The sequence below is a fragment of the Nicotiana tomentosiformis genome, chromosome 11 (genome assembly GCF_000390325.3).
Source record: "Nicotiana tomentosiformis chromosome 11, ASM39032v3, whole genome shotgun sequence".
In the NCBI taxonomy this organism is placed as follows: Eukaryota; Viridiplantae; Streptophyta; class Magnoliopsida; order Solanales; family Solanaceae; genus Nicotiana; species Nicotiana tomentosiformis.
Window position 1 is genome coordinate 97,363,197 of NC_090822.1, and position 111,542 is coordinate 97,474,738.

A 111,542-nucleotide genomic window follows, 5' to 3' on the forward strand; every position below is an offset into this window, starting at 1 on the left:
GCCCGAACATACCAACAGGTTTGGAATCATAAAACGGACTCGCTCGAACTCTCGAAACACGTAAAACAACATCAAATCTAAGAATCATACCCTTAACCAAATTGATTCAAACTTAAGAATTTCAAGTTCTTCAATTTACTTCCAATGTGCCGAAATATACTTAAACTATTCGGAATGACATGAAAATTTGCGTGCAAGTCTTAAATCACTATACGGAACTATTCCCAAACTCAAAATTCCAAACGGACTTCAATTACTCAAAATCCTACTCCAAACCAAATTTAAAGAAGTTTAAACCTTCAAATAGTTGATTTTTACTATTAAGCGTCAAAACGCTCCCGGGTTATTGTCACGATCCAAACTCTCACCTGTCGTGATGGAGCCTATCTCAATACTAGGCAAGCCAAAAATCCCAATAAACCACCATTTCTTTTAAATTTGAAAACAAAATAATTAATTATGTAGAAGAAATCTCAAAATTTCAAATATATCACTCCCAAAACTAGGTGTCACTGAGTACATGAGCATCTAATATGAATACAATGTCTGACTAATAAAATGCCATTGTCTGAAATTATAGAACAATACAATAACTGAAGGAAAGAGAGACAAGGTCAGCGGACGCCAAACAACTACCTTGATAGTCTCCAACTGATAGTACTCTGAAATCTAACAATCTCCGTGTCCGAAAGCACCTGGATCTGCACACGAGGTGCAGAGTGTAGTATGAGTACAACTAACTCAATAAGTAACAAGACTAACCTCTGGGCTGTAAGAAATGATGAGCTCCACAGGTACAATCCAGTAAAAATAATGGTACAGAAATATAGGCATACTTTCAAATTCAACAGTAAACTCAGTACAAGTTAAATAGATTAATACTGCATGATATGAGGCATATGACATCTCAGTAGAAAGACCTCAAGTACATACTAATCACAAATTATCCGGTCACTTAGTACTGTTTAAGGCCAATCCAGCCCAGGGGTGTTCCAACCCGTATATATATGCACATCGACTGATAATCAGTCACCCAGTACCGTATAAGGCCAATCCAGCCCTGGGATAATTTATCCCTAAATATAAATGATACTGACAAGATCCATGTCCACATAACTCATTACAATACAAATAAGTAAGGCAAGTCCATGCCCTGGGAAAATCCATCCCAAATATATATATATATATATAAGTCCATCTCGAATATATATATATATATATAAGCAGTAAGTAAGGCAAGTCCATGCCGTGGGAAGTCCATCCCGAATATCGATGATCATCTACGCTCACTGGGGGTGTGTACAGACTCTGGAGGGGCTCCTTCAGCCCAAGCGTAATACAAAGCCAATATGGCCTACTGCAGGCGGGCAACCCCGATCCATAAAATAGTAAAGCCAATAAGGCCTACTGCAGGCGGGCAACCCCGATCCATAAAATAGTAAAGCCAATAAGGCCTGCTGCATGCGGGCAACCCCGATCCATAAAATAGTAAAGACAATAAGGCCTGCTGCAGGGGGGCTGCCCCGATCCAGAACAATAATAACGTATAAAGCCATTCTGGCCTACTGCAGGTGGGCAACCCCGATCCATTTAATAATAACATATATAAAGCCAGCATGCTGCGTTGCGCACCTCAATCCCATAAATATCCTCACAATGGACAATTATTACTGAGTATGAAATGTATATTTTTGAAGAATTAATTCAACAGCATCACGACCCCATGGGTCCTAAAATATCGGCACATAGCCTAAACATGATCTTTATTACTAGTCTCAGCTTAATTCCTCTAACACGTGCCACATGTTCAGATAATTATATGATTCTTTAATTTTACAACTTCACAGGATTTATTCAAGACACAATTTATGTTGTGCATATCTACATGTTCATCACGTAGCATGTGCGTCACCTTCAACAACTCATATCATACCAAATTCGGGGATTCATACCCTCAGAACCAAGTTTAGAAGTATTACTTACTTCAAGACGTGGAATTCTTATTCTGCAATGTCTTTTCCTCGTGAATTGGTCTCCAAACGCCTCGAATCTGGCTATAAATAATTCGTTTCAGTCAATAAAATTCATTGAAATTAATTTCATAAGAAAATAATAATTTTTCATAAAAATCCAAATATTAGCTAAAAATATTGCCCGTGGAGCCCACATCTCGGAACTCGACAAAAGTTACAAAATCCGGAAGCTCATTCAACCACGAGTCTAACAATACCAATTTTACAATAATCCGACTCTAACTCGACCCTCAAATCTTCAATGTAAACCAAGAGGGGTTTCAAACTTTCCCAACTCAATTCACCAATTAAATGATAAAAAATAACTATGGATTCGGGTAATCTAACCAATATTGAGTTAAGAATACTTACCCCGTTGTTTTCTTTGAAAAACTCCCGCAAATCGCCTCTTCCCGAGCTCTAATCCGCCAAAAACTCCCGTTGTTTTCAGAACTTAAACTCAGTGCCTAGGCTTTTCTTCTTTGCGAACGCGGTCAGTGCCTCGCGTTCGCGAAGCACAAAATAGTTCCCGTCCAAATTTCTCCTTTGTGAACGCGACATCACCCTCGCGTTCGAGAAGCACAAAATGCCTTCTACGCGAACGCGTTCAACCCATCGCAAACGCGATGCTTCGTTTCCCCCTCACTACGCGAACGCGACACACACTACGCGAACGCGTAGACCAAATGCATGGGGTCCTCAGCTTGCTTCCTCTCTTCTTCGCGAACGCGTAACACCTCTCACGTTCGCGATGCACACCCAGTCCACCCTTCGCGAACGCGAAGAGCAAATATTGCCAGCCTCTCAGTTCCTCTTCGCGAACGCGATGAAGGAAACCATATGGTGCATCAGAAAAATTCCAACCGAGTTTCAAGTCCATAATTCAACCCGTTAACCATCTGAAACACACCCGAGCCCCTTAGGACCTCAACCAATTATACCAACAAGTCCTAAAACATCATACGAACTTAGTCGAACCCTCAAATCACCTAAAACAACGCTAAAACCATGAATTACACCCTCAATTCAAGCCTAATGAACTTTGAAAATTTTAATTTCTACAAACAACTCCGGGACCTATCAAATCACGTCCGATTGACCTCAAATTTTTCACACAAGTCATAAATGACATAACAGAGGTATTCAAATTTTCAGAATCGTATTCCGACCTTGATATCAAAAAGTCAACCTCCCCGGTCAAACTTCACAAAAATTCAACTTTCGGCATTTCAAGTCTAATTCCACTACGGACCTCCAAATAATTTTTCAGACACGCTCCTAAGTCCAAAATCACCATACTGAGCTATTGGAATCATAAAAATTCAAATCCGAGGTCGTTTACACATAAGTCAATATCCGGTCAACTATTTCAACTTAAGCTTCCAACATGATAGTTCATTCTTCCAAGCTAACTCCGAAATACCTTAAAACCAAAACCGATAATTTACACAAGTCATAATACCTCGTAGGAAGTTATTCAATACTTCAAATAGTTGAAAGGAGCGTAAATGCTCAAAACGACTGGTCGGGTCGATACAGTTATCCAAAACCCGATTCGGACATACGCCCAAGTCCAAAATCATCATACGAACCTATTGGAACCGTCAAATCCTGATTCCGAGGTCGTTTTCTCAAAATATTGACCGAAGTCAAACTTGTCCATTTAAAGTTAACTTAAAAAACCAAGTGTTCCGATTTCAACCCACACACTTCCAAATCCCGAACCAACCATCCCCGCGAGTCATAAATTAATAAAAGCATGTTCGGGGAGTTTTATTTTTTTGGGAACGGGTTTCTAAAAGTCTAAATGACTGGTTGGGTCGTTATAGTAGATCTGATATCTTTAGACTTCATATACAATATCATACATACATACATACATACATACGTTATTTGTTTGACTACCTTCCTTGTAGAGTTTCTCTAACTTCTGATATTGGCCAGACTGTTAATGAAAATGATTATTTGACATTTACATGTCATTGGATAGATGATAATTATTGTATGCAAAAACGTATAATCGCTTTTAAATATGATGAATATCAGAGTCATACTGCTATTTTATAAGTACTACTATTTGTGAAGTTGTTGCATTTTATAATCTTAATAAAAATATATAATGTATGTCTTTTGATAATGCTTCTAACAATAATACCTCTATTTTAATATTAAAATTGCATTTGCATCCACCACTTGATAAAATATTTCATGTTAGGTGTGCATGTCATGTTTATAATTTAATTGTTAAAAGTGGCCTTGATTTATTTTTGACTGAGATTACTCGTATTAGAAGAGCAATTGGTGTTATTCAAGAAACTAATAGACAATCTAGAGTTAGGGAATTTAAGACTAAGTGTACCGAACATAACTTTAACCTCAGATTCATGCCAGATGAAATTGTTACTAGATGGAATTATAAATACTTATTTTTAAGATGTTGCTACAAATATAGATTGCCTATAACTGAAGTTGCTAATGCGCATTGTACTAATCCTGTAATGACCCAACCGGTCGTTTTGACTGTTAGAACCTCGTTCTCCTAAATAAAACTCCCTGAATATGTTCTTAATGATTTATGACTCACAGGGATGGTTGGTTCGGAATTTAGAAGTGTGTGGGTTGAAATCGGAACACTTGGTTCCTTAAGTTAGCTTTAAATGGACAAGTTTGACTTCGGTCAATATTTTTAGAAAATGACCCCGGAAACACGATTTGACGGTTCCAATAGGTTCGTATGATGATTTTGGACTTGGGCATATGTTCGAATCGGGTTTTGTATAATCCGGAAGCATTTTGACGCTTAATAGTAAAATATCAATTATTTGAAGGTTTAAATTTCTTTAAATTTGGTTTGGAGTAGGATTTTGAGGAAGTCCGTTTGGAATTCCGAGTTTGGGAATAGTTCCGTATAGTGATTTAAGACTTGCACGCAAATTTTTGTGTCATTCCGAGTAGTTTAAGTATATTTCGGCGCATTGGAAGTAAATTAAAGAACTTGAGATTCTTAAGTTTAAATCAATTTGGTTTAGGGTATGATTCTTAGATTTGATGTTATTTTACGCGTTCCGAAAGCTCGAGCGAGTCCGTTTTATGATTTCAAACATGTTTGTATGTTCAGGCGGGGCCCCGGGGTCCCGAGTGTTAACCGGACGAGGCTTGGACTAATTTTGGGAAATTGAGCAAGGACTGAAGCTTCCAGCTACTATCATAATCGCACCTGCGCTTGGACAACCGCAGGTGCGAGCCACCAATCACAGGTTTTGGCACACCTGCGAACGTGCAGGTGCGATGACCTTGTGCGCAGAAGCGGAAAAATGCGCAGGTGCGAAGGGATGGGCGCACATGCGCTTGCGTAGAAGCGAGCATTTCTTCCACAGGTGCGGAACCAGGAAAAGAAGGAAAATGCGCACCTGCGAGGAATTTTCGCAGGTGCAAAAGCCGCATGTGCAATACTCCTTCCGCAGGTGCAAAAAACCTGTCTGGGTAGAACCTTAAAACGGACGAAAACTCAGTCCATTTCTTTCTATTTTGTATCCGTTGTTGGGTGATTTCAGAGCTCTTTGTGAGGAGTTTTCAACTATCAACTTGGAGGTAAGTTAATTCCATACCCCTTGAGCTAAATACATAGATTATAGGTAGATTATAACTAGTAAATCTTAGAAATCAAAGATTTAGATGAAAAACCTAGATTTTTATAAAAATAAGATTTTAACCATGAAAATAGTTATGGAATTGGGTAGAAGTTATATATTTAAGTTCTTGAGATTATGGGTAACGTTTTCATCCGAAAATTTCCAGAATCCGAGCATGTGGGCCCGAGTTGAATTTTAAGAATTTTACCATTTTGGATAAGGTAATTTATTTAATAGATAAATTTCGAATTATATATCATATATTAATTATTTTGAATAATATTTGGATAGTTTTTTTATTTTCGGCGTCGAATCAAGAATTCAACGCGACCTGGTAATCGGAAAGTAGACTTTGAGACGAGGTAAGTCTCTTGTCTAATCTTGTGAGGGGGAAATTACCCCATAGGGATTAAATTGAATAATTGTTGGTAACTGCGGGGCTACATACGCACGAGGTGACGAGAGTTTGTGCGTAGCTACTATTAATGCTAAAGTCCAGGTAGTTTAGGACTCAAAGCATGAATTATTTATGTAAATTGTATTCCTTGTTTAATTTATATTAATTGATATATTTATATATATATATATATATATATATTGTGAATTTTTAGATAAAGATATTAAAGGATGAAAATCTCATATGCTTGATTTTCTGTTTAAATTAATAAATTGTTAAAAGAAATTGTTTATCCTATCGAAACTATCTTATAATAAATATACTCTCATTCCCGGAGGTACATAAGAAAAATGTTCTCCTTTCTTGTGGAGCGGGCCGAACGCCTCGGCACGATAGATGCATCTATGGATCGTACCGCACGTCCCTCGGCAGTGTACACGATGCTCTAGATCAAGTCGTACGTACTCGACAGAAATCGTGCTTAATAATAATAATCACACGATACCTTAATAGTTTATTGCAGCTTGTGAAGCTAATTGATAAATTAGAAATCTTTGGAATTTAATGAATCATTATTCCTGCTTGTTAAGGAATTAATTGTTATTCCTGTAAATGAGATTAATTGATAAATTGAAAATCTTTGAAATTTAATGAACCATTACTCCTACTTGTTAAGGAATTAATTGTTATTCCTGTAAATGAGATTAATTGATAAATTAAAAATTATTTGAATTGAAGGAATTTGATTATTTTTGCTGGTTAAATAAATTATTGTAAATTATGTGAATCATGTTGATTTAGATATTCTAGTTTTATTTCAATTATTATTATTGACCCATAGTGAGTGTCAAAGTCGGCTATCTCATCTCTACCATTTCGAGATTAGGCTTGATACTTATTGGGTACACGTTATTTTCGTACTCATACTGCACTTGCTGCACATTTTATTGTATAGGTACATATATGTATAACGGCCTTGTGGACGCGGAAGTGTGGTTAATAATTGTGGGGACATAGGTGAGTTGCATTTTATATTACGATCTGCAGCTAACAGAGTCTCCTTCAGGTTATTATATTTTTTTCCCTGTCTAATTTGTATTCTAGACAGATGCTGTATTTTATTTTAAATTCCCTAGTAAATGCTCATGCACTTGTGACACCGGGTTTTGGGAATGGTTGTGAATTGTTTAGAAATTTAGTTGCTAAAATTATTGATCATTTACTCTATGAGTTTTATCTTTACTATTTCATTGAAGAAAATTTTATTTCAAAAATACTAAAATGGGTAATTAAGTTATTCGAATTATAGTTGGCTTGCCTGACAGTGTTGTCCGGAGCCATCGCGGCACTAATGGATTTTGGGTCGTGACCGATCCAAATTATATGTTAACAGCTAATACTTGGGAGGCCATTAATGATGTTGTTAAATTTTTATATAAATTTTATACAGCTACTGTTGAGTTTTCTGGAGCTTATTACCCTACTGTTACTATGACTTTAGTACATATAGCTGAAATTTATTTTTTACTCTCTGATTTCAAGAAGAAAGAAAAAGAAAAGGATTCTGTTGAAAAAATGCAAGCAAAAATCACAAAATATTTCTTTCCAATTTCTCCTATTTACTTAATTAGTGTTGTTTTAAATCCTTCTATTAAGATGTCTAATTGTCACCAATTAATCAATGCTTTATATACTGTAGACAATAAATTTGCGTAGAAAAAATAAAATCAAGACCGAAAATATTGCAACAATCGTAGTATTTTATTTCAGTTATTTGAGTGTTACAATCTCTATGAATCCTCTGATTCTTCTTTCCAATAGTAAATAAATTCAAGGGCCTTGAGCTTGATCTTGAATATGTAGTTGTTGCCACGAACAATGATCTTGAATTCAACTAGCACGAAATTTGTGTAATGACCCGGCCAGTCGTTTTAAAAGTGGTAGTCCCATTTCAATAATTAATGCTCATTCTATACTTTATAACTCATATATGATTTACCGGAGTAACTGGTTTAGGTCCAGGGAGATTTTAGAATGAATTGGAACACTTAGTTCCAAAGTTTAAAACTTAAGTGGAAAAGGTTGGCTAGATGTCGACCTATATGCAAACGACCCCGGAATAGAATTTTGATAATTTCAATAGCTCCGTATTATGATTTTGGACTTAGGAGCGTGTCCGAAATTTTATTTGAAAATCCGTAGTTAAATTAGGCTTGAAATAGCTAAAGTAGGAATTTAAGTTTGGAAGTTTGACCGGGGAGTTGACTTTTTGATATCGGGGTCGGAATTCAGTTCCAAAATATTTCATAGCTCCGTTATGTCATTTATGACTTGTGTGCAAAATTTGAGGCCAATCGAACTTCATTTGATAGGTTTTGGTATCGAATGAAAAAGTTAGAAATTCTTAAGTTTCATTAAGCTTGAATTGGGACTTAAACAGTTGCTGCAAAAAGCTGCTGCAAATCTTCTTCTGTTGGAAATCAAGCCCATAAATCGAGCCGAGGATCGAAGGCAAGGCTCAAGGGCCATGATCGAAGGCAGGATCGAGGGCCATGATTGAAGGCAAGCACGAGGGCCATGATCGAAGGCCCAGGATCGAGGGCTATGACCGAGGCCAGTGATCGAAGGCCCAGGATCGAGGTCTATGACCGAGGGCCATAAAGATCGAAGCCATGATCGATGCCTAGGATCGATGGCTGCCTCGGCAGTTTTATAAAACTGAGAATTTCGTCTCATTTTCCTTTTTTGACGAATATGAGCTTGAGCATAAGCGATTTTTAACAGATTTTCAAGGAAAAATATTTGGGTAAGTGATTCTAACTCGGATTTGGTCAATATACACGAATATATCATTATTTTCACCATTTAATTAGTGTATTGAGATGGAAATTTGGGAAAACTTTAGAAATCTCATAGAAACGAATTTTTGAGATTTCGGTGTCGATTCGGAGTCATATTTGAGTGAAACTGGTATGGTTGGATTCGTAATTGAATGAGTTGTCGGATTTCGCTTTCGTCAGATTCTGAGACGTGGGCCCCACATACGATTTTTGAGTAAATTTTGGATTTTTATTGAAAAATGTAGTATTTTCTTAAGAAATTGATTCCTATAATTTTTGTTGACTGTATTAAGTTATTAAGACTAGATTCGAGTCGATCGGAGTCGGAAAATCGAGGAAAAGGCATACTACTTGATTAAATTGGAGCAAGTCAAGGTAAGTGACTTGTCTAACCTTGTGTGGGGAATATTTTCCCTAGGATTGGTATTGATATGATAATTGTAATGTGATGAAAGTCGTATACACGAGGTGACGAGTGTGTACACGGGCTAAATGTGAAAGATTATGTTTTAAATTGTGTAGATCATTATTGCATATTAATTAAATTATTAAATCTTATTATATTCTCCATCATTGATATGATTTATATACTTTAAATTTGCTCGACTTTCTCCTGCTAATTATTTTTACCTGGTTTGCTAAAACATGGTTTTTTTAATTCTGTGCATTATTTGAATGTGGAATTTTTTTAATTTAAATATTATTAATATGAAGTATTTGATATTTTAAATTTGAAATTGAGGCAACGTATTAAAAAAAAATCAATATTATTTTTGCTGAGTTATTTAATTCCAGAATATTTTGTGAGATTTTTATACTCATTATGATTGAGTCGTGAGCTCCATGTTGTGGAAAATATTGTTGATGTTGTTTATTTTGGCAAATTGAAATATTTGGGCACTTGAGGTATAAATTGTGATATTGATATGCATACGGTGGTATAAGGTTTGGGTGTTGAAACGCATGCAGTGAGATAAGGGTGGTTTGATATGCGTGGCTAGTAGGAGAACTACTAGAAGTCATGCATTGTGATAAGGGTGGCTAAAACGCGGGATGCTATTTCGGGAAAAATATTTTTCTTTAAAATTAAATGTGAAGTCTCCCGCGGTGATATTAGAAAAATAAAATATTATGAATTTATTTATGATTTGGGACTACGAGGCGATACCTCGGGAGTGCCCTTGTTGATATTGATTTATAGTCGCAGTTGTCTTTGGTTATTTTGCGTAGTTAATTGGTGACATACTACTTACTTGATTCATTTCTGTTGTCATTTTATTTTTATTATATTGTTAAATATTTCACCTTGTCTTTTATTATTCCAGTAGGGCCTGACCTGACCTCGTCACTACTCTACCGAGGTTAGGCTTAGCACTTATTGGGTACCGTTGTGGTGTACTTATACTACGTTTCTGCATATTATTTTGTGCAGATCCAGGTACATCCTACCAGTTCATACATCAGTGAGCTGCCTGTGTACGGAGACTTCGAGTTATATCTACCAGCGTCCGCAGACTCTAGAGTCCCCTTCTATCATTATTATGTTGCTTCCTTATTTTTCTTAGACCCTGATATATATAGATACATTGAGGATAAAGTTTTAGAAGATTGTGACTTATTTCTACCAGATTTTGGGAGTTGAAGTTATGTGAATTTGAAGATTATTAATTTCAGATTTCTATTGTTATTCCGCATTGATAGACTTACCTAGTCTTAGAGACTAGGTGCCATCATGACATCCTACTGAGGGAATTTGGGGTCGTGACACTTTGATTTGAACTCGTACTCCTTCAACCTTGACTTATTCTTCGTTCATGAGCTTGAACTTGATTTGTTCTTCATTCTTGAGCTTGAACTTGATTTGTCTTCGCTCTTGAGCTTGAACTTGAACATAATTGCTTGAAGCTTGAAACTTGTGGAGGAATTTGCAGCGTTTGATCCACGAGCTCTTTCTTGCTTCTTGTTATAACTTCTGGTCTCTTTTCTAGGTTATGAAGACCCCATATTTATAGTTGTGGGAGGGAAGAATTATGATAAGAACAAACTCTTTCCGACCAATCAAATTGAAATATGACAAGGCCGCATTTGATTGGCCAGAACATGTCACTTGCACACGTGGCACGATTTCATTGGCCTTTTAACGTGACTTGGCTTGCCTTGTCATTTTGACACATTGCTTGATCCTATTAGTTCTTTCGCTTGACTTGGTGTGCCATGTTATTTGACACGTGACACCAAACTGAGCCTCTAGGAAGATGATATATTGGGCCTAATGAAGTGCGTTCATCAATTATAGCCCAACTAAATGTAACGCCCCGACAGGTCATTTCGAGTATTACAACCAGTCTCCCCATTTACTGCTCAAATTGTGATTTACGGCTGTTATTTGACTTACCGGGATAATTGGTTCGGGTCCGGTAAGATTTTAGAATGATTTGAAATACTTAGTTCCAAGGTTTAGAACTTAAGTTGAAAAGGTTGACCGGATGTTGACTTATGTGTAACGACCCCGGAGAATTTTTGCTAAGGAAATTAAGGTTTCATGGTGCCGAGATAGATCAATTAGTACAAAGGTTATAGAAATTACTCGCGGCTCAGACTTTTTGGGTTGAACAATGCACTGGGAGTAAAGGAAAAATTTTGCCGGAAAAAGTCATTTTTGCAGCCCACTATGCGATCGCATAATCATTCTGCGGACCGCATAATGGCCGCAGAGTGAATCAGAAGTATGGCAAGTTTGGAGGAAGGTCTACGGCGCATTATGCGATCGCAGAACAGGTATGCGGACTATATAATAGTTGCAGACTGAAACAGTGTTGCCCAGTTCCGGATGGCCATTTTGCGGGCCGCAGAAGCATTATGCGGTCGCATATGCGACCGCAGAGTGTGTTTCAGAGCTTCATTTTTCTGGTTTGATAAACCCAACTCCATTCTTATAAAACACTATTGGGCATCATTTTGAAGGGTTTCATCTGATATTTTAGAGAGAGGTGAGAGTATCTTAGAGAGAGAAAGTGAAGACTTTGTCATTTGTACATCAATTCTTTTTCAAGGTTTGAAGATTTCACAAGGATCTTGCTAGGGCTTCAAAGAGGTAATAATTTCTAACCCTAGTCTTCAATTTCGAGTTTGGGTAAAGATAGGTGATTGTGAGTATGATTCTTGGGTGTGAGAGTATTATTTATACATACACATACCAATAAGGTTTGTCGAAAGATTGTTGAGTTCAAATGGGTAAAGATTGGGTTGAAAATGGTAAAAATCTTCATAGACTTTAATTGAAGATTTGAGGGTCGAGTTGATGTCGGAATTTGGTAAAATTTATGTGGTTGGATTCGTTTTTGGATGGGCGTTCATATTTTTTAAATTTTATCAGGTTCCGAGACGTGGTCCCTACGGTGAATTTTGAGTTAAATTTCGGATTTTGTTGGAAAATTAGTATTTTCTTATGGAATTAATTCCAATAAATTTTAATGATTGAATCGGATTATTTGTGGCTAGATTCGAGGCATTTGGAGGCCAATTCGCGAGGTAAGGGCATAGCAGAATAAAGAATTATATGGTTTGAGGTAAGTAAGAGTTCTAAATTTGGTCCTAAGGGTACGAAACCCCGAATTTATGTGATATGTGATTGGTTTGAGGTGACGCACATGCTAGGTGACGGGCGTGTGGGCGTGCACCGTAAGAATTGTGACTTGGTCAATTTTATGGAACTGTGTAGTTAAATAATCTGTTGATATCCGGATATTTTTCCACATATTTAGAGATATTTATCGATAAATCATGTTTAAACTATGTGTTGGCATTGTTGGGACCCATAGAGGTCGTGTACATGTTGAATGATCTGCTAAATTGATGTTTCATACTTAATCACGATGTTTACTCGCATATTACATATCAGTCTCTCTTATTCATTATTGATGCATCATATCATTGTTGTTGGGCTGCTTATCATGTTTTCTGAGAGCGGAGACACTGGAGAGGTTGATGACTGAGTGAGGCCGAGGGCCTAATTGTGAGGATATTTATGGGATCGGGTTGCACGCCGCAACATGTTATGTTGATTTATGTTATGATTGGCTTGTTATAGCACTTGGGTTGAAGGAGCCCCTCTGGAGTCTGTACACACCCCTAGTAAGCGCAGGTACCTACTGATTGTGAGTGCGAGTGCCGAGTACCGAGTGATTGTGAGGAATGAGTGGCTGTGAGGAATGAGTGACTGGGAGGAAAGAGTGATTGTGAGGTTGGAGTGAATGGGAGGACTGAGTGGCTGTTAATCTGAGAGGATGCATTGATTTCATTATTGTTGCATTTCAGCTGTCATATATCACTGTTTTGGAAGAATTTCTAAAAGACATTTTCTTCTGTCTCAGTCGAAGTTGATATGAAATTACTGTGAAATTCTAAATGTTGAACTTGAGAGCATGCCTACCCTTTTATGTTGAAAATTACTGTATTTTTACTTAGCTGTGAAGCTCGTCACTACCTTCAGTTCTTATTTATTATTGTTACTTACTGAGTTGGTTGTACCCATACTACCATGCACTTCGTGTGCAGATCCAGGTGATCACGAACATAGTAGGTGTTAATTCTTTCGCACAGTTGATTTTTCGGAGATTTAGAGGTAACTGCCGTGTTTCGCAAACCTTGTCTCTCCTTCTCTATCTTCTTGTTTACTGTATTTGGCCTCAAACTATTATAGACCGTATTTTCCAGACTTGTAACGTATAGATGCTCATGTACTCAGTGACACCGGATTTTGGGAATATATATTTTACCTAGTATTTGTGGGCTTTTCTCTTAAACTTAATTATTATATTTTCCGTATTTAAAAGAAATTGTGGGTTATTGGTGATGTCGGCTTGCCTAGTATTGAGATAGGCGCCATCATGACGGGTGAGACTTCAAGTCGTGATACTAAATGGGCTAGCCCAATGGATTAAGACTTATTTATTTAATCCATATATTAGACTTATATAATTAATTCACTTATATTAGCCCACAATATTTATTTGGACTAATACAGTCCAAATTATTTTATTGAATTTTAATTCAACAAATTTTGCATGCTTACATATACTTATATGGAGATTGGACCAACTGAAATCCCAAATAAATATTATTGTATGAACAAGATTAATGATTATTTACATCAATTATATAATTATTATGCAAATATAATTGATGATGATGCTAATAATGTAGGCAATGTTAATCCCACTTTTTATTGTACTACTTCTACTACATCCGCTACTATGGATGAAGATGAAGGCCTTGATGGTTTTAATATTTGGTCTATATTTTCTTCCAAAATCAGTAGCAGGAACATTGATGAACTTCAATTCTACTTGCAAAAGAAAATAGAGCTTCGCACAAAGGAATTTTCACCGTTGGCATGGTGGCATGAAAATGAAAAGCAAATTCCTGTTCTTTCCTCAGTGGCTCGGGACGTAATAAATGTGCCAATTTCAACCGTTGCATCAGAGAACGCATTTAGTCAAACAAGACAACAACTAGGAGACACCCATCACTCATTAGGAAATAATGCTTTGGAAGTTTTAGTATGTTTCAAAGATTGGATTAGATCAAAACGAACAAATCAAGGACGTGAAGATATTGATAATCCAGAAGACGGGAAACTTGAAAATATATTAATAAATGGTAACCCATCTGAATTCAACACTCCAGAAGATGGCCAAGAAATTCGTTTTGATTATAAAGAACTTACTAGGGTAATGCATAACCTTTGAAGTTTGAAGATTATATTTTATAATTCAAATTTGAATTTACTCTTTTTTCTTTAATTTAGTTGTTGTAAAATGTAAACTTTAATTTGCAAGTTTGAATTAAAAAAAAACTTACAAATTATAAGTTAAAGGTTTTTTCATCTTCATTGTATTATCTTAAAATTTTAATAAAATATTCAAATATAAGGCTTTTAAAGCCTTTGAAGTTTTTATTCAAAATTTCAAATATAAGGTTTTTAAAGCCTTTGAAATTTATTCAAACATTCTATTTATAAGATTATTTTTATGTTTTACATTTTTACTTTATCTTAATATAAATTACGATTGTTATACAAAATACAAAAAAAAAAAAAAAAAAAAGCCCGGCTGGCCCCTTAACACCCTTAAGTATATACCGTTTGTTTTATGATATATGAATTGCCTTAGAGGAGAATGACAAGTCTATACCTACTATAGCAAATTAGTAGAACAAAGAAAACAAGAGATGACGAGTTAAAAGCGAAGGGACAAATAGGAGATACATTTCCTTAGACCGGTGAAGCATCGAGTATTACCTAGTTGACTTGACTAGGTTGGGATTGAGTAAAACCTACTCCCTCAGTTTCAATTTAGATGATATATTTCTGTATAGGGTAAAATTGATTTACATTAAATGATCGAATGGCAACGTCACACATGGAACCAGAGACATGTAGAAAGTAAATCGCATAATAACCAGTACCGGAAACAACAACTACAACTGACACCGGATAGACCCCGAAGGGAACATGATGCTTGCCATCGGATAGCATTCAATAAAAAATATTCTTTGACATCAAATGGACATCCGTTGTAAAGAATATTTGTATTCATGGCTTGTCGTTATATATTCATCAATGGCCCTCTTTGTTGTCATTTAAGAGGGGATTGATACTAGGATCTTTTTTTCCTAGGTATAGCTATAAATAGTAGACTCAACAGTCATTGTAAGGGAGAAAATTCTTGGCAAAACTTATGCTGTATTTTATTCTCAAGCTAAATAAAATTACTTTACTTATTGTTTTACATTGTTCTTATTTCTATCCTCGAAGGCACTGCTCCCGGAGGCAGCCTTGTCATTTCTTTCGATTCTAATCGCTAAGTCTTATTTTTAATCTTGTTTATTTATCATTTTTGGATCAAATCAGTTCGTTTGTCTATAAATCACGTAACAAATTTAATTTTACCATTTTACAGGTAAACAATTGCACTTATCGAGAGTCAAATAGAGTGAAGTTTGACTAACATTTTAAAAAAATTCTATCATATTAACATGAGAAATATTATAATTTATAGTACTTTTCGTATAGTTTTTGAATATCTAAATTTTAATTTTAAAATATTGAGTTGAATTAATCAAAAATAGCTTTAAAGTTGAGTCAAATTGACTCTCAATAAGCGAATTGTGTCATCTAAATTGAAATAGAATGAGTAGTTAATTTTCTGTCACAAGTATTATATCTATAATATTGTTTCATTTTGTTATGAGCAACCAAAAAATCCATTGCTCACTTTTTATTATCTCTTGAAAATAAGATTTTGTGATCTGTCATTATTTTGTACCTTGCTAGATATTTAATTATTAAATTTTATTTAAACATTGCTTCTCCATGCATATTACATGATAGTTGATAAGTTTAAACAACTTAAATTGACATATGAAGAGGTAAAAATATATACCAAAATATACGATTGTTAGTCAAATTTCAAAGCATACACAATACATTAATGATTAATCTATGCGTAGTTGATGCTTTTGGAAACCTCTAGCTCATCTCCTTTCCTGCTCTTGTGGCCGTAGAAATAAAGTCTCATAATATGCCGTAGCATATTCAATTCATCTTGCCAAAACATATATATAAACAAGGGGATGGCATAAGAGTATCATTACAAGACTTGTAATAATTTAGAAAGGAAGAAGTAAAGGGCATAAAAGGAGACAATAAGAGAGGGTTGGAATCAAACAAATTGCTAATGAACTTAACCTTAATAATTTTTTAAGTTTTCATTGAGATGGACTTTGGAATACGTAATTAAATAAATAAAAGTGAATTTCTTATAATGGCTTATGTTTTTATATAGTAGAATGGATAGATATTAACTTAGAGGCTTATTTAAAATTCAAACTTTATGAATTCAACCTTTAAGATTTTTAGTATTGAATTCATTATACTTTTTAAAGTTATAGGTTTATATCTATTATTTATTAATATTTTAGTCGATTTTTACATATAAATTCATGTTGCAATTCGCGTTGAAAATTATGGGTTCAATTGGATCCGATACCATTGCATTGGATCCGGCACTGTATCAATGAATTCATAATCATTCCTCCCTTTTTCTTGGAGATCATAAATTAAAAGCCACTTCAACTTGCCAATAAGCAACAGCAAAATTAAGTTTAATTCATTAGTTACAAAGCTGTAGGGCCTATATATTTTAGTTAACTAGTAGCAGGCTTGCAGTTAGTGACGGACCCAAAATTTTATACAATCGAGTTCAGTGAGAGATCGCGATAGTCAAGTGTATAAGTGCACTAATAAACACCATTTGCGCAATGCTCTTTTTTTTTTTTCATCACATGACTTCAAAATGAAGTCATATATTGTTTTTTAAAGTTGGGGAAATTTTTATTTTTAAAAACAAAAATCTATTTACTTTAAATGTTGAAAATTTATCTATATAAATTAACAAATTTTATTTCAGAAAATTTAGCAATTTTAACCAAAAAGTATTTAACCAATTTAAAAATTATATTTTAACTCTAAGATATATAATGTACAAAATTACAAACAAAACACGGCAAACAAGAGTTTTAAACTACACTAATTAATCCAAAATGATTAAAAAAAGGATATTGTACGCCAAACTAAAATTTTGAGTATAACACAAATTAACAATTTCAATATAAACAAAACTAAATTAAATTAAAAGATTGCAAGTAATTTCAATAAAGCTCTCTCATTCTTTTAGCAATACTTATGAAAAAGAGAACCAAAATTCACTTTGTAGAAAGATTTAAATATTTTTGAACTAAAATGAAGTTTAATAAGAATAGCATGGAATCATAAAAAGAAGTACGATTATAACAAAAGTGATGAAGTGGAAAATTAAATCAAATGTGTGTTCAAAATACACGTTTAGCAAAAGGGGGCAAAGCTAAAAAGAAATGATGCTTCAATTCAGAGCTTTAGTGAAGGTTCAAACTCGCAACCCTTGACATATTTTGAACCTATTTGACCATTGCTCTGCAATTTCAGTTTGTGTTTAGTGGGTACAAGTCTTTAGTATTTATTCCTTTTATATACGGTCGAAATCGAGCTCGTGGTGCATCCCAACCTCCGATATGGTAAGCCAGGCTCGAGACATGACAATAAAGGACTGAAGATTGACTCCAAGTCCCATCGGGTTAGAACCCAGAGACAGGACGCCTGTCTTCGAGAACATCGAGGTCATGATCCCGGTACCGGTCCCAGCCTCAAACGACTTTGATAAAACAATGTCAGCATAGCCAACGGAAGACCGAAATATTCGTGGCTGACCAGATATTACGGCGGGAATCTCGGCACGTACCGATAAAGAATCGACAATCATTAAATCAAAAAAAATATTATCTTTTATAAAATTGTACCTAAAATAGGACTCTACTACTATATAAAACGGGTGTGATAATTCATAAAGCACATTATAACATGCATTCCAAGGCAATATATCAGTACTTTTTCTGTTATTAGTTCTTCTGCTTTCGTTCGTCAGTTCTTGTTGTTACGGTCCAGATCGAGGGTAAATACTTCATTAAGGCTTAAATCATCATCCTCGTGTGGTTTGAGCTTACTTTATCCTTATTTATTTAATTTATCTTTATTTGCTGCTTCGTGTCAAACAAATCTGTGTATCCTCAAAATCACTTACAAATTTAATTGTTATCCGATTTTGAGGGTAAGCAGTTTGGCGCCTACCGTGGGGCCGAAGATAATAGTGGTTGTTTGATACAAATTTCTATAACACACATTACTTTACACTTGTTCTTTGGAGTGTCTCTAATTTCAGGCTAAAGCTCAAAATGTCAAACTCTCAGTCAGCACCTCTACATGTTGGCGATGAGTCCGGTCATCATGGCAAAAATAACATAGTGCCCAGTGGTAGGACACCACCCATTTATCTCGTCGGAATTTCGGTCGCTGACTCGATTGACGCCAACTCGCATATGGCCATTAATGCAAATCTGCCTACCGACCCCAAGAATAACATTTGTGGTGAAGCCCGATCAGCAGCCCAAAATACACAAGACAATGGAGGGGACGAGATCAATTTACGGGTGATCTTCGAAATGTTGCAGGCTCAACAGGTAACGATAGCCCAGCTACAGAACCAAAGCCGCGCATCGAGAAGAATTGAACCTGACCCATCCCGGGAAGTCACCCGCAGAAATAAACCGGTCGCAGAGAGGTCGAATGAAAATAAATCGGGGACTAACCCCGAGATCATAAAGATACTTGAGGAACTAACGAAACGGGTAGAATCATGGGAGAAGAAAATCGAAGCTAATGACAAAATGGTGGAAACCCACAACTCCAGGGTCGACCAAATCCCAGGAGCACCGCCGATATTAAAAGGCCTGGATTCCAAGAAGTTCATTCAAAAACCTTTCCCTTCGAGCGCGACTCCTAAGCTGATCCCTAAGAAGTTCTACATGCCCGAGATTCCTAAGTACAACGGAACGATTGATCCAAATGAGCATGTGACCTCCTATAGGTGTGCCATCAAAGGGAACGACTTGGAGGATGATGAAATCGAGTCTGTCATGTTGAAAAAGTTCAGGGAGACCCTGTCAAAAGGAGCTATGATATGGTATCATAACTTACCTCATAATTCTATTGACTCGTTTGCTATGCTTGCAGATTTCTTCTTAAAGGCACATGTTGGGGCTATCAAGGTCGAGACCAGAAAGTCAGACCTTTTCAAAGTAAAATAGAAGGATAATGAGATGCTCAGAGAGTTCGTGTCCCGATTTCAAATGGAATGGATGGACCTGTCGCTGGTTGCTGATGATTGGGCCGTTTAGCTTTCACCCAAGGACTCAACATTCGAAGCTAGTTGGTTTTGGAGCAGTTGAAGCAAAACTTGGTAGAATATATAGTTGTCACTTGGACCGATGTCCACAACCGGTATCAATCAAAAATCAGGGTCGAAGATGATCGGCTTGGGGGCCCTTCCGGGTCCGTGTATCCCGTCAGAACTATCGATAGAGTCAAGAGAGACATCGATCATGAACCAAGATCAAACAGGGATCGGTATCAGCCGAACAATGGAGGCCGAAGGAGTAGTGGTTCAGGGCGGAATCCTATGAGAATGAAAGGAGGAATGACCGAGATCAAAATAACCGGGGACTCATGAGCAAAAATAGCTTCGATAGGCCCGTCGGGCCTAAAGAAGCGCCAAGATTATCAGAGTACAACTTCAACGTCGATGCTGCCGCTATCGTAGCTGCCATCGGACGCATCAAAGACACCAATGGCCTCGACCTCTACAGTGTGATCCAGCCCAAAGGGATCCAAACCTAATGTGCAAATATCATGGTACTCATGGCCACAGAATGGAAGACTGCCGATAATTAAGCGATGAGGTGGCCCGGCTGTTCAACAACAGACATCTCCGAGATTTCTTGAGTGATCGGGCCAAGAACCACTTCAAGAACAAGGATTCTAGTAAATAAACCAAGCAGGAGGAACCCCAGCACGTCATTAACATGATCATCGGTGGGGTCGATATTTCCTAAGGGTTGATACTGAAGCGCACAAAAGTATCCATCACAAGGGAAAAACGGACTCGGGATTACGTACCGGAAGGAACTTTATCTTTCAACGAAGACGTTGAGGGGATCGTGCAGCCCCATAACAATGCACTAGTTATATCGGTCCTCATAAATAAATCTTGAGTTAAGCGTGTGTTAATTGATCCAGGTAGCTCAGCCAACATCATCAGATCGAGGGTCGTGGAACAACCCGGCCTGCAAGATCAGATCATACATGCGGTTCGAGTCTTGAACGGGTTTAATATGGCATGTGAGACCACTAAAGGGGAGATGACATTACCAATGAATGTCATCAGAACTATTCAGGAAGCCAAGTTATATGTAATCGAAGGAGATATGAGATACAATGCTTTGTTCGGGAGGCCATGGATTCACAACATGAGAGCAATACCCTCAACACTGCACCAGGTGCTAAAATTCCCGACTCCCGGAGGAATCAAGACAGTTTACGGAGAACAACCGGCCGCCAAGGAAATATTTGTGATCGATGAGGTGATCCCGGCATCCATACTCTGTCATCGAAGTGTCCAAATACGATGGCCAAAGAAGAGGCCAAATAGCAATTACCGGTACCAGCCTCGATAAAATCGGAGAAATAAGATGTAGACGAGGACGACGACTACAAAGTTCCCAGATCTTTCATAGACCCCGATGATTCCGACGCTACCAAATCAACAATCGAGGAACTATATCAAGTCGTACTAACCGAACACTTGCCCGATCGAAAGGTATACCTAGGCACGGGTTAAGCGCCGAGCTTAGAAAAAAAATCATTCAATTTCTTATAGCTAATGAAGATTGTTTCGCTTGGTCCTACCTTGATATGACAGGGATCCCGATGGAAATAACCACTCACAAGCTAAGCCTAGACTCGAAGTTCCACTTGGTCAAGCATAAGATGAGTCCCCAGATCAAGGTCAAACATGCTTTCATCAAGGATAAGGTATCTAAACTCCTTAAAATAGGGTCCATTCGGGAGGTTAAATACCCGGATTGGTTAGCAAACGTAGTGGTAGTCCCTAAAAAAGGGAATAAATTAAGAATGTGTTTAGACTATAATGACTTGAATAAGGCATGTTCCAAGGACTCCTTCCTTTTGCCCAATATCGATCGAATGATCGATGCAACGACCGGCCACGAGATCTTCAGTTTTCTTGATGCCTATTCCGGGTACAACCAAATATGGATGAACCCAGGCAATCAGGAAAAAACCTCCTTCATCACTAAGTACGACACTTACTTCTATAACGTGATGCCATTCGGACTAAAAAATGTCGGTGCCACCTACCAACGCCTAGTAAACCGGATGTTCGAGGAACAAATAGGAAACTCAATTGAAGTTTACATTGATGATATATTGGTTAAGTCCCTGCAAGCATAGGACCATTTGAAACATTTCCAGCAAACCTTCGGCATATTAAATAAATACAATATGAAGTTGAATCCGGAGAAGTGTGCATTTGGAGTTAGATCCGGTAAATTCCTCGGATTCATGGAATCCAACCAGGGAATCTAGATCAACCCCGATAAGATCAAAGACATCGAATATATCACTGTTGTGGACAACGTGAAGGTCGTACAAAGATTAACCGAACGTATATCCGCCCTGGGGTGATTCATCTCGAGGTCTTCTAATAAGAGCCACCAGTTCTTCTCACTATTGAAAAAGAAGAATAACTTCTCGTGGACCTCGGAGTATCAACAGTCCTTGGAGGAGCTCAAGTGATATCTATTGAACATGCCGCTACTCCACACGCCGAAGACAGTCGAGCAGTTATACCTGTACCTGGTAGTATCGGAGATAGCAGTAAGCGGATTCCTAGTCCGGGAAGAAAAAGGTACGCAATTTCTAATTTACTATATTAGCAGGACTTTGGAGGAGGCCGAAACTAGATACCCTCACCTAGAAAAATTGGTGCTCGCTTTGCTAAGCGCCTCCAGGAAGCTATACTGTATTTTCATTGTTACCCCATATGTGTTATTACTATTTACCCATTGAGGAATGTAATGCATAAACCCGAGCTCTCGGGACTGTTGGCCAAATAGGTCGTGGAGATCAGCGGGCATGATATTGAATATCGGCCCCGTACCGCCATTAAGTCTCAAATTTTGGCAGACTTTGTGGCCGACTTTACGCCGGCCCTGATACCTGAGGTCAAAAGAGAGTTATTGTTGAACTCGGGGACTTCTTTGGGGATATGGATCCTCTTTACGGACGTCGCCTTAAATGCAAAAAGGTCCGAACTTGGCATCATATTTAAGCCACCAACAGGCAATGTAGTTAGACAATCTATTAGGACTGTAAAATTGACTAACAACGAGGCCAAATATGAGGTCGTGATTGTAGGTCTCGAACTAGCTAAAATCTTGGGGGCAGAGGTAATCGAAGCTAAGTGCGACTCCCTCCTTATGGTAAACCAATTTAATGGGACGTTCGAGGTCAGAGAGGAATGAATGCAAAGGTACCTAGATAAGTTGAGGTTCAAGGATTGGACTCTACAACACGTACCTCGGGATCAAAACAATGAGGTCGACGCCCTTGCTAACTTGGTGTCGTCGGTCGAAGACGATGAGTTCAACTTGGGGCAGTCGTACAACTCATGAGATCGGTGGCATGCCGAGATAAACTCAATGAGCCTAACTTGAGACTGAGAAACAAATATATAGAATATATGAGGACCGTAAAACTTCCCTTGGATCCAAAAGAATCGAGGGCCCTACGTACGAAGGCAGCCCAGTTTAGTTTGTCCGAAGATGGAACACTATTCAGAAGAATATTCGATGGCCCGATCGCGATATGTCTAGGACTGGGAGATATCGAGTACGTTCTGAAGGAAATTCACGAAGGCACCTGCGGAAATCATTCAGGCACCGAATCATCGGTTCAAAAAATAATTAGAGTCGGCTACTACTGGATCGACATGGGAAAGGATGCGAAGGAGTTTGTACACAAATGTGATGAATGTCAAAGGCATGCTTCGACGATTCATCAAGTCGGGGAGCTGCTGCATCCGGTCATGTCACCCTGGCCGTTCATGAAATGGGGGATGAACATAGTTGGGCCCCTTCTATGGGCACCCGGTAAGGCTCAATTTATATTATTTATGACTCACTATTTTTCTAAGTGGGTGGAAGCCCAGGCGTATGAGAAGATCAGGGAGAAAGAAGTCATCGATTTCATTTGGGATTTGGGACCACATCATATGTCGGTATGGAATGTCAACCGAGATCATGTGCGACAATGGAAAACAGTTCATCGGCAACAAAGTAAGCAAGTTTCTCGAAGACCATAAGATCAAAAGGATCCTATCAACACCCTACCACCCTAGTGGGAACGGACAAGTAGAGTCCACCAACAAAACCATACTCCAAAATTTCAAAAAGAGTTTGACCGACGCCAAAGAAAAATGGAAGGACATCCTACCCGAAGTCCTATGGGCGTACTGTACGACCTCGAAGTCCAATAACGGGGCCACCGCGTTCTCGTTGGTTTACGGAGCCAAAGCTCTAATACCGGTCAAAGTTGGAGAATCAAGTCTCAGATTCTGATATGTTACAAAAGAATCAAACAACGAAGCCATGAATACAAAAACAACGGATTGAGAGGTATTACAATCGAAGAGTCAACCTTCGATATTTCAATATCGAGGACTTAGTGTTAAGGAAGGTCACGCTAAGCACCCGGAACCCGAATAAAGGGAAGTTAGGGCCGAACTGGGAAGGTCCTTATCAGATTATCGAGATCACCAGAAAGGGATTATATAAACTCTGAACAATGAACGGTGAGCAACTACCGAACAACTGGAATATAACTCACTTGAAGTGATATAACTGCTAAGGTACGACCTCATTCATTCATTTTACTTATTTACATTTTTAACTAACACTTGCATGCGACCGCCAAAGAACATAATTTTTAGGCCTGAAATCACGGGTTACACTCTTTTTACCTTGAACCGGTTTTGTCCCAAATGGATTTTTCGGCAAAGTTTTTAACGATGCAACAGTAAATCGTGCTAACTTGGAATTGAAAACCGGTTACGAACCGGTATCAAAGATCACGACAACAACATTCGAGGCTTATCTATGATCGGCCTCGAACACTAGGGGGCATCACCCTCAAATAATGACTTAGCAAGGAAGAAACATTGTATTTGAATGGTCTCGGCTCGATCGATAGGATTTGCTACAAGGTCCAAACGGTCAAATGAACCATGCTCACATAGACTGCTCGAGCCCTGCCATAAAGCTTATACACATGTGTAACCATATATAATACGCACAGATATACAAAGGAGTGTCCACCTTGCGGATAAATATCTCATCCCTTAAAAAAAATCTTTTCTTTCTTTTCTCTTAAAGAATTTCCTATATTCGATCCCCTAAAGATATTGAGCCCAATGGCTGCCTTTATTCGGGTCCAAAGGATCGCTCTCACTCGGGGACTACCGTCCAAAGACAAACCCGGATGGTTCGGGCTATCAGAGCCTGGGGGCACAAGCCCTATTGGGCAGTGCCCGAACTTTAAAGGCTACGGCCATCCCCCATTCAGGGACTGTTATCTTGGGCAAGCCTAGATAACTTGGGGTAACAAACCTACTGGGCAACACCCGAACTAAAAAATCTACGGCCATATTAAAACGGCTCGGAGACGTCCGAGACCCATAACAAAAAACAAGGCCTTCAAAATTTCTAAACCGGTTCGAAAGACTACCCTCGACAAAATTATCATCTAAAAAGTTCTAAGTATTTTAGGTAAAGCTTACATACCGAGCCCCCACGAATCATAAACGAAATATTATCGAAAGAAAGGCATGTTAGAACCTCAGAACAAGACCTAATTATTACATGCTAAGGCATTTTGATCTTTGCAAACATAAGAAATTAAGCGAAGGAAAACAAACTTAGAAAATATCGAAGGGGAAATATATATATATATATATATATATATATATATATATATATATATATATATATATATATATATATATAAAGTTTTTACAAAGGCCAAACGGCCTTAACAAAAAGTACAAAAGTACAAAAATACAAAAACAAAGGAAAATGTACAAGGCACTTAAACGGCCTGGTCTTCTTCATCCTCGGCCTGGTACAAGGCACTTAATCTCAGCCGATAAGTCGAAACCCCGAGCATGAATTTCCTCGAGGGCCTCTCTTCGGGATTGCCACTTCGTGTGCTCGACGACATCTTCCAGTCGATCTTGGGCGGCCTCAGCATCAACCTTATATTGATCCACCATCTTGTCGGTATCAGCTTTGACCACTACAACTACCGACTTGGCCGTTTCGAGCTCCTTGTCAAGAGTTTCTCGATTGGAGACGGCTGAGCTTAGCTAAGCCTGGAGCTCTTCAACTTTTTGGGCACATCCCTCGGCCTTTTCCTTTGCCGCCCGAAGTTGGACTTCTGCCGAAGTGAGCTGCACCCGAGTAGTCTTTTTTTCGAGGCTAGGCGATCCATCCTACCTTTCCATTCTTCGGCCTCGGCCTTAATTGCATCCATCTCAGCTCGGAGTTGGTCGATCTGATCGATCTTCTGTTGGACCTGTGGATTCTGACCATTTGTCACCATGTCTTGCTCGTCGTCACTAACTTCAAATATTTTTACTTGTTCGACCAAGTCAGCATGCTCCTTCTGAGCCACCTCCAGCTCAACTCGGAGGCTCTTAGCCTCCCTTTCACGCTACTCACTGAGGAGTTTGTAAGTATCTCTCTACTCAGTGAGCTCTCGGACCTCGGCTTCAAGCTGGTTCAGCTCGTCCCGATATCGAAGGAAAGTTTCATGGTGAAGCACTGAGGCCTACAAACACAAAAGAAGAATGTTAGGGTTATCTATGATTTAGTCTAAGTACGAATTAAAGTCATGAAGAGATATCAAAAGTTGCCCGGTTTAGCGCCTGTTGTGCTTTGTTGAACAGGCATGGTGCATCTACCTCGTTCATCTTGGCTTGGTCTTCCTTGGTCACCAGACACCGGAGGTAACTGGCCACCCCTACGGGGGCGAAAAGGACCCAGGTATCCTCCGGAATGGAGATGATGATGGACCGCTTCCGGTTAGGATCCACACTCGGAGCTAGGAACCGGTTGATCCGTTTCGAGCTTGAGTAAGGTCTGCTTGCTCCCGAAGATGGACTCTTCTTCGGTACCTCTAAGTCACCCAATCCGGTGATGTCCTTTGTGGCGGTAGATTCCACGCCATCAAAAAAGCCATGGAAAGGGTCGTTAGCTCCACGGGCCCCCCTCGTTGGGATGCTCTTTCACCGTTTGGGCCTCGTTATACATGGACTTGGTAAACGAGGGTGATTCGGTGATGTCTATCACACTGAGTTCTTCCTTCGGGGAACGAACCGCATCCCGTTAAGCCTCGACCCCAGCCTCCTCATCGACCTCATTAGTTTGAGGCAGGTGAGTCTCGAGATTCTTTGGTTCGGAGGCCCCTTGCCTTCGAGCTGTGATAGCACGCGAGCCATCAGGACAAAGGCTTCTTCTTCTTCGGACTCGTCTCTCAGCCGGTAGAGCGAATCCAAAGGTGGTGCTCGGGCACTAGTGTTGTCTTTTGGCTTGCGCTCCAGCCTTCTTTTTGTTTTCTTTTTCCCCGAACCCGGGGAACTCGGAGCCCTTTTTCTTATCTTCTCTTCGGCTTGTCTCGGAGCAGGGGAGTCGGTGGGTAAGTCCTCACTACCGACTGGATGCCTCGGTTCGGCATCCTTGGACAAACCTGCAAAAAGGAGTAAAGGGAATAAAGACTTAATGATAAAAAAAAGGAATCCAAATATTACCTACTCAAGAAAGGAATCTCACCATGGGAACGGGCCTCCCAACGGCCCTTCGAGAGCTTGCGCCATGAGCACTCGAAGTAGGGAATATATGATACGATACCCTCAACCCACTCCTTGAGTCGAGGGACAGCATTCGGGACCCGAGCGATGGCTGCACCGCCACAAAACACCGATAAGGAAGAAGGAAATAAGTATAAAATCGACTTTCAAAAATAAAATTGTACTTACGTGATATATTTCACTTCTCGGGGAATGGCATGCGCTCAACTGGAATCGGGTCTGAAGTTCTCACTTGGACAAAACGGCTTTGCCAGCCCCGATCCTGGTCTTCATCAATACTCGAGAACGGGGCTTTGCTGGCCCGGCGTACAAGCTTTATCACCCCCCTCCCCCCCAGAATATTTGGGGACTGTATAAGCGTAGAAGATGGTCGACGGTGAACGAGCATCCTTCGATTCTGCTCACGAAGAACCGGAGGAGTATCACGATCCTCCACAGCGAAGGATGAATCTAATCAAGGCACACCTCGTACCTCTTACAGAAATCAATGATGACCGGGTTCATCGGGTCTAATGTAAAGGAATAAGTGTAAATACTTTGGTATCCCTCGACATGGGTGGTGATGGCTTCATCGCGGTCAGCGATCACTATGCCTTTACCGGCCCAATTGAAGTCTTTTCGGACCGTAGGGAGAACTTCTTCCGTGATCGAGCATATGTATCTCGAGACCTCCTCACATCGGCCTTGTATGGAGGAAGGTTTTTCAACCTTGAAGCCGGCGTTGACCGAGAATCCACCGAGGATGAACATTTTTAAAGGGGGCTCCGGTACTTGTTCATCAACGGCAGTACGCGAAACAGTATCCTCGGCCTCAGTAACCGATAGCGAAGTAGAAGGGGTTTCTTTCTGGGGACGGTTTTGGAAGTCTTTGCCATTTATTTAAAAGACGGATGAAAGTGGAGAAAGAAAGGAAATTGAAGGATTGTACTTGTTGGCTTGAGATAAAGACAAATAAGAGTTCTTGCAAAGGATCTCAGATGATTGGATTAAAAATGCTAAAAAGTATTGAAATCTTGAGGGTACGAGGATAGAAGGTTTGAATGTAAAGTTAAACTGAGCAAAGAAAGAGGTATTTATAGTGTTTTTAGCGACGATTCGTATCCAGGAATGGCCGACCGGCGGTTGACATGCATTAAATGCCATCAGGACTTGACTAACGAGACATTTCAGTTGTTTTGTCGTTTCTGTCACGGTGTATCGAAGTGAGAATTAGAAGCTCATGTCGTTTCTCGTCGTCTACTCTCCGAAAAACGAGGGGACTATCCGTATACAGTCGAAATCGAGCTCGTGGTGCATCCCAACCTCCGACATGGTAAGCTAGGCTCGAGACATGATAATAAAGGACTGGAGATCGACTCCAAGTCCCACCGGGTTAGAACCCGGAGACAGGACGTCTGTCTTCAAGAATATCGAGGCCATGATCCTGGTACCGGTCCCAGCCTGAAACGACTTTGAGGAAACATTGTCAGCATAGTCAACGGAAGATCGAAATATCCGTGACCGATCAGTTATTACGGCAGGAATCTCGGCATGTACCGATAAAGAATTTGCAATCAGTAAATCATAAGATTTTTTATCTTTTATAGAATTGTACCTAAAATAGGACTCCTCTACTATATAATGGGGGTCTGATAATTCATAAAGCACATTGTAACATGCATTCCAAGATAATATATTACTACTTTTTGTGTTATTAGTTCTTCTTCTTTCTTTCGCCAGTGCTTGTTGTTACGAGCCCAAATCAAGGGCAAATACTTCACTAAGGCTTAAATCGTCATTCTCGTGTGGTTTGAGCTTACTTTATCCTTATTTATTTAATTTGTCTTTATTTGCTGCTTTGTGTCAAACAAATATGCGTATTTTCAAAACCACTTACAAATTTTATTGTTATCCGATTTTGAGGGTAAACAACTTTCATGTTATTTTTTTGATGAAATTCGCAATTAAAAATAATTAATTGTTTTGATGAATCGGGTTCAATTGAACCCCTTCTTACTAGGTGAGTCCACCCCTGGTTGCAGCCAATCATATGTAACTCTACCCCACAATAATCTACGCAACTAGGCAGCAGTTTGACTAAGAAAAGCTACAGACCGAATGATTAAGGATTATTTAATTTTTCTCTTTCCTTTCTCCTAACTTGCTTTATTGTCGTTCTATGAGATTCATATCTCTTGATTAATTAGTTTAGTTAAAGGAACTTTAACATGAATTTATAGCTTTAATGAAATTTCTCCGTAGCAAAAAATCCAAAAAATAGAGTTGGTGTTATAAAATAAAAGCAACTTAGTAAAACATGAATAAGACATGTTGTTATGAAATAAAAGCAATTTAGTAAAAGATGAACAAGAAATGGAGATAGAGAGAAGGAAGAGATTTTCTTCTTCAATTGTGTGTATTTTCCTATCTATTACAATGCCTTTATATATGCATGAAAAGTGAAAAAAATATGTCATTGAATATGTCATTAAGCATAGAAATATGTCATTGAATATGTCATTAAGCATTTGATAAGATCATAGAGGAAGAGTAAACATCCACCATAATTTGATTTTTCTTATAACACTCCCCCTTGGATGTCCATAGATAATGTGCCTCGTTAAAACCTTATTAGGAAAAACCCATTTGGCAAAAAAATTCTAGTGAAAGAAAAAGAGTACACATATTTAGAAATACGCCTTTTGGTTGCCTCGTTAAAAACCTTGCAAGGAAAACCCAGTGGGACAAAACCTTGTAAGGGAAAAAGAGTACAACGCGTATTAACTCCCCCTGATGAGAGCATCAATTCACATCCTTGAGCATTCGCATCCCAATCTTGTACACTAGTTTCTTGAAGGTTGACGTCAGTAGAGATTTGGTGAACAGATAAGCCATATTATCACTTGAACGGATATGTTGCACATTGATATCACTATTCTTTTGAAGATCATGTGTGAAAAATAACTTTGGTAAAATTTGCTTTGTCATATCCCCTTTATGAATCTCCCCTTCAATTGGGCTATGCATGTTGCATTGTCTTCATACAAAATTGTGGGTAGTTTGTCACACTTCAAACCATATTTGTCTCGAATAAGATGTATTATAGACCTCAACCATATACATTCTCGACTTGCTTCATGAATAGCAATTATCTCAATATGATTAGATGAAGTAGCCACGATTGATTGATTAGTCGATCGCCAAGATATGGCAGTGCCTCCATATGTAAACACATAGCTTGTTTGAGATCGAGTCTTGTCTGGGTCATATAAATACCCAGCATCGGCATAACCAACAAGATCGGGACTGCAATCATTGCCATAAAATAATCCCATATCGGTAGTCCATTTTAGATACCGCAATATGTGTTTGATTCCATTCCAATGTCTCCTTATAGGAGCAGAGCTATATCTTGTTAAGACATTAACTGAAAAGTTATGTCAGACCTTGTAATGTTAGAAAGATACATAAGTGCACCAATTGCACTAAGATATGGTACGTCGGGACCAAGAAGCTCTTCATTATTTTCATGAGGTCGGAATGGATGTGCTTTATCCATATAAAATCGCTTTAAAATCATTTTAGTGTATGTTGATTGATGGACAAAAATTCCTATCTTTCATATACTCAATTTGTAGACCAAGACAAAATTTTGTCTTTCCAAGATTTCATTACAAATTCTTTCTTTAGATAGTCTACTACTTTAGGAAGCTCTACTGCTTTAGGAAGCTCCCTAGGAGTTCCAATGATATTTAAATCATCAACATACATGGTGATTATAACAAATTTAGATCCAGATCTTTTTATAAAGACACAAGGACAAATTGAATCATTCTTGTACCCTTCTTTCAACAGGTACTCACTCAGGCGATTATACCACATGTGCCCTAATTGTTTCAATCCGTATAACGATTTTTGAAGCTTTATTTAATAAATTACTTGGAAACCTTAATATGCTTCAGAACAATTTAAATCTTTCAATGATTTTCATTATACGCATATCACGTTTTTCTTGTATTGCGAGATTAAAACCTGAAATGGCGACATCCACCACAGGAGAACATGTCTCTATATAATCAATGCCATGATATTTGCAAATCTTCTTGTGACACAAGTCGTCTTTATGTCTATCGACTTGACCTTCTTCTTTTTTTTCCGCACAAGAACACATTTATACCTCAACTGGATTTATACTTTCAGGTGTTGGGACTATCCGTCCAACTTCATATTTTTCATGTGAAATCAATTTTCATTGCGTATTTTTTATTTGGCCAATTATTTATCTGTCCAAATTTCATGACAGATTTGAGCTCAAGATCCTCGTCAATATTAATAATATTGAGTGCTACATTATATTAACAATATCGTCGACGATCATTTTATATCGGTTCTACTATTATTCAATAAAGACATAACTTATTGAGATCTCTTTATCTTATTATTTTCAGGTACCTGAGCCTCTCCCATGAGGTCTTATGAAGTGTTATGTCGTGGTGCTCTTCTAGAGCACTTGCCTCCTTATTATGACCATCTTGAACATTTGCTCATCTCCTTCTTCAAGGAGTTTTTATCTTTGGAACCGATTAATTTATTATGCTTTATGCATGCCATGAACTCTATTCATTATGAACTTTATTTTATTTGGAGCATTAGCAGATGAATATGACATTTAGCTTTGGGTCAGCAAATACGCCTGGCAATATTTTGCAAATGAATTATCACTTGAATTTCAAGTTCACATTTTCTCGTACGAGGATCTCGATGTACTCATAATAATTCATTACATGCATTACTTTTTCAGCTGCCCATTTTCTCCCCTATTGTTGAGATCACCAACACATATCCCTAGCCTTATGTGGGGATCCATCTTTGTGCACTATGGTGGAATAATTAAATCATATAGCACATTCATATTTCTTGATGGAAATTATTTGGTTCCTGACCCTGAACCGATTGTGATAGGGAGAACTTATCATAACTTGGCTAGATGCTTACAAGTGTTGTCGTATATTAAATAATACATCAAATACCAAATTTTATTTTGGCAATTTTGTTCTCATAACCAATGGTTTAGATATAATTGGAGGCATACAATTTCTACTAAACCAATTTGGATTTAAACCAGTATTATCAAGATAAATCATCATAATTTATATTCTGGAACTGTGCTCTAATAATTTGAGCAATCAATCTTGCAAAAGCCAAACTACAAGTTGATAACAAATGCACATGTGACCATAAAATAGATGCATCTATGAAAATCATATAATAGTAAACGGTCCACATGGAAGGTGACTGGGCCCATATATTTATCACCTTTTATTCGTTCCAGAAATCAAGGGATTCAATCCCTAACCTTAACTGGTATATCATGAGAATAAGCAGCACAAGAGAATTCTTGAAAAATCTTATATTTCTTCAATATATGCCAATGTAATTCTCAATTAATTTTTTCGCATCATAATTGAACCGAGATGGTCAACCGGTCATGCCAACTAATATTTATTTCAGTAAACCTCTAGTTTACTTGTGGCGTGTGATTGCATCATCATGCTTATACTTGTGTAGTACAAATACAAGAAAAGTGAGGTAACCTTTCATATTTACCCGGTATGATTATAGTAATATAAAGATATTCAATCTTCTTTTCATTTATAGTCTCAATATGCCAACCACTTTGGCTAATATATTTGTAAATCAAAATATTTCTTTTGAGACTTACTACAATATTAATGTTATGAACAATTTTATTCATCCGGGTAGTAACAAATTAGTTCTTTCAGAGCTCTTAACTTTTTTTGTACTAGAAGATCTTTTGTCACACCATCCATATAATGAATGTCTCCTTCACAAAGAGAATCATATCATAATAATTGTAATGTTCAAAATCATCACAAGCAAAATAATTTTTTTTGCTTTAATTTTGCTTTTAATAACTTTCATAAGGCATGACAAAATATATTTTGGCGTATCATATGCATGCGACCAATGATATATTTATGTAACTACACAATAATATTCATTATCTTTCTTTGTCTCAAACCTCCCTTAGAGGTGAGTTGTAGTATTTATCCAACTATGCACAAGTACATTATTATGCATAATCTTTATCATATATATATTTTCACATTCACTTTCAGGAATGAGTATGCAATCTCAATGTTTATCACAAGTCACATTCTCTTCAAAGAATTTCTCCCTTTTTATAATTACCATAGTGATAACTATTATTATTTTGGCCTTTCGCACGCCCACATTCATTGGTCAACCACTTGTCTTTATTTAGACTTATCATGCACTGCTATCACATTCACTTCAAGAATGGAGCAAATCAAGTGGGACAAGCTTCATGCTTTTTCATGAAAATTACATTATTTTTTCTTTAGTTATTATTATTATCAATATGGTGCATTAGGACTCAAACTCAATGCCTTACCCATATAAAGGTATGCTAGACCATAATGCGTTGGAACTAGAATCCAACGTCTTTTCATCAACATAGTGCGTTGGGACTTGAACACATCGTCTTACCCTAAATCTTTGACATAATAGGCCAAAATTCACTAGGACTTGCACTCGGGCCTTTAAAATATTATTACTTCATAATTATAGGCATAAGTAAATTAACTTTCAAGAATACTTATATAACTATTTCAATTTTGAAGCAGTTCCTCTGCAACAAAAATGTTAGTTAGGATATATGCCAATTTATTTATTTTTTAAAATGATACAATCATTTTTACATTTTAATAAATTAATTAGGAGAAAGATGCAGATAACCTATAACCACTTATATTCCAATGACTATAAGAACTTCACCAAAAAAATCCAATACAGAGGAATGAGCCTTATGTTTCCGGCAAAAATATTTAAGGCTTAATGCATAACCGTGACTATTATAAATTATAACTATAATGAGTTTATATTAATTGTATATTCGAATGCCAAATTTGCAAGATACTGTAAAATCACATACATATTTGATAATTTTGCTTTCAATGAAATACATCATGTGATGGTAAAAATATTATTATTAAATTACCTTAATAATGATCTATCATAATATGTAAACGGTGAGAACATATATATATGCTGGAATATTATCTTTGTCCTATAAGAGATGTATCAAATAAAGACATACCTTTCCAGTTCTTTATTTCACTTGATACAATTGAAAAAAATATTTTAAATAAACATTGCACATAAAGTTAATGCAAAGATATGAAAGTATGAATGAGTTTAGATGGATCTAAAACTTATCTTTGTATTATCATCAAAGATATTTTTCATTGTACTTGATCTCATTGTTTGCTTATAATTTACATAGTCTTGACGTAGAAGATCATGAAATGAAATGAGCAATTCGTGCTGATAACGTGTTATAAAATAAAAGCAATTTAGTAAAACATGAACAAGACATGTTGTTATGAAATAAAAGCAATTTAGTAAAAGATGAACAAGAAATGGAGATAGAGAGAAGGAAGAGATTTTCTTCTTCAATTGTGTGTATTTTTCTATCTATTACAAGGCCTTTATATATGCATGAAAAGCGGAAAAAATATGTCATTGAATATGTCATTAAGCATATAAATATGTCATTGAATATGTCATTAAGCATTTGATAAGATCATGGAGGAAGAGTAGACATCCACCATAATTTGATTTTTCTTATACCAGTTTGAATATTTTAGGGATTGAAACATTTCTTTATCACCTTCTCTTTCTTTGATCACTATTTCAAATATGTTTACTGGCTATTGATTAGTAAGCGACAATGACCTCCTTAAATATAGGTTAGGCTACACCTCTTATTAGAGTTTTACAACTTCTTAAGTGCGATTGGTAGTTAAATTGGGAAAAATCAGGAATAGTCAAATTTATAACTGGTAATTAAAAAATTGTTATGGTTCAAAAGTAATCGAAATTAAAGATATAATCTGAACAAAAAGTACCCTTAAAATCTCGAAAAATCTCAGTATAATATGCTGGAGTTAGAATTTTTTACATATGAGATTCCAGTGTTTAAATGGATGAGTTCCATAATCCAGCATATTATGCTGGAATTTTTCATGCTGGTGTTCCAACATAATATGTTGGAAGTTTATCCGTATAAGCTCCATAATACAGCATATTATGCTGAAATTTTTTGTGTATCAGCAAAATCATGACTATTTTTCAATGACTTTGCAAACATTGGCTATTTTTCGATTACCGGTCCGAAAACTGGTTAGGCCATGCTATTTACACAGTTAAATTCAGTCTTTTTGTTTATCATTTTTTAGAAAATTTCGAAACCAAAATGTCTCATTTGACCTTCAAAGTCATGTATGTATATGTATCTCTACCGGCCAACTAGCATATTTCAGCAGCATATATCCATCAGGATTCCCACTTGACACCTAATGATAAACAAAACTCGTCTCGCAGTAATCTTATTTTGAATTCTCAAAAAAAAAAAAAAAAAAAAAACTCTTTGTGCCACAACTTTGCGTTTCATATGAAGATTCTTTTTGTTTTCTCTTCTGCTAAAAGGATTTTATATGAATAATATGTGATGTGCGTGTATATATATATATATATATATATATATATATATATATATATATATTTATGAAATTACGTTGGATAAGGATGTTTTCCTCAGGAAATTGGTCCCTAGTAAGGAAAACAAAAACAAAGGATTTTGAAGTACAAATAGACGAGCACTCAAATTAGTACAAACCTCCTGATAATTGTTTCTATATTTAGCATGTTTGAGATGTCAGATACTGAAGTAATTAAGAGAATAAAGTTAGAGATATATTATATTCAATATCCATCTATTAACTTTGTTATTCTCTCTTGCAATGGAAGTTTGTGGTTTTTTTTAAATAAATATAATTGATGCTTGAACGAGTTTTTTTTCTTTCTTTTTTTCTTTTTGTGAACAGTAAAAATAAACAAATGCTAGAGTTTAAAAAGGGAAAAAGAAGTCATGATACATCTATTTATTAAATTCATGACAGGAATGGTAGTTTAGATTTGAGATTAAATGCTAGCAAGGTGGTGTCAAATTTGATGAGTTAATCTTATGGTTTAACTTTGTGTTCGTTACTCAAATCAATTTTTTTTCGTAAAAGTCGTTCAATGTTATATTCATTACTAAAAAGTCACTTTTCTTTATTTTATTACACAAAAATTATTTTATTATACTCTAGTTATCACAATAGTCACTTTGACCAAATTTTATAAAATTTTCGCCTGAAAAGTCTATTATGCCCTTGATATTATAAATTCTCCCATTTATATAATACTTTCTATATTATATACTATATAATATACTTTTACCCCAAGTATTTTACTTATAATTAAAATAACTTAATATTATTTTATTTATTATTTTTATAATATATTCATACATTTTATTTTTACTTAACGTTAATTTTCAAGATATATAGGTAGCATTTATTAAATTGGTCAGTAACATTACCGTGAACAAATCTCAAGTCAGTGTTCTTAACCATGTGAACTATTTTTAATGAAAAATATAAATTCAAAGCTCACTGATTTATTATTCAAGTCATATTCGTTAATCCAATAAATAAAATACTCATATTTAGCACACCAACACTGATTAACACTTTTAAATAAATAATATTAATTGATAAAGCTTTAAAAAATTTAATATTAAACACAAATATCTTTGATTTTCTTTTTAAAGTTTTACTAACTATAAAAAGTTATCATTTGTTAAACCAATCTGTTTCTATTATTTCAAATAATTATTAAAGAATAAATATTTTTATCATTTTTATATTTTAACATATGTTCATGTTTGAATATGACTAAACAAATTGAGTGCCATGGAAAAATTAAATGTACAAATGTATTATTAAAATAATAAGTAAAATAATATAAAATTATTTTAAATATAAGTAAAATACCTTGATAAAAATATATTATATAATATATAATATACAAGGTATTACATAAATAGGAGGATTTATAATGTTAAGGGCATAATAGACTTTTCAAGTAAACATATTATAAAATCTTACCAATGTAACTTTTGTGATAACTAGAGCAAAGTAAAATAATTTTTGTATAACAAAAGGAATAAAAGTAATTTTTGGATAAAGTTGAATGACTTTTGCATAACAAAAAAAAGTGACTTTTGGATAATGATGAATTAAAAAACTAACCCATAAAATTTACTCAAAAAATTTGAGTAAATACTAATGAGATAAGAAATTTCCTAATAAAAAGAACTATGAGTTTACCTAAGTTAAAAGTTACTTTATGAATCTTGTAAAGATACCTGTTATGAGTTTTCAAGAGTAAAATATTCTAAATCGTGACTTGCATTGAATGACTAAGAAACTTTTGCATATTCTTGGCACATTCAAATTAATGTTACAAGAGAAAACAATAAAATGTGAACATGTTATAGAAAATATTTCGAAACCCTTTATTAAAATATATATCCACGTAATAAACTAAAGTAACTGCTTTATCTGTTATTTCAAACTAGTAGTCGTACCCACGCGATTCGCGATGAATATTAAAAAATATTAATTAAATTAAATTGTGATCGGGCTTGTTTGAACAAATTAGATCGTATTGCTTTAATAAATTTCAACTATCATCTATTTGTCAATGTGATATACCCAACAATAAAATCTCTATTAAATTAAAAGTATTTATATAGTCATTGAATAAATTTTTTGTTCTATATTTTTCTTTATTCTATTATCCAATGTTTAGTATTTTTACATTGTTAATGAAAATATTTATTAGCATATTACTTTGTTTAATATTTTTGTTTGTTCGCTTTCTTTTTGTAATATAAGAGAAGATATATATATATATATATTATTATTTTTTATTAATATTGAAATATTTTTTTATTTTTAATTTTATTATGTTGTTGTCAATAATATTATCTGAAATTTAATGAATAAAATCTCTATTAAATTAAAGGAACTTATATAGTCATCCAATAACTTTTTTGTTATGTATTTTTTTATTATATTATCAAATATTTAATATAATTGTATTGTTAATAGAAATTTTTATTAGCATGTTACTTTGTTTAATATTTTTATCTGCCACTTTCTTTTTGTAATATCATAGAAGATATATATTTTATTGTTTTTGAATTTTTTTATTATAACTTTTATCCTATTATTCTCAATAATATTATCCGAATTTTAATGAATAAAATATCTATTAAATTAAAGAGAGTTGTATAGTCATTGAATAACTTTTTTGTTTTGTGTTTTTCGTTATTATATTATCAAATATTTAGTATTAATGCATTGCTAATAGAAACTTTTATTAGTATATTACTTTGTTTAATATTTTTGTCTACTACTATCTTTTTATAATATAATAGAAGATATATATTTTATTACTCTTGAAATAATTTTTTTATTTTAAATTTTATCATATTGTTCTCAATAATATTATCTGAAACTTAATGAATAAGAATCTCTATTAAATTAATGAGACTTATATAGGCATCGAATAACTTTTTGTTATGTATTTTTCTTTATTATATTATCCAATATTTAGTATTATTGCATTGTTAGTAGAAATTTTTATTAGAATATTACTTTATTTAAATTTTGTATGTTATTTTCTTTTTATAACATAATAGAAGATACATATTTTTTTATTCTATTATTCTCAATAATATTTTCTGAATAAATAAAAAAGAAAAACAAAAATTATTTTAAAAACAAAGAAATTATTTAGTTTTTATTTTAAAATAATTTTAAAACTCTTACTTGAAACTACTTTTCAATTTGAATGGATATTTTTTAAAATTTTTGTTTTATTAAAAAATATTTTATTTTATTATTTTATAAATATTTAAATTCAAAAATAATAACTAATACAGTAATTAATTATTAACTACTTATGTTATGTGGCTTTTTTCTAGGCTGTCACTTAATTTAAGGAGAGGTTTTTTCCTCTTCTTTTAATAATATATAGATTAGCAAAGGAAAATTAATTTAGGAAAGGAGAAACATGTTCTAAGTTGTAAATGTGAGAATAATGGGATGAATAAGTCAATTTTGGTTGTCCAACCTTTCTTTGTTTCATATTTGCGTTTAATATTATATTGTGTGTAGTAATTTGTAGGAAAATAAAAATAAAATGTTAAAACGTTGAAAGTAGAGGTGCATTAAAATGCATTAGATTGGGAGTAAAGGACAAAATTAGGCTACGTGGTGAAAAGCATGTAAATAAGTTGTCAGGAGAGAAAAGGGTAAAGTTTATTTTCACTTGAAAATGACACTCTTTGACCAGCCAATCCTCTTCTTCTAGACGCCCTACACTGCCAACTAACATATTAAATACTCCTTGTTAATTTGACCGTCCCCTAGGCTCTCACTAGATATTTGAAACGGACTAAATCGATCAAATTGTACCGCATTAAACTGATTTTTAGATTTTTTAAAGAAATTATATATTTTTATATAAATTTATAATCGCATCGATAATTAATATAAATTTTTTATTTTATAAAAATAAATCAAAAAAATATTAAATCGTATCGAATAAATTTTATATGTGAAAAATATATTTAATATATAATAAGTTTAAAAATAATACTGAAATAAATTTTTCTTTGGGCTTTGGAATTATGAAAACTGTTACAAGCCAACAAGTAATTAAACTAAAAATATCAATTTCTAAAACATATTATGTTACTTCTACTTAAACTAAGTTATTTCAAGTATATTCGTTAGCAAGACACAAAGTATTTTATCGATTATGAGTATCAAACTACAATGTATTGAATATGTTTCCTTTCATATAATTTAGATTTATCTTTTTGAATATTTAATCTTCTATAGATTTTATTCTTGAGTCTCAACTTGGTTAGTATCTTTTTACTCGTGTGATTTATATTATTTTTGTCTTTGCTTGGTTTCTTTTACGTTGTTGTAGAATAGTTGATGCACTTATACTCTATCCATCTTTTATTTTTTTAATTCATCACCATTTAAACAGTAAAAATATCTAGAGAGTTTTTCCAAGTCCTATAAAAGAACATATGTTATTGCATTCTACTTCTAATGGTAAATTTTACATGATATTTAAAAAAATACCGAAAACTAATTGAACTGTACCGTTACCGAACAGAAACCGGCATGATTGGGACGGTTTCAAAAAGTCTAATTTTTGTTATAGATAATAGAATAATCGAAAAATTGGTATGGTACAAATTTTAAAAAATAACCGGTCGAACCGAACCATTGACACCCCTACTTATAACTATTGAATACTAATTACTATAAACATTTAAAAATATATATAATGAACAAAACATTTTTTTTTTGGTGCAAGGTAAGCTATCAACTTTAATGTATGTTAAAAAAATTAAAATTATATTCCTTCATAGTTAAGATAATAACAATCCAAATAGTTTCCACGCAATTTTTTTCTTTGTTGCTTTCACCTCTTATTTATCATAGTTATTAACCATTCATCTCGACAAATTCATATATTTGTTAAACGTTATACAATCAAGATGCAGCTAGTTTTTGAAAAAGGTGACGGGTGATTTGAGACAAATCAGCACTCAAATTAATAGCCCGTTTGACCAAGTTTTTTTTGGGGCAAAAGTGTTTTTTTGGTCAAAGTTACTTTTTTTAAAAAATTAAGGTATTTGACCAAGCTTTTAGAAGTAAAAAATGCTTTTGAGAAAAATACAGAAGCAGCTTTCGAAAAGTAGAAAAAATAGCTTCTCTTCAAAAGTATTTTTGAGAAAAAAAATACATATAAGCAATTTTTAAAAGTTTGGCCAAACATTAATTACTGCTCAAAAGTATTTTTTAAATTAATTTGTCGTACAAATTATTTATCACCAAAAGCAATTTTTTGAAAAATATTTTTAAGAAAATTACTTTTTTAAAATAAGTCGATTTTAGAAGCTTGGCCAGGATATAGACCTTAAACTTGAAGAACTGAGGTTTCTATAACAAGTGAAACAAACATCCTTGAATCATGATGGTGACAAAGAAAGGTTAAACTCCTTCCAATAATTAAAAAAACATTTTGCTTTTTCTGAATCCTTTTAATGGTGGAAAGATACTTGAAGCTTATCCAATGTATGCTTTTATAAACCATATATATATAACTTCTTTACAGTATGAAATAAAGATTTGAAAAGAATGAAAAAAAAGGAAAACACAAAACAAAAGGAGAAGTGGGTGTGGTGGTAAAAGTATTGGGCTTGTCAAAACTTCAGCAGCCAATCGGAATCCTCAAAAACATATGGGCTTAATTTAGGAAGAATTAACTCAAATAGCCGTTCACCCAATCACTTAAACTAAAAATAGCCAATAGAGGTATAATATATGCATAATTTATGTATTATATATATATAATTATATATAAATTATGTATATAGCTAAAAAAAAAATTAATATAACCGACTATTTGTATAAAGATCCCTTAATTTAGTGAGAAAACCTTGGCCCATATAACAATGTAGGCCCCTGAGTGAGACCACCGTAACTATCGTTAAGCCTTTTGGGATTTGTACTCAAATAGCCAGCCGAATTCGGGATAAATTACAAGGAATCTTACAGAAATGTCCCAAATAAGTTTCAACTTATCGACTTCTAGTCATTAATCATAAACTTACCAAAACTAACCAAGCACATATAAAAATTGAAAACCCAAATAAATAAGGTTCTTTCTCTCCAAGAATCACGCTTAAAGATCTCCTTTCATATTTTGAAGCGTGATTAGCAACATTAAATGCAAGAAGGGAAGGAAATTTCATGGATAAGATAGCAAATAAGGTGATGAAATACAAATATATACATATGGTTCAATGGGTATGGTTGAAATTCATTGAAAACATATAGATGAGTCAATATACAAAATTTGAGAAAGATTGGAGGTGATTTGGACTTATTTGATATCAAAATTCGTAGTTAAAATCGAGTTCAAAAATATTCTTCTTAATACATGTATCTCACACATAGGTATACATGGATATACATGTGATACACAACTGATATAAATATGATATACAAATAATACACGGTGTGATACATGTATCATTTTTTTCATGTTCATCTTTTACTTCTAATTTTCAATTCAAACCACCTCAAAATTCACCAAATCATCCCAAACTGAGATTCAAACCCCTTAAGATGTACCCAATCTATTCTAATAACACCTACTCAATAGAAAGCAAAAATTTGACCTTTTTTTGCTATAAATAGTTAATTGGCTAATATTGATAATATTTTATGAATTGGCAAAATTTGTAATAAGCTACTTATAAATTGATATATCTGGTAGTTTCCCTAAATTTTAATGAGTCATTCAAGTTAAGCTTTGTAACACAAAAGTTCTTTTTCTTTTCTTTGTAATATAAAAATCATCTTTCTAAAGCCAAGTTAACACGAATATAAAAATGGCCAAAAGATGTCATTTTTTGCCGGAAAAGTGACATGACTATCTTAATTCGCTTAATTAAAAGGGTTAATTTCACGTACCTCCCTTTGTGTATCGCCTCGTAACACTAACTTCTCTTCTGGTTTACGATATTATGCTTACCTCACCTATTTTTATTTTTATTTTTTGTAAATATTGTCTTAATCTATTCGTTAAAACTCCTAACTTGAACCCCTTACTAATATATACTTTGTTTAATTAATTTTATTAACATGTTTTTATTAAACGAATTTCTTCATAATCACATTCCACAATAACTCTTTCTCGATCAATGTAGCAGGCATATCTGAAGTGTCTATATCTAGTTCATGAACATTATTAGAGTTATCTTCTAAACTTACAACTTCATTCATGAAATCCTCTCCATGGAATTTTTAGTTTGGAATTTAAGTGGTAATGTGATTAAGTATTATTAGAAGAAGGATATTGATCATGATCATCATTATAGTCAACATTTAAATCATGATTGTTCGGTGAATCTTGAATTCTCCTAAAGGGCTTGTTTGACATTCCTTAATTCTTCACGTCTAAAAATTTAGGCACGATTAATGTTAACTCATATAGTTCAGATATTGGATTTTTTTTTTCTTTTTTACTTGTTTTATGCTGTTATGATTCGTATTTTTCTTCTAGACTTTTATCTTGTTTTCTGTCCGCTTATTCTCCATGTTTAATTCTTGATTTCATTGCTTTTCAATTTATGGTTATACTTATTTTAAAGGAATTTAAAAATGATAATAAAATCAATTTAAACAATAATAACATACCTAGTATTATCCCATACTAGTGGGGTCTGGGGAGGGTAGTGTGTATGCAGACCTTACCCCTACCTTGTGAGGATAGAGAGGTTGTTTTCAATAGACCCTCGGCTCAGGAAAGTATAAGCACCACATTAATGAAAATATAGACAAGAAGGGACAACACCAAAAAGCCATATAAAAATATAATAAAAGTAACAAGATATTAAGGTGATCAACAATGAAAGAAAATAACGATTAGTCATAAAAAACCACTACCAACAGAAGACGAGACTGCGTGCCAATACTACTGTTATGAACACTCTAGACTACCTATTCTACTACCCTAATCCTCGACCTCCATATCTTCCTATCAAGGGTCATGTCATCGGTCAACTGAAGTTGCGCCATGTCTTGCCTAATCACCTTTCCCCACCTCTTCTTTGGCCTACCTCTACCTCTCCGTAGGCCCTCCAATATCAACCTCTCACACCTCCTCACTGGGGCGTCTGTGCTCATCCTCCTCACATGACAAAATCACCTAAGCCGCGCTTCCCGTATCTTGTCCTCAATAGGGGTCACACCCACCTTGTCGCGAATAACCTCATTACTAATCCTATCTAACCTAGTGTGCCCACACATCCATCTCAACATCCTCATCTCTGCTACCTTCATCTTCTGGACATGAGCGATCTTGACTGGCCAACACTTAGCCCCATACAACATCGTCGGTCTGACCACCATTCTATAGAACTTACCTTTAAGTTTCAGTGGCACCTTCTTGTCATACAAAACAGCAGAAGCGAGTCTCCATTTCATCCACCCCGCCAAAATACGATGTGTGACATCTTCATCAATCTCCCCATCCCCTGAATAATAGACTCAAAGTACTTAAAACTTCCTCTCATAGGGATGACCTGTGAGTGCAGCCTCACCTCCCCCCCTCCCGAGTCTCACCACTGAACTTACACTTCAAGTATTCTGTCTTGGTCCTCCTCAACTTGAAACTTTTAGACTCCAGAGTCTGCCTCCATACCTCTAACAATGCGTTCACACTGCCTCGCATCTCGTCAGTCAATACAATATCATCTGCAAATAGCATGCACCACGGCACCTCCCATTGGATGTGGCGCGTCAGTACGTCCATCGCCAGGGCAAACAAAAAAGGGATGAGTGTCGACCCCTGATGCAACCCCATCATAACCGAAAAATGATCTGAGTCCCCACCTACCGTCCTCACTCTGGACTTTTCTCCATCATACATGTCCTTAATCACTCTAACGTAGGTAACAAGTACACCTCTAGCCTCCAAACATCTCCACAAAACTTTTCTCGGAACTTTATTGTACGCCTTTTCTAAGTCGATGAACACCATATGCAAGTCCTTCTTCCTTTCCCTACACTGCTCCATCAATCTCCTAACAAGGTGGATGGTTTCTGTAGTCGAACACCCCGGCATGAACCCTAAATGGTTCTCAAAAATAGACATACTCCTCCTCACCCTTAGCTCTACCACTCTCTCCCAGACTTTCATAGTATGGCTAAGCAGCTTGATACCCCGATAACTATTGCAATCTTGGATATCACCCTTGTTCTTGTATACAAGAACCACAATGCTCCACCTCTATTCATCGAGCATCTTTTTCGTTCTAAAAATGATATTAAATAACCTAGTGAGCCACTCCAAGCCTGCCTTGCATGCACTCTTCCAAAACTCCACCGGAATTTCATCCGGCCCGTTCGCTTTACCCCTGCTCATCTTATGCATAGCCCCCTCCACTTCATCAACTCTAATTCGGGTACAATACCCAAAGTCAGAACAACTCCCAGGGAGTTCCAAATCACCTAGTACAATGCTCACGTCCCCCTTCTCGTTCAAGAGACTATGAAAGTAGGTATGCCATATACGACGGATAAGCCCCTCATCCAACAAAACTCTACCTTCTCCGTCCTTGGTGCACTTCACTTGGTCCAAGTCACGTGCCTTCCATTCTCGCACCTTGGCTAACCTGAACAACCTCTTATCCCCACCTCGACCCTCGAGTTCCTCGTACAAACGATTAAAAACTGCAGTCTCGGCCGCCGTAACTGCTAGTTTTGCGTCTTTCTTAGCCAACTTATATTGCTCCCTATTCGCCCTCTTCTCCTCCTCGTCTACATTTCCCACTAGCTTTAGATATGCCGCTTTCTTGATTTCCACTTTTCTTTGCACCTCTCCATTCCGCCACAGTCTCCCTTGTGACTACCAGAGTAACACTTTGAGACCCCTAATACCTCTCATGCGCAGCCGTGGTCCACATAGAGCTTGCATCCCAACTACTCATCCAAGCCCCCATAGTCAGTAGCTTGACCCCCAACTCCTGCGCTTTAGCTTCCGTCAAGGCTCCCCACTTGATCCTATGTTGGTTATACATCGCCCTCTTCCTCCTCTTCATTGTGATCTCAAGGTCCATGACCATGAGCCTATGAAGGGTCGAGAAGTTCTCACTCAATATGACCTTGCAATCCGTGCAAAGACCTCTATCGGACTTCCTGGAGAGTAAATAATCAATCTGAGTCTCGGCCACCGAACCCTGGAAGGTGACCAAGTGTTTCCTCTTCTTCGAGAAACTCGAGTTTGCTATCACCAAATCAAATGCTTTAGAAAAGTCCAAATCAATTTAACAAAAGAGTATATTAATAAGAGTAAACTAATTAAATTATATTTTTGTTAACAAGTTAGGATAAATATTACAAAAAATTTAAATAGCCGAGATAAGCGTAATATCATTAACTACAAAGGAAGTTAGCGTTATGAGACGAAACATGGAGGAAGATTTATAAAATTAACCTTTTTATTAAGCAAATTAAGATAGTCACGTCGCTTTCAGGCTCAAAGTAGCATCTTCCAGCCACTTTTACATTTCTATTATCTTTAGAAAGATCATTTCTATGTTACAAAAAACGAAAAATAACTTTTGGGTAAAAAAATTTAATTTGAATGGACATAGATGAAATTTACCCGTCGAATTTATTGTTTATTTTTAGCCTGTATATACATATTATATACGAATTATATATTATTATACACAAACATATACATGAATTATATATATATATATATATATATATATATATTATGCATCCGCCGATAATTTTTAATTTAAGCAGGTTGTGCGACAACTATTTTGATTAATTTTTTCTTTTTTATATACAAGTTGTGAGAAAGTGATTATGAAATTCCTTTATTTGCGGACGGGTAGAAAATCACATCTCAATGAAATTAATCTCCATAAAAATAAGATTTATTTTTTCCTAATCTTAATATTTAAAGATAATTCCAAAGAACTCCATCCAGATTTAGTTTCGTAATATTAATCTTTCTTGTTGTTTACATATTAAGCTACTTTTTCTTATTTTAATTATTCTAGCAATTATTTTAACATATTTATATTAATAAAAAAAGATTACTGTTTGCCTAATTTGCCTTTTTAAAATAAAAAATAAAATTGAGATCTTCTGCTTAATTACTTTTAGAACAAATTGTTGTGATTGTTTTTTTTTGTTGCGAAAATCACTTCAAAGAATTATCCAATGATTAAAAAGAGAAAAGAATCAAAATTTATGGCACGTGTAGAAAGTGAATGGCATGGAAGACCGAGCTAGTGTTAATGTGGGCTTAGTCATCTCATCACCGCCAAAAAGGTGTAAAAGAATAAAAAGAAAAAAACTTAGAAAAACAAAGAAGAAACCAACAAAAGGCAAGTCCAAATTCTTCGTTGCCCTCTTTAAACTTCTATCCTCTCCTTTCATTGTATTCTCACCGAAATTTCACTCTTTTTCATCACCTCTCAAATCCCACAAAGTTGTTCTAATCAAATCTTCCTTCTTTGCAGCTTTGATCTGCCCAATTAGTTGACGTTTTGAGGTAAAGTATGTGACTTTGATTGGTTTGGGAAATTGAGTGTTTGAAATTGAGCTTATATTGCTATTTGGGGAACTGGGTATTTGCTCTCTTGACTTTCTTCTCTTTAATTTTTAAGCTTCATGAGTGTTATAGTGTTGATATCTGATGTGGGGTTGTACTTGTTTAGGTGTAAACTGGTTCTTGATAAAATGGGTAAGATTTTTGTGAAAAAGATTTGATTTTTATATCTCTTATTTTTCAGATTTTGTAGACATTGATTTAGATTGTTGTGGAATATGGAGGGTTTGGAATCCTTATGCTGTAGTTTGTGTACTTCTACACTGGTTTTTGGTAAAATGGATAACATTTTGTGAAAAAGATTTGATTTTTACATTTGGTTTCTTTCAGATGTTGTTAATATTGATATGGATTGTTGTGTAGTGTGGAGGGTTTGGAATGTTTATGCGGTAGTTTGTGTATCTCAATAGAAGTATTGGCGTTTTATGCTGTAGTTTGTGTATCTCAATACAAATATTGGCGTTTAGCTGTAGTTTGTGTATCTCAATATAAGTATTGGCGTTTAAGTATGGATCCCCTTATTGTCTGAGCTGCTGTAGGAAGTGTACTGATCAATTCAATTGTATCTCACTTACAATGAATTCATCATATATTTGAGCTTTTTCTTCTATTGTTTTCCCCCTTTCTATGCTAACGACAATGGTTTCCAGTTGCCACGCCAAAATAATGTGATATACTCTGCTGTTTGGACTTTTTATGTGTTTTTAGCTTTGAATATGAATTTAGAGGTTAGAAGTGTTCTTTTACTATTTATCGAAAAAAGGGGTTTGGGAGGGGGGTGGGGTGGGGTCATGTGACTGTTTACTTTCTATTACTTTGTATAATGATGAAGTGGAGTTTCAGTGAGGTTTTATGTTTTGGCAGATGGAGGAGGGCAAGATGTCTGAGAATCATTTGACTTCAGCGGCAGCATTTGTGGAGGGCGGTATTCAGGATGCTTGTGAAGATACTTGCAGCATATGCCTTGAAGAATTTTGTGAAAGTGATCCCTCAACGGTACGTTTTGTTTCGTACTGTCCCTTGTCACTGTGGAATGCACTGAGATGGACTTCATTCCAAATAATCGAATCTTTTTATGTGTAGGTGACTGGTTGCAAGCATGAGTTTCATCTTCAATGTATTCTTGAATGGTATGATATATTTTGTACTATTTGATTAATACTTATGTTTGAACTACTTGGTCTTTAGTCGAATGCGGTATCTCATTCTGTAGAAGATAATCAGATCTGGAGATGAGTAGCTGCCTTAGGGTCTGTTTTTTTCTAATCTAATTGCTGGAAAGCCGACGTTGCAGCTCTTTGTTAGGACTTTACTGCAACGTGTTTCTCTTTCCATCCTAATTCAGTTAAATAGCGCAGTGATGAAGAGAACAAAGTTTGAATGGGTTGCCATGTCTGAGTATATCGGATGCACTAATGACAGTTTGGTGATAATGAAAAGCGGGTAAAGGTATCATATTAATATATTTTCAAAATAGCTATATAATAATCTGAAACTGTAGAGTTTGAATTTTTTTGTGTGCAAGTAACAGGGCCCACTCCTCAGAGTTGGTTGATACTTGAATGTACATCGAACAAAATAGGATAGCGTATCAGTAGGTTGCTGAAGTCCCATAATCAGGAACTATACCAAAAACATGTGGAACTTTTAGGACATATTAAAAGACCCTTTTATCTATTTACTTGTATTGTTGGTATTAAGAGAGGATTTGTTTAGATAAATAGGCAAAATCTAGGCTGGCTAGTGGCTATACAGTATACACCACCACTTTTTATAAATTTGACATTGTCTCAATATATTATGCATGAAATAAAATTCTTCAAGTTATTTATGAGAAAGAGGATGTAAAGTATTTTAGGTGCAAGTGAAAATGTTATAAAGCTTTCAATGTGCTGCATTCTTTAATTTTTATTTCTATTTAATTTTTTTGATGTCGGCTTGCTCGCACCTCGACTAATCCACCAAGCAACCTGTATAGCACACGAGCACATGTTGTCAAGGTAATCCTTCTCACTAAGCATAGAGCAAATGAACTCATATCTAGCTAGCGTTTGGCCATAGATTCCCAAATTTATTTTGAAAAATTTGATTTGGGTGAAGTTTGGTTTGAAAATGAAAATGTGTTTGGACATCAGTTTTCAAAACATATTTCACTTTAAAAAAAACAAACATGAAACATCACTTATACCCACAAGTTCTAAAAACTATTACAAATACCCAACAATACATTCATCAATAACATTCATTATCTCTATCACAAACCATAGTCCTGAACATAAATAAATTTGGTACAAAATTATTATTTTTATAATGATCTACATAATATACTATCAGATGACTGAGAAGGCGAAGCAACATTGTTACAAAATAATAAATAGTGGCTCTTTTATAAAATACAAAAGTTTGGGGCAATTTTTAAAAAAATGTAATAGTAATGAGCTGGTTTTGGGATTTGGGAATTTGCCAAAATATGCACAAAATTTATGAACAAACATGTATTTGCCAAAAAAAATTTGGCAAATATTTGGCAAAATCTATCGCCAAACGGGTCCCTAGTGTTGTAGTTGGGATTTGAATATGGAATCTCCAGGTTGTTACTCTCATATCTTAATACCTAAGTTGCTCTGACCTGGCAGTTTAGGTGCTGCACCTGTGTCGACATGACACTCGTATAGATGTGGGTGGGATCTGTACTGAATTTGGTCAAATAATTCTGGGTATTTTGACCACGGCGGAAGGAAAAATTCGAGAAAATACAATTTGATTTCGGAAATTAGAACCAAAACTAAGGTAAATTTGAAGAAAATAGCATACCTTATCTAAGAAATCAATCCTTTACTTATTTACAACTTGAGAATAAAAAAGAAATTCACACTTTACTAGCTATACGTAAGTATTTCACAAAATTTAGAGATATTTTTATATATTGTTTTGAATTATTTTTAGCCGGATCCCCGTACCCATATCCATACTAGGACCCGTATCCCCGAATCTTAGAATTTACAATTCGAAGGATCCGACCTCTAGATCCGCACCCGTGTCAGCCACCCGCATCCGTGTCCAAGCAACTTAGTTTAATACTAGGCCACCCCTTAGAGATGATGTTGCTTTATCGCAACTCATGATGAGTTGAGGCATGCCCAATTTAGCCAAGATTAGAGAGGACGAATGAACCCCGCACCCGCAATTAGTGAGCCTAACATCTTATACAACCACCAATGAATAAGTCTGTCAACTATGCCTTGGTTAGTTTGAGCTTAAAGTCCAGACAAAAGGTTCATTAGTTAATCAAATTCGGATTGTGAGGTTCTTTTTTGATAAAGTAAGTAAATTTATTAATGGGGGAATTTCCCCATGCTAGTATACCAAAAGTAGAGAACCTATAATAAAATATGACTTTCCACACAGGACACCCAATCTCCAATACAAATTAAGACTTCACGAACGTACATTAAAAAAAAACTAGAAACCATAAGCTATTGTTCATACGTAAAAAATCTGTATATAAACTGTGAAAGTTCTCTTCATGTCCTACTATAGGACCCATATTAGAGCTAGTATAAGAGCACATACCTTGCATCTTCTCTTCCTTTTCCAAACCTCAAAAGTTTAGTTGTATAGGCTTTTTCACTTTGTTCGGTATCGTTCGCGTTCGTGGTACTCCATGCCAGGTATCATCCATTGTGTTCTAAACCAATTCAACACTACCCATCACAATCGCGTGGCCACCTTGTAATGTAACAGTAGGTGGTTAACAGCTTCACGTGAGCAATTGCACATGAAATACCAGCTAATATAACTGCAGTATTTTCAATTTTTTCAAACTTGCTTTGTTTTTTTCCTTTCAGCCGAGGGTCTATCGGAAACCATCTCTCTACCTCACACGAGGTAGGGGTAAGGTCTGCGTACACACTACCTTCCCCAAACTTCCCTTTGGGATTACAATGGGTATGTTGTTGTTGTACACCAGCTAATATAAGTAAACCTCTTCTTTCTCATGGTCTTGACTGTTACATTTGCTTCCCTTGCTTCCACGCAAGCAAAGAAATACACATTAGGCTGCCAAATTGCTTCCCTTGCTGCCAACATGTCACCCAAGCAAAGAAATACCATTTCTTGGTGCACTAGATATCCAACCATTGTGGAAAGACCAATTCTTCCCTTGTGAGAAGCATATGATAATAAGACTTAACCAAGAAGAGTCATCTCTTCTTCCCCGCCTCTCCTCATTCCATCCAGGAGTCCTAACTATTTTAGATAAACTCTTTTGTAAAGAATCTCTAATAGGCTTTGGTATTTTGTCATCTTCTAATCTTGCAAATTCCTCCTAATTTCAAGATATAGAAAACTTCCCCTTCTTATGTTCCCTGAAATTGTTGTAATGTATTCTCTCTGGATTGATAATCTATAATCTTAGGGAAGGTGAATCTTAAGGCATTATCTCCGAATCACCAATTAACTAATTCTTTTATTACCCTGATGCAATATTGCAGCTGAAATCCTCCCGCTCCTTCATGATGCTCCTCCATAAGCTACATTCAAATGACAAAAGTGATATTTCTAGTCCTCCACCCCTGTCTACAATTCCATACTTCAAGCTATCACCTCCCTCAATTAGGTGTTCTCCTCAGTTTCAAATCTTCACAATCATTTTTCCAACAAGTCTTGTTGAAGACTCTGAGACCCCCCTTATCAGAACACTCTAAGATCCCCTTACCCCAAGTCCTCCTTACTTTTTCGGGAAGTAACGATCTCCTGGTTGACTAGATGGTGCCTCTTAGTCCTAACTACTGCATTCTATAGAAAATTCCTCTAGAGTCTCAAGTTTTCCAGAATCATTAGTCGGTGCTTGGATTATTGGCATATAGTATGTGGGCATACTGAATAATGTGCTCTTATTGGACATTTCCTTTCCTCCTCCTTGATTTCCTTTTCTTCTCCTTTTTTTTCCTCGTCCCTCTAGCCCCTCCAAATCTTTCGCTCTCTCAGTGTACCCAAATGTCGTTCATGATTTCTTTATCTTCACTTCTACCCTCCCAAAAAGCTCCATATTCGACAACCATATGTTTCCTTTCAGCAATTTGAGCTTCTTTGCTAGTGAGAATGAGGTCCTATAGCTCGACCAGTCCGCTACTCTATCTTCAAAGTTTGCCACTTTTAGTCGTTTCTCAAATCTGAAATGGTTTTTTTGTCTTTTCTTCCGCTTTCATCCAACATGATGGATAAGTGGTCCACGATCAACTTAGGCAATGGAACTTGCAACAAATTCGGCCATTCTTTTATGTGGTCGACACCAAGAATTTGTCAAACCTTGACTTTTATGCTGACTCCTCTTATCTTATTCATGTAAACTTGGCCCCTGTCAAATGAAGACAAATAAATGGTGGTTATTGATGAATTCCGAGAACCTTTTAATTGTTCGTACATTGTTCTGCAATCTATCGTTTCCTTCGAAAACCTAATAGTATTAAAGTCTTGTCACCAACACTTAGAGTGTCTCTCATCCTGCCAAAGTGATCGATAACTCATTTCAAAGTCTCTCCTTAGAACCCTCCCTTACCGGCCCAAACTCTCCCAAAATTCCACTCTAGCCTACTCCCGGATGTATGGCAACTAGTATAAGCTCTTCTTTGCTTACTTCCACCACCTCTAACTTCTCCACATTCAATAAGAGTATTATGCCTCCCGCACTCTCATTAGCCGGGCAGTGTCATGCTTAACCCACCTTCCATCCCACGCACTTTCTGCCAATGTGTTCGCCACAACTACACTTCGTCTCCGAAAGCACAATAAGTTTGCCTTCGTTCTCATACTCCCACCTTAATGATTGACCCTTTTGTTTGAATTATTCATCTCCGAGATATGATCTTAACATCCATGGATCGATATTTTTCTTTACCTCTATGTAACACTCCACTCACCGCTGGCGATTGAACTTGAAATGGAGTTCGTTGTGAAGCTTGTCTTAGGCGAATCTCACTTCTGAACGAGATGGGAAAGTTAAGGGCCATATGAGGACAAGTTAGGATTCAACCGGTGAGGCGTCGTTTGGGTTAAAGCACAAGGGAGGCAAATCATGAGGCCCAAAAGCCTTGAGGTGGCACTGAGGTTTTATGCCAAAGCAAACAATACCTTGGTAGTTGCGCCTGAGACTTTGATAGGTGGTATCCGAGTCAGTACCTCCCTAGTACGGGGGTGGAGCAAACCGCAACTAGGACGTTGAATCCCTTAATGGAGTGTTATAGCTCACGGACCGGCTGTTGAACTTCAAAGCAGGTTCGTTGTGAAGCTTGCCTTAAGCAATATTCACATTAGAATGGGAGGGGAAAGTTAGGGGTCATATAAGGGCCAGTGTTTTTAAGAGCGAGAAGCGCAAAAAAGCGACAAGGGCTCGCCTCGCTTCAAAAGCGAAGCGCAAAGCGAAGCGCACGCTTTATTAAAGTGAAGCGCAATTCTTAAAAACATAATGTAAACCTTGCAAAGACACAATATAAAATTATAAATAATCAAAAAGTTCAAATTGTCAAAATCAAAGCTACTAAATTACTAGAATCAACCTCTTATTCTTCTACTCTTCTTGTTCTTCTTCAAGATTGTCAAAATCTTGAATTCCTCTATTATCTTCATATTGCTCGTCATCTTCCTCCTCCCCCTCCTCTTCCTCTTCATGATCACTTTCATCTTCATCAATTAGGGATAGGGATCGACTTGTGGTAGCCACACTTTTTCCCTTCCTAATCGAGCTTGAACTTGAAGTATTCCCCCTTAAACCATAAGGATTCTCCCCAACTCCACTAGCAACCGCAACATCACCCCAAGTGAAATTAGAATCGCCTTCAAATACTTCTTCATCTTCACAATTTTCGGGGACTCCGGTTAGCCACTCATTAGCCTCATCAATATTGTCCAAAAGAATTGGATCAATTAGATTGCGGTGGTTGTAGCGACGCCTCAATGCTCTATTGTATTTTATGAACACTAGATTATGGAGGCGCTTCAAGGTTAGTCGATTCCTCTTCTTTGTATGAATCTGCAAACAAGATGTGTCAACTAATTAGTAGGAGTTGGGACAATTGAGATATAATTTACTTTATCTCAAAACACGAAATAATTCTTTTTATTTCTCACGTGTTCAAAAACGCTCCAGTTCCTTTCACATCCGGATGAGCTACAAGTTAAACTTAGAACTCTGATGGCGAAAGTCTGTAAATTCGGAGTCTCTACACCATATTGGTCCCACCACTCAACTATAGAAGTGAAAAAATAAAATTCAAGAGTTAATAAGTATAAAAAATACATTAAAGTTAGAGCTATAAAATATAGAAGCACTTGGTCACCTGGCGATTTCGTCTTTCTTTGTTTAATAGCAAGTCGGAGCTTAAAAAGTCCCTCAGCTGCCTTGTAAATAGCAAGCTGATCTACTATCTTTTCTTGCATGTCTTCATCTGGGGTCAACTTGATAACAACCTCATGGAATCCTGTCCACACTTCTCTAGCCAATGAATTATTCTCATGCTGATCATAAAAGAGTGACGGGTTCAGAATAAGTCCAGCTGCATGCAAAGGTCTATGAAGTTGCTCACTCCATCTTGCATCAATGATCTGAAAGACCTTTGCATATTTCTGCTCATCAGTGAATGATGCTTGAATAGCCTCCTTGGCCCTATCCATAGCTTCATAGAGGTAGCCCATTGGTGGTTTTTGCTCCCCATCCACCAAACGGAGTACTTTAACCAAAGGGCCACCAATTTTAAGAGCATGAAGGACATTATTCCAAAAAGAATAAGAAAGAATAATGCGTGCAACATCTTTCCCTGCACTTTCCTTTGCAAATTTACTCTTGCTCCATTCCTCTGAAGTGAACAACTTTCTCAAATTGGATTTTTGCAAGTGGATACTATGTAAAGTCAAGAAAGCAGTGGCGAACCTTGTCTTGCCCGGTTTCACCAAATTTTTTTGTCCGGTGAATCTTCTCATCATATTCAATAACAAGGGCCGCTGAGAAATATAAGAATGTACCCTAACGCCCTGGCCAAAAACTGTAGAGAAGGGTTTTTCCTTGAAAATGTCCCCGAAGATTAAGTTGATACAATGAGCCGCACATGGAGTCCAATAGACATTCTTGTACGCTCCTTCCACCATGCCACCCGCTTTCACATTTTCACTCGCATTATCAGTGACCACTTGAACAACTTTGCTTGGGCCAATCTTTTCAATGGTGTTCTGAAACAAGGTGAACATTTTGATGTGGTCAGTGGATGAGTCGCTAGCATCAATGGACTCAAGAAACAAACTTCCCTTGGGAGAATTCACCAACACGTTAATAATCATTTTCCCAGTTCTTGCCGTCCACTTATCCATCATAATGGAGCAGCCATACTTGTTCCACGCAACTTTATGTTCCTCCACAATTTTATTAGTCTCCTCCACTTCCTTATTTAGATAAGGACCTCTGATTTCATGATAAGTGGGAGGCTTCATTCCAGGTCCGTATTGACCAACGGCCTCAATAAAGTCTCCAAAAGTGTCAGTATAGTTGACACAATTGAAGGGGAGCCCAGCATCATAGACCCATCGTGCAAAAGCTCTAACTGCACGATCCCTCAAAATGTCCTTAGCAATTTTTTGTACATCTTTTCCACCGCTCTTTCCTTCCGGCTTCTTTGGGAAATAGCAATCTATAGGACCTTTAGTCCTACTCGTACCCGTCGATCCATGGCTTGAAGAGATTGCATCTCTTCCCCGTTTTGTTGGAAGTGACAATTCTTCAATATCATCATCACCATCACCATCATCATCAAGATTGGTCACCAATGGTTGATGACTCATTTGATTTTTTTGCTCCTTCTTCTTCTCAACAAAATTCTTTATTTCATCCCTCACCTCCGGTGGACATTTCGGACAACTTGTGACGTTTCTATCGCCACCAATAAGATGGAATTTAAAGCGATAAATTCCACCCGTTGTAATCTTGTTACAAAACTTGCATACAATATTTGTATTCTTCTCATTAACTCTATCGCCATATCGCCAAGCCGGGTCTTTATCTTTCGATCTTTGAGACATTTTGAAATCCCTATTAAGATATAAGAAAATACATAATCAAATAAACTGAAAATACGTATAATATATATAATAATTAATTTTATAAACCGAAATACACATTAAAAAAATCAAATAAACTAAAATATAACATACATAATTTTCTAAAATGAAATACATATAAAATTAATCAAATAAACTGAAAACATAACATATATATAATAATTAATTTTATATACTGAAAAATACATTAAGAAAATCAAATAAACTGAAAAATATAACATATATAAATAATAATTAATTTTATATACTGAAATATACATTAAAAAAATCAAATAAACTAAAATATAACATATATATATATAATAATTTATTTTCTAAAGTGAAATACATATAAAATTAATCAAATAAACTGAAAAATATAACATATATAAATAATAATTAACTTTATATACTGAAATATACATTAAAAAATCAAATAAACTAAAATATAACATATATATAATAATTAATTTTCTAAAATGAAATACATATAAAATTAATCAAATAAACTGAAAAATATAACATATATAAATAATAATTAATTTTATATGCTGAAATATACATTAAAAAAATCAAATAAACTGAAAAATATAACATATACTAAAATACATATTAAAAGTAATAAATAAGAAGAATAAAAGGGGGAAAAAACAAAATGGGTTAGAGATAAAGGGAAGAAGAAGTCGCTGAAGTCTGAACAGTGCAAACTGGACTACTGGACTGTCAGAGTCTCAGAGATAAACGAAAAAGAAGAAGGAAGAAAGAAGGAAAAAGAAAGAAAAAAAACAGATTCTGACGGGACCAAGAAGAAGAAAGAAAGAAGAAAGAAAAAAAAGAGAAGAAGAAAGGAGAAGAAGAAAATTACCTGGACTGGTCAGAAATGTTGATGAAGAACCCTAGGCTTTGGTCGACCTTGATCGTAGAAGAGAGAAGAAGAAATGACCAATTTTTCAATTTAGGGTCTGTTTTGTATTAAAAAAACAGACCCAAAGTTTTTTTCTTTTAAAAAAGGGCCCTCTTTTTAAAAAAGGGCCCTCTTTTTAAAAAAGGGCCATCTTTTTAAAAAAACAGACTCAGTGTCGCTTTTTTAACAGAAGCGATCGCTTCGTCGCTTTGCTCGCTTCGTCGCTTCGTCGCTTCCTCCGTTGAAGCGTGCGCTTCCCTCGGTCGAGTCGCCTCAGGCAGCTAGAAGCGACACTGAGTCGCGTCGCGTCGCTTCGCGCTTAAAGCGACGAAGCGATCGCTTTTCTAAACACTGATAAGGGCGAGTTCAGGATTCAACCATTGGGGCGCCTTTTGGGTTGTTTTCTAAAGGGGACAAACCGTGAGGCCTAAAAGCCTTCCAGTTGCCTAGAGGGGTCGAGTCAAAGTGGACAATATCTTGGCAGTTGGGCCTAGATGATGACACTCTATCTTCCTCCTCCATCCCACCCTCCCCTTACCTCCAAATCTCATCTCATACAACGCTATTACCCCCCTGTCCTTTTGTAACCACCCTTCTATCCCTCTCCATCTTTCTGTTAACCCATCTTAGCCCCTTTGCCTCTTGTTCAATTTCAATCAACAATTCAATTACCTTGGCCTCTTTCCCTCAGAAGAAAATACCTAACAACTCCCCCACCCAATTGGACAATTTCCTCCTGCCTTCAAAGATGGCAATGGTCGGGCATTCTCATCTATATCTGCTGTTTTCTCACCCTTTCAGATCATCGACTATTCCCCTTCTCCATTTCAACCCCTCCCCCTACTGAGAGCAACTGTAAATTCCCCCGGGAACATCACCCCCTTAGGTGTATATCTCCCACACCATATAAACTACTTCTTTCTCCATGATTTCCAGAAAATTATTTGTTTCTGCAAGCACACTACCCCCATCCCCCTCTATATATACCCACCCAATTTATCTCTGTTAACTCCAATTGCATAAGTTTTTGTTGAGTTTGCAGCTACTGCAAACATCTCATCGACACAGGGATAATTTGGTGGAATGTTCTGTTTCATATATCGCGCCGGTATTTTTTAGTTAAAACTACAACATGCTTTTGTTGACGTGCTGCATAATGACATTTAACATGCTTTTGTTGACGTGCTGCATAATGACATTTTTATAGAGGATATATGATACCAGTGTCTTCCTTCCATGGTTTATCATGATTTCACCCCCCCTCAGCTTCATAACATTTGCTTTAGAAAAGGAGACCTAGAAAGAAGGCGAGGCAGTTTTTCAACCATGCTATTTCCTCTCCGTTTCAGTCCTAAACAATGAGGTGATTTCAAGGTGAGTGAATGTAGGTACATTAGAGTGTTTGGATGTGGATGAAAGTTGTATTGTTGCTGGTATGTGCTGACTTTTGGGGTAAGACACTAGTATAGATGCATGGGCTCTTATATGGGTACAAAGGCCTTTACTCCTTATTATAAACTAGTTTGCAGGCAAACAAAGAAAGTAATATCACACCTTGTCAATAATATCTATGAACGGAGTAGATTTGAAGTTTTAGCTCTCAAATCAACCCTAGTTATTTCCAAATCTGTTAAATCACCTAATCATATCTATGATAATCTCCAACAGAGGTTTTTCTTGTAATGAGGAAAAGAGTTTCTTAATATTGATCAAGAGTACAAAGGAGGAGGAAAGCAGGTCTTGAATTGCTAAAATGGAAGATATGAAAGATAGGAAACCTCTAAATAGGAAGAGCTTATCGCTTCATAAGTCGGTTAAAGCTACTCCAGAAAATAAACCTTCTACCCTATAGAGAAGTGTGTCCGCTAAAACCTGTCAAAAAACGGCGGAAAGAAGTGTACCGAATGTCAACGATAATGATGACAGTGTCCTTCTCTATATTCATGCAACTTTAAGGTAGTGCTTTTGCTACAGGAGTATGTTTGATGGGTATAGTACGTGCAGATCTTGTTTAATTTGCCTACCAGCTTTCTTTATGTATTCATATGCATATGCTCCTATTAATGTGTTCCTAGAGTACATTTTCAATGGCAGTCACGAATATACATCTGTTTCTATCAAACAATTGAAATTATAGACTATACTATAAGTAGAAAGTTGAAAGCATGTAGAGATCTAATGCATTTAAATTGACATTTAAGGTTTATTTAGAAGCAGGTATTAGGAATCTTAATCTATCAAAAAATTAGTTAGCAGGTAAGAGAACTATTAATTTTGAGATGTGGAAGAAGGCTTTTTAACAGTTCATTATTTCATAAAATATTAGTTGTCGGTGTGTTCCACCTGATTATATTTTGGTTTCCTACTAGTGAGACCCAGAAGCATGGATATAACTTTAGCTGGTGTCAATAACATTGTGCATGACGCTTTATGTTTCGCAGGTGTCAGAGAAGTTCTCAATGCCCCATGTGTTGGCAGGCCCTCTCCTTAAAAGATCCCAACAGGTTGCTTCCTTATATGTTACATCTCTCGCTCATTTATATCTTGTATAGTCTTGTTTCCAAAGAAGTGACCATTGTTCTTGTATTTGCAGCCAAGAATTGCTGGATGCAGTTGAGCACGAGAGAAATATCAGGATGAATCCTCCTCGAAATACCACTATCTTTCACCATCCAACTTTGGGAGATTTTGAATTACAGCATGTTAGCATTCTCCACTGTCCATGACTTCAACTTCTTGGTGGTGTTTACCATCAGTTGGAGACAGAAGATATCATTTCTTTTCTTCTTATTCCTTTTTATTATAATTCATATTTTTAATTTTTACAGTTACCAGTGAGTGCAACTGATTCAGAACTAGAAGAACGTATTATTCAGCACCTAGCTGCCGCTGCTGCTATGGGAAGGGCCCGCCACCTTGCCAGGAGGGACGGTCAGAGGGGGAGGTCTTCAGCTCAAGGTCGTCCACAGTTTCTGGTATTCTCCACTCACCCAAATTCAACGCCTGCTGGCCCCGCTTCCTCTCCAGCTCTGATGACTGGTGGTGAATCCGCTTCTCCCGCATCGGTTTCTGCTTCGAGTTCTCCAATTGTTTCAGTTGGAGAAGGTTCTACACAGCTATTTACTACGCCTCCTGTTCAAGCCGATCAGGTTTCTGCATCTGGATCAGGATCAAGTGCTGTTATTAATCATCTTGGAACTTCTTCAAACAATAGGTGATTATCATTCTCAAGTTTGGCTTTACAACTGCATTTTTATTTTATTTTAATTTATGGCTCCCAGCTAAGTAAATTATTTGTATTCAATGAGTTGTGTTTTTTTGCCTATTCTGAATGGCTCGTCTTGTAGAAGGTCTCCTTCACAGTCTTCTCCTGATAATCAAGAGAGAGCTGGACCGTCGGATCTTCTGTCTCTTTCAGAATCAATTAAATCTCGATTTTCTGCAATGTCGTTGAGGTAGTAAGATACATTATATATAGTTCTGTATGAATCTTTTGATATCTCATTTACCAATGTGGACCCCGGTCTTGTTTGTTTGATTGTTTCCTTTGCAATTAAGGTATAAAGAGTCTATTACTAAGAGCACAAGAGGTTGGAAGGAGAGATTTTTCTCCCGCAACAGTTCAACATCAGACCACGGTGCTGAAGCTCGGCATGAGGTTAGTACTGGGACTGCTGTCATACCACATGTGGTGGAACATTCGGAAACTACTGAGGGTAGCAGAAATAGTTCTACCGAGTCAAACAGATCTGAAGGCAGTTTACCAGCTCGGCATGCTGACCAGCAGATATCAGAGATGGGTCGTGATTGTTCTTTGACCGAGGGTAATGGGCAATCCATATGTGCTGCTAGTTCTGGTTCAAACTAAGTTTGGATGAAGCATTCTTAACAAGCCATGGTAAAGGTAAGTTTTGTCTTAGTTCCTTATGTCTTAGCTATCCCATATTTCTGTGTAGAAATTTTCCAAAAACATTGGTTCTGAAGTCTGAACTTGTCTTTGACCTTCTCTGTTGCTCTACATGCTAATATATGACTGTGAGCGTTTGGGGGGGGGGGGGGAGAACTATGTGTATAATGTGCATGTGAGATTTTATCTACCTTTTAAGATTGCCAAATACATCGCCAGCCCCTTAAAGTTGTCCATACTTTTCACTTAGACACTCCATCTTAAGTCCGTTTCAATTGAACACTCCAACCACATCCCGAATGTGTCATTTAGACACAAAATTGATAGGCAGCCAAATACAAAAAAGCGTGTATTTCACACGCCGAAATGACGAATAAGACGGGGACAAGTGGATATAACTTGAACAAATTAAAAAAAAAATTAACGAGAAACAAGAACCCATCCCACCCCTTTGTCATCTTCCCCAAGACCCCAACGACTCCCCTTCCCTCCTTCCGTCTTCTTCTTCCAAAAGAAAGAACAGAGGTACAAACTCACTCCCCTGCCACCACTCTTTTTCCTCCTAATCTCCACCTCCAACCCTCTACAATATTAAGAACATACATAAGACATAGAAATTAACTAATAATTTCTGTCACGGAGGATTAATCCCAGATTGTCAGAAATTACACCCACCACAACAAGCTATCGAGATCTTCTGGAATCGAACAATACACACCAAATACACCAAATATTCTGTCATGGAGCAATTTCTGTCAAAACTTTTCTTATTTTTTTCTGTGTTGAAAGCTCCTTTTAGTAGTTGTTTGAAATCTTTGACCAAGAATGATTCGCTAGAGATCGTTTCTGAAATTTTGAATTCCTGTGAATATGAGATACTTAAAACTCTATTGGTGTTGGTTATTTATAGTTTGTTAGCTATTCATATATGGTGTTTGGATTGAAAATTTCGGACAATTTTGTTGGGTTTAGAGATCTGCTTGAATCTCATTATTTGGTTTGAAAACTTTCGGATCTGACTCTGAGCATATGAATGTTGAAGTTTGAATCCCAAAATTTTTGGAGCTTTGGTTATTGTGAAAAGAATCATCTGGGTTATTAACTTATAACTCAAAATCAACTATTAGTTAGTTCGCGATAATCAAAAATTCATATTAGCTATTGTTGAGGTTCGAGTCTTTAGCGGAGAAGAAACAAAGAAGAACAAAATATTTGAGGTTTTTCTGTTGATTTCCATTTATTCTGGCAATGGAAACTAGAATAGTAAGGTGATGGTGGTGGACTAGTAGAGGGAGAGAGGAAGGTGGTGACCTGGACAATGGCATGTGAAAGAATAGGAGGAAAATGAAAAAAGGAAAAAATTATAAAAGGTAAAATTGAATTCTAACGCTCTGAAAAATGGTGTAATACACACTGTCACATCATCAAATTGTGTCTAAATGACACATTTGGGATGCGATTGGAGTATTCAATTGAAACGGACTTAAAATGAATTGTCTAAGTGAAAAGTGTGGACAATTTTAAGGGGCTGACGATGTATTTGGCCTTTTAAGATCAACAATAACTGGCATAAAGTAGTTTAGTAGTGCTCCAAAACCAAGAAAACTTCCGTCCTCCCCATGATTGGTGATGACTGATGAGTGGCTCCGAGGCTTTTACATATATGATTTACTCTTGGGAGTCTGAACGTGATGTTACTTCAATGTCATGGATATATTTAGTAGATTCTTATTGCAAAAAGTAATATGACAACATTGTTTCATAGGGATGGAGTCATTCCATTAATACTATCAGGGAGAGCTAGAGCGACTGATTCGGGGCTAAAGATACAATGCTTCATTGCTTACAGTCTTTAACATTTCTAAAGTTGTGCCACATTGAGATTATAATGGCTCTAGATGGATTATTGAACTTCTACTGTTTCTATGTTTCCCGTTAAGTACTTGCTATAAAAACTAATACAAATTGCAGATTGAGCCTTCTACGCATAAGGGGCATGGATTAAAGGCAATTGTTCTCCATACTTTTTGTGTCCTTGTATTTATTAATCTCTCATAGTTGAAGTTATTTCCTACTCCAATTTCTTTTCTTTTTTTAAAAGATATTTGTATTATTTACTTATTAAAAAAAGAAGATATTTTGTATGCTTTATGTATATTATAGATCCGTTGTTTCTAGGTAATCATTGAACTCTGCAAGTTGTCTCTAGTGGAGGATATCGATTTGTCACTACCAGTTTTTTTAATTTCTATGTAAACACTAGATGATTTACATATTGATTATATAGCTTCACAGAAGAAATCGTCTTTGAAATGTGTTATAAGCGGCAGAGGTATTAAACACCTTGACTCAACTAAATCGGGATACATTGCAATTTATGTTGTCAAAGATTCTTAATATATCCTAGTTGCGTACAACATAGAAATTCCAGAACAAGATAAAAATTGATGAGAGAAACTTAGGTCCTATTTTCTGCTGCATGTCTGTTATCATTCATAAGCTTAAACTATATCAATAATTTGTTCCTCCTTGGACACAGCATTTAATGGTTTAATTAGTTAAGAATGTTAGAGTTTAGTGATCAGTTATAAATGTCAAACCTTTTTCAAAGATCTGGCAGCACAATGCTAGTTGCATGGGGTGTTTGTTGTTGTTATTTATCAGGGGGAAAAATTAGGTTTCTGTTTTTGTTGTGACATAACAATATGCAGAAAGGAGAAAGTGAGAGACTCCATTTGTAGTGATTAGACTTTAGATTGTGCACGAATGATATGTTAGAACTCTGATATAACTCTGTCTGTTTTCATTTTGTGTTATGCTTTGCTAATTGTCCACTGATACAATCTTGATAATATGTTTTTTATACATTTAACAAGTTATAATATGACTTTTGATTTTACTTCCCATTCATTAGCCACGGTAGGTGCCACTTTCTTGTGGAGTGCATACAATGTTGTAGTGAGACTGTTTTTACATGACCATTTCTCCTTCGAGTTACCATGTTTAGGTTGAAGCCTTTTTCCTTATTTCCTCAGCTAATCTTTCATTGTAGAATTTAGGGAGGACCTTCTGACTCTTGTAAAGCTGTGGGCTTATTACATCGTATACTCGTCGGAATTTTGATGTTCTTCTTCCCTATAATTATCCGTAGTTACCTATCTTCACACCCTTGTGCTCGTAGTGTTGCTTCTGAACTACAATCTTAACTGTCTTCCTAGTGGCACTCCCTTTTATTACCGTAACGCTCGTACGGTACCTTTAACTACCCCAACTCCTATCTGAATTTAGCTTTTGAAAGATGTGTTTGGTAAAATAGGCTGCTTTTAAAGTCGGAATAAATTGTACTACAGTAATACAGAGCAGATGGCTGTTTGTTGGCACCTTGTCAGGATTAACTAGTGGTTTTAGCTTGCTTTTGACGGGCAGCTAGTTCTATCATAAGTTGATAGAAAGGCGAAAACAATGATTTTAGGTAAGATGATTACGTAGAATCTCTACAAAGCTTCTCATGAAAGCATATGCTGCCATAAACTAATAGTCATTGAGAACAGCAGCACTCTTCCACCTTAGGATATTTGGTACTTATGCCGAAAAATCTAGTTCGTAAGGTCTAGAAGGTATAAACATGAAGCTTTTGGGCCTTGGCTTGTTATAGACATCCTCCAAAGAAATACACCAGAATTCCCATATATCAGTTGGCAAGTGTTGCCAGAGCTCCTAAATAAGTATCTTTTATCTGTCCATGTCATTCTTAATTATAATAAGAAATTCATTGAGCAATTGTTTGTTTGTTAACCTGTATATCAGTTTGATGTTACTAAAGATTTTGTCCTTGCAGATGGATAACCCTTGTCAAAATCAGCACTGCTGTGATAGTTTTGCATCACATTGCCTCTATGGAAAAGATCATCAGAAACTGTAGTTTGCTGCAAAAGAATAAGAGGGATGGACATCTTTATTTGGATCAGACTAGTGTATATGATTATATGTATATGTAAATTGGTCTAAATTTGAATTTTTTTTACAAATGTCTTCTCTCTTTCATGTTAGGTTTAGCTACTATGTAACATTTTTCTGATGGCAGAATCAGTTAGACATTTTGTTGAGTCTATTTTAATATCGAGTAGCTTTTGCACATTCATACTGCATGAGAGTTGCCGTTTAGCATCATCTTCGTGCTTACTTGATTACATTTTAGATGCTTTTCAGTTGTTGGCGAGTTCGTATTTTTTTTCTTTTTGGTCATGCTTTTGTGAGTTCAATTCATGTTTGTTCGTTTTGTTACTGATGGCATATGGGCCATTCCTCTTATTTTCACTGGTTGGTCAATTGACATGTTTAGCATAATTCCTCAAATGAGTGTTGGTCATCTGATAACATTGAAACTGGGTAGGCAATATGGTTATCCATGTAGCTGACATTTGTGCAAGAATACATATAATTGGTGGAAATTTATTTACTTTAGTAAATGTTCGTTCTTTCTTCGGTTGAACTTCAAACAAGCAGACGAAAATATAGAATTAACAAATCTATCGCAAGATATACTCAATTTGTTTTACCAATGTAGAAATTTGGTTGAAAAAGAAGCAAGGCCCACATACTCCTCATCTTCAGTAGTTATATTTGTCCTGGAAACTTGGTAAGTCGCGGAAATATTTACAGACATCAAATGCAGATATAAATCTAAATGACACTACTCAAACTTCTTTATCAGGGAAAGATCATTCAGCATTTTCTCGATTGCCTCATCAAGCGTGCGGCCTCTATTCTGCAACCAATGAAGGAAGTTCATCAGCCCAAGTCTACTGAGATAATACAAGTATTGAGCAAATGATACCAGCCTATAAACACACAAGCCAAGAAAAAGAACTGTACTGAACAGAATGCCAGGAAGTTACATAAGAACTGTCAAACTAGAGCTGCATGGTAGGTACTGCAGCAGCAACAACCAGTATAATCCCACTAGTAGGGTCTGGGGAGGGTAGTTTGTACGCAGATCTTACCCCTACCCTACCTAGGGCAGAGATGCTGTTTCCGATAGACCCTCGGCTCCCTCCCTCCAAGAACTCCTCACCTTGCTCTTGGGGTGACTCGAACTCACAACCTCTTGGTTGGAAGTGGAGGGTGCTCACCACTAGAGCAACCCACTCTTGTCATGGTAGGTACTGCAGATTCTAAGATATTTTAAAAGAGACCAATAATGTAATGATATGATCTCCGGTAATGCATCTGACCCAAGCCAGCACTATGGCACAATTCACTTCCACCAGACCCATGGTGGATAATGTTTTCTTTTTTGGGGGGTGGGGGTGGAGTGGGATTTTATGAAGATTCATGGATAATAATTTCTCCCTGAGCTTGTCCCGTTTTTTAAGTTGCACACTTAAAACTTTGCGAGGTCCCTTCACTACCATGTAATAAGAATTGAAACTTGAAATAGAGTCAAGCTTAACACTCAAAAGAAATACTCAAAAAAAAAAAAAAAAAATCACAGTCAATTTATAAAATTGTACTCTGACAACTTGACTAAACTTCAAAACATTTCTTAAGGGACTCAGTGTTAGAAACTTGAGTAAATTTTATACGCAATACTCTCCTTGTAAATGGATCAAATGTAAAGCACAAAGATAAGAAAACATAGGGTTTAACATGTACAACAATTTAGGGACACAAGACCAGCAAGAATAAGCAGTTGACTGTAGGAAATCTATGTGTCTTCTTTCTTCAATTGACCATGATTACCAAGGGAAATCAGGTACCTTTATAGATGGGACCATGGCAATAGCTTCCTCAACAGTTTCTGGACAAAGATTCCCCAGGACGCAGAGCTGCCAATGTACAACATTTAATAATTGCAGCTTCCCATAAAGGTATAAATAATAAAAAAAAGATAGATGTATAAATAAGATTTAGACAAATGCTAACCTCGAATTCAGCAAGTTGATATCTGCTAAGGATTCTAAAAGCAAGTTAAGATCCACATTTTATAAGAAAGTTGTGTCAATTGTTTTTCAAAACGAAAGGCACAAAAAAGTGACGGTCCATGGAACTGGAAATGAAAAGCGAGAAGTGAAGCACAAAATTTTAAAATACCAAAAATATATTAATTTTGTACTATAATAATCAAACTGTAATGAAAATGATTAATCTCAGCATTCAATAAACAAGAATGACACTATGAATCCAACTCCTCAAAGTTGAGATCTAAAGAACCGGCCATTTTTTGTCACCTGTGAAGCGATAACCCCTTGCTTCACATCGCTTTAATAACAGTGGTAGTATTTGAAAATCCCAATGATATTCCAAGGAATGATACCCTGGCATTTCAAAATGTCAAACCATAAAAAGCTCTGCATGATAGGATTTGATAGAAACATCTTATTTCTTAGGGTTGAGGATCTATAGAAATGGTCTCCTTGGCTTGACCAGTCCAAGTATACTTACTAAAAGAGGTTATACCACAATATGCAGCTCTATGTGCTTCCTTGCCTTAATTCTTTCTTTACTCTCTCTCACTTTTGATAAATTCAAGAACGTCACTTTTCATTATATATCATATGCACCCACTGTAAATATGTTAATCTACATCTCCAGGTATAATTAGAGAGAGACTATGATGCATATACTTCTTAGTCACTAATTATTTTCCCAAACTTTTCATATACTAAAACACTCATATCACTTGAGACCATAAAGTGTGCTATATACATGTAGTGTCTGCAGCATATGCAAAAAGGAATGCAGATAATTTCTTTGTATGCACCAGATTTGGAGGATACTCTCGAACTTGTCTAACAGCATCAGGATTCTTGTACCGGCTGAAACGCTTCACATACTGCAGTGACTTCTCAAACACTCTGAAAGACAAATAATTTTAGTGAGTACACTTCAAAACCAAGCACCCACTACATGCTCAAACAAAATATTTAACGGTCAAAAACATGATATAGTTGATTTTCAAAGAGAAGAAAACTGAACATAGCACACCACATCATGAAATAGATTTTCTAAAGTAGGAGAAAAGGTACTTCCTTTTTTGTATATCTGTCTTGTTACATGTATTTATCCTCAAATGTATATATTTACATAAAAAAAACTTCAGAAAGCTGTCAAAGAGGGACCTCTTGAAACAAAAGAAGTGAGAAAAACAAACGCCAGTAGATCCTCCCTTTTTCGGTTGGCCACCTATTCTCCATAGTTCCCAACTTATTCCACCATTTCCTAAAATTTAGATTATTAGGACAGCCAGCCTGGATTAAACGAACAACTCTATTAATTATATGGACATAAGAAAAACGTCAATTCAACAATGTTTTACCATTCATAAGTTCTTTAACCGCTGCAAATTCTAAAAAAGATAATCAAAACTAAAAAGATGTAACTTACAGAATAGAGCAAAGGATCCAAAAACAAAGTATGATTCAGTGGGCAGCTCAAAGATCCACGAGAAAAGGGAAATGAAATGTTTGAGTTCATATTCTTACTGGGAAACTTGATTGCTCGGATCATCAGATATCTGCTGAATCTGCTCATACTTGTGTTCAAGAATCAAAGAAACTTCAGAGTTCATTAGACACTTGGCCTTCAAAAACTCTGAAACCAAAGTAACATAAAACATTAAGCTCCACCTACTTATAGCATGTAAGCATCAACAGGACAAGAAGGAAAGAACCTATCACTTCAAAGAGACACCAACTAATCCAAATACCAGAGACAACCAATTGGGGAGTGACTAGTAATTTTCAATTTTAGTTTTGCAAAATAAAGAATACCCATAAATCATTTACTTCCCTTCAACTTTTGCAGTGAACAAGACCACACACACGGCACACACACACAACACACATATAAGTACTACATACACACAAAAAATATGTGTGTATCTATATATTTTGAACAGTTTGTGTGTGTGCGCGCGCGTACACTCGGAGTTTGTGCGCACACACACACATACCCTTTTGCGACTAGAGGCGGAGCCAAGGGTTGAAATTTACGAGTTCTGAACTTGCGACTGAACCCATAGCTCGTCTTAGTTACCGAGTTCGCAATTAAATATTTACCCATATTTATGGACTTCCTCATACGAATACAGGGTCTACACAAAAGTTACCAGGTTCGTTCGGACCTGTAGCAGATACTCTAGCTCCGCCCCTGTTTGCGACCAAGTAAAACCTAAAAGGGAGAGGGGAATTCTTTTTATTTTCCTAAAATTTGGATTGCATTAACAAAATAGTTCCATGGATTGGCAACTATCTTCATGTCGCTTCTCCAAATCAATACTTCTGCAAACTCCATCAAAATCCATTGATAGCAAAAGCATAACATTTTTTTCCACTTCCTTGCACTAAGATTAAACAATTTAAAGATAAAATCAGTCTAATTTTCTCATCAAATTCAGTTATTTAGGAATCTACTGGCCCAAGGATTACAAAGTAACAAATAAAATTCGAGGGTTTGGGAAAAAGTAAAGAAAGTCAAACGGCTGAACAGAAAAGGAAATTCAATAAAAATTACCGTCGCCAATTTTGAGTTCGGCTGCATTTTCTTCTTCTTCCAAAGACATGTTGAGAGTACGACGACACAATTACACAAAACCGCGCAGAAAATGTGGAACCCTTTAAAGGCAAGAGGTAGAGGTCTTAGGCCTCATTTTTTTTTAAAGATTAAACTCTCAATCTGAATACATATGAATATTTAAGACATATCAATCTCAATACACAATTGAATATTAAGATGTGTATTAAGATCTAAATAATAAATAATTAAAACTGTTTGATTTTTAACATATGAACGTATAAGATTTATCTTTATTTGAAAATTAATAAATATAAAATTTAAATAAAATACTAATTAATCTAATATGTATAATTAAGTAGGCGGCTGGTCGTAAAATAGTCTTTTTTTACTAAGTGATGTTGCGGTTGTATTCTATCAATAAAATATATAGTTTTTAAAAATATGATAGTTATTGGTGGTGATTGCTAACGGGTGAATGCCGACTAGAGGCGGTGGTTGGTGGTGGTTCAGGGTAGTAGCTAGTGGTAGTGGCGAAGCCACATGGTTATAAGTGATCATCCTTTGTCGAAAAATTGCACTGTGTACATAGGTAAAATATTACGTTTTAGAGGTATATAACACATATTGAACACTCTTTGTCGTAAATTTTTCCCCCTTTTTAAAATTTGAACACCCTTGGAGAAATTCCTAGCTTCGCCACCGGCTAGTGGTGATTGGTAATGGTGGCGATTATGATTGAGGATGATGGTGGTAGGTGGTGATAGTTAATAATGGCGGGTGATGGTGGTAGTTGTGATTGAGGAAGGTGGTGGTGGGTGGTAATATGTTATAATGATGGGCAGTGCCCGACTGTGGTTGTTGATGGTGATGGGGTAGTTAGTTGTGGTAGTTGAGGTTAATGAGTGTTAATTGTGGTTGAGAATGATGGTGGCGGCAGTGGTGGAGATGGTGGGTGGTGATAGTCGATAATGGTGGTGGGTATGATTGATGATGATGGTGGTGTGGTGGTGGTAATGGCGGCATGGTGGTAGTTGATAACGGTAGGCATTGCGGTAATTAATAATGAATATGGATGATAACATCTTAATGAAATCAAGTCTCTGTTATAGATCTTAATCATACTGACCTATTCAGACCCATTAAGTGGTTGTGAAGTAGAAAAAACAAACACACTTAATGATTAAGATCTGAATAATTAAGCTTCAGACTTTAAAAATAAATGCACTTAACGTTTGCGATCTGAATGATTAAAATTCAGACATCCATTAAGTACAAACAAATGAGACCTTAGGGAAAGAGAGTTTTTGAATATTGTGTGAAATAGAGCGGTGCATAATTTGGTAAATATAGAGTTAGCATAGTGAAATCGAATTTTTTGATATTTTGGTATTATTTTTTTGTGGTCAGAAGGATAAATATTTATATATAATACTAAGTTAACGTTGATCTTACATTGGGTTGCTGAGGAGATGAGTCCATCGTACCAAATAGAGAGTAGTCTAAAGCTACATTTACAATATTACAACTTTTAATGTTCCTTTCAAAAATAGTTACTAGGGTGTCTGCCCATAGTATTTCATTGACAAACACCGGAGAAACTACCAAAAAGTTGATTCCTGCTTCCAACTTCTTCCCTGCCTTTGTTGCCAATTTGTCTGCCACCCTATTGGTGGATGGCCTAGAGCTGCTAGGAGAGACCTGCATTCACAGATCAAAGGATCATATATCAGATGTCCATTGTTGATGCATTGTATTACCTCTGTCGAGTCTACAGTGGCCTCTAAAGGTACTAGATTGTTTGATATTGTCATCTTTAGGCCTTACTAGAAAGTTGTTAGCTTATAATGAAGAGTATTTGCTTGATTTTTCCCATAAACTATGTTACCCAATCCCCATTGCTGTTTCTAATTACCCATCCCATTCCTCCTGTATTTTCTTTTTGATAGTTAGCACCATCAGTTTTAGCTTGTAACACTCCCCCTATTGGGCTGCCATTTAATTGAGACAACAATATTGTGCCTGGGCTCTTTTCCTCCTATTGCTATGTACATAAATTTTACAGCATTGTTAATGGCCACTTTAAAAGGGAACATGATCCTTCATATGATTGAAGTCGTTAATGTTTATAGTTATCCAAATCTACCAGAGCCAGAGAGGGATTGAATGCCCCCATTTGAGCATGTCATTGAAGGGTTGGTGTTTTACTTTGTTAAGAGTGTGCACCCAGTGTATTTGGCTAATTACCAGGTTTGGGATACTGAGGTTGGAGTGGCTTTGCTCAGCTAACTTGTTCCAGCATTGGATAGCATTGTCACATTTGATGAGCAGGTGCTCAATTGTTTCTTCCTCCTTATTACAGAAGAAGCACACAGGGTTAAGATTCATACCCCCGGAGTGGAGTTATTGGGTTGTAGGGAGCCTACCATGGGTTACTAACCAAAGAAAATATTTTATTTTGTTTGGCAATTTTTGGGCCCAAATCCAGTTGAAGTCTTTCCCAGAGTTGTGATCCTGATGGTGGTTCAGACTTCTTATGAGGGTATAGGCAGCTTTGGTTGAAAAGAGGCCACTTCTATTTTGGTTCCAAACCATCATATCCAAATTCTCAGAGTTAGGATTAACAAGGGTGGAGTTTATAGTAGTAACTACCTCCTCAGGGAGGTTAAAAGAGATATTACTAAAGTCCCAATGTCCTTCAGTGTAGCATTAGTCTACATTCAAATTCTCCTCTCCCCCGTTTAGTGGGCCACTGATAAAGGTTAATTCTATCCCCTTTGTGAACTACTCACCTAGTAGCCTTACTACAAACAGACCAACCATTCTTGACAGTCCTAGAGGCTATGTGCTTAGAAGGGTTTCTGCTAGTAGAGTGCTTGTGGAATAGAACTCTGGTCCACAGGGCATTGGGATTGTTGTACATACTCCAAACCAAACCAGTGTGAGTGGCAGTGTTTATGCTTTTAGTAGTCTGCACTCCCAAGCCACCCTCCTCCTTTGGCTTGGTCATGATTTTCCACCCAACTAGGTGCATTTCTTTTTTGCTGTAGTGGTACCCCAGATGAAATTCCTCTGTATTTTGTCAATTTGGTTACATACCTAGGCTGAGAGCTTAATGTATTGCATGGCATGGCTAGAGATGCACCCAAGTGAGGACTTAGTTAGAGTTGTTCTCCCAGTCATATTCAGGAATTGGGTTTTCCAGCCTGCAAGCTTAGTCTGCATACTATCAATGATAAACTGGTAGTCTCTATTGGTGGGTCTTTTATGGAAGATGAGAAATCCCAGGTAACCACCAAATGAAAGGCTGGGTTTGATGATCAATATTCTGGCTAGTTTATGTACTTCCTCATGGTGGCAATTTGTGGAGAAGATAACTTTGGACTTGGATGTTATTTACCCTTCTGGTCAGACTTACAACTAAACTTATGGAGGGTTTCTATTATGCTATTGCATTTCTTGGTGTTTACTATAGCAAAGAGAGTGAGGTCATCTGCAAAGAAAAGGTGGGAGATTTTTTGCCTTGTTTGACTGATTTTGATAGGGAACCAACTCTCAATATGCACTTTAGCATCAACACTTCTAGATAGTCTCTCCATACACATGATGAAGATGTAGGGAGACATCGGGTCTCCCTGTCTGATGTCCCTACTAGGCTTAAGGTACTCAATCCTACTCCCATTGACAAGCACATAGATAGAACTGGGGAAAATGCATGACAGAATCAGCTTGGTGATGTTGCTAGGAAATCCAAAATAAAGCAGGGTGTCTTTGATGAAGGACCATTCTAAGCTATCAAAGGCCTTTTCCAGATCAATCTTTAGGATCATGTTGATATTTCTGCCTTTTATTTTCTTAAAGTGACTAATGTATTCTTGCACAATAATGACATTATCAAAGGCCCTCCTATTAGAAAGGAAGCTAGCTTGGCTAGGGACTATAATAGAAGGCAAAATAAGCTTAATTCTGTTAATAATAATTTTGGTGATCAATTTATATATTGTATTGCATAGGCCAAGAGGTCTAAAGTTCTTCAGCACTGTTGCATTTGCATATTTAGGGATTAGGCACAAATAAGTAGTGTTAACCACAAGGTTCATTTCAAGGGTGTGGAAGACCTACTTACAAAATCTGTTACCTTACCCTCAAGGACATTCCGGTATTTTTGGTAGAACATTGGGTGCATGCCATCAAGTCCAAAGGCCTCATAAGGTTTGAATAAGAATAAAGCATTCTTTATCTCACTATTCCTCAGGGGAGCTCTAAGAATGTTATGTTCCCTAAATGAAAGAGTATGTGAGACATATGGGGTGGTATCTCTACTATTGGTAGAAGATTGGTGGTCAATGGTGAATAGGGATGAGTAGAACTGGAATATGGCTTTTTTAATTCCCTTGTGCTCATCTATCCAACCCTCTGCCTTATTTTGGAGGGTCAGAATTCTATTCCTTCTTCTCCTATTGAGAGTAGAGGTGTGGAAACACTTAGTGTTAGTATCTCCCTCCATTAGCCAGTTTATCCTAGATTTTGTTTTTCAAAATTCTTTTTCACTTCTCAGAATGGCTGAATAGTCTTCTAGGAATTGACACTCTAGTTGTTGGAGGTAAGGGTTGAAAGGGTATGTATTAGACTTTTGGATGCCTCCTAGCCTAGCCAGTACATGCTTCTTTTTATGGAAGATGTTACCAAAAACTAACTTGTTCCAAGTAGTAACCTGATTTTGGAATTTGGTAGTTCCCTCAAGTAGGTTACATGTACCCTCATAGGCCTGCTGGACCACATTGGTGAGGGAGGGGTGGCTGCACCACATGAGCTCAAATCTAAAGGATTTAGAGAGACCACTAGGCATAAACTAAAGATTTATTAGCATAGGGCAGTGATCAGAGTAAGTTTTAGGAAGCTGGCTAATTGAGCTAGAAGGAAATTCCTGGATCCAATCATCATTAGCAAAACACCTGTCTAGTCTTTCCAGGATTAAATGGCTCCTCTTCCTATATCTCATGTTAGTCCAGATAGGTGAGGCCATCAACTTAAAACTTACATTCAGTTATTGACAATGGGAGGTTGTTCATTGTTTGCCTTAGGGAAATGACATGTAGTTGTAGAAGGTTTCAGTTAGATCAAATACCATGTTCGCTTGCGTGGGCAGTGTTGAGGTTAAAAAATTTAGAGGGTAAAGATTACTGCTCTATATACTACAACAATGGATACATGTTGAAAGCATACGACATTCCAATTTATCCTCTTCCAGATGAAAGTACATGGACAATACCTGCAGAGGTATTAGAACAAGTTATGTTGCCACCAACCGGAAATAAGATGTCTGGAAGATCTAAGAAGGTGAGATACAATAAGGTTTCAGAATCACAAGCTAAGAGGCTAAAGAGTTCATGCGGACAATGTGGATGTGAGGGCCACAATAGGAGAACATGTAGAAATATACCTAATCACCACTGAGTGGTGTTGTTCCTAATAGATTATAAGAATTATTAGGTTAAATAAAATGTAGGCCTTAAATATAAATGATTGATGTATATATATCAGGTTTATTAATGATGAGATATTATCCAGTACAAGTGCAAATGAAGTTATTTAAATTTTGCACTTTTATATTCAATTTTTAATTTATTAGAGGTTGCATTTTCGCATGTATATCAAAATGTATCATATAATTGTGTTGGTCGAGATCAATATATTAAGTTGTGCAGGACATGTATAGCATCATGTATATTATTGCAAGTACATGTATACATTTTTCTAGCACATGATTTTGAACTATTTAATAATTTTATATGAGGTTGCATTAGTATGTTGTCATATTGAACACTAAATTTATTGACACAGAAAGGTATAACATTATTTAAGGATATACAAGTTAGGATATACATCTCTGTACTTGTTATACATACAACTATATAACATATACATATAGTTAGTCGTATATTTATTAGATATACATATCAGGATATACATGTTAATTCAATTAAATGTATACATGTAGTTGTACAATAAAGTATTGATATACATGGGCATTGAGATATACACAGTACTGGTGTTAGTTAACAAATATACATAACCTAGTTTACTATATACATGTTATTTATAGCATGACACAAAATAGTTCAATTTTTAATTATAATAATTATTAAAAAAAGATAGTTAATGTGTATTAGCTAGGGGTAGGGAATTACAAAATGTCCAACATCTGTTTGTAATCAAAATCGGCAAAAGAAAAAGAAGCTAAGCAATTCACACAGTCTGCTGTCTTGCTTAATTTACACACTATCGAGTGTCGACTCGCATGTTAGAAAGACATGAGCATGAGCAACAAAATTTAGACATACACATCTAAATTTTAAAAAACAGAATAAATAGTAAACAAAACTTAAAAATTGTATAAATATCGAAATACACGTGCTACATACTAGTAATTTCTTAATTTGATAAAAAAAGCGAAAGATACTTTCATCCTGCAAAAGATAAATACTATATTGAAAATATTGTACCATAAAAATCCATAAATAAAATACAAATGTGTTTACAGATCCCAAAATAATAGATAACTAAACTAGAGAATAAGACTAATTGTTCTTCAATATTACAGGAGCATTTTTTCTGAAACTTCTTTTAGAAAACTCTGGCTCACTTTCATCTTCGTTCTCTTGTTTGGTTCTGCCATAATCCCACAACAATGTACCAAGTCATTTGTGATATTGCTCTGCGTAGAATTCAACTAGAATTGGTCTTTGATGGATAAAATACTCGGCAAAAGATGTCACATATATACCACAATCACTAAAAAAAATGAAGAGACGTTAGAAGGATTCAACACCCTTTAATAATATATTATTATTTTAAGAAAGTTTAAAAAGATTGAAACTTAACATACGCGTGTTCTTGTTGTGAAAAATCATCAACCATGTGAATTGCTAACACATCAGCAAGTGGACTGTCTCTGTAGAGTTCATTGGTCAAATCAATATCATGTCTCTTCCTGTAAAAGCCTGCACTAGCTAAGAAACGAACAATCAACACTGCATATGGTTCTCAATGCCATTCATTCTTCAAGCCTATAGGAATTAGTACATGATCGACGGTGTGCCACGGAATATTGCAAGGTATGTATGAGCCTCGCATATACTCAGCTATTTCATGATCTTTAGGGATGACACCATAGTCCTTATTGCTTGCAAGAAATTGATCATACAATGATTTTATCTTTATACAAAATGGAAAATTTGTTGTGGCGAAGGACTTTGGAATGTTAACATCATACTTTATCTTTTTCCTTAGATAGTAGAAGATGACATCAATATGCTGCAAAAAAAACAGACTTCATTCAATAAATATAACAATTAAAGATTTTTTAAAAAAAAACCACGTATGTAAGCAAAGACAGATGTGTTTCAAGTTAAACATTATACGATATACAATCAATGTCTTGATATACACGAAATAAATGAATGTAAACATATAATTATGTGTTTTATAGTTAGATATATATGTCAGGATATACATGTTAGTACATGAGAAATACATCAACATACAAGATATACATCTAGTTAAAAAATAAAATTGTGTTTGATATATATGTAGAAATATACTATATTCCTACAGTTGACTGTTTTAATATACATAGCATTATTCAAGTCAGTTATACAATTAATTTCATGATGTATATGTGGTTATAAATGATAGTACTACTATTAGTTACATATATACATAGAGTTATCTAAAAAATAATACTATGAAAAATAGGTATCAAATTTCAGAAACTTTAATTTGTAATGCATCATAGAGTAAAACATCAAATAAGGGCATGCATAACTAGCAGAAAATCAAGATTCTAAAACTTCCCTCTAGATTCATTGATATAATAAGTATTGTACATAAGGAGATAAAAACATCAGAATTTCTCACTAGACAACGGAACATACAACTGCACAAAAGAATGACTCTAGAGTGATTACTTTGGCATAAGGAGGCACGCAAATAATCTTCAATTATACCACAAATTCAGCCTATCATACTGTGCACTACCTAATGTAAGGAGAGATGTTTTCAATTTAGTTCATGTGAGATCTCAGCTCCTTAAAAGCAAGAATAGAAAAATCAACTTGGTAGCACACACTCACATTTGACCCACCAATGGACCTCACACCAATTCTGATCATAACATACTAGGCCAATAAAATTTCAAATATCCACAATGGCCCTATTCATGACACATAAGAACAACCGTCAAATCCGGAACAAACTCACACGGTCCACATCCCAAGGAATAGAATGCCTCTCAAGCATAAACTCTCGCATTTGCGAATTTACCATAAACTCCATTCTTGGTTTTAATATTTAACAATCAAATGACTAACATGCCACACTTATAAAAATCTCCCCGTGGGGTACGCTCCCACGACCTTCCGCTCAGGTAGCAAAGTACGCACATCCGTACCACCAACCGTACTAACTCTGTAAAGCAAATCAAGAATCCGCAAATCAATACACAAGCCTCTTACATAGAATGTTGTTCTGAGGTGACACTAAAGAAAATGCCACCTTACTCTGAACATTTGAATTCTCCCCTGCTCATCTGAGCTCGTGACATTCTTATCGACACCGAACCACAATGTTGATCCTCAACTTTCAAATTCCCATGCCGCTTACTGCACCTATCATGCCGCTATGCAAGAATACACGAATTCATCATAAACCCTGAACTACCAGTAGAATAAATACTTCATTGATTAGACCTCTGAACTTCTGAAAAACGTAGTTGTTACCCAATTAAACTCCACCTCTATAAATTGATTAGGCTTTAGTTGTTTCTTCACTTCTTAATTTCCAAGCCGTCAAAAATTCTCTCTATCTTCTCTCATCTTCAAAACACATACAAACTCATATTCTCTCACACCCAAACACAGAAATGGAAAACCTCTCTGAAAATCCCTTATCACCACCCAAGAAAACTACACCCACACCATCCATCACACATTCAACCATACCCACCTCTAAGAAAGGAAGGTTCAAGATAATAGCTGGCAAGGTTGTCGTTGGAGGAGAACAAATCAAGAAAATTATTGAAAACTTGAAAGCGAGTCGGGAAGAAGAACCCTAGAAATATGATGAATCATTCAAGTCTGCTACTGAAGGGGAAAACTTATTTCTTCTGAAACATAACAGGTAACTTCTAGTCCGAAAATTACTTCTAAAATCATCTCTGAGGTTGCTGCAAATCTGGAAAATAGGTTTGTTCTGGTAGGAATGGTGGCTGGGGTAGAGACCACTGAGTCTGAAAAAATTGGTGGTAAAAATAAAAAGAGAAAAGAAAAGGAGAGTGAGGGTGCTCAAGGCGATGTGAGGGGAATGGGAAAAGGAGTGACTGAATCTTCACCCACTCCTGTTGGTGTGACTGAAGAAACTAGAGCTATGGTAGTATGGAGTGAGGAATCTGCTGGAAGAGAAGAAGAAAGTGTGAAAGAAAAAGGGGAAAGTGGGTCTGGAGAAGCAGCTGAGGGGCTTGTTAGGTTGAGGAAGAGGTTCCAAGAACTTTTTCCATCTGTGAAGGAACCCCTCGTGGACCTACTAAGAAAAGTGTCTGACAGTTACAATCCTAAAAAGAAAAGGAGTTCAGCAATTAAAGTCCCTGGTACTGCTAGGGCAAACAAGAAAAGAAAGGATGCCTCATCTATCCCTGTAGAGACTCCTCCTACAAGAGGAAGAGCTACAAGGAGTCAAAAGAAGAAGAGTGAGGCTGAACTGGAAAAGGCCTTAGAAGAAAGTAAGAGAAAAGTTGCTACTAAGGGAAAGAAGAAGGTGGGCGAACCTGTTGAGGCAGTTGAAATTGAGGAGATGGAGAACAAATGGAGGTTGTGACTGATGGTAGGCTATAACATTGTGTTTTAGTCGCTTATTGCACTCTAATTTACTGCACTTTAATTGAGTTGGAGCTTTAATCGCTAGTGTTTTGCACTAATTGTGTGTTTTATGCCTTGTAGGAGTGATTACAATCTATATAGATGTTGTGGAATAAATTCGTGCTATTTTGGAGCTTTGAAGTCTGAGTAAAAGCCCAAGGATTAAGTTGGAATCGTGTTCGGGGATCAACAGATGATAGTGCACTTTAAGAACGAAACGAAGAATCGAGCAGGCATATTACGCATTGTCTAGTAAAATGCACATAACCTTTGCTCAGAAATCCATTTGGGCTACACAATATATCATTGGAAATCTATTTAAAAGGGATACAACTTTCATGTTTTACACTTTTCCAAATTCCCAATTGATACTACCCAGGTGCGCGACCAAGTGCGCTACCAAGTCCCCAGGTGCGTGACCGCACATGTCCTATCCAGGAAGAGTCCTATTTCGCTAAGAAAATAGTAGTTTCGTACGTTTTTGTTTTGGCGGTGGATGAAATATCCCAAAACACCATTTTAGAAAGACTTTTGGACAGATTTCGACCTAGAGAGGCCAAGGAGGCTAAGGAGGAGTTTGAAGAACACAAGCACAAGGATTTCATCATTCCTTCCTCACTCAAGATCCGGGTTTGGATTGTATTTATGTTTTCCTCTACTTTTATTTCATTTGTGAAGAACTTCTCCGCGTCTATGGAGTAGAACCTTTTGGATTTTGCTGGATTTGGTGTATTGATGGTTGTTTGTGGATTATAACTCTATTTTTATGTATTTGAATCATTTTTGGAAGATTTAATTGTTGCATCTATGTTCACTTATTATTGTAATCGAAAGAGGCATAACTTGTGATATATTTGCACTATATTGTTGGTTGAGTTCATAGATTCTTCTAAGTAATCGAAATAGGCTAGTTGAATCCTTGATTAAACTTAGTTAGGAGGATAATCGAAAGAGGTTTTTCTAAAGACCAATCCATTACGAATTCTTGCATATCTTCACCGAGCTTAAATTGGTTCATATTATGAGGTTGAGACTTAATCGGGAGAGGAGTTTCTACAAAATATTTGTACTGATAATTAAGCGAATTAGAGAGACTCACTTGAACAATAGAAGTGAATTATCTAGAGTTAGATCTCGAACAATTATCTTGCACCTATCCTATCAACCCATATTTTCTCCCATTGATAACTCTCTTGCTTACCTTTGTTGTGATTGTCATTAGTCAATAGCTGTAGAATTTAGATTATTAATTATATAAACCTCAAATGTTGATCCTCCTTAATAGAAGTCTAGCTAAAAACTACGATAATATTGTTTAAATCCAATCCCTGTGGATACGATATTATACTATACTATCTTTGACTAGCGAGCATAATTTATGTGTGTGTTTTACGCTCGTCAGTTACTCCAAAGGTAAAGAAGATCAAGACTTCCATAAAGAAGTTCGTTTCAAAGACAAAGTCTGTAGGGCCATCTACCTTAGACAAAAGAACTAGGTCTGCCTTAAAATCCAGAAAAGTAAAAATAGTGGAAGAAGAAGAATGGAGTGGAGAAGAAGAAGAAGAAGAAGAGAAGGAAAATATGGTTAAGTTTGGGAAAAGAACCATCTTGAAAGGTAGACTCCTCGATAACTTGGATGAGGAAGGCATGGTGATGCCGCTGGAAATATTACAATTGCAAGGTTAGAAGGGCATGGTCCTTCAGATGGATGGAAAGCATGCTATAACTAAAATTGTGGAGTTCATGGCAAATTGTGAGATCAAGAATGGTAGAGCCACCAGTGTAGTGAAGGGGGTGACAATGAGTTTTGATGATAAGGAACTGGAGAGATCTTAGGCATACCTGCTGCAGGGTACAATGATTACAAGAAACTCAAATGGCCAAATCTAAAAAATCTCCCTACTTCTCTTTCCATTACAAGGAAGTTTGGTGATAATGAAGAAGAGCTTGAGCCCAAGGATATATACAAAAGTGAGATGAAGCTACCCCACAAAGTGTTGTTCGAATTTGTTAACAAAGTTGTGCTGCCTAGGCAGGAAAAGAGGCACATTGCCACATTCATGGACCTGGTTCTTATGGAATGTCTGGACAGTGGGAGGCAAATCAATTGGCCTGAATTTATCATCCAGATTCTCGATAGGGTTCTGACTGGCACCAAAACTCATGCCATACCCTATGGTTTCATTCTCACGGTTGTACTTGCACACTTCAAGGTACCCATCAAGAAATAAAAAGTTGGTATAAGCAAGGATCACTTTGGGGCAAATACTTTGACTGTTTGTGACTATGAAGTCCACAGTACTCCCAAAGAACCTAGTTCATCAAAAAAGGTACATATGAACAGCAAAGTGCGAGCCTTGGTGCAAGAAAGTGGGGATAAGGATGCTGAAATTGAAAGGCTAAAGAAGAGGTTGGCAGAAGTAGAAACTGAGAGAGATGTTCTCGGAGCTGAGCTTGCAAAGGAAAAAGAGAAGAATAATAGTATTCTTTATGATATGCTGAAACTGCTTCAAGGCAAGAACTTGGTCCTTTCCAGCCTTAAAACCTTCCTAGCCTAGTTAGACAAACCAGTGACCCGGATGTGATTTCTTTTTTATCTTTTTGTTCATAATCCAGTGTCTTTATTTCTCTTATGCTGTGTGGATGACTAGTATCAATGATAATCAACTGTTTTTGTGTTCTAACTATTTGTTGATGCTTCTTAGTTGACTAATATCATTAGATTGATAAATGATGCTTGACTTTATGATTGTATTTGAAGTAGCCCTAGTGGTGAGTAATTTCTATTAAAATTTGGTTATCTAACATAATTATGCAACATTTCGATGATGCCAAAAGGGGAAAGATAAGTTGTGCTTTTTACTTTGGACTATGATTTTTATAACCTAATGAACTTGGTCCTTGATGATTTGTGACTTTAAAATGGAAAGTATTCTAACATTGTGTTGATGTTGAGCTAAGTTAACACAGGGCCTATGCTTATGAAAAGCACAAAGTTTGTCATCATCAAAAAGGGGGAATTTGTTGGCCCAAGTGAAGTTTTGTTTTGATGATTGACAAAAGAACTCAAGCATGAACCTGGTCCATACACAGTGTATACAGACACGGGCTGATTCGAGCATAAGGGATGCACGGGAAGGAGATAAGCTCAAGTTGTTATATCTGATATCTCCTTCTTCACTGAGAAATCTCTTGTGTAAGTATGAATTTTCCAAATAAATAAAGATAAAATCGTTAGGGATTAATGAGACATTTTAGCACATGGCACAAGTGTATACTGATTAAAGTATGAGACTAAGCAAAATCTAATCTAATTATGTACAAAAATTAATAATTTTTCCAACCAATTTTTGAGTTAGAACCGGTTCCTTTTAGGTGCTCTTAATCATCCCCAATTCTAACATGTTCCTTTTAAAGTGATCTCTACTTAGAGCTATTATGAAGATGTCAGCTATTTGCTTGTCAGTAGCACAAAATTCCACAGTAATCCAACCCTTTTCATAGTTGTCCCTAAAAAAATGATGCCTAACATCTATGTGCTTAGTTCTCTTATGATGAACCGGGTTCTTGGTCATACTAATTGTACTAGTGTTATAAAAAAAAGATGGGGTTACAACCTACATCAATTCCAAAGTCCATTAATTACTGTTTGATCCACAACAATTGAGCACAACATGAGGCAACACCAACATACTTAGCTTCAGCAGTAGATAAGGCCACCGAATTTTGCTTTTTTGGGCCAAAGCACAAGACATGAGCCAAGAAAGTGTACCATGCCTGAGGTGCTCTTTCTATCTACAAGAAAACATGCATAATCAGCATCAGCATATCACACTAAGTTGAAATTACTACCTTTTGGATACCATAGACAGAGGTCAGTGGTGCCTTTATGTATCTCAAGATCCTCTTGACAACATTCAAGTGAGACTCCTTTGGATTTTCCTGAAATCTAGCACAAAGGCATACACTAAAAACAATGTCAGGTCTACTAGCAGTGAGATATAACAAAGAGCCAATCATTCCCCTATACAACTTCTGATCAACAGATGGACCAGGTTCATCTACATCCAATTTTGTGGCTGTTGCTATATAAATGTCAATTTCTTTGGAATCTTCCATTTAAAACCTTTTAAACAACTCTTTCACATACTTCTGCTGATGGATCATAGTTCTATTTGAATTTTGTTTAATTTGCAAGCCTAAAAATAAATTAAGCTCACCCATCATACTCATTTCAAATTCACTCCCCATCAGTTTAGCAAATTCTTTACTTAACTTATCAGTAGTTTCTCCAAAGATTATATCATCAACAAATAACTGAACTACCAAGAGATCTTTACCTTTTTCTTTCAAGAATATAGTATTATCAATTTTACCTCTCATGTATCCATGTTCAAGCAAGAATTTTGATAATCTTTCATACCATGCTCTTGGAGCCTGCTTGAGACCACAAAGTGCCTTGTCAAACTTGTACACATGATCAGGACATTCCTTGCTTTTAAAGCCCGGAGGTTGCTTGACAAACACTTATTCCTTTAGATAGCCATAGAGGAAGGCACTCTTGAAATCCATGTGATGGAGAGTGAATTCCATATAAGTAGCAAAGTCTATAAGGAGTCTAATTGCCTCCAATCTTGCAACTGGAGCAAAAGTCTCATCATAGTCTATGCCCTCCTCTTGACTATATCCTTGAACCACCAATCTTTCCTTGTTCCTTGTAACTATTTCATCTTCGTCAAGTTTGTTTCTGAAGACCTATTTTGTGCCAATTACTGATCTGTCCTTGGGGCTTGGTACTAGATGCCAAACATGACTTCTCTCAAATTGGTTGAGTTCATCTTGCATTGCATTCACCCAGTCTGCATCCTGTAAAGCCTTAACAACATTTTTAGGTTCAATAAGAGATAAAAAAGCATCAAAAGCACAAAAATTCTTCAAAGAAGATTTGGTTTTGATTCCAGAGGTTGGGTCAGTAATTATGTTCTCAATGAGATGAGAACTTTGATACTTGTAAGGTTTCATAACCAGCTGGTTTCCCCTATATGTTCCTTCAATTTTTTGTTGCTGAGGAACGTTCCCTCGAGGTTTGAGGATCAATTCCCCCTGTCAAGTTGCCTTGGGTGGAAGGACTTGTTTCTTCCCATATTCCTTCCTCTGGTGCAGCTTCAGTCTGGGTTGTGGTTTTATTTGAGTTTCTTATCAGCCCAATTGCTTCATCATCATGTTCCTACCTCTCAGAAAGAATGTTAGTTTCATCAAAAAACACATGTACACTTTCTTCTACACACATAGTTCTTTTGTTATAAATCTTATAAGCTTTGCTATGTGATGAATATCCCAAGAATACTCCCTCATCACTTATGGGATCAAACTTACCTAGGGAATCTTTACCATTATTATGCACAAAGCACTTACATCCAAATGCCCTAAGATGGGATATGTTTGGCTTTCTTCTTTTAAGTAACTCATAGGGAGTCTTCTCAATGAGAGGTCTAGTCGTGCACCTATTTCTGATGTAGCATGCAGTATTCACAGCTTCTGCCTAGAAACTATGAGGCAATTTACTAGAAAGAAGCATAGTCCTAGCCATTTCTTCCAATGTCCTATTCTTTCTTTCAACTACTCCATTTTGTTGTGGAGTCCTAGGAGCAGAAAAAATATGATTTATTCCATGCTCATCACCAAATTCAGCAAATTTAGCATTCTCAAATTCAGTACCATGATCAGACCTAATTGATGCAGGTTGATTACCTAGTTGTTTCTGAGTTTTTCTAACAAAAGAAGTGAACATGTCAAATGCTTCATCTTTAGATGTTAAAAACAATGTCCAAGCAAACCTAGAGTAATCATCAACAAGAACCATAACATATCTCTTACCACCTCTGCTCAATGTTCTGATTGGTCCATAAAGATCCATATGGACCAGTTCCATCGTCCTGGTGGTGCTTACCACTTTCTTACTTTTGAAAGAGGAGTTTACATGCTTCCCCCTTGCACAAGCCTCACAAACTTTATCTTCCTTGAACTTAATGTTAGACAGCCCTATCACCAAGTCCTTGGAGACTAGTTTGTTGAGTTGACTTAGACTGGAATGTTCAAGTCTCTTTTGCCAAAGGAGGGGATCATTATCCAACACACTTAAGCAAGTGAGTTCATTATCTGAAAGTGTGGATAGATCTACAACATATATGTTGTTTACTCTCTTTCCCTGCAAAACTATCTTGTCAGTGGTAAGATTAATCACAAAGCATTTCGTAGAGGTGAATGCTACCATGTTACTTCTATCACACAATTGTGATACACTTATTAAACTGTAATTTAGTCCATCTATCAAGTAGACGTTCTCAATAGAGTGAGAATCAGTCTTACCTAACTTTCCAACCCCAATGATCTCACCTTTCTTCCTATTTCCAAAGGAGACATTATCTCCTTTCAGATCCTCAAGTGAAAGGAACGGGTTCTTGCTTCCTGTCATATGCTTTGAACAGCAAGGAAAGGAACGGGTTCTTGCTTCCTGTCATATGCTTTGAACAACCACTATCCATGTACTATATTTGGCTGCTCCCTTTCACTTGGACCTGCAAAAGGATAAGGGTGTTCATAAAAACCCAAAAAATCGAACCAAACCGAAAACCAAACCAAACCGACCAAAAAAATCGACACTTTTTAGGTTTGGTTTGGTTTTGGTTTTGAATTTTAAAAACTGATCAAATTTGATTTGGTTTTGGTTTTAATAAAAAAATAACCGGAAAAAACCGAACCAAACCGACTATAGAAGTATGTATTTAAATTTATTATTACACACATATATATATGTATATTTTTATATAAAGTTTCTAAAATTTTATGGTACATATTAGTCGTTTATATTTTTAGTCTAGTTTTTTGCTATTATAATAATCTAATTCTTTGCCTTTACATTCTAGTTTGATTGGTAGTTTTCTTTTGCTAAGTACAAGAATTTATTTCATGTAAAAAATAATCGATTTTTAATTGAGTACTTAAATTATTCATCACTAGTTGATTCAATTATCATCAATATATCTTGGTAAATGATAAATTTCTCAAAGAGCAATTGGTTTGATAGTGTTACGTTGAAAATGTAGTCTCCGAAATATGTGTTTGATAGTGTATGTTTCATATTTAAGAAAAAAATCGATAAACAACCTAAAAACCGACCAAAACCGACAAAAACCGAATCGATAAAAAACCGACTTAATTGGTTTGCCTTGGTTTCAATATTTGAAGAACCGACTTAGTTTGTTTGGTTTCTTTTTATGGAAAAACCGAACCAAACCGAACCATGAACACCCCTAGAAATCAGGGGTTAGTCTTAGGACTTGGGTCACTTTCTATAGGCAAAAGGATGAATCAAATTCTTTTTAGCCCAACTTGGTAGCCTATTCTTCCCTTGAACAAATTCTTTGTTTTTTTGACTTGACTTTTCTTTTGCAGTGCATTCACTTTTATAGTGACATGTTTTACCATAGTGTGTGCAAATCTTGTTCTCAGGAAGTGTGGGGTACTTGCTTTTGGGATCCCACTTAGGTGCCAAGTTCCCAAAGCCAAGTCCTCTTCTGTTGCTACTATGGTGTTCTTGTAGCCAAGAAAGTGCATCGGAGCACCTGTTCTATTTACAAGTTCTGTCTAGCTCATGCTTGATCTTGCTTAGATCCTCCTTTAGGATTCTTACATGCTCATCCCTTTTATACAACTCATCTTTCATTTTTCCTACGTTTTCTTCTAGAGTGAGTTGTGTGTGATCAGCTATCTTTTTACCTGTTCCTAATTTCAGTTTTAGATTTTCAGATCTAAGCCCTAGGACAGTTGAGTCAAGTGCATGAACCAGGTTCTTCAACACAATATTTTCACTTACAGTTTCTCTAACCCTAAGCTCCAGGTTTTTGTACTTAGCCTTCAAAATCACACATTATTTAGACAACTGTTCCTTTTCATTGTTTACATCCTCAAATTTATCAATTAGTTGTAGAAGTAAGTTAAATAACCTTTCTTTAGACACTAATTTAATTTTGCCTTTGAGATGAATTACACTTACCTCAGTTTCTCCAATGGCCATTAGTGCTTGTTCATCCTCACCATCATCATCTGAGCTTTCTCTCCAAGAAGCGACCGTAGCCTTGGTTGGTCCGTTGTTGTTTCTTTTCTTAGGTTGAACCTGTTCCTTCGTTCAGCTCTTTCCTTCTTCCATTCAACTTCCCATAGAGGACAGTTCTTGATGTGGTGATCAGTCTTTCCACACTTGTAGCAGCCATTATTGGTTTGCTTCTCAGGAGATTTTGACTTGCTATAGCTTCCACTTCTCGAAGAACCATTTCCTCTCCTCAGGTACTTCTTGAAGTCCTTGGTGATCATAGCCATTTCATCACCTTCTAGATTAGAACCTTTAGTTATTCTGAGTGCCAAGCTCCTTTCCTTCTTAGGTACATCCATTTTCATGGTTTGTCTCCTAAGTTCATAGGCAGTAAGATTTCCAATTAATTCATCCAGTGGGAGAGTAGCAATATTCTTTGATTTCTGAATGGCAGTAATTTTTCTCTTCCAAGTGATAGGCAAAACCCTTATCAGTATCTTCTCGACTCTATCTTCTTCAGGAATAATCCTTCCAAGAGATTTGAGCTCATTTGTTAGTGCAGTGAACCTTGTGTACATCTCTTGAATGGTTTCTCCTTCCTTTATAGCAAAGTTCTCATATTCAGAATACAATAGAGTTCCTATGTATCTCTTCACCTGAGGTGTTCCTTCATGATCCACTTACAGAGTGTCCCAAATTTCCTTAGCAGTGGTAAAACTTTGGATTCTGTTGTACTGATCTGGACCAAGTCCACAAACAAGCCATTTCTTGGCTTTAGAATTCTTCTCCCATTTCTTCAAGTCCTCAGTAGTGCAATACGCTCTTGTCTTTGGCACATCTACTCCTTCAACATTTTTCTTCAAGGTAGCCAGTGGACGATCGATGACAATGTCCCATAGCTCATAGTCCTCTCCTATAATGTGATCTCTCATCATGTTTTTCCACCAAGAGTAGTACTGGCCATTAAAGAGTGGTGGCCTAACAGTGGATTGTCCTTCCCAGTTTCCAGGTGGTGCACTCATATTAATCTTCTCCTAAGGTGTAAGCCTCTTCAAGGAGAACCCGCTCTAATACCAATTGATGTTTTATACTTCAATGCCACACAGGGGGGTTGATTTGTGTGATGTCTAATTTTTGCGTGCACTGATTATAGAAGGACCTAGTTCTTATGTGGCATAAATCTGTACTGGGTAGTTGATAATGCATGCTCTATAGGATTGTGTTAGTAAGATTTCATGTTTATACCATTGTTATCATATCGATTTGTACAAGTAATTGCAAAATTTGAGTGCCAATTAACCGTCGATTCGTCAATTTTGAATTTTGCGGCCGCACGTGATTTTGTACGGTCCACAGTTTTGTGTTTTGAACAACCTAGTGAAGGCAAGTGCTTCTTAGGCTGCACTTTAATTGTGTGGACCGCAGAAATTGAAGAGAGGCCGCACTTAAGTCCATCTGAGGTCTACTTCTTGAGACCTATATGTCCATTTGAGCCTCTGAAGTTTGCTTGTCAGAAGAGCGGTCGCACTTGCAATTGTGCGGTGCGCACTTCCTGTCTGCGGCCGCACATCAAAAATGTGTGGACCGTAATTCCCTAATCCTTCATCATGATTGTTTATGTCGTAAACCCGCCATGTCCACAATGTTCTCCTTTGCCTACATAAGTACTGAATGTGTTGAATGATGACTTGCAACTAACAATCCTCTTTGCCTTAATACAGACGATGGTTCAATCGTGCGGCCGCAGCGAAACTACAAAAGGAAAAGGTGATTCTTCTAGGGGTCGAGGTAGAGGTACCTTGACTCTCAGCTAGCCAAAGTCCATCAGGAAGAAGACCACTGCAGGCAGAGGGAGGGGTGCAAACCTCTCCGAGTCTAGCTCTTACGTTCCGTCTAGGGACACTTCTAAGGGCAACTCTGTTTCTATTCCGGAAGAGCAGGAAGTTGCACAGTCTAGGCTGTAGGGGCGATTTGAGCTCATATATGAGGTCTCTTCATCTCACAGCACTTCTGAGGGTTCGAAAAGTGCCATCCAGACTTCTTAGCCAGCAACGGCTCCAGACACAGATGCACAAGCTATACAGGATATCCCTGATAATGGCAAAGGGGGAGATGGCACATCCATTGGTGTGGAGAGATAAAAGAAGAAGGAGATATGGTAGGATATATTTGTTAGCTTGGCTGCCTTCACTGACCTCCGAATGTTGTGGCCTACGAAATCTTTGACCCTTGAGAGGTAGTTTATATTGAAGGATCTCGAGACATACAACCCTGCAGTGCTGAGACAATTTTGCAGCAATGAAGGGTTGGATATTGTTCACTAAGAGAGTTGTTGATGCCAAAGAGTACCTTGTCCGTGAGTTCTACGCCAACATTCTTCACATCAAGAAAGGGACAAAAGTGATTAAAGTACGCAACCTCAAGGTGAGGTTTGATCAGTATATGCTAAATGCGTACTTGAGGTTTGAGGACTTGGAGCCGAAAGAGTACTTAGAGAAGTGTGCGATGAAAGAAGAAGTTCGACCATGGCTAGATGAGGTCTTACCACCACCAGGGCCACCACCACCATGGATCATTGTTGGGGTTCCTATCCACCAGAGCACATTGAGTTTTGAGGCGAAGGGATGGCAGACTTTTTTATGTAGCAGACTTGATCTGTGCCAGAATGAAACCTATATGTCGATTTCACGGGCTGTTCTCGTGGCTTCTATCATGCCCAGGTACCCAATTAATGTGGGTGCCGTTATGTCGGGCAACATTTCATTGGTATCACAATAGACCAATACGATCTACCCTTATCCCAACACTATCACAGAGTACCATAGTGATGCAAAGGTAGAGTCGAGATCTTATGACACAAAGGTGAAGCCAATGAAGCCGTTTGACTGGTACTCATTGATGGATTAGACCAACCCTAAGAAGAGAGCGCAACCTTCTACCACTATAGGCCAGTCTGATCAACCGGCAGTGGTAGTTTCTGAGACAACTGACATTCCATCTACCTATGTTGAGCCCTCTTCCAGTGCTTCTGCTATGCCTCCACCACCATCGTCAAATCCTACCACATCTTCCAGGGCAGCCCCTGCTTCAGCTCCGAGGCCGGTGCCCATGCCTACAGCTCTATTATTTGCTCTTCGAGTCTCCCAAACTTTGGCAAGTCTTGACAACTCGATGCAGACAACTACTTCAAAGCTGTCTGAGATATCTAGTATTGTTGCAGTGTAGCCATCTACACAGGCACCATATGTCTCCACTGATCTTGATGTGAAGTTGAAAAAGATTCTAGACAACCAAAAGATGATCATGGACACTCTGATACAGCACATGTCGGTTATTGAGGAGTTGGCCAAGGAAGTGAAGAAGATAAGGAAGCCCCAAGAAAGCAAGAGATCAGTTGATAAGCTTAGGAAGGAGGTGACGAGACTTGTGACAGCTGGGATTTGCCATTTGACATATTACTTGACCCAGACCGGTCCTCCCCAGATCCATCTGCACCATCTGCACCGGTTGCACCTGCTGGCCAGTCTGATGAGCCATGCCTTGCTGTCGACACTGCTGAGGTGGTGCGTGCAATGATTGCCACTCCTGCCATGCCCAGATATGATGATGATGAGATACAATTAGTTAACCCAACAGGAGATGATGCTGCTGGGGACACTGAGATGTCCAAGGATGCGTAGGGAGTTATTCTTTGGCCTCTCTCTTTTCACTCTTATTATTTTATATTTTTTGTAGTAGTATGGATAATAAGCCTTTAGTTTTCTTAACACCACGGTTCTTTCCAAATGTATTTTTGTGTGAACCGGGTGACTCGCCCCGACGATGGATGGCATGACAACCTTCTTAAGGGAATGCGTCTGTTTGTGTTTAGGTAATAATAATAGTAAGACTAATGAATAAAAGGCTTAATCAGGTCTTTCTTGAAAAAGAGTTATTCATGCTTAATGTGATACCAACACATTCAACTACGAGCTTATGGCTCGAAACAAGGTTTTTGAAAGAAAATAGCTCTAGTTAGTGACTTTGAGATTCTTGAGTTGAATTAGTAATCATCGAGTGGTTTATTGGACCATAGTGATCTTTAACTTGACTGTGGTTATTTTAGGCTCTCGACTCTATCCTCTTTTATGGTCCAGTTGTGTGAGGGGAGAGGCTATTCGTTGCTAGTCCAAGTACCCGTGCAAATGGTCTAGAACTTGCCCCGAAAGTGTTTAAGGCGAAATCCTAAGTTTTTCTTGGTTTGGGAAATGATTGTAAGCTTTCCTTGGTCCGTTTGAGATTTCTTTTGCCAACCAATATTGTTATACCTATTCACCCCCATTTGAGCCTTTAGCCTTTCTCATTTGATAAGCATGATATAAGCATTTACTCGTTTTCTTATGATCCTCTCTTGGCACCCGGACCTTCCTTAACACTTTTGTGAAATAAGTGGCTTAAAGCATAAGTTTGGGGGGAGAGTTGAGGAATTTTAAAGAGGTATCAAGGCACCAAAAAGAGAAAAGAAACGATCTCTATGAAAAGAGAAGGTAAGAAAAGAAAAAGAACAAAAAGAAAATGTAAGAAAAAAAATAAAAGGAAGGGTTGTTTGAATCAAAAAGAGGTAACTATCCCTAACATGTACACAAAGGGAGAAAATGAATGAAATGAGAAAGAAAGAGTGATGTCAAGTCTCTCTAACCCCTAATAAAAAGAGAATGCCTCTAAGAATTGGTAAATGAGAGCCAAGAAACGAAAATGTGGAGTGCTTAAGGAAGGGTGTAACCACTTACCCATATGGTATCCTACCCCAATCCAAAAGCCTTCATTACAACCCAAAAGAAGTCCTACTTGATTTCAAACCGAGTGAGCTTACATTAGTGGTGATCTACATAGGGGCAAGCTTATGGTACTTGAAGTTGTGCTTGTGACATTCTTTTATGAGAGAAGAGTGAATCTTTCATTGATCTAAAGATTAAGTGCTAACTTTTGAAGTGCGTTTGGAAAATGTAAGGTAGATGAGGAAGAGTTTGGAGTCCACCATAATCTACATGACAGAACAAGAGTCCTTGATGAGTAAAGTCAATTCTTGAAGCTCAAATGTCACATTAGAACTATAGGTGCATAAGATGTGATTTGTCACCTTGTTGAGAATGCATGAGTAGTGTGAGTCATTGTTGGTCCCAACTGAGTATGAATGGTTCACCATTGACTCTCTAAAATGACCTTTCACTCTAAGGAGGTGGGAACTAATCTATTTACTTGAGAACAAGCAAAAACTTAAGTTTGGGGGAGTTAGATAAGTGTGGAATTTAATCACTTACTAGTACATTTTTACTTTAGTTCTAGTCTGAAAGTGTTGATTTATATTCCCAAAACTAATGAAAGTGTGCAAATTACAGGAATATTGGAGAATTGGACTCTAATGAAGAAATCTAACTCAAAAGAGTATTCTGGCTCTTAAGGCAAGAAGGAGCGCAGCAGGCCAAAAGTACGGTCCGCATAAGTATTTCTGCAGCCATAGAAGAAAGCGCGGACTGCACTCTGCGGTCGCAGAACTAGTATTGAAGCTCAGAAGTCGATTGAAGAGACGTGCAAACCGCACATAATTTGTGTGGTCGTAGAATATGGTCGCACTGACAAGAATTCAAAATTTTTCAAAGAGTGTGCAAAACGACCAAGACTGAAGCCTTGCCAGAAGTGCGGATCGCACATGGAATTATGCGGCCGCAGAACCTCCCAAATGGCATTTTTGTCAGCAAATTTTGGGCTAATATAAATAGTCGGGAATCACTTTTTTAGGTCAAGTTTTGTAGTTTTTTAAGTAGTAGCCGTTGTAGTTTACCTTTGTGACCAATTTGGGTTTAAAACACAATAGTTTATCTTTCTAATTTTATATTATGGCTTTAATTAGTGTTTCTTCTTTGTTTTCTTCTATTTCTATTATGAGTAGCTAGATTTACTAGGGTTGTGACCCAATCCTAGTGTGTAAACCTTATGGGTAATTAATCTAATGCTTGTTTATGATTGGGTATTTGTTATTTAGCCTCGTTTATGCTTTAATTTTAAAATTAATGGCTGCAAACATTGATTCATGCCTTTTTGACTTGGTCTTTACTTGAGAAGAGAGACTTTGTCTAGGAAAACTTGGCTAACAAGAAATTGGGCTAGTTAAGGTTTTGACTAGTCTAATTAAAGGGTTCAAACATGAGATAGGGAAAACCCAACTTGAGCTCATATCAACTATTTGGTTTGATACTCATTTGGGATTGAGAAAGCCAAATTGGGCAAAATCACTCTATGACCTAGAGGTATTGAGTGGGTATTTTAGAGTTGAGAGCTATAATACACCCCAATTACTAAAATAAGTGGTATTATAATTAACCCATTTGGCTAGCACCTAGGCGAAGGTTACATCCCTAGTCCTTTTACCTATTTGAAAACAACCGAAAATAATTAATTAATTTCTAGTTTCAATTCTCCAGTTAATCATTGATAGTATAGCTTATAGAAGTAATTTTCAAAACCAACTTGTTTGGAAGCATATTTAAGCTATTTCTTCTTCACGCATCAAGTGTGCACTCTAACACCCACACTTAGCTCTGAGGAAATTAACCCCGACTCATAGTTTGGTACTATTCTTCCAACGACCTCTTCCACTCATTGTTGAGTGTGGATTGGGAGTGGATCACCTTCCTTCTTAGTATATTTTACGTCACTGCCTCGTTAAAAACATTGCCAAAAAACCATGATCGAGACAAAAACTGGACGAAGGTAAAAAGAGTGTGGCACATACTTTCAGTACCGGCAAGGATCTTTAGCAATAATACCTTTTGAGGTGAGTCACGTTCTAGTTGCTCTACAATTTGACTCCATCCTGATTTTTCAGTTAATACGATCCTTTACCAATTATAGATGAGACCCGGTAAGGTCCTTCCCGCGTTGATCCCAACTTCCCAGTGTTAACTTCCCGAATGCTTTGAGTAACCCTCATCACAACTAAATCTCCAAATTTGAAATAATGAAGATTCACTCTTCGGTTGTAATACCTATCCAGCCTTTGCTTTTGAGCCACCATCCTCACGTATGCCAGATCTCGGTGTTCCTCCAGTAAATCTAACTTGACCAACAATGCTTCATTGTTCGCTTCTTCATTTGCTCGGGAAAACCTCAAGGTCGGCTCCCCCACTTCCACCGATATCAAAGCCACCAAACCATATATGAGCGAAAAGGGTGTTTCACTCGTGCTCGACTTTGCAGTGGTCCGGTATGCCCATAGCGCTCCTGGGATCTTATCTGGTCACTTTCCTTAGGCATCTTCTAACTTTGTTTTAAGGTTTTGAAGAATTACCTTGTTGTTTGACTTCGCATATTCGTTTGCGCTCGAGTGATACAGAGAAGACGTAATCCATTTGATCTTTAGTCCTTCCAGAAACTTTGTGACCTTAGAACCTACGAACTGTGGCCGGTTGTCACAAGCAATCTCCTTTGATATTCCAAATCGGAAGATTATGTGGTCCCATATGAAGCCAACCACTTCTCGTTCTCCAAATTTTTGGTAAGCACATTCTTCAATCGATTTATTAAAATAATCAATTAAAACTAAAAGAAATCTTACCTTCCCGAGCCCTTGCGGTAAGGGACCGACAATGTCCATCCCCCATCTCATAAATGGCCACGGAGACACCACTGAATGCAAAGGTTTTGCTTGTTGGTGCACTAACCGTGCATGATGTTGACATATGCAGCAGCTTTGTACGAATGCCTATGCATCATATTCCATCCCGGGACAATAATAGATAGCCCTGACTAACTTAAGAACTAACGAGTCTGCCTCGGAGTGGTTTCCGCAGACTCCTTCGTGGACTTCTCTCGTCACATAGTCCACATATGAGGCCCCTAGGTACCGAGCCAATGGTGTTTAGAACGATCTCCTATATAAATGTCCATCAACGAGGCAATAACGAGCCGCTTTGGTTCGCAGTGCCCGGGACGCTTTTGGGTCTTCTGGTAATTTACCATGTCTAAGATATTTAATAAACTCATTCCGCCAGTCCGAAATTAAGTTGGTTGAATTTACTTTACAGTAAATGTCCACATCAACACCGAATGCAGCAATTAGATGATCGTACTGGAATCAGATCCTTTCATCTCTGTGGATGACCCTAAATTAGCCAAAGCATTTGCTTCCATATTTTTCTCCCTTGGAATGTGGACTCTTGATCATTCTCTGAATCGTGCAAGTAATGCTTGAACCTTGTTCAAGTACCGTTGCATGCGCTCCTCCTTTTTGTCAAAACCCCCATGCACTTGGTTTACCACTAGCTGGGAGTTGCATTTTATCTCGATGACCTCAGAACCCAGTCCCCGAGCTAGCTCAAGTTTTGTAACTAAAACTTCATACTCGGCTTCATTGTTAGTTAACGGTACAGTTCTAATGGCCTGTCTTAGGGTTCCCCCTAAGGGGTGATTAGAACTACTCTGAGACCGGACTTACGTCGGAGGCTCCATCCGTAAACAAGGTCCAAACTATGGGTGTTTAACGGGCGGGCTGGGATGGGCTGGACATAAAAACAAACCAGCCCATCCGTTAAATGTTGCGGGCTGTTAGAGGGATGTACTTTTTTGGGGTTTTTTTGTCCGTCCGGGATCGGACTTAGCGGGCTGGATCGGGCCATGGAATGTTTTTTTTAAAAGTAAATTTTATTTTTCTTATTCAATGTTATTGATACTTAAGTGTTTGCAAACTTTTAAGGATTAGAATTAAACTTTGAAGTTTAAAGTTTTAAATTTGAAATTTGAATTTTATAATTTTAAAATTGAAATTTGAAAGTAAGTGGCTACAAAAAATTATTTAATAAGACCAATAGGCAATATGTAAGGATCAAGCTCCGAAGATTTTTATTTGATATTTTTATTGAATAATATATAATACTTCAAATTAAGTTGCAAGTTCTTTTTTGATTTTGTTATTTTTGAACTTCCAAATTAAAAGTTTACAACAATTATAAAAAAAAAGAAATAGTACATCACATGCTTTGCATCATTTTTGTAAGTTCATCCATGTCAACATGAGGTTCTTGGTTTCCGACATTGGTTGAATCAGAACCATAAACCATTATATCTCGAATTTCTTGGTCCTCCGCTTCATCTACCTCGTCACGCCCTTGATTTTGTCATTCTCATATTATCCAATCTCAAAAGCACACTAGAATTTCCAAAGCGTTACTACCCAATGTGTAATGACCCAACCGGTCATTTTAACTTTTAGAATCCCGTTCCCTAAAATAAAACTTCCCGTATGTGCTTGTAGTGATTTATGACTTGCGGGGATGGTTGGTTCGGGATTTGGAAGTGTTTGGGGTGAAATCGGAATACTTGGTTCCTTAAGTTGGCCTTAAAGTGCTAAGTTTGACTTCGGTCAACATTTTGAGAAAACGACCCCGGAATAGAATTTTGATGATTCCAACATCTCTGTATGGTGATTTTGGACTTAGGAGCATGTTCGGAATTTTATTTGGAAGTTCGTAGTTAAATTAGGCTTGAAATGGCTAAAAACAAGAATTTAAGTTTGAAAGTTTGACTGATGAGTTGACTTTTTAATACCGGAGTCGGAATCCAGTTCCGAAAATTTTCATAGCCCCGTTATGTAATTTATGACTTGTGTGTAAAATTTGAGGTTAATCGGAGTTGATTTGATAGGTTCCGACATCGAATGTAGAAGTTGAAAACTCTTAGTTTCATTAAGCTTGAATTGGGGTAAGATTCATGGTTTTAGCGTTGTTTGATGTGATTTAGAGGTTCGACTAAGTTCGTATGATGTTTTAGGACTTGTTGGTATATTTGGTTGAGGTCCCGAGGGCCTCGGGTGAGTTTCGGATGATTAACGGATCAAAAGTTGGACTTAAAAAGCTGCTGCAATTTTCCCTTCTGCTCTATATTCTGGGCTGTGATCGAGCCCCAGATATCGATCCCATGATCGAGGCTTGAGTCAAAGCCAGGGACGAGCCTCAGTATCAAAGCCATGATCGAAGGCAAGGCTCGAGGGCCATGATCGAAGGCAAGGCTCGAGGGCCAGGATCAAGACCCAAGATCTAACTTGATCGAGGCCATGACCATGTCCCAGACTCGAGGCCTTGTCGAGGCCATGACCAGCTCTCAAGATCGAGCTCCCAAGATCGAGCTCCCATGATCGAGCTCTCAAAATCGAGCTCCCGAGATCGAGCTCCTTGATCGAACTGGACAGAGCTGTAAGTTATAAAAACAGAGGACATTCGTCCCATTTGCCATTTTTGACGAACTTGAGCTTGAGCAGAGGCGACTTTTGACAGATTTTCAAGGGAAAAACATTGGGGGTAAGTGATTCTAACTCGGATTTGGTCTACATATACAAGTATATCATTGTTTTCACCATAAATTAGTGTTTTGAGATTTAAATTTGGGAAATATTTAGAAATCTCATAGAAATGAATTTTTGAGATTTCGGTATCGATTCAGAGTTAGATTTGAGTGAAACTGGTATGGTTGGACTCGTAATTGAATGGGTTGTCGGATTTTGTAACTTTTGCCTGATTCCGAGATGTGGGCCCCACAAACGAATTTTTAATCAATTTCGGGATTTTTATTTAAAATGTAGTATTTTCTTATAGAATTGATTCCTTATAATTTTTAGTGATTGTATTGAATTATTTTTGATAGATTCAAGCCAGACAGAGTTTGATAATCGTGGAAAAGGACTTATAGTGGATTAAATTGGAGCAAGATGAGGTAAGTCTCTTGTCTAATCTTGTGAGGGGGAAATTACCTCATAGGTGGTTAAAATTAAATAATTGTTACTAATTGTGGGGGGTTACGTATGCACGAGGTGATGAGAGTCCGTGCGTAGCTACTATTAATGCTAAAGTCCGGGTAGTTTAGGACTCAAAGCATGAATTACTTGTGTAAATAGTATTCTTTTATTAATTAATATTAATTGATATATATGAATATATTGTGAATTGTTAGATTAAGATATTAAAGGATGGAAATCTCATTGGCTTGATTTCTGTTTAAATCAATTAATTGTTAAAAGAAATTGTTCTCCTCCCGAATTTATCTTATAATAAATATACTCTCCTTCGAGAGGCACATAAGAAAAATGTTCTCCTTTCTTGTGGAGCGGGCCGAAGGCCTCGGCAGGATAGATGCATCTATGGATTGCGTCGCACGTCCCTCGGCAGTGTACACGACACTCTTGATCGGGCCGTACGTCCTCGTTAGAAATCGTGCTTAATAATAATAACTACACGATACTTTGGTAATTTATTTCAACTCGTGAAACTAATTAATAAATTGGAAAATATTTGGAATTTAATAAATTATTATTCTTGCTTGTTAAGGAATTAATTGTTACTTCTGTAAATGAGACTTAATTGATAAATTGGAAATTATTTGAATTGAAGGAATTTAATTAATATATTGAGAATTGTTACATTTGAAGGAATTTGATTATTTCTGTTGATTAAATAAATTATTATAAATTCTGTAAATCATGTTGATTTAAATATCCTAGTTTTATTTCAGTTATTATTATTGACCCATAGTGAGTGTCAAAGTCGGCTATCTCGTCTCTACCACTTCGAGATTAGGCTTGATACTTAATGGGTACACGTTGTTTACGCACTCATACTACACTTGCTGCACTTTTTGTGCAGGATCTGAGGCATGTACTAGTGGAGGACCTATCATCACATAACCACGTCATTCCCGGGCATAATGGTGAGCTGCCTTTCTGAGCCGTTCTGCATCTACCAGTGTCTCTTCTTATATTTACATTCTGTCTATTTCATTTCAGACAGTAATTTGAGTTTTGTATAATCTACTAGATGCTCATTCACTTGTGACACTAGGTCTTGGCACACACATTGGTAGAGTTTGTGTTTATATTCTCTTGGTTTTAAATTTTATCAATGTATGCTTAATTTATTAGTTGGCTTGCCTAGCTGTAGTGTTGGGCGCCATCACGACCTATAGGTAAAATTGGGTCGTGACAACATGGTATCAGAGCACTAGGTTCACGTAGGTCTCACAAGTTATGAGCAGACCTAATAGAGTCTTGCGGATCGGTACAGAGACGTCTGTACTTATCTTCGAGAGGCTATAGGGTGTTAGGAAATTACCTTTCTTCACATTCCATCGTGCAATTAATGTAGCACTAAAAATAATCCTTCTCTTATTTTCTCACAGATGGTGAGAACGCGCTCGAATGAAGTTCCAGACCAGGGAAGAGCTACTCCCCCAGCTGCTAGAGGTCGAGGTAGAGGCCGAGGGAGGGCTCCAGCCCGTGGTAGAGGGCGAGGACGTCCCAGGACTATTCCGGCTATGCCGCCAGTAGATCCAGCAGAGAATCCCATTATTGAGGAGCAGGGTGAGGTGCCTGTGGTAGAGCCAGCTCCGGTAGACTTCACATCTGCACCGGGATTTCAGGATGTCATGGGTCGTATGATGCGATTCATGGACAATATGACTCAAGCCGGTTTATTTCCGGCAGACCCAGCCACATCTCAGGCGGGCAGGGGAGCACAAACCCCTACCACGCAGGCTCATGGACAGGCAACTGCTGTATATCAAACCCAGGGTGCACTACCCGTGGGTAGAGCCCAGCCAATGACAGCAGCTACACCTGAGCCCAGGCCAGCTGTAGCCACCGATCCTCAGAAACTATTGGACAGATGGACTAGATTTCATCCTCCTATCTTCGGGGGTGAGCGACATGAGGATCCACATGATTTCATTGATCGTTGCAAGAATAGACTATACAACATAAGGATATTGGAATCCCATGGGGTTGATTTCGCTACTTTTCAGCTAGAGGGTAGAGCCCGTAGATGGTGATAGTCTTATGCTCTTGGCAGACCAGCAGATTCTCCTCCCATGACTTGGGACAGGTTCACCCGTATCTTCTTGGACATGTATATTCCACCCTCATAGAGGGAAGAGTTGCGGTTTCAGTTTGAGCAGCTCCAGCAGGGTCAGATGTCAGTGACTGATTATGAGGCGAGGTTTTCTAAATTATCTCGCCATGCACTAATGATACTCCCTACTGAGGCGGAGAGAGTGCGAAGGTTTGTAGCCGGTTTACATACTGGTATTCAGGACACTATGGCTCGAGAGGTCGAGATGGGTACTTCTTATGAGCGAGTTATGGAGATAGCCCGGAGGATTAAGGGTGTACGTCAGCGGAACCGAGAGCAGATTATGAGAGATAAGCGGTTCAGGTACTCTGGAGAGTTCAGAGGTGCTCCGTCCGAGGGCAGAGGTCAGTTCGTGAGGGGGCAGTCCAGCAGACCCCCATATCCAGCACCACCACCTCCTCGAGGTGCTCCAGTGCGACCTTATCTCAGTGATATTCCAGAGAATATTTACCGCCCACCAACTATTCAGGGTCCTCCCAGTGGGTATTCACGTCCCCAGGGCCAGACACTTAGTCAACAGCCCATCGCACCGAAGAGTTGTTACGAGTGCGGTATCCCAGTCACATGCGGAGGTTTTGCCCCAGGCTTCGGGGTAGACCAGTACAGCAGGGTCAGCAGCCTATGCTTACCGGACCAGTTGCTCCACCAGTAGTCCGACCACCCAGAGGTGGAGGACAGGTGGGTAGGGGTCATCCTAGAGGTGGAGGTCAGCTAGGCGGAGGCCAGACAGTTGGTGCTCCAGTTCGGTTCTATGATTTTCTGGCTAGACCAGATGTAGAGGCCTCAGATGCCGTGATTACATGTATTATTTCTGTTTATGGCAAAGATGCCTCATTATTATTTTATCCAGGATCTACGTATTCATAGGTGTCATCTCTATTTGCTCCATTCCTAGGTATTTCTCGTGAGTCCTTGAGTACTCCTGTTTATGTGTCTACTTCTGTGGGCGATTCTGTTGTTGTGAACCGGATCTACCGGTCCCATATTATTACATTCTGTGGTTATGAAACTAGAGCAGATCTCCTATTGCTTGAGATGACTGATTTTAAAATTATTCTGGGCATGGACTAGTTATCTCCATATCATGCTATTCTAGATTGTCATGCCAAGACTGTTACCTTGGCTATTCCAGCATTGCCTAAGCTGGAGTGGAAGAGTTCTCCTGTTAGTTCATTTAATCGAGTTATTTCTTTTATAAAGGATCAACACATGGTTGAGAATGGTTGTTTGGCTTATCTAGACTATGTTCAGGATACTATTGTAGAGACTCCGGCTATTGATTTAGTGCCTGTAGTTCGGAAGTTCCCCGATGTATTTCCGTCAGATCTTCCAGGTATGCCACTTGATCGTGATATTGATTTCTGTATTGACTTGGCTTCAGATACCCAGCCTATAACTATCCCACCGTATCGCATGGTTCCGAAAGAATTAAAAGAACAACTTGAAGAGTTACTAGCCAAAGGGTTTGTCAGACCGAGTGTATCGCCTTGGGGTGCACCAGTATTATTTGTGAAAATGAAGGATGGAACAATGCGGATGTGTATTGATTATCGCCAATTGAACAAAGTCACTATTAAGAACAAGTACCCGTTGTCGCGTATTGATGATCTATTTGACCAGTTGCAGGGTGCTAGGGTATTCTCTAAGATTGACTTGAGGTCGGGGTACCATCAGTTGAAGATTCGGGATTCGGATGTTCCGAAGACTGCTTTTCGGACTAGATATTGTCATTATGAGTTTCTGGTGATATCCTTCGGTTTAACTAATGCCCCGACAACGTTTATGGATCTGATGAACAAGGTATTCATGCCATATATTGATTCATTTGTCATTGTATTCATTGATGACATCTTAATCTATTCGCGCAGTAAGGAGGAACATAAGCAACATATGAGAGTGGTGCTTCAGACATTGCGGGAACAAAAGCTATATGCTAAGTTCTCTAAGTGTGAGTTTTGGATAGAGTTTGTAGCATTTTTGGGACATATTGTATCGGGAGAAGGTATTAAAATTGATCCCAAAAAGATTGAGGCAGTTCAAAATTGGCATCGTCCCACTCCAGCGACTAAGATCAAGAGTTTTCTGGGTTTAACAGGTTATTATTGTCGGTTCGTGGAAGGTTTTTCATCTATTGCAGCACCTTTGACCAAATTAACCCAGAAGGGTGTTCAGTTCCGATGATTGTGAGTCAAACTTTCACAAGCTCAAGACAGCACTGACTACAACACCCGTGTTAGTGTTACCATCTGGTTCGGGAATATATACAGTGTATTGCGATGCGTCACGCGTTGGCTTGGGTTGTGTATTGATGCAGGAAAGGCGAGTTATTGCATATGCTTCACGTCAGCTAAAGCCCCACGAGAAGAATTATCCAGTATATGATTTGGAGTTAGCTGCGATTGTTCACGCTCTAAAGATTTGGAGGCATTATCTTTATGGGATGTCTTGTGAAGTTTACACTGATCATCACAGTTTGCAGCATTTGTTCAAGCAGATGGATCTAAATTTGAGGCAGCGCAGATGGCTGGAGTTACTATAAGATTATGATATTACTATCTTGTATCATCCGGGCAAAGCAAATGTGGTTGCAGATGCCTTGAGCAGGAAGCCAGAGAGTATGGGTAGTTTGGCTTTCATTTCAGCAGAGGAAAGGCCATTAGCCTTGGATATTCAGTCCTTGGATAACAAACTTGTAAGGCTGGATATTTCAGAGCCCAACCGAGTTCTTGCATATGTGGTGGCCCAATCTTCACTATTTGAGCATATCAAGGTTCGCCAGTATGATGACCCATACTTGATGGTTCTTCGTGAAACGGTACTACGAGGTGGTGCCAAGGAAGTTACTATTAGAGCGGATGGTGTTCTACGACTCCAGGATCGTCTATATATTCCTAATGTGGATGGACTGGGGAAAAAGATCCTGGAAGAGGCACATAGTTCTCGGTATTCTATTCATCCAGGTGCTACTAAGATGTATCGTGACTTGAGGCAACATTATTGGTGGCGACGATTGAAAAAGGACATAGTTGAGTATGTATCTAGGTGTCTAAATTGCCAACAAGTTAAATATGAGTACCAGAGGCTAGGTGGCCTACTTTAGCAGATGACTATACCAGAGTGGAAATGGGAATGAATTACTATGGACTTTGTAGTTGGGTTTCCGCAGACCTTGAGGAAGTTTGATGTAGTTTGGGTGTTTGTTGATAGGTCGACCAAGTCGGCATATTTTATTCCTATTGTAACTACGTATACTTCCGAGAGGTTGGCCTAGATTTATATTCAGGAGATAGTTCGGTTGCACGATGTGCCAATTTCCATCATATCAGATAGAGGCCCTCAGTTTACTTCACATTTCTGGAGAGCAGTACAGAGTGAGTTGGGGACCCGTGTAGAGCTCAGCACAGCCTTTCATCCGCAGACCGATGGACAGTCAGAGAGGACAATTCAGATTTTGGAGGATATGCTCAGGGCATGTGTGATTGACTTTGGAGGTCAGTGGGATCGTTTCCTGCCTTTGGCCGAGTTTGCTTATAATAACAGTTACCAATCCAGCATCGAGATGGCTCCATTTGAGGCTTTATATGGTCGGCGATGTCGTTCACCTATCGGATGGTTTGAGCCAGGTGAGGCTAAGTTATATGGTACTGATTTGGTAAGGGATGCCTTGGAAAAGGTAAAGTTGATTCAGGAGCAACTTCGTACAGCACAGTCCAGACAAAAGAGTTACGCGGATCAGAAAGTGCGTGATATATCATTTATGGTAGTTGAAAAAGTTCTTTTGAAGGTTTCGCCGATGAAGGGAATTATGAGATTCGGGAAGAAGGGAAAGTTGAACCCAAGGTTTATAGGCCCATTTGAGGTGTTGAAACGAGTTGGGGAGGTTGCGTATGAGCTTGCATTGCCTCCCAGCCTATCGGGAGTTCATCCGTTTTTACACGTATCTATGCTCCGGAAGTATCATGCCGACCTATCACATGTGTTAGACTTTAGCACAGTTCAACTAGATAATAGCTTGGGTTATGAAGAGGAGCCAATTGCCATTGTTGATAAACAGGTTTTCCAGTTGAGGTCCAAGAGGATTTCTGCAGTTAAAGTCTAGTGGAGGGGCCAACCAGTCAAGGAAGCGACTTGGGAGGCTGAGGAAGACATGCGGAGAAGATATCCACACTTATTCAGCACTCTAGGTACAATTCTAAACCCGTTCGAGGACGAACGTTTGTTTAAGAGGTGGAGAATGTAATGACCCAACCGGTCATTTTAACTTTTAGAACCCCGTTCCCTAAAATAAAACTTCTCATATGTGCTTGTAATGATTTATGACTTGCGGGGATGGTTGGTTCGGGATTTGGAAGTGTTTGGGGTGAAACCGGAACACTTGGTTCCTTAAGTTGGACTTAAAGTGCTAAGTTTGACTTCGGTCAACATTTTGAGAAAACGACACCGGAATAGAATTTTGATGATTCCAACAGCTCCGTATGGTGATTTTGGACTTAGGAGAGTGTTCGGAATTTTATTTGGAAGTTCGTAGTTAAATTAGGCTTGAAATGGCTAAAAACAAGAATTTAAGTTTGGTAGTTTGACCGATGAGTTGACTTTTTGATACCGGAGTCGGAATTCAGTTCTGAAAATTTTTATAGCCCCGTTATGTAATTTATGACTTGTGTATAAAATTTGAGGTCAATCGGAGTTGATTTGATAGGTTTCGACATCGAATGTAGAAGTTGAAAACTCTTAGTTTCATTAAGCTTGAATTGTGGTATGATTCATGGTTTTAGCGTTGTTTGATGTGATTTAGAGGTTCGACTAAGTTCGTATGATATTTTAGGACTTGTTGGTATATTTGGTTGAGGTCCCGAGAGCCTCGGGTGAGTTTCGGATGGTTAACAGATCAAAAGTTGGACTTAAAAAGCTGCTGCAATTTTCCCTTCTGCTGTATATTCTGGGCTGTGATCCAGCCCCAGATCAAACCCAGATATCGAGCCCATGATCGAGTCCTGAGTCAAAGCCAGGGGCGAGGCTCAGTATCGAAGCCCCGATCGAAGGCAAGGCTCGAGGGCCATGATCAAAGGCAAGGCTCGAGGACCAGGATCAAGACCCAAGATCGAACTTGATCGAGGCCATGACTATGTCCCAGGCTCGAGGCATGATCGAGGCCATGACCAGCTCCCAAGATCGAGCTCCCAAAATCTAGCTCCTTGATCGAACTGGACAGCGCTATAAGTTATAAAAACAGAGGACATTCGTCCCATTTGCCATTTTTTACGAACTTGAGCTTGAGCATAGGCGACTTTTGACAGTTTTTCAAGGGAAAAACATTGGGGGTAAGTGATTCTAACTCAGATTTGGTCTACATATACAAGTATATCATTGTTTTCACCATAAATTAGTGTTTTGAGATTTAAATTTGGGAAAGTTTTAGAAATCTCATAGAAACGAATTTTTGAGATTTCGGTATCGATTCAGAGTCGGATTTGAGTGAAACTGGTATGGTTGGACTCGTAATTGAATGGGTTGTCGGATTTCGTAACTTTTGCCAGATTCTGAGACGTGGGCTCCACGGACGAATTTTTAATTAATTTCGAGATTTTTATTAAAAATATAGTATTTTCTTATAGAATTGATTCCTATAACTTTTAGTGATTGTATCGAATTATTTTGGATAGATTCGAGCCAAACAGAGTTGGATAATCGTGGAAAAGGCCTTATAGTGGATTAAATTGGAGTAAGACGAGGTAAGTCTCGTGTCTAATCTTGTGAGGGGGAAATTACCTCATAGGTGATTAAAATTAAATAATTGTTGCTAATTATGGGGGGCTACGTGCGTACGAGGTGACGAGAGTCCGTGCGTAGCTACTATTAATGCTAAAGTCTGGGTAGTTTAGAACTCAAAGCATGCATTACTTGTGTAAATAGTATTCTTTGATTAATTAATATTAATTGATATATATGAATATATTGTGAATTGTTAGATAAAGATATTAAAGGATGAAAATCTCATAGGCTTGATTTATGTTTAAATCAATTAATTGTTAAAAGAAATTATTCTCCTCCCGAATTTATCTTATAATAAATATACTCTCCTTACAGAGGCACATAAGAAAAATATCATCCTTTCTTGTGGAGCGGATAGATGCATCTATGGATCGCGCCGCACGTCCCTTGGCAGTGTACACGACACTCTTAATCGGGTCGTACGTCTTCAGTAGAAATGGTGCTTAATAATAATAATTACACGATACTGGATTTAATTAATATATTGAGAATTGTTACATTTGAAGGAATTTGATTATTTTTGCTGATTAGATAAATTATTGTAAATTCTGTAAATCATGTTGATTTAAATATCCTAGTTTTATTGCAGTTATTATTATTGACCCATAGTGAGTGTCAAAGTCGGCCATCTCGTCTCTACCACTTCGAGATTAGGCTTGATACTTACTGGGTACACGTTGTTTACGTACTCATACTATACTTGCTGAACTTTTTGTGCAGGATCTGAGACAGGTACTAGTGGAGGACCTATCATCTCATACCCACGTCATCCCGAGGCATAGTGGTGGGCTGCCTTTCTGAGCCGTTCTGCAGCTACCAATGTCTCTTCTTATATTTACATTCTATCTATTTCATTTCAGACAGTAATTGGAGTTTTGTATAATCTACTAGATGCTCATTCACTTGTGACACCAGGTCTTGGCACACACATTGGTAGAGTTTGTGTTTATATTCTCTTGGTTTTAAATTTTATCAATGTATGCTTAATTTATTAGTTGGCTTGCCTAGCTGTAGTGTTGGGCGCCATCACGACCTACATGTGAAATTGGGTCGTGACACAATGAATGACGGGTATCTCCTAGTTGTTGCCTTGCTTGGCTAAATGCGCTCTCTGATGTAACTGTTGAAATCGGCACATTTAGCACGTCTCGAGCCATGGCCGAAAGAACAGGAAATTAATTTGAGTTGCTCCTCCACCAACCCAGTGATAGAAATTCCTTTGTGCGGGGCTCTGTTGACTTTTACAAGTAGAATTGAAGTTCATCAATATTCCGGCTACTGGTTTGTTGATGCTCCCCTAGTGTCGACCAAATCAAATAATCTTCAACACCATCATTATCATCCAAAGCACTGGTCCCAGATGTTGAAACTAAACTTGAAGGAATATTTGCATCTACAACAGAAGAAGCATCAACAATGTTAGCATAATAATTATATAATGTTTCTAAATATTTGTGTAGATCAGAAATACAAGTGTCAATATCAGGAGTTTCAGTTGGTCCAATATCCATATAAGAATCTAAAGCAGTGATTAATTGGCGACAAGTGGCCATTTTGATAGAAGGGTTTAAAATAGCACCAATTAAGTAAATAGGGTGAATTGTGTAGAAATATTTTTTAAACCTATCTAGCATAGATTCAACAACAGAAGTATATCCTTCTTTCTTCTTCAAATTATGTAGTAAAAGAGAAATTTTAGCAATATGAACTAAACCATTTACAATATTAGGATAATAAGCTCCAGGAAACTCAAGTGTAGCCACATAAAAGTTTTGTAAAAACTTTACATCTTCAATGACATCCCAAGTTCTAGATGTTAACAAACGGCTAGGATCGGTACAATGAGAATTAGCAACTTCAGTTATAGGCATTCTATATTTATAACAATATTTTAAGAATAAATAAGTATAATTCTATTTAGTAACTATTTCTTCAGGGATGAGTCTTGGTTTTAGTCCATAGTGTACACATTTTTCTTTAAATGCATTTAATCTAGCACTTCTATTATTTCCTTGAATTACACCAATATCTCTTCTAACTAAAGTGATATCATCTCTAAATAATTCAAGGCCACTCTTCACAATTAAATTATAAATATGGCATGCACATCTAACATGAAATATTTCAGGAAATGGTGGATGTAGATGTAATTTTAATATTGTAATAGTAGCATTGCTGTTAGAAGCATTATCAAATGACACACACAAATTTTTTTCTGCAAGATTATAAAATATAGCAACTTCATGGATAGTATTACTTATGAATGCACCAGTATGACTTTGATCTTCATCATATTTAAAAGCAATAATACGTTTTTGCATACAAAAATTATCATCTATCCAATGGCATGTAACAGTCAAATAATCATTACCATTTACAGCACGACCAATATCAGAAGTAAGAAAAATTCTACAAGAAAGACTGGCGAATAAATAACGTATATATGTCTGATATTGTCCAAAAAGCCTAAAGATATCAGCTCTACAAGTACTTCTAGGAATACCTTTAAACAAAGGGTTATAAATTCTTTGAATATAAGTAACAAGATATGGTGAAGCAGCAAAACTAAAAGGTAAACAACCTAAAATAATTATTTTAGCTAATTCTTCCCGATCTTTCTTAATATCGTATTTACCCATTAACCCTCCAGTACCCGGTTTAAATTGTTGTTGCCCATCTTCCTCATCTACTCCCCAATCAAGAGGGTGGTTGTCTACCATGTGCCTACGAAGTTGACCCGTTCTCCCTCCCTTACCGGTCTCATGTTTATAAATATCCTTATAAATTCTACATCTTACATAATTTTTATCATCTTCTAGTCTGTCAAAAAAATTCCAACACTTACTTCTTAATCTTCGATTCTTCTTAATAGGGAGGAGAGGCCTACTTGTATTATCACGACTTCCACCCCTAATATTTTGAGTTTGACTAGCATTACCAGGTGTAGCTAGTGGTGTTTCAAGATTATCAGGTGATGGAATATCATCTAAATTATCATCTAAATCATCATCTATACCATAATTTTCTTGAAGTCGCTCATAATCTACATTTAAATTTTCAGGTGAACTTTCAGAAATATGTGTAAAGCTACTAGAAGAACAAGCACCACCTCTTGATCTTTTGGAAGTTTTCTTACTACCACCTCTACTAGTGCACATTTTTTTGGCTGCTCTAAATATATTCATTATGTAAATTAAATTAATAATTCTAAATAATAAAATAAATGTACACCAAAGAAGATAAAGATATAGAACGAGTGTACCGGAATTTCGGATGCCGCACTAAATTTGATATCAAAAATCAAACTTCAATTGATAGATCGATACTTGATAGTTGATACCACACTTCACTTGAATACTTGATATTTGATAATAATAATTTTGTAATGGCTAAACTAAATATTTGATGAAACTTGAAATAATAAGTAATTGAGAATTTAAGAACAATAATCAATAATATCAAGAGAGAATTAGAGTAGTAAGAGAGTGAATTGTGAGGAAAAATGAAGAAGAAGGGGGACTATTAATAGTTTTTAAAAGGTTAAAATTATAATTTATCAAATACTAGGGGTGTGGGGGCTATTTTCTTAAGGGGGTAGGCCGAAATGGCCATTTCTGCAAAAAAGGGTCGTTGGCCAACAGTCATATTTGAATTTGACCGTTGGCAACGGTAAAAAAAAAAGACCGTTAAAAATCGGGCTGAACAAGGATGTAGCCCGTTAAAATTCTGTTAACGGGTTAACGGGCTTAGCGGGTTTCGGTGTGGTATCAAAAAATTATTCGTTTGAAACCCGCTCCCCGCCCAACCCGTCCTAGCCCACCCCCACGCTACAGTATCGGACTGAACCGGGTTGTAAACGGGTCAGTCCGACCCGATTAACAGGTATAGTCCAAACTCCCGATGTCATTCCCGACACCAGGACTACTTCCTTAGCAGCCAAAGGCATTAATCCTGGATTGAAATCGTCCATGAAATTGGCCAAAACTTGTGACTTAATTGCAGTCCTCGATTTATATTTAATATCGAACTTAGGCTTATGAAGGACATTCCTTAAGGGAAAGGTTATCTCAACGGTTATTGAGTGACACTGAAAATAAGGCCTACACTTTTAAGAGGCAACTACGAGGGCTAAGGACAGCTTTTCAAGTTGCGAATAACGAGTCTCCGCTTCTGATAATATTTTACTAATGTAATAAATAGAAAAATGTGTACCTTCTTCTTCTCGGACCAAAACGGCACTTACCGCTACTTCCGATACCGCTAAATAAATTAGCAATTGTTCACCTTCCCCCAATTTTGACAACAATAGAGGGCTATATAGGTACCTTTTTAGGCCCTCAGTACCTGCTAGCATTCCGGAGTCCACACGAAGTCGTTCTTCTTTTTCAAAAGTGAGAAGAAGTGGTGATATTTTTCCGAGGACCTTGAGTTGAATCTGCTGAGAGCGGCCAACCTACCAATCAGTCTCTATACTTCCTTCACACTTGTTAATTGGTTCGGGATTTCCTCGATCCCTCTTTGCGAGACCAGAAAATCCAAAAATTTACCAGAGCCAATCCCGAAGGCACACTTCTCCGGGTTGAGCTTCATGTTGTACTTCCTTAAAATGTTGAGCGTCTCTTGGAGATGTCTCATAAGATCTCCTGCATTTAAAGACTTAACCAAAATGTCATCAATATATACCTCAATTGTTTTACCTATATGTTTTTCAAACATCTTATTAACGAGCCTCTAATACGTGGCATTGGCATTTTTGAGCCCAAAAGGCATCACATTATAGCAATATGTACCAAAGTTTGGATGAAAGAAGTTTTTTCTTGATCTCCCGGAATCATCCTTATCTGATTATACCCGGAATAAGCATCAAGAAAACTTATTAACTCGTGCCCGACCGTAGCATCAATAATTTGATCAATGTTCGGCAACAGAGGGCACGCCTTATTTAAATCCTTATAATCCACATGTA

The 111,542-nt window shown here is 37.0% G+C and overlaps 5 protein-coding genes across 7 annotated transcripts; 1 reads left to right on the plus strand and 4 right to left on the minus strand.

Moving 5' to 3' along the window:
• Positions 1 to 45,120: 45,120 nt before the first annotated feature.
• LOC138901895 (uncharacterized) lies at positions 45,121 to 45,949 on the minus strand. The gene is made up of 2 exons (XM_070189693.1): positions 45,848 to 45,949; positions 45,121 to 45,738 (listed from the first exon to the last, which is right to left on the minus strand). Exons 1-2 carry the CDS (start codon positions 45,947 to 45,949, stop codon positions 45,121 to 45,123), a joined length of 720 nt encoding a protein of 239 aa, XP_070045794.1.
• Positions 45,950 to 47,242: 1,293 nt separating this feature from the next.
• Positions 47,243 to 65,496, plus strand: LOC104092113 (E3 ubiquitin-protein ligase RHF2A-like). Of its 3 annotated transcripts, none has more exons than XM_009597625.4 (9): positions 47,243 to 47,479; positions 48,325 to 48,456; positions 48,544 to 48,590; positions 59,890 to 59,952; positions 60,042 to 60,150; positions 60,277 to 60,662; positions 60,796 to 60,903; positions 61,007 to 61,352; positions 65,194 to 65,496. In XM_009597625.4, exons 2-8 carry the CDS (start codon positions 48,325 to 48,327, stop codon positions 61,314 to 61,316), a joined length of 1,155 nt encoding a protein of 384 aa, XP_009595920.1. In that variant the 5' UTR covers positions 47,243 to 47,479; the 3' UTR covers positions 61,317 to 61,352; positions 65,194 to 65,496. The 3 variants fall into 3 exon arrangements, with proteins under 3 accessions (XP_009595920.1, XP_009595918.1, XP_018624962.1); XM_009597623.4 differs by having other exon boundaries at positions 47,243 to 47,403; XM_018769446.3 differs by having other exon boundaries at positions 47,243 to 47,403; positions 60,799 to 60,903.
• Positions 53,930 to 56,714, minus strand: LOC138900698 (uncharacterized). Its single transcript, XM_070188030.1, has 3 exons — positions 54,798 to 56,714; positions 54,589 to 54,707; positions 53,930 to 54,490 (listed from the first exon to the last, which is right to left on the minus strand). The coding sequence occupies exons 1-3, from the start codon at positions 56,524 to 56,526 to the stop codon at positions 54,029 to 54,031; spliced, it is 2,310 nt and encodes a 769-aa protein (XP_070044131.1). The 5' UTR covers positions 56,527 to 56,714; the 3' UTR covers positions 53,930 to 54,028.
• A 408-nt stretch (positions 65,497 to 65,904) lies between the features above and the next one.
• Positions 65,905 to 71,200, minus strand: LOC104092114 (DNA-directed RNA polymerase II subunit 4-like). Its single transcript, XM_009597626.4, has 7 exons — positions 71,159 to 71,200; positions 69,870 to 69,993; positions 68,840 to 68,948; positions 68,135 to 68,212; positions 67,281 to 67,314; positions 67,115 to 67,183; positions 65,905 to 66,123 (listed from the first exon to the last, which is right to left on the minus strand). The coding sequence occupies exons 2-7, from the start codon at positions 69,916 to 69,918 to the stop codon at positions 66,049 to 66,051; spliced, it is 414 nt and encodes a 137-aa protein (XP_009595921.1). The 5' UTR covers positions 69,919 to 69,993; positions 71,159 to 71,200; the 3' UTR covers positions 65,905 to 66,048.
• A 17,355-nt stretch (positions 71,201 to 88,555) lies between these two features.
• On the minus strand, positions 88,556 to 88,897 carry LOC138901896 (uncharacterized). The gene has a single exon (XM_070189694.1). It carries the CDS (start codon positions 88,895 to 88,897, stop codon positions 88,556 to 88,558), a length of 342 nt encoding a protein of 113 aa, XP_070045795.1.
• Between the last annotated feature and the right edge of the window lie 22,645 nt (positions 88,898 to 111,542).

What these genes read in the sequence shown, in the direction of transcription:
- LOC138901895 (XM_070189693.1), bottom strand. Translation starts at nt 45,949, where the DNA reads ATGGACCTTGAGATCACAATGAAGAGGAGGAAGAGGGCGATGTATAAC. An exon ending in CTAAAGCGCAGGAGTTGGGG is followed by an intron (nt 45,739 to 45,847) that starts GTCAAGCTACTG and finishes TTACTCTGGTAG; the next exon opens with TCACAAGGGAGACTGTGGCG.
- LOC104092113 (XM_009597625.4), top strand. Translation starts at nt 48,325, where the DNA reads ATGGAGGAGGGCAAGATGTCTGAGAATCATTTGACTTCAGCGGCAGCA. An exon ending in GAGATTTTGAATTACAGCAT is followed by an intron (nt 60,151 to 60,276) that starts GTTAGCATTCTC and finishes TAATTTTTACAG; the next exon opens with TTACCAGTGAGTGCAACTGA. An exon ending in GGAACTTCTTCAAACAATAG is followed by an intron (nt 60,663 to 60,795) that starts GTGATTATCATT and finishes CTCGTCTTGTAG; the next exon opens with AAGGTCTCCTTCACAGTCTT.
- LOC138900698 (XM_070188030.1), bottom strand. Translation starts at nt 56,526, where the DNA reads ATGTCTCAAAGATCGAAAGATAAAGACCCGGCTTGGCGATATGGCGAT. An exon ending in AAGAAAGACGAAATCGCCAG is followed by an intron (nt 54,708 to 54,797) that starts GTGACCAAGTGC and finishes TCACTTCTATAG; the next exon opens with TTGAGTGGTGGGACCAATAT. An exon ending in ACTGGAGCGTTTTTGAACAC is followed by an intron (nt 54,491 to 54,588) that starts GTGAGAAATAAA and finishes TCTTGTTTGCAG; the next exon opens with ATTCATACAAAGAAGAGGAA.
- LOC104092114 (XM_009597626.4), bottom strand. Translation starts at nt 69,918, where the DNA reads ATGTCTTTGGAAGAAGAAGAAAATGCAGCCGAACTCAAAATTGGCGAC. An exon ending in CGAACTCAAAATTGGCGACG is followed by an intron (nt 68,949 to 69,869) that starts GTAATTTTTATT and finishes CTTTGGTTTCAG; the next exon opens with AGTTTTTGAAGGCCAAGTGT. An exon ending in CCATGGTCCCATCTATAAAG is followed by an intron (nt 66,124 to 67,114) that starts GTACCTGATTTC and finishes CATTGGTTGCAG; the next exon opens with AATAGAGGCCGCACGCTTGA.
- LOC138901896 (XM_070189694.1), bottom strand. Translation starts at nt 88,897, where the DNA reads ATGAGTGCACCACCTGGAAACTGGGAAGGACAATCCACTGTTAGGCCA.